This window comes from Sinohyriopsis cumingii, chromosome 6, assembly GCF_028554795.1.
Source record: "Sinohyriopsis cumingii isolate HCF-2022 chromosome 6, ASM2855479v2, whole genome shotgun sequence".
NCBI classification, from domain to species: Eukaryota; Metazoa; Mollusca; class Bivalvia; order Unionida; family Unionidae; genus Sinohyriopsis; species Sinohyriopsis cumingii.
The window spans coordinates 32,812,058-32,956,236 of record NC_142966.1 but is presented as its reverse complement, the minus strand read 5'-3'; the positions used below and the strand labels follow the sequence as shown (position 1 = coordinate 32,956,236).

Here is a 144,179-nt window from a genome sequence, read left to right as displayed (position 1 = left end):
ACCAGGGTGTCAAATCATTAATATCCTGGCTAACAACAGTTGCAGATAGTATGCCCAGTAACATTAACGGTAATTTTACCTGGCATATAGCATCACAGCAGGGTGTTTCTGCACCGAGACATATCTTTATAGCTCTTCAGCGAGCTAATCGATTAAATAATCAACTTCGAAGTCACATGATTTTCGATAATTTTATTGCTAGTGAAATTTCACTGAGAATAAATGGGCACCAAGAACCAATTGAAGAAATTTCACTGGATTATGATCATAATGAAATAGCAGTCATCGATTATGGAGCTTCATGGGACGAGATCAAAATATAGACACCGGATTACAAATATCTCAATTAGATTTTAAAAGATTATACCCGATTTATTATTTTTCACTGACACATCTTGATTTAGTAAAACAGTCTGTTGTTGATATACATTTTAAAGCCAGAATAGTTAACCCAGTTGATCCAGCTCATCCAGATACTCATAATTTTAGAGCTATAGCTGTTATACTCAGCGAAAGAACCATGATTCTTGAGGGTATTAGTGGTCGTGTGAGAATTATTGACGCTCCTGTGGAGAAAATGTGATTTAAATCAATCGTTTTATTTATAAAAAGATGCCATACGAGCACGTTAGCGTAACTCTGACTCCGGGTCAGATAAAAAAATTACAATCGAGTATCACAAAAACCTGCGGGACAAAATTAACGTTGAAACATGATCAAATTCAAGGAGGACCAAATAAGCTATCTCTAACTAAAACACAGCTAGCACGTTTCAGTAAAGCTAAATCAGGTAACAAAGGAATTCAGGTTAATTTATCCGCTGGTGCCATTAAAGATATGGTAAAAACAGGTGGATTTTTCCCGTTGTTAGCTGCGATACCAGCGCTAATCGCAGCAAAGGCCGCTGCGTTACCCGCGATAGCCGCCGCGGCTGCACCAGCTATAGCAAAAGCCGTTGCATTGGGCGCTGTTGGATCATTAGGAGGATTAGCCGTAAATAAGATAGTCGGTGGAAGATACGGCAAAAAAAAGGTCGAGGTTATCGTCTACCAGGAACACCCCCTTCATGGTACGGGAAAGGTCTTCGATTAGTGAAATAACACCGATGTCAAATTTAGATCTAATTAACGCTGCTAAAAAACAAAAAATAAAATTTTTAAGTGGAGTATTCATGCGAGATCAATTACCAGCTCGTCCCAATAAATATGAAACGGGAATCATAAATCTCGATAAAAACACCGGTCCAGGTACTCACTGGGTTGCCTACGCGATAAATCCACACGAGGTTATCTACGCCGACTCATATGGATTAGCTCCGCCTCGTGAGTTTCTTAATTACATATCTCAGTTAAATATACCAGCATGGTATTCTACCTTACCAACACAAGCACTAACTGATCCTCCGATCTGCGGCGATGAGGCGATTAATATACTCGATGCGATATCTAAATATAACAAACCATATCATAAAACAGTCCACGAGTACACGTCAAATAAATTAGATCAATCAGGTATAAATAATGGTTGATATTTTGGGTAGATCTCTCTCATCGCACATGAGAAAAAAATCTGTTGATATTGATTTATCTAAATATGCAACAAAAGATTACATAAATAATCTCTTATCGATAGCGGTAGTAGGACCTGACGAGGTTGCTATTTTTCAAGATCAACATGGAAAATTAAAAACCAGCAACGTTAAGATAGGCGACATAATCAAACGAGACGAATACGATACTCACCTACGTGAATACAGTACTCACTTACGTGATTTTAGTACTATCTGTGATAATACTAAAAAAATGATGATGCCATCAAAAAGACAAATGAAGATATTAGAATTACAAATAATTTAGCGCGTCAAAAAATCGATATATCAGTATATGATGGAGAATAAAACAATATTAATGCAAAAATTAATAATCGTGTAAAAATTACTGGCGATACAATGTTAGGAGAACTCAATATGGGCAAAAACAAAATATCTTCACTAGGAGATCCAACAGCAGATGAGGATGCTGTAACAAAAAAGTACGTCGATGATGTAAATTTAAAATTAGGTATTTTACGTGAAGAATACGATCAACATTTAAATGCATTCGCAGCTTTTACAAGTTTTAGAAGAAATACGTTAGAGCTAAACAAAATAACTATTGAATTTTTTGGTAGATCACCTGCAATCACTATAAAATACTCAGAAATTAAAAAATTACTCGATGAAGTGGTTCGTGTGGTATCATCATCTACATCTGTAACGTGGACAAGAACAGATAATACAATAAAATATATTCCATCTGTTGCTGGCATATACAGATTAACAGTAATTAGTCCAATGAAATTTAGGGTAATTATAGCTGGACTATCAATTGAATCGCCTCACCCGGTAACAGCTGAATTACAAAAAGATACTGAAGCAGTATTTGAATTACAGTCAATTGATGGTGCTTTATCTAGAACAAATTATTCGTACATGTTGGAGTTTGTATTTAAATCATCCTAACTAATATAAAATGAGTGCATCAAAATACCGATGCGATCAGGCTCGTGCGTGGCAGGAGTCTCTAAAAAATATAATCGATATTTATCAAACAAAAATAAAAAAAATATCAGCGCAGATTAGTCGTAATTGATGTTACAGTTTACTCTGTATCTGCCGTTGTTGTTGGTACCGGAATAATATTATCCGCGTTAACAATGATAGCACCGGCAGCGATAACCATTGTTGTTTCTGTGACTACTGCGTTGTCCGGTGTGTTCGGTATAATAACAAAAAAATACCTTCATGTACCAGCGCAAAATTAACCGAATATAAAGATAAATTAAACACAACGATGGCGGCGTATTTAAAATTATCCTTGATGCTATCAGAAAGCCTCAACGATGGTATTGTATCTGATACAGAGTTCGCACTGATGACTAAGATTTACAATCAAACGATTAAAGATGTCAATGTAAATAATGACAGAATTACTGACGCAGATAGCGACAAACACAAATCCGCAAAAAACAACAATGATCTCGGCCAGCTCAACTAAGCCCGAATTCAGTATTAATTTTCCAACACCTATTTCTATTAGTGAAATAGCATTGGCACAGTTAAGAGTTTATTACAGCTGGCCAAATATCAGATCTAAATCATTTGGAAATTTACAGTCGAATAATTCATTTGATTTTGCTAATAAAAATAAACCCGATGGAACAACTGATTGGAACGTAGTTGGATTACCAACAGGTAGTTATCAGATTGAGCAAATCAGCGCCGAATTAACATGGAGAATAAAAAATATAACCGGAGAGGATCCTGGAATAAAGATATCTGGGCACGAGCCAACACTGACATCGATCATCGAAGTGAGCTCAAATTATATGGTCGATATTTATTCAAGTTCAATAAGAACCGTACTGGGTTGGCCTGAGGTTGCACCGACAGAACAACCAATACCACCAGAACCTAAGAGAGAGAATTTTATTAATGTCAACAAAGATATGTTTATAGAATTAAGTAAATACAGTCTTTACAGATATCATGTATCAAATTTTATCATTAGAAAAAAAATGATATGTTATGGATGTTTTATAATGGTATTAATTTTGAATTGAGTGATGTTATCAAAATATTTAATGAATATGAGCGAATTCATAATGAAGAAGATTTACAACGATTACGAAATTATTTTCAGGAGTGTATTTTTGATATAACAAGTTCATGTGATAAAATTATTGAAAGAATAGAAATCATGATAGGATTTGTATCATCTATGAAAAGATTTAATAAAAATTAATTCAGGCAAGAAAAGAATCAGACAATAAACAAAAATGTTTAGACGCGTACTCGATCACTGAGGATCAGTTAGAAAATTTTAAATTTCCAGGATACAACGCAGATAGATTAGAAAAATCCATCGAGGATACCATTGATGAAATGTTTCCCAAACTACACGCCGCATGGAGAAAAAAATTACCACCACCATCTATTCTTAAGCGCGATAATGCACCAGATGGTACCGGACGGCATATTTCGCCTGATGTGGTAAATATGACAAATGTTGTCGCGGTTAATCTTAATTGTGATATCATCGAAAACAGCTACAGCGCAGATGCGTCTGTGTCTGATCAGGCGAAACAGGGGTTTGTTTTATATTCGTTTTCACCAGCGTCTCCACCTGGATTTTTACTTGTGCAAGAACCGATCAATCCTGTTTACTTGAGGTGTCACAATAATCTACTGTCTAGAGTGAATTTCTCACTAACTGATCAATCTGTAAATTTGTTAGATTTACGTGGGGAAATTCTGAGCATAAATCTGTTAATAAAATCTTAATTTTGTTACTGGTAGCAACAAAAAAAAATTAATTTTATTGTATATTTGTGTTTTTTTCTGAAGATTTTGAAAAATCGGCCGTTTTTGATGAAAAATCAACCATTTTGGTGAAAAAATCGACCATTTTACATTATTTTGTCAAAGAAAAATCCACAATTTTGCTAATTTTGTCGGGTCAAACCTCGAGCGATTCTCTAATTGATTTATCGATAAATCATCAAAAATCAACAAAATTAGCTCAAAAATCAACAATTACTGATGGTTTTATTGATAAATTCCTGCTGGTTTTGGGTTAATTTTGACGTTTTTTCGCATTTTATCGATAAATCAATTAGAGAATCGCTTGAGGTTTGACCCAACAAAAATCTGCATTTTGATAATTTTTCTTTGACAAAATCGGATAAAATGGTCGATTTTTTCACCAAAATGGTTGATCTTCTTAAAATTATTCAGAAAAGAAAATTATTCAGAAATAAAATAAAATTATTCAAAAATAAATTATTCAGAAATTAATTTTCTCAGCTGCCTCGGACGATTATCAATCATTTTGTTAGATTCATACTCGTCAGATAGCGCTGATCGAATCTTCTCAACAGCACGAGCCAATGGAGTAAAATCTGATATCTGCGTGTCGTCAATGTTCATGAGTGATTTGTACATTGATGATTGTATTTTTTCTTTATGAATCTGTATTCGGACGATAGGGTATATTTACCCTCCTGTTTGTTTTGTATTAATGTTTCAAAATCCATAGTAATTTTATCAGCATCTAGCTCATCTGATAATGGAATCTCTTTGATCTTCAACGCCTCAATGGATTTAATTATATCATCAATATTTTCTTGGTTCATTATTTATATTAGCTTATTTCTAAATAATTTTATTTATCTAATATGAGAGGAAAATAACTAAATTTGACCCAACTGCCAAATTTATAAGAGAAAGTTGATTTATATATGCCCTCTGCAACCCTGCGTACTGAAGCTGGATTAATAACAAAATATTTTGCAGATAAATACATTGCCTGAAAATATAATTCTTCGTTGGTTTCCATATTAACTGATTTGACTGCTATAGAGACTCTGCGTCCACCTGCATCACCTTTTTGTAAATTTTCACTTTGAGAAATAGCCCGAAGATTATTCATAGAATTATTTAATTTATCTCCATCAATATGGTCAACTACTAAACCATCTCTTATTGGTCCATGAAAACATTCGTAAATAAACCTATGGTTAAAATGATGATTTCTTAGACCTCCGGCATTAAATCTCAGGTAACCGAATTGATTAACATTACCAACAGATTTTTTTGTTTTGACATTTCTAACAACACCATCACTCGATGCCTCATAGTTATCAATGGTTGGATGCTTCCTGAATATCTTATTCATATACAATATTCCATTTGTCTAAATTGAAGTTTGTCCGAAAATCTATCTAGATGATCTTCTTCGCACTTGATAGCGAGATCACTATCTTGTGATTTTTTATTGTAATATCGTTTTAGCTCTCTATTTTTTTCCCACCGCAGTCTAAACAAATACGCGTTTTCCCCTCGTATTCCGACGTTGCATCTGATACATCTCGTTGGACCAACTCCACCTCGCTTTATGTAAGCTAAGTGTATCCCGCAGTATTCTTTTCTACACGATCTATTACAGCAATTTAACGAGCCAATCATCAGCCACTTGCAATTGTTCATTTTATTTATTAAACATTTGTCTAAAATATAATATGAAGATATTTGACCTCGATGATATTGAATATGTTGTTCCTGAGGTAGATCTCGCTAAGAAGGAATTCTACGATGATGGAGCAGCTCATGTATGGTCAACGTGGAGGACAAATGATATCGATAATACCATGAATGATGCACGAGCTACAAAGATAATTGACCTACTCGGTGATGATAAATATATACTCAGAATAAAATTTATTGTATATAACGAAAATGACGTGTGGATTACTCGAGATAAACGTGATCCTGTAATTAGCGGGAAAAAATCTGCAACAGTGAGTAAAAAATCTTAACCAGGACTACTAACAGGAATAGATAAGCCATACTATGTACGAGCTTATCCTGTTACAGCGGTTGTTTATGGAATATATAAACTAAATAAACCTACCGTCGAGAATCTCGCTAAGATGAAAATGTCGGCAAAAATAAACTGTGTAGCTGAGCGAGTACTAAAACACTTTACAAACGCAAAACGCGGGAATGGTTTAACTGATCTACGACGAGAAAAAATAAATACCTGGGCTGAATCAGTTGCTGATGGAGCATCAGTAAGTGATGTTGCTGCTTTGTCAATAAAATTAAAATTTCCTATTACAGTGACAACTATATCAGGTGAAATTTTATACTCATCTGCGTATAAATCTAGAGGAGCTCCTCTCGAAATAATTGACCATAATTCTCATGCATGGAGTAGCGCAGTAAATATTTTCCCTCGAGAGCGTATTGTTAAATTTTATAGTGGGTATATATTCGATTTTATTCATGAGATAAGTAAATCTGACCCGGTATCCGTGTGGTTATTCTCTAGTGATCAGAAATACGATCAGTTCGTACGACCTAATGGAGATTTATATCGAAATGAATCTCTACACGATTCTATGACAGCAATAGCAGAAAAATATTCTGCAAATAAAGATTCATTAGTTAACTGCTTTACGATTCCATCTGTTGTTGCCCACGCAGCGAAAGAGAAAAATTCGTGGAAGCCAACTCGACTTAAAGATATTCAACAGAGTTGTGTCGAGTACGGTCACGGTGGATTGTGGAATACTGAATATGATGCTATAAGGATGATTTCATTTGACATGATAGCGTGTTATCCCGGTAGTTTTCTCGGATTAGGCGAGTGCAGTATTTTACTCAATTTGGCCATCCCTGCGATGAGATGACTCGTGTATCTATTAATGGTCCTCTGCCAGATTTTTCCTTGACAGGATTCGCTCGTGTCATATCGTTTAAGTTTAATGATGGGTTTCATAAGATCTGCTACGTTTGGTTTCAGAGCAACAGTGGGTTCCAATAGTGTTATTGAGATATATGTTGGATTCTGCGATGTTAACATCGTTGACGGTCAGCGAGGCCATTATATCGTATAAAAAACAAAATGATGTTTGGCTACCAACTGAGCATGATGATGCAAAGGATTTGGGTAGAAAAATAAACGGAAAATTTACTCAGGGTGGAGCATGTGATCATCAACGACATCATTGCAGGTTGATCATGGATGAGGCTGAATTAGATTTTATAATCGCTGATACTGCTGAGAGAGGTATATTTTGTAACAGAGAAAATGTTTATTTATCAAACGGAACAAAATTAGGTACTGTAGTTAGTTATCTCGAAGGAGAGTCACCGCAGCATACTCATTTAAGATCATCGATGTTAGCGTATGCGAGTATAAATTTATTATCGATGATAAACAGATTCCCTAATGTCGCTGTCAGAGTAGCTACTGACTCATTTTATGTTGATGAAAAATACCTACCAGAGTTAGAAAAATTAACAAGTGATGGATCGTGGGGTACATGGCGAGTAAAAGACGAAAATATTTTATGTTACTGTAAAAACGCTGATGTACCTGCTGAGGATAATTATTATTCTGATAGTATATCAGAAATATCAACAGTACCATCTGTGTATGATCCTGTATCTAGATACGAGACAGTCTACGTGAATGGACTGGGTGGATCAGGCAAAACAACCAGAATTATAGAATTATTTAAAAATTCTGACGTAATTGTACTGACGCCAACACAAAGATTAGCACGAGAGATGAGGCAACGCGGCGTTAACTCATGCACATATCATAGATTTTTCAAGTACAATGGTGGTACATGGACTCCTTCGCGAATGGGAGAAAAATATGTAAATAAAATAATTATATGGGACGAGATGTGTACTGTACTCGCTAAAACGTTAAAGATGTTTCTAGATTGGTTGCTAACAACAAATACTGCTATAATTATGTGCGGAGACCACGGTCAACCTAATCCTATTGAGTGGTTAAAGAATTTTGTTGATTATTATGAAGAAGTTAACACTGATTACAGATCTCTCGATGGTAGATTAAGCGAATTTAAGAGATTAATTCGAATGCAGTCAAATAAAATTCAATGCAATGTGATGCGAAAAATAATTCCAAAAACATCCATGGAAGATTTCTTATCAACGTGGACTCCAAATGATTTGATTGTGGCTAGCAGAAAAATAATACGTGACGTGCTTCAGCAGAGATTATTTAAGTTTCATCAAGAAAAATTTCCTCATATACCTGTGCCGTTATGTTACAGACCAGCCGATACCAGATTGCAGAATATTGACGTTGATATACCAGGACAAGGAAAGCAGAATCTTGTATTAAATGATATTGTCACTGTTGATATTGATTTTGTCAATGATATGTTGAATGCAGAAAAATCTCCGTGGACACTAGGATATGCTATGACAATCCATTCTTCACAGGGATTAACCATAACCGATATTCGAGTTTGGATTGTAGATGACTACATAGAGTGGTCTAATCTAGTATATTTAGCTGTATCTAGAGTAAGAAAAATAAATCAACTAGGACGGATTGTATTAGACAGAATAATTATTAACGATGAAATTGACGAGTATGTTATTTAAAAAAAATTGATCAGCTATAAACAAACAGATAAAAAAAATAATCACGAATTTGATTTAGATATCGAATTTATTTTATCGCTAAAAGAGAAACAAAAAAATCACTGTGCCGGCTGTAATTGTATAATGACATGGAATTATCAAAAAAATGATTCCAGACAGTTCACCGTGGATAGAATAAATAATGATTTAGGTCACAATCGCGATAATGTTACTCTAACGTGTTTAGAGTGTAATCGGCGCGGAGTTGATTATTTAAGTGATTGAGGCGGTAATTGAGTATCAGCTGGTATTACTTGTAATTCTTCACGAGTAAATCCTCGCTGAGGTGCTAACGAATCGAGTGTGTAAATTGCTGGTCTACCTGATGATCTCGTTACTGATACTATCTTATGTGTCGTCGTGCTCCAGATTGGATCTGTTGCTCTTTTTCTACCACCCTCACCTTCACCTGGTTTGTATAGATATCTAACGATAACACTACCAAGAACAGGTCGAGCTGAAAAATCGCGTCTTTTTATCGGTATGAAATCTTTCTGTATAGCAATTGCTGGTTTCATTGATAAAGCTCTCGTTGTCTCGTTATTTATCGCAGATATAACACCGGGTAACCTAACAACCCAGTCATTAGATCTTTTATTCTGAATAAATTCCATAGCATATTGATAACCAAATAACCGCTCAGCTAATGTTTTATTGAATCTCTCAACAATTGCCTGATCATTATGAATATTAACTTTACCGCGTCTTATATTTGTATTTTTTTGTTTCATTAACGAGGCCACCGCACCAAGAAATTCCCGTCCGGGATCAACTTGAAGTAAAATCGGATATGTTAGAGGTCCTCGATGATATATTTTTTCAGATGCATCAGCTACCTCAGCGGCTGTTTTCTTGGTTAATGGCTCAGCTTCTTTGTATCTGCTAGCAATATCTACTACGGTTAAAACATATGTATAAGTTTTACCATCAACAGTATCGTGTGATAAAAACATTATATCAGCCTGATGGACCTCATTTGGTACACTAACATCAAAATGCGCATATTCAATTCCTTTTGGTGGTGGTAGATAAATCTGCCATATAGCTTGTTTAGATAGCCACGCAGCAGCTGTTGATGGTTTTACTCGAACAGCTTTTGCGAGTTTTTTGATAGCTGGTTTGCCACGCCAAAATCCTGCTGGAGAATAATAAATCGCTTCCATATTAATTACCAGCACCAAAAACTAATTTACCCTTCATTGCGTTTTTAATTAACCACGAATCTAACCTCTCTTTGATAGATTTATTTTTTATGGAATTTATTGCGTGAATTAAATTTGTATCAGCAAGATGTCGTTGTTGAATATCTTTATTTCGATATGCTATGTCATGAATCAAACAGGCCCGATCAATCGCATTAATTGGCTCCTCACCTGAATTTGGTTGATCCTGATTATTTAATCTTATATCGAGTCTGGTACCTGGTCCGCAGTAGCTGTATCCTGGTAGGTGTTTTTCTCCTGAGTATTCATCCCAGGGGAATCCTGGTAGCGAGGATAATTTTGAGGTGACATCACCTCCGTGGAATTTTTTTTTTTTAGTTGATGAGATAAATCTAAACTTTTTTGTACCGGTAGCGGCTGATCTGTTATTGCGAGTTGTAACTGTAGTTAGATGTGCAGTTGGTGTACGTGTTTTACACTTAACACAATATAAATCCATATTATAATTATATTATGAATGTAATTGATTTTTCAGCAACCAAAAAATCTGTCCCTGTTAAACACCATGCTGCGTTACCTAATTCGATCAGAATGATAACAATTGGACCATCAGGGAGCGGAAAAACTCAATTATTATTGAATCTGACAATGAGATGGTTAAAGTGGGATAAGTTATATTTGGTTGCACCATCTGTAGATGATCATCACTGTTATCGGGTATTAAGAGAGTTTAATTACAACGCAGCGTTGCTAAATGACGGTAACGGTATTATTGATTTCAGAACAGATATCGAAGAAGCTCCCTCAGTTGATGATCTAGATGGATCGATTAATAATTTAGTTGTATATGACGATGTAATGTTAGATAAACAAAATAATCCTGCTAGAATATTCTCCCGTGGTAGACACAAAAACACAGATGATATTTATGTAACTCAGAGGTATACTCAGATACCTAAGGTGATCAGAGATAACTGTAATATTTTAGTTGTTTTTAACGGTGTTGATTCTCATACACTAAGCAATATTCCCCAAACATGGTGCGGGGCGATATGGATATAAATAAATTCAGAAACTTTTTCTCACGAGCTATTCCATATGGATTTGTAACAGTAAATTTATCTGATCCCAGATCAAGATATCGAATAGGTCTAGATAAAATCTTTTAATGCTGATATTTATCTCTGATACAAATTTTCTGATCATAATCTTCTGCGTAGTCTTCTAATTACAACTCTACCCAATTAAATAATAGCAGCAGGGAGGGCACCTACCTAAGGTTGGTCGTATACGTAGAATCCAAAAAAATTAAAATTCACGTAGAGTATTTTTTTTCCAGCTTAATCTTCAAACTAAGGTTTCGTTAATGGAACACGGTTCAGCAACGAGTAACCTCCCCCAGGAAGCCTCTGTTCGGTAAATAGAACCCTTCTACGGGAAAGTTTTCTGTGGAGGATTTATTTTTCGTCGGGAACCTCTGGTCTGTTTGCCCTCCCTGCTGCTCTGAGCCCCAAATTTCAAGCACTTCAGCTTCATTATGTATGTAAACCATCATAGCAGTAACTTTCATGTTTATTTCTATAGATAATCTATACTCGTCACTAAAAGTGGCCTGCAACAACAATCATGGTGTATGTTATTATTTCTTCCCTGAGGCCGAACTCGAAACAAACTCGTCTTGCAGTATCATTCTTGATTCCTTTACAGTCTGGCTTTCCCTCGGGCTGTAAACAAACACCTAACCATAAATATATATATATATATATATATATATATATATATATATATATATATATATATATATATATATATATATATATATATATATAGACAAAAAAAACTGTAAGTTTCGTTCAACCCCTTTTCTTTTGATAGTATGTGTTTGTATGTGTAGGTATAATTGTGTCTCTCCCATGTACAATCCTCGTGTTAAACATATGGGACCGAAATAATTATGATATTACCCACAGGTACCATCCTCGTATAGGTTTACAGCTAATGTTAATTTCCGTATAACCCCCCAGCACCCACGCGTCGCTACTATTATCACCTTCAGTCTCTTCGTCCATCTGACCATAAAGCTAACTGCAGTTCAAACATGACATGTTAGACTTGTGTTGTTGTTGTGATTTGGATTTTTAACGTAGCTTTAACAATTTCTTAGTCATATCTCTACGATGTCTGCAATGTGGCAGTTTATAGTGATGTCTAGCACTGGGGCATCATGCCGCAGACATGTAGCATGATGTCCCACCCAGTCACATTATCCTGACACCGGGCCGACCAGTCCTAACACTAACCTCTTAATGCTGAGCGCCAAGCGAGGGAGCTGTTAGTACCATTTTCGTAAGTCTTTGGTATGACTCGGCCGGGGATCGAACCCACGACCTCCCGCATCCGAGGCGGACGCTCTAACCACTAGGCCACCGGAGCGGTCGACATGTTAGACTTAAACAATCTATATTTCAAATCAAGTGAATACAGATATCGAATGTAAATAGCGATAAAAATGTATCCCCTCTGTTAGCATCAAATCAACTTTAAACATAATTTATTGTGTCGATTACACATATAGTGCATTCACATTTAGACCTACAAAGTTCATCGAATTACATTAACAAATCATGCATATGTATACCAAATTATCATTTATTGCATGTTGCAATTTTTTCAAAATTTTATGTATGATATGGGATAGTTTACTATCATAATATTTTAATACATGAGAAACGATTATATATTGTTTAAAAAAATGCCCCACCTAGCCACAATTCCATGGCAAGTGTGTATAACTTGGACGCCTAGTTACACAATTAAATATCACCCGTTGCAATTACCACAATGAGCATAAACTATTTTAAAGGATTACACTAGCGATTATAACTGTAACACCCAGTTTGTATTAGCGATGTTAACAACAGCGGCGTTCGCTGGGTGACACATATTAGAGCTCTTATCATGTCAGTACAAAGAGGAAACTAAATGAAAACAATCGGTTTACGTCTATTGTTTGTCCTAAGTATTTGTTCTACATTTGAAATTTGGTCGTCATGGTGCCAGACGAGAGATCCTCACCCTCTTGTAATCGTATACGGTGTTTGTATTTAATTTGGATCCGATTATCATACACAGAATTTCACAATCAAAACTAAATAAATAAATTAGGTAAAAAATAGGTAACAAGATAAACATGTTGATCAAAGAATGAGTTCGAATGGCAATCTCTACGCAAAACTCAATATTTGTATTTACAAAAAGTGCAAACCGGTTGTCATCTTGTTGAAATATTTCACCCTGGCCTCAAAACTGGGCACTCTGATGAACCCTGTTTACAAAACTCCTACATTCGAATATGATGTCTTATCAACAAAATATTCATGGCGAAAACATATTGTTATCTCCATTAGGGGTCTTTATTTGAAACAGCGCTTGTACCCTGTACCTACAAAATTAAAAGTAAGCTTTTCACATAGCATAATAATACAATTAATTTGGTAGACACCGTCTTTTTCAGCCTAATATTTCTCTATTATGCTTTTTAAGCAGTTTTGATGAACAAAGATATGGCTAGAACATCCATGAAAAGACTGATACTTATTTTCATCATAGAATTATACTTAGAAGGCCCTGTTTAAACATTTCAAGGAAATATATTGTATTCTTCATTAGCTGTGTGTATCAGCAAATTGACGTGGCACACAAGTCAGATATTATTGACTTACATATGCCATGCTAAAATCGTAGATGTCCTTACAAGATTGGATGGGTGTAGATTTACAGAAGTATTTTAAAGGCTAAATAAAGATTCCATGTTAGAGAAATTGGAAACATTAGAGAAAAGTGATATCTACATCAGATTTCCACCACAAGAGCTGATCATATCGGCATGGTGTAAAGACCAAACTACTTCTAATGACGACATAGTTGACCGAAACTTAAAATGGTGCCGATCCATAACAGCCATTTTAAATATAATGACGTGGCTACTCCTAAACGGAAGGTTATGCTGCCATTGGGTTTTCATTCTCCCTTTCTCTCTCTCTCTCTCTCTCTCTCTCTCTCTCTCTCTCTCTCAGACTTTGCAACTCGATCATTTCGCTCTGAAGCTGTACCTTTTACAATTCCATTTCCACCCAGTTTTGAAACTGTAATTCCATTCATTTCCTATCAAAACTGGATACTGACTAACTAATCAGACCCAATGCAATATTTCCAAAGTTTCCTCTCCACCAAATAGTGAATATTGAAACAATATATTTGTTGTATTTCTTTGTTAAGGATGCTTTAACTCCATAAAATCAGGCAACTTATCCTTTTTCATATAATCTGTCCTTTCCTATGCGTGCGTGTGTATGTTTGTGGGTTTTTGAGAAAAGAGAGAGAGAAACATAACTAAAATTCTGAATTTTTAATTGTTTGTCCTACATAAAATAAATTACACCCTTCCCAGATACAATCCAACAGAGAATCTGGAAAGGATGTAATTTATAATTTACGTTCCTCCCTCCCCCCCCCCCCCCCGTCTCTCTCTGTCTCTCTCTCTCTCTCTTTCACACACACACACACACACACACACGTAATACATCCACAACTGAGAAAGGATTATAATAATTTGTGTTTGTAATCGACGGGTTTTGTTCCCATACAATAGCAATTGTAACATCTTAAGTATTATAACACTTTACTTCGGTTAATTGCGAGAGGGAATCCAGCAGGGATTCAAAACAAACCAAAGAAAGAATGAGGCATCACGATTACGTATCATTTTGTTCTGTATCGTTCCTGTAAATTGTCAGTTTAGCTCAGAAAGGATGTAGTAACCGACAAATGATATATTTATTGTTGTTTGCAGATATAAAATATTTAACGTTTTATAATAACTTTTGTTTTTAGGTTTAACACGTCAATATGGGCGAAGTTGACTCTATATAGTAGATTCTACAGTGCTGTGGTTAATTGTTTCACAAATTTGACACACAAGAGTCCATGTTGAAATAAAACCACTTATTATCTATAGAATAAGGTAAAAACCAAGTAACCTATTAGCATCTTATTCAGAGATAATCTTACGGACATTACTAATTAATTGGTGTTCATCGATGTATGGGAATATTCCAAAGGTATATAAATACAACATATATATGGGGTGTTTAAAGTAAGAAAGGAAATTTAATTTTGTCGATATAAGAGAAAAGTTAGATATATTGACAACACAGATATCTGCATTTAGCAACTCACTCAATATGTACGTATTTGCACTTTTTACTTACTTCTTACTTATATACTATTTTAGAAATATGTTTACTTTAAAAAAGATATTTATTCTTGCAGCTGTATCCTGTTAAGCACAATTCACGTGTTCTTTTAGAACATACATATTTTGCCACCTTCCGGTTTCAACCGGTCTTATGTTACATGATTAGGCTCGAACAGTAACATAAGAAAGAGTGAAAACAATAAGCTTTGAAAAATATTATTTATTTCCATGGAAAATTCTGTTTAAAAAAAAATTGATCTTACGGTTTTAAGAATCAAACCCAAAAATAATCCAAGAATAATCCACGAATAAAATTTTGAAGTACTAATAATAAAATGTTCTAATGATTTCAAGTGAGAGTCCCGACGAAGAATCCAAGATGAAAGACAATGACGTATGCTGTAATATATAGTGTTGAAGTCAACAGTTCATTGTAGAAACAAGAAATATCACTCCGGTTTCGGAAATCTAAATAAATTTTATTAACGCTGTCCTTGTTCAACAATTTTATATGAGCACACGTATTTTCCAGGAAGAAAAAAAGAAGTAATCCTTTTGAATCTAAGTAATTTCAAATAACTCCAAACAGCACAACATACGCCTTCCAATGTAAAGAGGAACCCAGATACTGAGAATATCTCTCCAAAACAAAGGTTATATCGTAATTCTAAAAGGCAAAAGGGGGTCACGTGATTATCTTCTAGAACCTCGTCGAAAGTTTTACTTGTTAAAGATCACGTACACCAAGTGTGGCCCTGTCGAAAACCAATCATTGTACTCTAAGAAATAAAATTAAAAATATTCGTTACATCTTAAATCAGTAGTCCCATCATGACCTCGACAACAACCAATCATTTTAAAATAAAAACAGAACATATTTATGTGGTTGCTACTAATTTTGAATAAAGGCCAGGATCTAGATCAACACCTGGTGTGTACAAAAACGAACAGTCAATGTCAAACTATTTTCTGGAAAAAGTATCATCTCTAGTGAATAAATGTACATTACAGTAGTAAGTAATTAAAATTTTTAAAAAAAATTAAAACTGTCAAACAAACAATTAAATTGAAATAAATATATATTAGATCAGATATACGTAAATCAAATATACATAATATCAGAAACATGTATTCATTACACGAAACTTTGGGTCGCATTCTGTGTAAAATTGGAGTTCGGTGTGCTCACATTTTGTCTTGTTGTCATGCGACTCCCTTCACAATATAACTATGGATGCAAGCAATAATACGTGGTCTGTAAATAAAGGTCATCAAGTCCTCAATGTAACCAGGCAGATACTTATAATTAAAAACACATTGAATGCATACATCAATTTACTTATAATGTCATTGTCACTGAATCTGTAACGAGTTACACAACCGTTATTTCCTGTCTTTAGCACTTAGTCTGGTATCAAACGTTCCGATATAGTATACGGAATAAACCAAATTCTACATATAAAGGAATTTTACTAAATAGATTTACTTGTGCGAAACCTCGTTTTAAACAGGTCGTTTCAACAGCAGTTTCATGAATTTCTTTCGTATGACGTAACTTAGATTTATTTGTTTGTTTTCGACATGTACATCATGATCATATCTTGCATTTCTTATTACTAATGACACATGTGCATGAAATAATACAATTTCCAGGGACCTTTAGATGCGCCTAATCAGCTATGCTATTTAATTTTTAGATCCAATGGAAGACAGTACTTTCTGGAAACCTTATTTTGGTTGCACGCATTTCTTTATATGTTCCACAGGTAGTCGAAAACATTCTCCACGAGTGCTTTCCCAGAGCTGGGGTGGAGGGGGTACTCACTCCAAAAACAAGTACCCAGTGTGCAAATAGAGACCTTCGTACCAACCATGCTTTCGTTCTGGGTCAAATGTCTTGGAAGGAGCAAGATTTGTCTTGGAAGGAGCAACACACCTCCAACTGATGATTTTTGTTTCATTGAAAAATGTTCAAATCTGGCTCCTTCCAAGACATTGAACCCATAACGAAAGCATGATTTGTACGAAGGTCTTTCCATTCACCTGGAGCAGTAATAGCAATATTGTAACAATCACCATTGTGGCGGCCATACCGGAGGTCCAAATGACACCATGTTCATTTAGAACCAACTAGACATCATATGAAAGCAAGTAATGAAAACCCTACGATGAATGTGTCGGTAAAGTGTCATCGCAGTTGTTGAAGTAATTTAGTATGATTAGCGAAAACAAACTTGTGATAACGGATTGAGGTACGGTGGACAATGTGGCATCCTATAAACCTTGCATCTATATGATTATTAGAATCCAAAGCAAAGATAATTATTTGTCACACAATGTGAAATGATTTATGAAATTTCATATTCGTTTTCAAAAAATGCCATTTATGTTTTTAGCTTATTTGTAGTCTATACCATATAGTATCACACCAACGTTGTGATAAAAAGAAAACATAAGTGCGAGGCTCTTCTGAGCGCACGGTTTTAACAACACCATTCTGTTATCTCACCGTGGATTACATCATTGACTTGACGTTAGGAACAAAACAATCATCGCAACTGTGCAACGTCGAAATGATATGGGATTACCCATCTGGTGATTCTAAACAATTTACCGTAAATCGTATTGATAAAATACGAAGTAATGATGACGTCTCCTTCGTGGCGCTAACTGTGTATTCGATAGTGTTACCTGCAATTTCTCATTGACAAAACCCACGCGTGGATGCTGCAGCATCAAGGTAATAGATCAATGGCTCATTGCTGCGACGGTTCACGTGTGAAACCTGTATTTGGTTAAACTCCAGATAGGATGAATACATCTTATTTCAGCTTCTAGTTCTCCGGGTGCGTCTATATATCTAACAATAGTACTTCAGGCATTGAGAAACAGTGTTCCAATGTGGCCAGCGGCGGTGACGCGCAGTGGTGTTACTACTATTTTACGATAGTCTTCTCAGGTTTCACTGGTATCGCGCGTAGCTTCGTTGTTGAACGTGGCTACGAACTCGGGAAGTCTTGCTGACCATTCTCGTGATCGTTAACTAGAACCATTGAGTTCTCGCATCATCTTTTCTTGTGCGTATTGATGTCAGAATAATCATTACTCGAGTGTACAGTTAAATCGTTTAACGATGGTTTGATCGCGAAATATTAACGACCACCATCATCATTTTTAGAACTTCCAAAATATTCATCAGTTTTCAAAGTTTATTAGGTCACATTCTGTTCTATCCACAAGCTTGGAGAGCTAAAAGTTCATGATGATTTGCATTTCTACAACCATAACGCTATTTTATTTTTAAACCCTAATTGACCATATAGTATTTGTCTAAAATTTTCAAACTACTGAAAATCTTAAGTGGAACAAGAAAACATAACCAGGATTTTGTATGAGTCTCCATACCATCTACTAATCTTTGAAGCTTATTAAACAATCGAAATATTACACATTTTTTAGAAACAAATACAACAAAACAAATTAAAATTTAATCTCGAAGCCTCCACAGCAGTAATTTTCACGATCAAAATTCACACGTGAACAACACCCATAAAAAATAATAAAAACGCACACAAAAGCGCATCATTCAAAATAAAGTTTTCTTGTTCCCTGTAATGCACAGAAGTGTGTGTGAGACACTAGAAGTAAAAGAATTAAGTGTAAAAACTTGTGAAAATTAAATATCGAACATCAAATTTTAAAATTAGACAAGCGAAGCGTTAACTCATTGATAACTAGTGACTGAAAGATAGAAGGAACCTATTTAGTTATGCAAGGGAGCAAAGAGTATGTGCGCGCACGATTTGGATTTTTAACGCAGCTTTAACGATTTTCAGTTATATCGCTACGATGTCTGCAGTGAGGCAGTGTATACTGATGTCTAGCACTGAGGCATCATGCCGCAGGCATGTATCATCATGTCCCATCCGATCACATTATCCTGACACCAGGCTGACCAGTCCTAACTCTAACCTCTTCATGCTGAGCGCCTAGCGAGGCACCTGTTTGGACCATGTTTAGAAGTCTTTGATATGGCTCAGCTGGGGTTCGAACCCGCGACCTACCGGATACGAGGCGGATGCTTCAGCCACTAGGCTACTAGAGCGGTCAAAAAGTATGTAATCAACATATGAAGTGTACATGTCTAAATTCAAACATTTATTACACAGTACACTGTCTGAGAGACAATAAGAAGTGTTTTTTTGAAATTAAAGTAAATTTGATAATTCTACCACATTATACCATCGTTTGTATAAGAAATAATGTATGTAAACAATAAAAAAAAAGAAAAACAAGCCAGAACTATAGAATATTTTAAATGAAGAGACATATATTAATGCGCATTTACTGTGATTCCCTAGATCGGCTAGAGAGAGCGCCAGTCCTTTTGTTGATGATATTAATAAACGTTTTAAAAGTGATAGAGAGCCAGTCGTGTATGCTGGAGGTAAAATATTCGAATCTGCATGAAGCCTTTCTTTTGAAGGTTCACTGTTTTCGCATCCTCCTGCATCTAACTCTGGCATTATCCCTTCTGGAATATTTGAAAACCAGGCTCGAGTGTTATAGCCCCTTACGTGTGCTTTCACTGTCAGCTGTTCTTTTGAAATTCACGTTGTTACGACATCGGATAGAGACCTTATCTAATCAGTCCAAGTTTAACAGTTCTCGTGGTTAACTGATTTAGCTTGCAGGCTCTAAAAAAAGAGCACTTGCTCAAAACACTATTTCACCTAATTTGATTTACCATATTGGTGGTAACACCATTCTTGACAATTGTGTCTTTTCCATTGTTTGGGTTGAATTCGATTGGTGTGCCATTCTTAGAAAACCCTGAAAAGAAAGAAATATCTGTTGGTGTACCTTAAAAAAATTAAAAGACTTGTACGTTGATCTGTTGCCAAAAGATAAAAAAAAAACGTTGAAATAGATTACATTCTTACCAACAAAAACCATTACAAAGTGAACGCCATACCCTCAAAATATGAAGTAGACATGTTGTTCCATGAGCAGATAATACTGGGAAAGCAAAAGTGGATTTATCTTGCAGACTTTTCCATAAGGATTATATTTTTGACCATACAAACTGATACAAAATATTTTAATATATGTTATTAAATATTTTGCAAAACAACTTTCTTTGTGAAAAATGTGAATGGAGAGAGAGGATGCCGTATAAAGTAATAAACATTAAAAATAGATTAAGTAGACTACAGTGGGATTCGAACCCTCGACCTCCAGTTTACTAGACTGGCGCTCTAACCAACTGAGCTATGGAGCCTCACACAACACAGTTGAAAGAGGTTATATTTATGTTGTACTGACGTGCCGTCTCTGAAACCACGGCAATCAATGATTTTCAAGTTCAATCTGATTCAAATCAGAACTCCGCTATCCTACATAAAGATCTGACGATAACCGCTTAAGGGTCATGTTCTGGTAACCTTTGAATTAGCCAATGGAAATGAAGCTTTCAAAAATATGAGAGTGAATCACATCGTTCGATACACAATCATCCACACTGCGCAGTCTCCAAATGAGAAGCTATAAGACGTCATCTGATTGGCTGAAACAATTAGCGAGTATGGCAATACCAGAACATGACTCCTAAACGGCCGCTCTCAGATCGACAGGTATAATAGTGGAGATCTGAATTTAATCAGATTGTTTTCAAGCTATGAATGTACCAGATTTTCTATATCGATGTTCCTTCTCCATCAGATAGTAGCACATGTAATTTAGCAAATCAAGTACTTCTCAAAAGTAATAATTTATATGAATAACTACTGATAAGTGAATAAATCAACACATTCAGAGATTTTGACAAAACTATTATTTTTATTTTTAAGAAGGACTGACAGATGCATCGATAACTATGGAGAGCATCAATATATGTATGTTACCATGACACCATGAAGCAGATGGTGAATATAACGTTTTGTCATCTCAGTATCGCGATGTAGCTATGAATTAATTGATAAAGGCATTGCAAGCTTAACTCAAGCAACAAAAATTTATACAATCGACATATTAAGTACACATGAACAACAGAGTGAGAGAAAAAATTGAGAAATTAAAATAAATTTTATTTACCTACGACATTTGTCTTTGTGGAAATTTATGTTTTCGATGCCCAAGAAGCCTACATTTTAACTACATCGCGCAGGAGGAATTTAGAATGAGAACTAACATGATTTGCCTAATTGACATTGCCAACGTGAAGTCCCCAAAAAACTTATTCTATTCTGACATCATAAACAAAATATGTTTCTGATCAGCTAAACCTTGATATGTATATAATCAGAAAATGTTTGAATGAGTTTGCCAGTGGAACGTACTACTGTGAAGTCCTTGGTACGAGCTTCACTCCATCTCTTCCTCTATATATCCTGTCCAGCTACTAACTTGGCAAAATACGTTTACCAACTAAAACTGATGCTAATAGTTTCCTAATCGCTTTGCAATCCAGGACAAGTATTTCTTTCCTTATATTATGTGCGAGTTCTCTATTGAATCGAATATATAATATCCTTTATCTTAATGAAATACTTGGTAGATAGTCTGATCATATGTATCCATGCCTCAAGTTCTAAACGTTCTGATATGTCTTTTAAACCACCAAGTAGTATAATCATTATAACATCATCGATCTCATCACATAAATCACAGTAAATCACTGGAGGCATATAGAGAGAGAGAGAGAGAGTGTGTGTCATGGTCAATACGTACCTAAATCATAGAGGGGACATCTTTAATAGTATCCGGGAACATCCAGGTAGTAATATTCTGATTATTAATTTTAAAATGAACAAAAGTGAATTTAAATGTTCAATGAGAAACGAAAGGCAAGAAGTCGAAATTTTGGATTGCTACCGTTGAAATATTCGCCCACAAAACTCTATTCTCTCTCTCTCTCTCTCTCTCTCTCTCTCTCTCTCTCTGACACACACGCGCGAGCATATGCGCATACATACATCTTCATAACAGACACGAATAGTGTATCTGTAGACGTGGTCACGTTCAAAGACTTCATAATATGCACCTATTGCACTTCACTGTGCAAAACACATCAGGTCTCCAAAGTCAAACTTAACAAAATACTCTTTGCTCCAGGTATACCAATAATGCGCGTTCGGAGCTTGCAGATTTAGATGTTTAAGTTTATTCATTTATAACAGTGTTTCTACAATAGGACGAATGTGTGTGGTTTCGAATTGCAAGCAACGATGACCGCCATCTTCTTATTTCTGTTACATTCGTATCGTTGGTTGCTAGACACAATTATAAGAACTTAAATATCGTTTTCCTATGTGTTTATTCCGAATACTATAGTGACATCTAGATCAATACTTGAAATATATCCACGTTTAACATTCCTACCTCAATGTTCTGCGTAACTGTTCAATTGTATGATGTCAAATCGGTTGTTCGCCTCCAAAATCCAAATAACTTTGCAGACTGGTTGAGACTTCCCTTCTCGTAGCAATTAAACCCGTTGGCGTTTCGAACAAAACGTTGGTTAATAATGAACCTTTTATCAAGACACGATCTTTGTCTTCATGGGTAGGAAAAATGCCTCTAGGATTCAAACTGGCTGACTGTTAAATGGACGGATCTGAGATCATTGCTGTAAACGCTAAAGCCACGAGATTAGAGAAGATTCAAGAGGAATATATAGCGGAGAACCAAAGGCAGATATAATTTGCAATTTTGCTGATTGCATGGTCTGTAAATTACTCTTGAAACTGTTTTTGGTTCAACATTTCTCTGAAGCAAAAGCGGCTCTATAACTCCGTTAGCTCAACAAATGTTTTAAACCACCGCGGCTCCATACCTCATTTGGTTAGAGCCAGTCTTGTAAATTTGAGGTGGTGGGTTCGATTCCCACTGGAGCCTCTGCTACTTTTGCAGACCCAACAGTTTGATTTGCACTTACATATATGTTAGGAAAGTAAAGCAGTCTAATCCCTCATTGTAGGGAGATCACTGCTCCAAGTCCCCATTAGAATTATTTTAATCCCATTAATCACACACACACACACACACACACACACACACACACAGGCGCGCGCGCGCGCGTATACACACACCCAGACAGACAGACACATTATCATCTGGGTAGCAAAGTGATTCATGGTCATAAAAATGGGAGATCAAGGTCCCGAGTCTCCGTGATAATTTTAAGCCCATTTTTAAATTTTCTATGCAAACACACACCTATTGTCTGCAAGGTAGCAAAGTGACTCGGGGCCTCGTGGGATTTTTTTTAAAGCAAAGCATGTGTAATCGCCACTGAAATAAAACTAAAAGTTGGGTCCGTGAGCGCAACATTTTGTCGTAATAGCGCCTCCATCGTTGCAAAATACGTTTCGAACACTGCTCATTTTTATTTGTATTTTATCGACAGACATTTTCTTATCGACGCACAGCTACAAGCATTGATTGGACTACACATTTTAACTTACTGCGGGACTGGAAAAGATTTGTGGTGAGTAGGTATTGGAATGCTAGAACAACACAGAATGCAACAATATTATTGGTTTTGTTTAATAATCAATGTCATATACAACTTTGGGTCACGTTAAATTAGAAAGGTTCGGCTGTGGCTTTTTATGGATCAATTGGCTTGTGCATCAATCGGTACAGGAGATCGAGGTTTCTTTTTTCTCCGTTTAAAATTTCTTTTCATGGTTGAGTATCCGAATCGTTTTTGGTATTCGATTTTATAAAGAGGTTTGACTACTTATTGGACAACCTCTCTAATAACTCGTAATCAAGATGACGGATATATATATATATATATATATATATATATATATATATATATATATATATATATATATATATAATTATAATAATACTAATAATAATAATAATGAGGACTTCGTATAGCGCCTAATCTTTAGAAGCTCTAAGCGCTTTACAACATTAGACAACACCTATAAGATAAAAAACATATAATGATATGATTACAAAAACAAACACCATGAAATGAGAAAACATGCTGAGAATATTTAAGGTAGGAAACATTATTAGGTCTTTAAGTTTGTTCTTGCAGTCGAAATAAGTGAGTTTTGAGAGCCCTCTTGAATGTGATCACTGTGTCTTTGTGTCTAAGTTCAGTGGGCATTTCATTCCACGTTGCTGGGCCCTGGTATGCAAAAGAACGCTGTCCATTTGACTTTGTTTTCATAGTGGGAATAATGAGTATACGAATATATATATATATATATATATATATATATATATATATATATATATATATATATATATATATACATTCAATTACCACCTATGAAATGTTACAAGCTGGTTATGAAAGGTATGTAATTCATATAAAAATTAAAGTTATCTGCTACTGAACTTTTCATTTTTCTCCACAGGTCAAATGTCTTGCTGAAGATCTTTCGTGACTAATAGTATATGTCTTAGATTATCCTTGTTAATTTAAAAGTTGAAAGATTGAATCTCATATAATTTACTTGTGATGTATATTTAATTTGCATTCTTTCTTTGTTTTATTTAAAACATTTCTTTCATTATATGTCATTGTAGTGTAACTTTGTATATTAGAAATAACCTTGCCCAAAATCAAGTTTATTTTCTACTTAACTTGAATTATTGATTTTGTTTATTTTATTCTATAAACAACTAATACATAGTAAACTATGTTCCGTGTGTATGGATTTAATATCAGGATCATTATTAATATAAGTAAATATGTTTGTTTGGGTCTGGGTCTAAGTTATTGGAATTTCCCATACAATTTACCTGGCGTACCTGACATAGTCCAAGTTATATATTATAATTTTAAAAACAGAATTTCTAATTAAATCTAACATTGTATTTTATAAACATTAAGAAGATTCTAGAAGGTTCGTTTCTGTTAGGTAATTGGGGTTTTGGGGGGGGGGGTTTCAGCAAATGTAAATTGTGACCTGACGTCAAGTGGAAGACCATATAATCTTGTCACTGGAAAGATTATTCATTTGTGCTTTATGATCTAACAAAATCAATTTTGTATTATTGTTATGTCAAAAAGTTCATGTGGGCTAGAATTTATTTGTTTCAGTTATTTAATTCAGTGATTTTTTTCTCTGGAAAATGCAAAGTACTAATAAAAAATAGTAATATTTGGACAGAGACATTCACTGGGATTTATAGTGAATCGAAAACCTGGAATTATAATACTGTGATTAACAAATGAATGTTTGTACAACATCACGAGACGGGCAGTCACAGGCACATCAACATCTTCAGCGTTGGACTTAATTTGGAGTTTCACTAACGTTTATTCAGAACTTTTACTATTAAGACTTGTGTCTGTAATTCTATCAATATTTCGGGATTTCATTCGCATTACCATAAGTTTCTTTATTTCATTTTCACTTTGTATTTTAAGGTAATAACTTATTTGTTGAATTTTACAAAGCCTGTTGCTTTTAACTCTTTTCTGTTAATTATTTTAAGGGCATAGACTCATAACATAGTTATTAGATTGATAACTCTTATTACCGCATAATACTTAGCTTGAATGTTCAAGTTCATTTTTTATCATTTCATTTGGTGGCGAGAACCTAAAATGTCATGGGTACTCGTAATCCGAATTTCCTCTGATCCTGCCCACCCCATTTTTGATATTTGGATATTTTTTTTTGTTGGCGTGTAAAGTCAGAGTCACATGCCTTTCGAAAAGTTGGAATTCGCCGACATAATGCGGTGTTGGCATAGGGTAGCCGCTTTACTAGCCGTCTTGCAAATTTGAACGGATCTTCCTCTAGATACACCTGCATGAAATCGATAGGAATGTGATTTATTTTCTCAAAAATTGTGATTATACTATTTGTTCGTCTTTAATCCTCTGACAGACGAGACGAAACTACAACGTTGATTAAATATGACCTGGAAACCTCGCCATTTCAATTGTTAGTCAAATGACTACACAAATCTCGCAACCTACATGTCAATGTCATCAGAGGTCCAGTAGATGTGTTATATCAATAATGAACCATTTTTCCAATGATTTTGTAAGAAAATAAATCGAAAATATAAATGAAAGTCACGTAATCTTTACGGGAAAACAAAGAACAAGAGCTTCTCAAAATATTTATTCTAAAAAGAACAACCATAAATCTGCCACTGTCGCAGCAACTCGGACAAACCCAGATACACCAAGCAAAGAGCAGATATCAATCTGGTAATAACGTTATACCAACAAAAACATCGCTGACACGTGCCAAATACTTGATTATTTAGTTTTTTCCACTTTGCTGCAATACCGACAGTCTCCTGATCCTCTTTTATAGAATAAATATGTTAAGAATTAAGTGTGCGTTATATTTATTTACAAACAATACGTTACTGTTATTTAATATTTTCGAATTTTCTGTACAGCTACATTGGACAATGGTTTGTTGTTGCTATCAAGATGCCGTCGTCAAGAACCCCTTTAAATAATCCACAAAAGTTCCATAATAATATTATAGTTCAAATAATGAGCACTTTCTATTTCAATTGAACAGTCAAAACAAATGTTTTTCGTCTCGAATAATATCTAAGTTCAACACAAATTACGTCTGTAGACCTACAATAGGAATACAAGATGTGAAGATCGCATCAAAATCGGAACACATCTGATTGCTCAGTTCTTTCCTTATATAGACCTTATATTGCGACTTCATTATACACTCCGAGTGACGAATCTTACTACTTGAAATTGCTTGTTCGTATAACCTAACCCAACCAGCTGAAAGGTACTGAATTCTTCTAGATTTGTCCAAACCCCATAACCCAATGAGAAATTAATCCAAAGGCAAAATTAATTCCTATTGTTGAGATTATTATTAGAATTGTCAATACCTACGTCAGCATATATGTATATGTATTTATAGGTTACTGCATTTGTATGGGAAAATATGAACGAGTTTTTTGGATGGAATACTGCACAACCCCATTATATATGCATCAACTTAAATGTTTAAATTTACATATTAGTGCGTGCCTTTTGTTGGATGACAATAATCCAATCTAGGAATAAAACTTTTTTGAAATTTCAGTATAAAGTCACTATTTCTAAGAATGTTATTTATTGTCACTTTGTATTCCCAGAGGAGAATCACTTAAATTGTATAATTTCAATAACTAAATTCCTGCCAGAATTAACTGCTGAACACACCAATAATACAACCGATTCTGCTAAGATCATAGACATTTAATGTATCAAGCTAAATATAAACCGCTACCATATGTTGTCAAAACACAAACATTCGTCAATCTTGTTTCTTTCGGGGTTTTCTTTAGGACCAAATAGAACGAACTATGATTGCTTAATCATATAAACTTCTGAATATCAAAAATCTCAGAGGTGTTTTTATGCGTGACCAATTATCAAAACAACCAAACAACGTTGAAACAGGAATTATTAATCTTGATTCAAATTCTGGTCCAGGAACTCATTGGGTTGCATACGCAATTGATCCACGCGGAATGATTTATTTTGATTCGTACGGACTTCCTCCACCGACTGAATTTCTCAAATACATAAATGCACCTCACAAGGTTTGGTATTCAACATTACCAACACCAACAATAACAGATCCATCGATATGTGGTCGTGAAGTAATTTCTGTACTTGATGCTATATCAAGATCAACCAAACCACCTCATAAAGTCGTGCACGAGTATACAAGTAACCGTGTCTTTTTGAACAGGTCTTAAATTATATAATGGTTGATATTTACGGAAGATCTTTCTCGTGAAAATCTGAAACAATAAATCCTGAAAATATACGTGAACAAATTAACAATGAAATATCTGAATTATTAAATCTTGCAAATGTGAATCCAGACGAAGTAGTTTATTTCAAGATAAGCAGGGAAAATTAAAAACAAGTAATCTTTCATTGCGTGATATTATTGTTAAAATTAATGGAGTAACTGAAAATGCCATAGCTATATTTGACAGCAATGGAAAAATTAAACATGTTGTTATTATTAAGACACTGATAGATAGTACTGATGTCGAGTGAAAAATGGAGGTGATACAATGACTGGTCCACTTAATATGTCAAATAATATCATTAATTTTCTGAGAAAACCGTTAATGGACGATGAAGTTGCAACAAAGAGATACGTGGATAATAAAGACCTTCCAATAATAAACTAGTTAACTTCAATTAAAAATGAAACGGTCGCACTTAAATCTGAATATAATAATCATATACAAATATTTTGGGGTTTTCGTAAGCGAATAAACGAATTTGTTGAAGATTTGTTTGGAAAACCAGCATATGTTGATATAAAACTCGCTGACATATTTTTTTTTACTGTATACGTAATGGCATATGGACAAACATTATGGTCACCACTTAATAAATATATCAGAGATCGTGTTGAAGTTACTGGCATATACAAATTATCAGTGATTGGTGCCACAACATTTACAACATTCACGGCGGTACAACGACGTTATCCCTTAACACAATCAGATGGATTCGTATTAATGGTGTTAGAGCACGATGACGCAGAAACGTTTACTGTGGAACCCAAAGAACGAAAACTCGGTTTGATTTCTTATTGGTGTCTTGAATTAGTCGCCGAATTACCACTTGCTTAATATATGGGATCTCCAATCAACGTGCAACGTTATAGATATAATCAAGTACGTGAATGGCAAACATAACTGAAAAAGATTGTTGACGATTCCACAGAAAAAGTTTTAAAAAATATCACAGACGTACAGTTGTTGTTGATATAATTATCTATTCTATATCTGCTGTTCATACTGGAGCTGGTATATTGTTATCAACGACGGTGATGGCACCAGTAATTGACATAATTTGTATTTCGGCGGCAACAACAATCGCTGGTATTTTTAATATCATTGCAAAGAAAATATCTACATGCACAAACACAAAATTACACGAATACATAATAAAATTATACACTGCAACATTAGCATACTCTAAAAATACCTCACCGTAGGTAAAACTCTTTTAGATTACGATAGTCTTGTCAGTCAGATGTCTAATTTAAGGACTTGTACATCTTCGGCTGTAGAGGTATGTAAGTTTATTAATTTATTGTATATAAGATATAACTATTGTACTACCACGTTTATTTTTGTATGTTTGCTATGTAGCTTTGGTTTACGCAGTATAATGCACACATTTATATTCTTGTTTGCTACTTAGCAAGGGATTTATATTAGTAATATAAAGCTCCATTTTTAAGAAATATTGCTAAATATTCTCTCCAGGTGTCGTTGTGGGTGATGGCATCGTCGATGTAAGCATCAAAGTTGTCTAGATCAGAGGTAATCATATTCATGAGGCGTTAAAATGTACTTGGCGACCCTTCCATCCCAAACGGCATTACTTTATATTGGTAAAGTCCATCCGTAGTCACAATTGCCGAAATTTCCTTTGCTCTTTCCGTTAGTGGAATTTGCCAAAATCCTTTCAGAAGATCAAATTTGGTGACATACTTGGCATTCCCGTTCTTATCAATAGACATCGATTATTGGTAATGGGAATGAATCTGTTTTTGTCACACTATTCGCCTTCCTGTAATCAGTACACATACGGAACGTTTTATCTGGTTTTGGAACAAGTGTTCATGGTGAACGCCAGTCACTTTTACTGGGCTCTATAAAATCAGTCTGCAGCAAATATTGAATTTCCTTTTTTCAAGTATACCTGTTTGAGAGGGTTCATCCTGTACGGGTGTTGTCTGACAGGTTTAGAATTTACAATTTCAACGTCATCGAAAATTGTTTGTTTTTGCAGGAACATCTGGAAATAAATGCTCATATTCAAATAATAACTGTTTAGGTTTATTTATTTCTTGTTCTTGCAAATGTGAAAGTTTCTGATAGAGATCTTTCATAATTTCTGAATTCCGAAGATTTGTCACTTCAATATTGGTAAAATCTGATGATATTCCTTCACTTAAATCTTCACTGAGTGGGACTGGTAAAACTAAATTAATTGCATGTTTAACCTGCCTATCTCTTTCAATATAATGGTACTCCTATATTTTATTTAGATCTCAGGAGCACTAATATTATAATTTATCTCATTCATTTTCTTCTTAGCCTTGTAAGGGTCGTCATATCTAAACTGAATACAAATTTGAAGAATGAGCAACAGAAACAGAACTGCATTATTACCAAACTCAAAAGTTCTCTCCACTATAGTTCTGTTAAACCATAACTTCACTTCGGACCTGAATTGCTGAATGCCAAATTCAAACAATATAGGCTGGAAAGTTCCATACATAAAATTTAACCCTTGACCAGATTGGATAGAGTTAGAATGACCTGACTTGGTCTTAGGTAAGGGACCAACACAATCTACCATAATTCTACTGAATGGTTCGTCAAAGGCAGGAATATGTTGTAGACAAGCCTTAGGAATTTTTTTATTTGGTTTTCCTACCATTGCACAGGTATGACAAGATCTACAGTATTTACCAACTTCACATTTAACGTTTGGCCAATAGAATTGAGTTAAGATCTTGTGATAAGTTTTATTATCGCTAAATGACCAGCCAGTGGAGTTTCATGGGCAAGACTAAGTATGTCCTGCCTGTAAGGTTTCGGAACTACAATTTGATAGTTAACTGACCATTCGTCATCAGCAAGTACCTCAGGAGGTCTCCATTTTCTCAAACGAATTCCATTTTTAATGAAGTCGCAAACAGGAACTTCAGTAGCTTCAGTTTCGCTAATGGCCTTCTTAAACAAACAAGAGATCTCAGGATCTTTTTCCTGTTCGACGACAAGTGATTATCGTTTATCACCCTGATTAGAATAAAGAGAATGAGTCGTTACAAGAGGATCACTGTGATCAATACCTTCTGATTGATCCAAACAAGGAGTGAAAGTGGCATATTCAAAAGCCTGACCAACATATGTGTCAGCTAAAGGAATACTTTCCTTATCAACATCATTCTCAAGAGCTTCCTTTGCCATAGCTCTGGTAACTGCACAATCTGGAAATCTATCAGGGAATTTTTTTTCATTTGGGTCGACTTTCTGATCCAAGCAATGGTTGTCAGTTAGAAGTGGATTAACCACAACTTTGTCTCCAGCTAGGTCGTTGCCTAGTAATAAATGAATGCCCTCAATGGGTAAAACAGAGACTATTCCGACTGTCACGGATCATGAGACTAAGTCTGATGACAAATTTACACAATGGAGAGGAACATTAACAAAGTCGCACTCTACTCCCTGAATAAAAACACTCTCATTAGAAGAAGACTTCTCAGGAAAAGGCAAAGTACCTGACATTAAAAGACTCTGAGAAGCTCATGTGTCCCTTAAAACTTTAATATGGATAGGATTGGCCAAATCACCCAAGAGTGATATAGAACCCTTCGATATGAATGGTTCATAATTCTATATAATCAAATCAGACTGGGGTTTGTTAGACCCAACAAATGTATTGCTTTCAATACATGACCGTGACCTTGACCTCTTAGAAATAAAAGCATTTGGAATAGGTCTGTCATGATTCTGATGCCTATTTTTCATTTGTAGCAATCAGAAATAACGTGTCCTTTTTTTTCTTGCAATAGGTACATGTAGGAAGAGACAAAGATCTTGAATCAAGCTTCTCCGAAGTTTGATTTTTAGAAGTTGTGCCTGTTTGAGTTTTAGAAGGGCTTTTATTAGGCTGAAATAGTTTTCCGCCAAAAGCCTCTTGAGTAGAAGTCTTATTTACAAAAGGAATTTTATGAGTTAAAGAATACTCATCAGCAGCTCGAGCAGCATTTTCCAAGGTTTCAATCTGATGCTCGTCACGATAAGACTTAATTTCACTATGGAGACAGTTTTTGAAATCTTCAAGTAATACAAGTTGTTTGATACTTTCATAATCTCGTTCAACTTTCTTGGCTAAGCACCATCTATCATATAATTGCTCTTTTTCTCTTGCAAATTCGACGTATGCATGACCAGCTTCTTCTCTATAGTTTCTGAATTTTTGCCGATAAGTTTCAGGGACTAACTCATAACCCCTTAGGATGCATTCTTTAACCACATCATAGTCACCAATTTGGTGAACTGACAGTGAATGGTAGATATCACTAGCCTTACCAGTGAGTACACATTGTAATAACTGAGTCCAATGCTCCCTTGGCCATTTCAAATTTTCAGCAACTTTTTCAAAACGAGTAAAGTATTTATCTACTTTTTCTCTGAAAGGGGGCACTAATCTAATATTCCCTGCAAGATCAAAACTTAAATTTGGATTTGAAGTATGAATGTGCTGTTCACTTGCTAGTTCAATTTCCTTCATTTTGCATTGGTATTTCATCTCTTTCTCTCTTTCTTCCATTTGCATTTGTTCTTTTTGTAACTACATTTGTCTTTCTTTCTCTTTTTCTTCTGCTTGTAAATGCATTTGTTTTTCTTTCTCTCTTTCCTCTCTCTCTCTCTCTCTCTCTCTCTCTCTCTCTCTCTCTTCTTTCTCATATTGTACTGCATTTGTTTATCTTGCAATTGCATTTGTTCTTTTTCCTTCTCAAATTTCATTTGTTCTTTCTCTTTCTCCAATTTCATTTGTTCTTTTTCTTCTTCCAACTGTAACTGCATTTGTTTTTTATCTTTCTTCTTTCTGAAGCTCCAGCTTCTTCAACTCCAAGTCCATCTTGTATTTAATTCTAATTCCTTCATTTTTGTGTCAGAGTCTGATACAGGCTTACTGACTGAAACCAAAGCACTTTTATCCAAAACATTCTTGTCTACCAAATACTGAACCAAAATATTTCTTAGTTCCTGATTCGTTAAAGAAGCCTTTAAATTAGAAAGAACACATTTTCTGGAAAATTGAATCAGATCATCTTTTTTGAAAAGATTTAATTGTTCCTGGGTAGGATTTGAAAGAAAGATTTCCACTTTTGATGACATTTTAGAAAAAGCTTGCCGATTTCACTAAAAATTTCAAAACCTAGTGAAATTTAAATTTCAAAAAAGAATGTTTTCTGAAAAATTCTATCCAAAATTCACAATTATCTTTAGGACGAGCGCCCAATTTAGCATGTCAATTGTTTAGGCTCGAATAAACAGTAACACATGAAAGAGTGAAAACAACAAGCTTTGAAAAAATACAATAATTTATTTCCCTGAAAAAATTCTGTAAAAATGAAAAAGATATGAACTTACGGCTTTATAGAATCAAATCCAAAAATGATCCAAAAATAATCAGAGAATAAAATTTTACTAGTCCTAATAACAAAATGTTCTACTGATTTCACGTTCGAATCTCGACGAAGAATCCAAGATGGAAGACGATGACGTATGCTACATTCTGTAGTGTTGAAGTCTACAGTTCCTAGTAGAAATAAGAATTATCACTCCGGTTTCTGATAGCTGAATAAATTTGTATTTTAAAAAAAACTGTCCTTGTTCCGCAATATTATATGAGCACACGTATTTTCTTGAAAAATAGCAGAATTAATCCTTTTGAATCCGTGCAATTTGAAATAACTCCAAGCCAAGTAATTTGAAATAACCCAAAACAGCACAACATACAACTAACAATTTAACAGCCCAACTTCTACTGAATAATTCTCCAAAACATGGGTTATATGGGCTTTCTTAAACGTAAACAAGGGTCAAGTGATGATCTTCTAGAAGTTTATAGAAGCAAGTACTTGTTAAAGCTCACGTTTACCCATGGTGACCCTGACGAAAACCAATCATTTTTACTCTAAGAAATAAAATATCAAAAACATTGTTTATATCTTAAAGACAAGATTCCATCGTGACCTTGGAAACAACTAACCATTTGAAAATAAAATAGAACTTGTTTACGAAGGTTGCTGCAAATTCTGAAACAAGGTCAGAATTTAGATCAACACCTGGTGTTTATAAATCAACAGCAAAAGTCAAACTATTTTCTAAAAAAAAAGTATCATCTCTAGTGAATAAATTTACATTGCAATATCATGTAACGAAACATATAAAAAAATTTAACTGACAAACAATTAAATTGAAATAAATATATATTAAATAAGATATAATTAAATCAAATATAACACTATTTTATCTGGCTTGATATACCTAGGGATGATGTTTTACGAAATGGATCGACAACCCTTGACTAACACTCATGACGCCAAACAGTCTCTGAGCCCTAACAAAATACACAATTAATAATATCAGGCTCCAGTTGGATTCGAACCATCTGTAAAAAGTTAACCGGGTTGGGTTCGGATTATAACAGAACGCTTTTGATGGTGACAAATATACATTATGTTTATTTATGAATAATTTAATGGAAGAAAAAAACTATGATTCGTGCGCCAACAAAATCCAAATATTGGATATTTAACAAAATATGCACGAACCAGATAATATTGCGATTTCAATGAAATCGGTACAGACATACAAGAAAACTCTTAAACAGAAAAAGATACAATGAGTACTTATTCAAATTGATTCCGCACAAACAATGGAGAAAAAAAATGATAATACGTAAATATTGAAAATTTCCACACGAAAATGATATAGTTCGCTCAAATAATGAAATATGACACGTTTTCACGCAAATAGTGAAATATCATTAATTTTCACTCAAAAAGTGAAATGCGATTGATGAGTTTTTACTCAAATAGTGAAATATTGTATAAAACTTTGGGACAAATATCTTGTGGAGTCGAACAAATCCGAAAGGTCTTCTCAGCCCAACGCTCTGTCGAATGGATGAGGATTAGGTCTGCCTAAATATCCGTGAAATCTCTTGTTCTCTGATGACCCGATGGTCCAGAACCTTTGGTTCTTCACCACGTGTTGACCTCTATCTCCTTCCGGGCTAACGTCACCCATAGACAGCAATACACTCAACGGCTGGAATCGCGCGCCATGAAGTGGACTGCTCACTGACAAGACTCTTCGTAATGTGTTATTTTAATCTACGATGAGGTAATTTTTACACAGGCCATGTAGCCATACACTGTCTGTGCACTCAAGATATATCGGTTTTCCCATCGCAAGCACTTTGCTCATGCAGCATGGGATGAACCGAACTCACCATTTCGAAATAACAAACGATACACATAAAGCACCCTCGGGTAACGCTGTACACAAAAGACGATACCCGAGTACATGTATTTAATCCAAATAATAAATAAACAATTAATATCAGTATACAATTCCGTGACACTCTCGACCTCCGGTTTACTCGACAGGCACTCTAGCCAACTTAGCTATGGAACCAGACGTAAATTACCGGATTGATGTTCTAATTATTATGTACTAATCTGATATTGCATATCTTAAATCTTGGGAATAGTGTAGTCTGTAAATCACATTTTGGGGAGCTCAACATCTGTCTAAACAACTGCGGCTCCTTAGCCTAGTTGGTTAGTGCGCCAGTCTTGTAAATCGTAATATAAGATGTTTGTCATCACCAACCATCACACGTCTTTTGCTGCTAATTTTTCAAGGTCCCATTAGCTGCTTTAATGTAGTGCAGTATGGCATAGCTTTTAAGCCATCACGTTTCATCGAATGATGTTTCCTAACGAAGTCCTAGGACAGTTATCAATTTAAATGACGTACATCAATCTCTGTTGTGTTCGCTTTCAAAATGAACTACAGCCAAAGGAATCCAATGATACATTACAACTTCAGCTCTCAGTGTGCATACTTCATTAGCACATACGTTAAGTTACAACGTTTGTCCTTTTGCACTAATATACTAGTGTCGATACAAAAATATTAAAAATGAAAATGAATCAAGAATACAGTGAATGGCAAGATGTACGCCTGTCTCCTCAAAGTAGACACTGTTATGGTGCGGTTGACTGTGGAGATTATGGACCGGTTGGTGTCAATCAAATTTGGTCAAGGTGTGCGGCCTTGAATTGTATTTAAATGTGCAGACAACTTTTGTCTTATTAGACTTTTCATGAATGTGACCTCTTAACGTTAGACCCAAAAATCTATAGTAGGTTTCTTTATTTCCCTGAGTGCAAGCAATGAAATTTAGCCCAAACATTTTTCCAAAAATTATTCTTCTAAACCAATTTGTCTTGAAGCCGCTATGAATATGGCCGTTCACCTTTTGACCCCAAAATCAATGACCATGAAATTCGACCCTAAATCAGGCAACCTTTTAACATAATACTCACCCTATAACAGCCACGAAATGTATGCAGATTGAATCTTCTATGTCTACACTGAGATATGATTTTCACGAAATATTTTCGTTACTTAGTGCTGGACAGAAGGGGGCGGGGTTTTCAGCCCCCCCCCCCCCCAAAAAAAAGAGTAAAAATACCTATACATATACAAGCGTACAGTCACGTTTCACTTGAAATTTGACCATCTTTTTTACGCCAGGAATTGTCAATTGACTTTATACCCATTACAGTGGTCAGTTTATATGAGTAATATTTTCTATTCATGCCCAATTTATTGATGGGACAACTCTCAAATAGAGAGAGAGAGAAAGAGAGAAATACATCATTCTGGTCTCCATATTTGCGGGCGGCGTTGTCACCCCCGCGATGCGAGTTTTATTATATTACATCGCTAGTGTGCTGAGAGGTACAAAGTTCGAACTGTAAACAGAAAGTCAGAACCTGAAGTCTGCAACGTAGCAATTCTGACTAGGCTGTATAGAGCGGAATGTATATAAAGTTTTTCTTATACTGACAGACATATGCTTTGTCCTTAATAATGGAGCTTATAACACCTAGCTCCAACTTTCGTTTTCTTGGAGATCGGAAAAAGGTTCGTACTTCCAAAGAATTCCGAAGTGTTCTCCATTTCGCATTCCGATTCCACGAATAATTTGCCTCGTCAAAAATGTCCTACAGTTCAAAACTCTGAATGTATTAATTCTCTCAGTATGCCTGTGACGTAAGTGGTGAGTAATCTTGCTACAAAATAACGTTTTTCTTATGTATGTACTGCATTGCTAATTTTTCTTATTGGAATATGCAAGAAACAGCAGTTACATTTGGTGTAATGTACAAATACCAAAGAATTCCGGAGAACATAAGAACAATAGCAATCTTTACTAAAGGTATATAATTTGTGTTGCATTCTAACAATGACAGACTTTATTAAAGGCATACTATTTTGAATTACACAATACAAACATTCTAACAATCATCATTTTTATAAAAATTATGCACGTTTAAATTACAATGCTAAAAATTGCACTTTATAAAAATCTAAAAAATTACGTAATGATTTGAGCTGAATCCTCAAGGCTCGATAAAGGAAATGACATTCGTAAAAAAAAGTCAAATTGAAAAATCATAATACAATAAATAATATCAAGATATTTTATGAAATTCTAAATAATCTGTTTATACTACTAGTCTTGCTAGACGATGGTAACAAACTATTTTCAGCATGCATTTCTCGTCTTCTTTATTTTTCTTTTTGTATGTTTTTTTACATTTTTTTATAATTAGTTTACTTTTTATACAATCAGCGGAAGATATTTAAGGGTGGCTATGGTTATTTGTTTTTATTCAACACATTGTGGAAAAATAATTCTCATTCCTATGGATATTACAAGCCAATTTTGAGCGTATGTTCCTACTGCATACAGAATATCAATCAACAGACCTTTATGAACAAACTGAGGTAAAAATGTTTTCAAGGAGAGTGGCGTCAGATATTAATAAAGAGGAAGAAAACTACGAAGTCCATGGCTTCCGGACACACACACACCGGCAAAAAAGAACGTACACACAAACGTACAGTCACTTGTCACTTTATCTGGTATGCACACTTTCTGTAAACAGACACATAGACTTTTGATTTGGTGCCATTTCAAGGTAACTTAGGGCCCTTAATAAATTTTGGACCCCGCCCTACCACACTCCTTGACATGTTCTGGCCCTGTCTTGGGTAGTAATGATATGAGTATTAACATTGAAATATACACTAATTCTTGTTCAACATATGTAATATTTGTTATCTTCTGTAGCTACCTTTGGTCCTATTTGAAATTTGTACTTTAAGTGAAATACCTTCTTTCTTACATTTTATTAATAACGAATTTAGACATTCCATCAGAAATAGAAGTCAAGGAAAAATAAATTTTGGATTGCTATTCTTAAAACTTCAACCAGCCAACCTAAAATCACTTTTAAACACATACACAAACACATGCACAAAACGCACGCGCGCGCGCGCACACACACACACACACACACACAAGCATTACCTACATACACACACATCTACACACACACATACACACACACATCTACACAAAAATTGCATTTTTGCAGACGTGGATATATTAAAAGACTTCATAATATGCACTTAGCGCACTTGACTGTGCAAAACATTCCCGGTCTAACATTCACCAAATAATATTTGCTCTTTTTATGCCTTCAATGCAACTTTGATGTGATTTTCTAACTGAAGAGGAGCTTGCTAATTTAGACTTTTAATTTTATTCATTTATATGAAATTGCAAACAAAGACCACCATTTTTCTTTCTGTTAATTTCGGTTGGTTGGTCGCTCGCCACACTTCTTAGCACCTAAAACTAGTTAACAGTTTATTCCGAAATAATAACATATGATCTATCTCAATACTTGAAATAGGTTCTTGTCTACCATTTCTTCATTCACGTTTTGTGTTTCTTTCCAATTGTCAAATGGGAGATTGGTTTGTAACTCAAACTCCAATGATTTTGCAGATTGTGTGAGACTTCTCTACTCGCTGCAGCTACAACAGTTGGCGTTTCGAACAAAATCGAGGTTAAAAATTAACATTTCCAGAAAATATCGTTTCAACACTCAATAATCGTCAGCATGAGAGAGAAAAATGTCGGCAGAATTCGACCAGCTTGCCTGTTCAAAGAACTGATGCTTAACGTAGTTTTGTAAAGACTAAAACCGCGAGACTGGACAAGATTCATGACGAATAGATAACGGACAGTCAAAAGCACAGTTTGCAATTTTCCTAATAGTGTGGTCTGTGTATCACTTTCAAAACAGTTTTTAGTTCAACATTTGTAACCAATAATTGCGGGCGGCTCCATAGCTCAGTTGGTTAGAGCGCCAGTCTTGTAAACTGGAGGTCGTGGGTTCCATTCCCATTGGAGCCTTTGCTTTTTACTGCCTATTTGTTCAGAAAGTAAAGCAGTCGAATCCTCATAAGAACGAGATCAACGTTCAAAGTTCCCTTGATCATTGCAATCCCATTTTGAATGCAAAGACACGCACACACAGACATTGTCTGCAGAGTAACAAAGTGATTCTGGGTCTCGTAGGATTTTATTTTCCTTTCAAACAATGGATCTGAAAGCGATGATGTAAACACTACAGATCTGGTCATGTCGCATGGTATCTTCAAGATTTGCGCACAGGGATACTCCGTGAGCGTAGCACGTTGTCGGAATAACGTCTCCATCGTTGCAAAATACGTTTGTAATACTGTTCAAGTTTATATTTTCTTCATCTTATCTATGTTAATTCACATAAATTTTTTATTGATGAATATTTGCAAGCATTGTTTAGACTTGCAATGTTTTACCACGGAGGGATTTGTCAAGATTTATTATCAATAGATAACGGAAAGCTAAATCGACACAGGTTGCGACACTGTTATTGGCTGTGTTTAGTAATCAATGACATGTAACGCACCGAGTCATGTTTGCAAAGCACAGTAGCCTTTTTATGGATCAATTGGCTTGTGCGTCGATATCGCAAACAGGAGGACGAGGGTTGTTTTCTCCCTGAATATTTCTTGTTGCTGGTCGCGGGTTCGGATTGTTCTGAATATTTGGTTTTATCAAGAGCTTCGACTGTTTATTCTGCAATTTCTCAAAGCACAAATATTAAACTCAAGATGATATGAATAAAAATACAGTTAATTGACGCATGGGCAATGGTTTCATCTATATTGGGCACACCATGAAAAGTTCATTCTGAAAGCTATGTAATTCATCCCAATTTTTTGAGAAAAAATATGTGACCGAACGTCTTTAATTTTTCTATAGAGTTCAAATGTTATGCTTACGATTTTTCGCGATTAAGAGTCCGTGTCTTCCAAGATCCTGGTTAATTTGAAAATAGGAAGATTGAGTCTCATATCAGTTAATTATCAGATCGATAATTCTAATTACCGATAATTTGGAGGTTGATTGTTCAAGTTCATCCGATATCATTAGTTTGCAGAATGAGAGTCTAAATTGGCATGGGTACTCGTAATTTCGACTTCTAAAGCATATACACAGAGGAATAAGAATTTCTGAACAGCTTCAGATGGGTAAAAATGGTCGCGATAAATTTGAGTATTAAGTGCTCGTGCTGGGAATGAGTTTCCTCAATTAGGGGACCTGGACATTTTACTCTTTTACATTTTTATTGTATTTCATTAATGCTAACATTAGCATACTACCGTAGCTGGTAACTGAATACTTTACATCACCCTATCGACATTTACAAGAGAAAACTGAACCATGATAAAAACAGCGCGTCATTCATACAAATTAACCATTAACGATTATTTTCATAAAAATAATGAATCAGACAATGATCAGTGTTTGTTAATACTGTATATATTTAATAAGACTTTATGAATGGGGATCAGCTGATATTTTTTTTAGCATCCTCTTTTAGTGGAGTTTTTCTTATTTAGAAATTGTGTTATCACAAGGGAAACTTTATTTTCAACTTTGGTAATCATAAATATTTTCTTAAGTAAAAACTAATCGATTTTAAGAACACCATCCGTTTGATCATGTAGTTACTTTATAAACAATTTTAATTTTACCAGTAAAAATTACACTAAAATAACACATTTTGTTGAAAAAGCGTTATGTTTACACAGAGGTACTGAATCTTCATTACAAAAAGATTTTTCAACAAGAATAGAGCATGTTTTAAATAACTCTCCTGTAGAAATCATTTGTGTCTTTGAATGTTTTTTTTTCTTCTCTTGTCACTTGAATAAGCATGAGAAACTTAAAGCAAACCGACACGGGAGTCCGGCACGATGAAATCAATACATTACTAATCTCTGGCGAAAGTTGCCATTCAACTAGGTTGGAGGTCTCAATAGCAGATTTTTCAGTATACCTAAACATACCAGCATATGAGAGTTTATGTTGGTTTATCTACTGAATACTTCTAACTGCAAAGACCCAGATTTGCTGGTGCATCATGTGACAGTATGCAGTTGGACTTGGCTTATAACGGAGTATATACGGTATTTCTTTCCATAACATTTTTGATGGAAATCACGTTTAGTTGGTGCCTTCAAACTGAAACATTCAAGACACAAATTTACAGTTAGCATTTAAAAATAAGGGCACAATAAGAACAAGTACATTTTTATTGTTTAGAATTCAAACAACAGAGCTTCCATTACCAGTTCCATAGTAGGAGTCAGCTGACATCCAAGTTGTTAAATCCATGAGTCAAATTCAGACTTTTATGAGTCAACTGACGTACAAATTGTTATATCAAGGAGTCATGCTCAGACTTGTACGAGTCAACTGACATCCAAGTTGATATATCAAGGAGTCACGCTCAGACTTGTAGGAGTCAACTGACATCCAAGCTGTTCAATAGAGGAGTAATTAAATTGAAGTAATGTGAGCTGATTATGCCTGGAAAATGTGGATGGATGGAAGTATGGTAATGCATATATTATGTCCCTCTCTTTTGTGAAAAGAGAGGAAGAATAACTAATTTACCTAACAGTGTGTACCTTGCCAGAAACAGATTGATATATCAAATGTGGTTTTAAACAACAAATAAACATCAGAATAAAAAAGCTGATAGGGTTGCACTGAATAGTTGCACGACTATATTGCATCAAAATGGTTCAACTGTGCAAAAGATGAACATGATCAAATTTAGCTTAGTTGAATTGCCATCCATACTGTCATCATTTTTCTGATCAATGAAAAAGCGTTTTCTTCCAATAATGAAAATGCTTGTGTTGAAAAAAATATCTCTCAGTCCAATGAAAAGTATGGAGCTAGACTTTTTCAAGAGAAATTTTCTGAAGAGGCAACATCCATCTATGATTCCAATAATAATAATAATGAGGACTTTGTATAGTGCCTAACCTTTAGAATCCTACACAAAATGAGTCAGTTCTCATTCTCCGACTTCAACAATGTCCTTTTGGCCACCTTTTTTATCTTCTGTGACTTGTTGTTACATATATTTGATTTAATTTATATTTGATTTAAGTTGTGTTTGATTTGATTTGATTGTCTGTGGGGTATTGAGTCTTTTCATTTTCTTTACATGTCAATGTAATGTAATTTTGTTTACTTGGAATTTGATATTTTCCAGGAAATTCAGTTTGACCGGAGTTTTAACTTCAATACCTAATAATAGAAACACTTTTTTCTATTTTTGACATAGTTCCTGGCCTTGATTGAGGGTCAAATAAACAACTTTATCTAGGAGTAAAATGATTGGTTCTTATCAAGGACATACAGGAGCTATGTGACTTTTACATGTTAACATGATCACGTTATCCTCCATTTCGCAATTAGGCATTTCCGAAATTGCAAAATACTTGGTATTAATAGTGTTGTTTAGAGAGAGATCGAGATCTCTGAGTCCCGGTTTTTAAAGACTTGATGTCAATTTGTTTTCTTCTGTTGTGACCAGAAATGAACTTTTGAGTTTTTGAGTTATTAATTTTTCTCCAAATTATTTTGGACTCTAAAAGATTAATTAGTTTCTCTGGAAATATTATTGTATTCATACAGAATTCTTGAACAAGGACTTTTCTTAAAAATGTTATTTGAATTTCTAAGACCAGAGGATTAATTATTATGTTTCTACAAGGAACTGTAGACATCAACACAGTACAGGCTACAGCATACGTCATCGCCTTCCATCTTGGATTCTTCGTCAGGACCCAAACTTGATATCATTAAAACATTTCAATATTAGGACTTCAAACATTTTTATTCATGGATTATTCTTGTATTATTTTTGGATTTGATTCTGGAAACCGTAAGTTCATATATTTTCATTTTTTCACAGAATTTTTCCAGGGAACTAATTATTTGTTATATTTTTCAAAGCTTGTTGTTTTCACTCTTTCTTGTGTTACTGTTTATTCGAGCCTAAACATGTAACACATGTGGTTTCCTAGATGCTACAATATAATGAATAGTCCTCACCTAGTTACATAAATGGAGACTTATATTCAGTGTTGAGTTGGTAAATTTCACACAAGCTTTATAGGATTCAATCAAGCAAAACCTACCCTCACTCAATCATCAAAACCTATCCTTACTCAATCATTAAAACCTACCCTTACTCAATCATCAAAACCTACCCTTACTCAATCATCAAAACCTACCCTTACTCAATCATCAAAACCTACCCTTACTCAATCATCAAAACCTAAATAAATATCCCATGTTTAAGTTAAGGATTAAACATGTAAGATAGATCAAACAAAGCAATGTTCATCTGTATATTTTTTAATATTATATACATAGCAGATAAGATAAATATTGAAAACAATTTACAGAGAAACACATCATCTTTTGTTTTTCATTCTTTTCAGCAAAGAATTCCTCAGTGCAACCTGTGAAGGAAAAAACTTAAAGATTAGTAAAGCAGAGGTTAAAGGTCATCAAAGCACATTTCAAAGATGATTAATACAAAAATATTCAAAAGCCAGTCATACCTGAAATTAAAGAGGTAATTTATGGTCCAATATGCAGTGTAATGAGGAATGCATATGTGTGTTAATTAGAATTAAAAATGTACTAGAAATTGATAATATGCCAGTGTTGTACACAAGTGTTAATTAGAATTTAAAATGTACAAGAAATGAATAATATGCCAGTGTTGTACATGAGTGTTAATTAAGAATTTAAAATGTACAACAAACTGATAATATGCCAGTGTGTAAATGTGTCAGTTAGAACTGAAATGCATATGAAATGGATAATATGCCAGTGTTGTAAATGAGTGTCAATCAGAACTGAAATGTATATGAAATGGATAATATGCTAGTGTTGTAAATGAGTGTCAATTAGAACTGAAATGTATATGAAATGGATAATATGCTAGTGTTGTAAATGAGTGTCAATTAGAACTGAAATGTATATGAAATGGATAATATGCCAGTGTTGTAAATGAGTGTCAATTAGAACTGAAATGTATATGAAATGGATAATAAAATTCTAATTTCAAATAACCCAATACAGTCCAAAATTCCTGTTTTACATAACTAAAATTCTAATTTCACATAGCCCAATAAAGTCTGAAATTCTAATTTCACACAACACAATAGGCTGAAATTGTAATTTCACATAACCCAATACTGTACAGTCCCAAATTCCTGTTTTACTGAACCCAATACAGTCTGAAATTCCAATTTCACATAACCCAATACAGTCTAAAATTCTAATTTCACATAACCCAATACAGTCTGAATTTTAATTTCACATAACCAATACAGTCTGAAATTATCATTTTACATATACCCAATGCAGTCTGAAATTTTAATTTCACATAACCCAATAGTCTGAATTTTAATTTCACATAGCCAATACAATCTGAAATTCTCATTTTACATAACCCAATGCAGTCTGAAATTCTAATTTCACATAACCCAGTATAGTCTAAAATTCTAATTTCACATAACCCAATACAGTCTGAATTTTAATTTCACATAACCAATACAATCTGAAATTCTCATTTTACATAACCCAATGCAGTCTGAAATTCTAATTTCACATAACCCAGTATAGTCTAAAATTCTAATTTCACATAACCCAGTATAGTCTAAAATTATAATTTCACATAACCCCATACAGTTGGCATTGCTCAATGATTTTACCAAGACGCTTGTTGAGAACAATATTCAATACTTGATATCTGACACAGACTAAGACAATTGTATCTGATTATAAAAATGTTCAAAAAAGATTGTTACAGCCAGGTTTCAGAAAAACAAGGTCAAATGGAAATATGAAAAAAAAGTTTTGTTTGTTAATTTTAACAGCAAGCCAAGCTCATAGTAAAACAAGTTCTTAGAAGTTTCACTTTCCCATTTCATTTTCATCACAACTTTTGTGGGGCTTACAGTTTAGAAGAAACATCAGCTCTGCAGTTACTATGATGGCTTTCCAAGTCCTAGTGTGAAAATTGGGTACAGAAATTGGTTATCCATTTCATAACTACCTCTTTCAAAATGGTCTGGCTTAGTGTTAAAACCATCTCTAATATTACCAAGTGATAAAACTTTCAAATTTGTTGGATGTAAGATCAGCACAATTTTAATTTAGGGCAAACCAGACATCAAGGCTTAAGACAAACTACACAACAAGGCTTAGGGCAAACTAGACACCAAGACCTTTGATGAAATCCTATGCAAAAGAATTTGTGAGATTTTTTAACATGTTCAATGTTGCAGCCATATTGTATGTCTGTGGGGCACCATTTTCATTTCAAGACCAGCTAGTGATCACATGAAGTCATTTGGTAAAAATTTCATGACAATATGACCATCAATTCTGTAGTTGCAAAAGCAAGATTTTCAAGATGACTGCCATCGTGGCCATACTGGATGTCCCATTGGCATCATTTTCATTCAGGGACAATTTGATATCAAAATTAGCCTTCAGGTGAAAACTCCATGCCAATATGACTAACCATTGGGAGAAGTAGTGATAGAAAGATTTTCAAGATGGCTGCCATGGCAGCCAACTTTTATATTAGATCGGCACCATTTTCACTGCAAACCAACAAGACATATAATGTCTTTCAGTGAAAATCCCATGTTGATATGATGACTAGCCATCCATTCAGGTGTAGTGATAAAAAGATTTTCAAGATGGCTACTATGTCAGCCAGCATAACTATTGTCAATTAGGACCAACCAGATATCTTAAGAAGTCTTCTTGATATGACTTTGCATTAGGTGGGGTAGTGCAATGGGGGCAAAAATAGACAGCAAAAATGACATCCATTTCAGTTAGATCCAGCTAAACATCATCAGAAGTCTTCTAGTGAATACCCATGCTGATATGACCATCATCCATTCAAGAACTGTGGTTACAAGCTTTTCAAGACAGCCACTGTGGTGGCCATATTGGAGGTCTCAATAGCAGCAGTTTATTTAGGACCAAGTAGACTTTGGACTGAATGTGTGTGCAAAGTTTATGGCTGACTCTAAGTAGTTTAGAAGGAACAGCGTTAACAATCGTGTGCTAATGAACATATGGCCATTAGACATCAATTTATATCAAAAGCCTCTATGAACAGTGCAGAGATTACAAAATGTTTAATTAGTGTAAAACAGTAGTAAAGCAGGAAGAAATTTGTTACCATGCCAAGCTCATTCTTAGCTTGGTATATACTGAGTACAGGCTTATTTCTAGATGATCCCATGTTTCACTATGTATACACATGTTACAACTCTATGGTCTTTAAGTAATGGAAGAAAGGAGCAAACCAACAAGTTTTATAAAATACAACAAATAATGTATTTCCCTATAATACATAGTGAAAAATTAAAAATAACTTATAGTATTGTGAATGGAATCCCAAATAGTCCTAAAAGTTATATCACAAGTCCAAAACTATTGAGTATTCCAAATGAGTTCCAGTGGTGCTCAAATGATGTCCAATTTTGCATGTGCATGTCAGTAGCCTCAAGTGTGATAATGTGTCTCGTCTTGAGGTATTGCCACAATATAATTAAAAATGTCTTTAAATAAATTCACAGAAACTCCAAATAGTTATTTAGTCCTAAAGTATATTTGCACATTGAAATTCCAAAGAATAATTGAAATAAATCCTCTCAAATAATACTTGAACACAAGTAAAAGACCAACCCTACTAAAGATGTTTTAAGATATAAATAATTAATTCTGTTATTCACTACACTATATATAAAACTGATATACAATTTCATAACCAGGATGAGGGTCATAAGTTCACTTCCAAAACAACTTGTAAACAAGGTCAGGTCTTTTAAAATCCAACCGATCCAAAATCAGATGACCTGCTTCAAATCCCATCTAATTCATCAAAATGATCACTTCTACACCTTCCATGGTCAAAAGGCCATAAAAACCTGTTTACCCAAATTAAAAGTGCAACCCACTATTATGAAACAATGTAATGTGTTTACAAAAATGACCCATACAATCTACAGTCATGAATCAAACATGAAACACATAATATAGATATACATAATATGGGACTGGGAGGATTTTTGGTTGATGCATTTCTTTATGTTTTGTTTTATAGCCTTAATTACCTGTTTATCTCTAAATGACCTTTTCTGCTTCCGGTTCATGACCTTGTGCTTAATCATCATAAAGTTCTTGCCCTTCTGTTTCTGTTTATTTGTGGTACTGGCATTCGGGTTCATCTTAGTCGGTCCATAAGAAAACTTTCCTCTATCTTTCCTTCCTTCCTATAAATGTTAACATGCCATTTTATTTCAATACACATCCTATAAATGTTAACATGCCATTTCAAGTTAATATACAGTCTATAAATGTTTACATGCCATTTTAAGTTAATATACAGACTATAAATAATTACCTGCCATTTCAAGTTAATATGCAGCCTATAAATGTTAACATGCCATTTCAAGTTAATATACAGCCTATAAATGTTAACATGCCATTTTAAGTTAATATACAGCCTATAAATGTTAACATGCCATTTCAAGTTAATATGCAGCCTATAAATGTTAACATGCCATTTCAAGTTAATATACAGCCTATAAATAATTACCTGCCATTTCAAGTTAATATACAGCCGATAAATGTTAACATGCCATTTTAAGTTAATATACAGCCTATAAATGTTTACATCTCATTTTAAGTAAATATACAGCCTATAAATGTTAACATGCCATTTTAAGTTAACATACAGCCTATAAATGTTTACATGCCATTTCAAGTTAATATACAGCCTATAAATGTTTACATGTCATTTCAAGTTAATATACAGCCAACAAATGTTAACATGCCATTTTAAGTTAATATACAGCATATAAATGTTTACATTTTAAGTAAATATACAGCCTATAAATGTTAACATGCCATTTTAAGTTAACATACAGCCTATAAATGTTTACATGCCATTTCAAGTTAATATACAGCCTATAAATGTTAGCATGCCATTTTAAGTTAATATACAGCCTATAAATGTTAACATGTCATTTAAAGTTAATATACAGCCTATAAATGTTAACATGTCATTTTAAGTTACTATACAGCCTATAAATTTTAACATGCCATTTCAAGTTAATATACAGCTATAAATGTTAACATGCCATTTCAAGTTAATATACAGCCTATAAATGTTAACAAGTCATTTTAAGTAAATATATAGAAGCATAAATTACACATTTCAACAGAATTCCTATCCTGCAATGAAAGACCATCTTTATGGACAAAAATCTGACTTCTCTCTAGCATCTCCTAATGTAGATTAATAGTGCCAAATCAATTCGGCATGGGTCAAGCTAAACTTGAATCTTAGAGAAGTTACTTCCCTTGGACAAAACTGGGAAAAGTGAGAGCTGAACAGGAAGAGGAGGAAGCAAAGTAATAAATGCAAGATACATACATACATATATGTGTATGTGTGTTCATTCAATTATTTAAATTATTTCCTTTTTTTTCAGTATGCATCTAACATTAGTTTTAAGCAATACTTTATTTTGAAGTTCTAAAATCTGTTATATGCTTATTACACATTTTGTACATGTATACAAATTATACCATCATATTCTTACCCAGTGTAGTCATACTTGAAAGTGGGTATGTTTTTTGATGGAGAGATATATACCATGTATTTTGGTCACATGACTTTAAAAAGCACAGCTGAAACTATACACTGTAATTAATTTTAACTGATAGGGTTAACAAGATTGTAGCTGCAAGTTGGTAAAATTGCTCAACTACCAATTAAACAGATTTTTTTCTTCAATTTCTGAAAGTTCACTATAAAATGGCAGATGAAACAATTTCTAACCTGTTTTGAAACCACTGTAACATGTACATGGGAGCAAACACACAGGTGACTTCATACCACACTGTTCATCCTAATTTCAGTGTTCCCCAAAAACAATTATTGTATATATTCACAGACAACACAACGAAGCATCAAAGTTGATATATGAATCAACAAGACCCTTTTTTCCAACCGAATTGTCTCAACCAAGAACAGGTATGGTGCCATGCATATGCATCTATTTTTAGAAAGAGGGATTTTCTTAAAATAACCACTCACTTTCTAGCTTTGTTACAAGAATCCATTGATAGGATTCCAAATTTATGGTTTTATTATTTGCCTATGTACTTGTAGTAGCACCATGCAATGGTTAAACAGTACCTGCTTTGCTGCTTTTTTTTTTTACAAGAATGAGTGATGTCAGAAAACAACCTTGGCTTTACAAGTTACAGTGCGTTTAAAATTCCACAATATATGTTTCTGCCCTAACTGAGTATATGTTTTGGCTATAACTTCTATCCCATAAAATTAACAAATTGCTTTCAATGAATTGCACATTTTTCTAATGTATTTTCCCATTATTTATGAAAACAGACAATTTAATGAAGTAGCATTTCCTAGACAGAGTGATGTCTGCAATTACAGGTTCACTTATGATTTCAGGTTCACTTATGATTTCAAACTGATTTTATAAGGAAAATAACACAAACACTGCAGTTAAAAACTTCATTTAAAAAAATCTGAACTAGAAAGCGCTCTTCACTGATTCTATTCTAAACACAAATTACTATTTACATACTGATGTTTAAGTTTTAGAAACAGAAGTTGGTATGTTTTCATCATTAATGGGCAGTGCTAACTTACTTGGGAAAGGGTTAATGGTCAGTCAGCTATTAAAATACATGCCTGTAAATGTGCAAGAGTTTGTTTGTTAGTCAATTGGTATCAACACTGCTTTCAACACATTTCGCCTTGGGCAACAACACTGTCAGAACTAGAATAAATACCTGGCTAAAATTAAGTGAGCATCTCAAAAGCCATATATTAATGTCATTCATTGTACGGCTAAAAAAATCAAAGGGCAAAGTTATTTTTGCTTTCCTAACAAAATAAGGCAAAGTTTACATTTTTTAGGTGACTAAGTCGCCCACTAGCAGTGTGACAACTGATTCAGTGCAAAAATGGTGTAATAATTTTATTACACAGGAGAGTTGTCTATATGGCATCATGGTGATAAAAACTATAAATAAATAAAAATATATACCTATACATGATTCATTTTAAATAGGTCAATTTAAACTTTAATAGTATTTAGGAGTGGACAAAGATAAATAACTAAATAAGTAGTTAGATACAACTGGTTTAAGGATCAGAGAATAGGTTATAAGGTTAGCCTATCGCTGCAAAACACTGAAAATTAGATTTGTGTCTGTAAAACAAATCAGCTGACCAAAAATGTCTAAGTGTAAAACATATCCAAACCTTGAATAACTGCCGTAATGACTGAAACATCTTATCATGTCATTTACATATCAAACAAACATGTGTTTATAAATTCTATATGTCAATCTTGTATGTGCTTATAAAATTTATTGGTCTAAAATGAGTGTGTTTATAAACTCTATTTGTCTATCATGAGTGGTTTTCACCCAACTGTGCCTTCCACTGCAGGCAGTAGAGGTATAATGGACAGTCGAATTGACATGTGCCTTAACAGACTTCAGTGAGATAACAAGAAATAGTTAATTTTGCAAAAGATATACATATGGAGACAAGATACAAATACTGCCAACTAGAAAGACAGATAAATGGACAGAATGACACCTTTACAGGCAGATACAAAAACAGAATGACAATAGGCAGACACAAAGACAGAAAGACAACTAGATAGATTTATATAAAAAATAATTAAATTAAGCTTTTACAGACACATCAATAGCAACTGTCTTGAAAAGAATAATGTTAGTACTTGAATGTGGTGAACAACTGTCAGTTGTTGTTGTGGGGTTTAACGCCATTTTTCAGCACATGATAGGCTATGTATGGTGGCCAGTATTAATGGTGGAGGAAGAACCCGGAAAAACCCTGGGAAGAACCACGACCCACGAAAAGCTACTGGCAAGCTTTTTCACATACCCACATTGGCCGAATCCTAGACTCGAACCCCCGCAGACAGAGGTGAGATAGCAGTGATCTGTAACGGAGAGCGCTTTAGACCACTTGGCCACTCGGGGCCCCAACAACTGTCAAAATAAAGAATCTGATCCAAGATTAACATACATGCGGGCTTCTAAACACAAAGTTTTAGTGGCATCCAGAAAATAATATATTCAAATCCATCCAGCACACGTGTTCAACCTCTAAACCTTTTTGTATATCATTCATCATTGTGTGTTGCTTCTGTGTTCTGCATTTTCTTCAATATGCATTCATCCCTTTATCTGTATTCATTCTTAATTTTGTTTGTATTTGTCCTTCATTTGCATTCTGGTTTCATTTCACTGGTAAAATTACTATTGTTCACCACTTTAATTTTTTATACCTTTTGAAGAACTGTGTAATATACTTACCTTTTATCTTGTACTATTACATGCCTGTGTTTATTTGGAAGGGTATTTTGGTTTGGTTTTGTGAGTTTAATGCCATTTTTAGCACAGGATACATGGTAGACAGTATATCTGGTGTTGGATGAACTTGGGCAGATCCTAGGAAGATTCATCGACCCATTGGAAGCTACTGGCAAGCATTCACACAAAGCATGTTGATACAGCCAAGACTCAATTTCATATAGACGAGGTGAGATGCGAGTGATCTGTGAAGATGAGCAAATTGGACCACTCAGCCACCCAAGGCCCCACTGATTTACTTTTAAAGCCTAGACCAGAATACATACATACCAGTTACAGGGTCTGCATAGAGACTGACAGATAGGCAGATAGAAAGCTAGACAGTTGTTGTTGTTGGTTTCAATGACACTTTTAACATTACGGGCTATATCATGCAGGGAAAGTGGGAGCTAATTGCCTTTCCCAAGAGCACACCAAAGTAGCTGACCCAGGCTGGCCTGAGTGTGTATCAACCTGTGACCCTTGTATTATGTGTCTGATACTACATTTGAGTTACCGTGGTTCCAACAGATAGACAGAGTGATAGATAGATACAAAGATGATAACAAGAAATACTTACCATGACAGTTGTAAGCCTTGATTCTTTATCATGGGCTCTTTTCTTAAAGACATTTTCAATGGCTGACAGATTCAATAGCTCTCCACTGAAATGAGAATGATTTTTGTTTTATATAAAATTATTTACAAACCATCCAGCTGGTTGATAATTTTAATGAATGTTGTGGATTTAAAAAAAATTACAAAGTTGAATTCCATGCAAGCTTTTGCTGCAACAAATTAACAGGTCAACCAACATCCATTTCTTACAACATAAGCCATTTTTACTATCACAGCAACACTTTGCTATGCACATATGCATAACAATTACTGTGGTGTTTCAAACACTTCAAGCTCAATTATGTTTTGATAAATGACAGTGCTAGAAAAGTGCTATTTGTTTAAGTTTTCTCAGTGGTAACCTTTGTCAGAGACAGGTTTATTCAAAAAAGTAATTTTAGGATTGTAAAATGTCTTTACATATGTATGTATGTGTGTTTAATTACAAAGATTATTTTTAATCCTTTTTCTAAAAAAGACCAAATTTAAAACATTATTACAGACATTGTGTTGAAATCTGTCAAAACAGAAAACCTATTTAGCATTATCTGTAATTAACACACTATTTGAAATCTTATGATGAAAGTCTGCCAACTTTTTAAGATTGCTATAATAACTCCAGGAATGGACTTTTTTATGCATCCTATATTTAATACACACCCTATTTTACTGTACAATAAAACCTAGAACTACCTCCAAGGGAAATCCTTACCCTTTATACAGCATTATAAAATGCTATCCACCCCCTTCCTTGTACCACTACCTATCGATCTTAATCCAAATTCAATTAGGTATCCCACTACTTACACCTGCAAGCTTGCTAAATATAAATTTATAAGATCTCACTGTAATTGCAATATTTGTACATCCAATTTTTTTTCCACCCATCATCAAAGACAGGCCCAAAATAAAAATAATGAATTTCCAACAAACAGTTTAGGAGTAGAAAGAATTGCAGACAGAAACACAGATGGAATGTATCATAATATTTCCACACACTATGGGACTAAACTCTGTAACTGATAATTATATCTTTTAAAGTTGGTTCATCATTTAATCTCCTTAAAAGTATTTGTTATTTTACAATTCAAAATGAACTGAGTTTCTATATTTACTCAAATATAATATCCTGCCACCTTCACAGATTGTTGATCTATATCCACCATCACATACTTTGTCAGCATTCAAAGATCACAGACCTATATACACCACCCATCACGTGTGTCAGCATTCATTGATCACAGACCTACATACACCAACCATCACATACTTTGTCGGCATTCAAAGATCACACACCTATATACACCACCCATCACGTGTGTCAGCATTCATTGATCACAGACCTACATACACCACCCATCACATAATGTGTCAGCATTCAAAGATCACAGACCTATGTATATACCATGCATCACATAATGTGTCCGCAATCAATGATCATACACCTATATAATCCACCCATCACATATTGTCAGCAATCAATGATCATAGACCTACATAAACCACCCATCACATAATGTGTCAGCATTCAAAGATCACAGACCTATGTATATAGCATCCATCACATATTGTGTCAGCATTCAAAGATCACAGACCTATGTATATGGCATCCATCACATAATGTGTCAGCATTCAAAGATCACAGACCTATGCATATAGCATCCATCACATATTGTGTCAGCATTCAAAGATCACAGACCTATGTATATAGCATCCATCACATATTGTGTCAGCATTCAAAGATCACAGACCTATGTATATAGCATCCATCACATATTGTGTCAGCATTCAAAGATCACAGACCTATGTATATAGCATCCATCACATATTGTGTCAGCATTCAAAGATCACAGACCTGTATATACCACCTATCAACTATTGTGTCAGCATTCAAAGATCACACACCTATATACACCACCCATCACATGTTGTGTCAGCATTCATTGATCACAGACCTACATACACCACCCATCACATAATGTGTCAGCATTCAAAGATCATAGACCTATGTATATACCATGCATCACATAATGTGTCCACAATCAATGATCATACACCTATATAATCCACCCATCACATAATGTGTCAGCATTCAGTGATCACAGACCTATATACATCATCCAACATATGTGTCAGCATCCAGTGATCACAGACCTATATACACCCTCCATCACATAATATATATATATATATATATATATATATATATATATATATATATATATATATATATATATATATACATACACACACACACACACACACACACACACACATCCATCACATGTGTCAGCATTCAAAGATTATAGACCTATGTCCAAAATCATAGAGTGTTTCAGCTGATTAGGATCTATGTCATTTGCTCAGCTTCTGGTTTCACGTGAAGAGCGTAGACAATTATTTGCTCACACATTTTGTTACAGCAGGTCTGGGTCTACATTATATGCAGTCAAATCAGTGTTGTAGTCATGTGACACCAGGTCTGGGTCTATATTATACGCAGTCATTTCAGTGTTGTAGTCATGTGACAGCAGGTCTGGGTCTATACTATATGCAGTCAATTCAGTGTTGTAGTCAATGTGACAGCAGGTCTGATCTATATTGTATGCCGTCAAGTTGGCAATATATCAGGTAAATATGGTATATTCCATTTTTGTATGTGTTATAAATCTAAGGTCTTAAACTATGCAACAGACACAGAGCATAGGAAAGCTCGGGGATTTGAAGCTCGTGCGAGCTCGAGCTCGATAATTTTTTCGAGCTTTCGAGCTTGAGTAGTACGAAAAATAATTTTCTTTATAATTTATTTAAACATCATTCTTGTTAATATAATAGTATTTCAAAAAGACAAGAGCATGCAGAGATTTATCCGATAACTTTGATCGCAATTTTGTACAGAAATTAGTAGCAACTGAAAATGCCCTTTCTCAATTAACTGAAGTCAGTTTGATTGTACTGATGGCATCTGATAATCGCCTCAAATTTTCAGTCAGTTCACCATTACTTTTTGACAAGGAAAATTCTTGGCGTAATTTCTTAAATCGATCGGTTTGAAGAGATCCCTGAGTGCTAGAAGCTTCCAATCGAAATCTAAGTTCATCTTCAAGTGACAGCTCATTATGGCTAATGGTTATTTTCTCCTCATGTGCTTCTTCATTTGCAGTATTTGCCGATGGAAATAGCTGCTTCATCAAATTTGTCGCTAATTCAATAGAAGTTTTGGATGGAACATTATCCAAATGGTGCAGAGAAATCATAAGATCCATAAGTTGTTGATTAACTCTACCGTCGATGTAATGATCAATATTTTCTAAAAGTGTACCACTGATCTCTGTTCCTTGTGCAGACAATTTTTCCCTCATGAAGCTAATAGCAACATAAGCGGTTCTCAGAGAAGCTTTTTTTCACTCATAGCATTAAGAGTAACCTCAACCAGTTTCAACGCCAAAACTATGGATTTCAATAATTCTATGTTCAAATTAGTTAAGAGATGCTCGGATCCGATTTCACTCAGCACTTCATTGGTGACATCGTATAATTTAATAAAGATTTCTAGCATTTTTAGCATGGAATTCCATCTAGTTTTGCAGTCGAGGGACAGTTGTTGTTCTTAGTTAAATTTTCTGAGCTTTTAGCTTTAAACGCATCCGATCGTATGGCTGAGCCTTTGAAAAATTTAATGATTTCTCTCAGTGTTTATATTTTCATTCCATGATTCACTTTGTATCTCAACTTCTTCAGCATTCAATTCATCATCGCTTTCATCGAAATCATCAGTCTGTCCTGTTTCTTCGCGTGAAAGAAACTGAAATTCCTTTACCTGGGCAATTTTCTCTGTAAAAAGTTTTTGTAACACCCAAATGCAATCTGTGATCAAGGCAGGCTTGATACAGAGCTGGCGATTTTTCTCTGAACTTGATCATGACACTTGCTCCATCACCGGTAGAGGCAACAATATCCTGTTTGAATAAGACACCAAAAGAATTATGATGTTCCTCAACGAGCTTGTTCATTCTTTCAGCATTACAACTTCTGTAAATTCTGACAAGACCAAGATTGATACATTTTGACGAGACCATATGAAGGTTGATGTTGAGAAATCAACAATTTCCGATACTTGTCCATTCATCCAATGATACTGAAAATCTCTTTGATTCTGAGAGTTCTTTCTTAATGTCCCGTATGACTTGTTGCTTCACTTTTTCTTCAAAATCGCAAATAAGGGCCATCACCGATCTTTCATCAGCAGGTAGCTTCATTCCTCTTAATGACAGCAATTGACGAATAAATTCTGAATGAGTGAATTTCCGAATCGAGAATCCATCGACTGCAGTGAGTTTCGAGACTATTTCTTCCAGTGAAGTTTTGATAACAAAGTTATCCATTGTTCTCCTTTTCTTCGGCTCTATTTCAGACTCATCCTTGTTGACATCAATATGATGAATGCTAAGCAGATGTCGACACACTGTTTAAGTGTTTCCTTGTGAACATGAAATTGTCTGCTTACATTCATTGCAAGCTGCGAGATTATCCTTTTCGCGCTTGTTAAAATAAGTCCAAACGGCTGATTTCTTATTTTTTGACATCGCTACTGCTTTAGAAATAAAATATAAGTAAAAATTAACAAACAAAGAGCAGATACAATATGAAAAATCGCTGGTAACACGTTTATGTTGTTTGAACTGTTCAAAAATCAGTTTAAAAGAAATCCCTCGGGCGTCAGTTGTGCACCTACTGCCCCTCCGGCACCACTCATCGTCAGGCCAAACACTTGAGAAGTTCACCGGTTCTCTCGCTTGCAGAAGTTGAAAAAACCCTTCTCCCCATCGGCCGCAATCATAATAGTTGGAATTATTATCTTAGGAGCCCCCAGCGATGACCGGTGCAAGGCAACGACCGCCCACTGGTCGACCAACACGAGGAGCGTAGGCCGTGTGAATCTGTAAAGCCGCTCATTCCCACAGTCAATTAATTATCGCACGGGCTTATCCGGTCTGATAATATCAAAAAGCGGAGAATTTTTCTAGGCGTAAGCTTGAAGCTCGTCGAGCTTCGACCCCGAGCTTCGAGCCCCCAAAAATGCTCCAAAATTATCGAGCCTCGAGCTCGAGCCAAGGCTCGTCCCAAACTCTAAACAGACAGAAGCAAAAACAAGTTTAGTAAACTCAACAAATAATTTAGTTCCCTAGAAAATGATTTGAAAAATTTAAAAGGAACTGAGAGTAATGTGAATTAAATCTCAAATACTCCTTGATATTCTATCAAATTCCATACGAAAAGAATATTCCAAAAGAATTCCAATAGTTTTGAGTCTATTGATACACCAATAGTCTCATTGTTGTTGTTGGGTTTAACGCCATTTTTCAGCACGATAGGCTATGCATGGCAGCCAGTATTAATGGTGGAGGAAGAATCCTGGAAAACTCTGGGAAGAACCACCGACCCACGAGAAGCTACTGGCAAGCTTTCTCACACACCCATATTGGTCGAGTCCTAGACTCGAACCCACGCAGACAGAGGTGAGATGGCAGTGATCTGTAACGGAGAGCGCTTTAGACTACTCGGCCCCCCCCCCCCCATAGTCTTGTATGCACTTATGTAACAATAGTCTTGACTGTGTTGATGTACCAATAGTTTTTATGTACCACAATGATATAATCCAGAATGTCTTTGAACAAGTCCTCAATAATCTCTAAGTAATGTTCTAGTCCAAAAAGTCAATGACTACTTTGTATTCCATTGTATAATTTGAATAAATAATTCTCCCAAATTATAACTGAACACAACTGAAAATGAATCCACAAACTGATTTTAAGATCTGAAAAAGATTTTGTTTACAAAACCTCCTTATATAAATAGACCTGACATATACTGCAATAGCAATTTCTGAAAAATGAACTCAAAATTCCAAAATATTGTAAACAAGTTTGCTTCGAGAACATTTTGTGGTCATAATCAAGTCTAGGTTTTGATCTAAAAATTGAAGTCAACATCTTAAAATACATTACAGTGATCATGAAGGCCCAATCTCTACCCTCAATCATGGACAAAGGTCAAGCACACAATATAAATTAAATATACATAAAACCATATATACTTGTGTACAAGTTGTATTCAACTACAAACAGCCTCATGAGGTGGCAGATCTGAGTCTATGTGCAAAAGCAGCTCAGGATCCATTTAGTTCATTGGGACTAAGCAGTAAAACAAACTACACAGACCCTGATCAGCCAGTGCATTATGCAATGAAAGATCAGGGTTTAAGCTGACTGAAGTAGGATCTGATTTATATGTGACTATAAATATGTGACTATATATTTATATGTGACTATATATGGCACCTTTGTTCCTCGTCATCTTCAATCTCTACACGCTTTCTCTTGCGATGTTTACTGTCCCTGCTACAAGGAGACTTGTCTGTAGAATTGGCCTCCTTGGCAGCCTGTCTTTGATGAATCCGTTTGAAGTCCTCCTGGGTGAGGATCCGAGTGTTGGTAACCTCCCGAGCTTTATCTTTCCTCTCGTCTGGATCTTCAGGCACCTGTGACTCATCCAACTCCTAAAAAGCAATAAGCATATATTAAGGAACAAGTGTGAAGCAAAGTTTTCAGATTCAACTTCATTTAAATTGTACAAACTGTGTTAAGTTCTATCAATGCACACTTATACACCCATGACAGCACAGGTCAGCTCCAATTGTTGACTTGTGAGAGGATGGCGCATTACAACATCCTCCCAACCACCCCACCATTAATATCTTGCCCAGCTATATATATATATGGAAGGACAAAATTTCATCTTTTAGCAGGACTGGATTCATGAGGTAACAAGGTAATATTCCTAATTTAATGAAACAATAGACCACCAATGCCTGCTCAGTCAACCATTACAGACACCAACTGAGACAACTGCTCAGATTGCCAAGAGCTGTTTTTGTCACTTCCACATATACCTTAATCTGCTCCAGTTTTGAGTCAGTGGCTCCAAATCATTTCCATATAAACAAGCCACTTGTCTTTCCAAAGCTGAAGTTACATGTATAGCCATTGTCAACCAATGACAGGAACAGAGTCAAGAGTTATTTGTCATCTGTAATGTAAACAACTTCATTTTGAACACAATCTTATCCTTGGAATAATCTATTCTACTAAAATTAAAGTGTTTGCCACTGTATGTGTCGTAAACAACATAAGTTTAAACACAATCTTATTACCATATTTCCAATCTATTGTACTAGACTTAAAGAATTTGCCATGGTGTGTATATGTATGTGTGTGTGTATGTGTGTTTTGGATGCTTAACATAGCTTTAACAATGTTTCAGTCAAATGTCTAGTACTGAGGCATCATGCCACAGATATGTAGCATCATATCCCACCCAACTACATTATACTGACACCAGGCTGACCAGTCCTAACACTAACCTCTTAATGTTGAGTGCCAAGCAAGGCAACTGCTAGTACCATTTTTACAAGTTTTTGGCATGGCTCAGCCAGGGTTTAAATCTGCGACCTCACACATGCAAGCAGACGCTCTAACCACTAAGCCGCCAGAGCAATTACATAAACTTACCCCCACCAAGTAAGATCAAGTATTCCATACAAGTGCATGACCTTACCCAGAATCCCCAAGTAAGATCAGTTATTCCATACAAGAACATTACCTTACCCCCAACCCCCAAGATCAGTTATTCCATGCAAATACATGACCTTACCCCCAACCCGCAAGTTAGATCAGTTATTCCATACAAGTACATGACCTTACCCCAACCCCCAAGTAAGATCAGTTATTCCATACAAGTACATGACCTTACCCCCAAACCCCAAGTAAGATCAGTTATTCCATACAAGTACATGACCTTACCCCCAACCCCCAAGTAAGATCAGTTATTCTATACAAGTACATGACCTTAACCCAATCCCCTAGTAAGATCAGTTATTACATGCAAACACATTAAATTACCCCAAGAACCAAACAAAATCAGTTATTCCATACAAGTACATAACCTTACCTAAACCCCCAAGTATGATCAGTTATTCCATGCAAGCACATTACCTTACCCCCACGTCCAAAATAAGTTAGTCCATGCAAGCACATGACCTTCCCCCACCCCCAAATAAGATAAGTTAGTCCATGCAAGCAGATGACCTTACCCACACCTCCAAGTAAGATTAGTTATTATGTGCAAGTACATGACCTTACCCCCACCCCCAAGTAAGATCAGTTATTATGTGCAAGTACATGACCATAAACCCACCCCAAGTAAGATCAGTTATTATGTGCAAGTACATGACCTAACCCCCACCCCCAAGTAAGATCAGTTAGTATGTGCAAGTACATGACCTTACCCCCATCCCAAGTAAGATCAGTTATTATGTGCAAATACATGACCTAACCCCTACCCCCAAGTAAGATCAGTTAGTATGTGCAAGTACATGACCTTACCCCCACCCCCAAGTAAGATACAGAAGATAGTGTTCCACATGAATAATGACGATCTTTCATTGCTTGGGTCAAAGTTTTTCACTGAAGAGATTAAAAATGTACATTTTCATTTGGTACAAGCAAATGTCCTTATTATTTTATGTGATAATGTGTTTGCTACTTAAAATACATAACAGATTTGAATAGATATCTTACTGTAAAGTCAACTGTTTATATTCTGTTGTGTTTCATGCATGCATTTCAGACAGATATAAGTTGATATTCCAAAGCAGTAATTTCTAGTTTTGTGGATAACGATTACTATTATGAGAAGAAATACAAATGGTTATCTGATGTTAATTCTTTCTTTATCGGCATGCACCAATTTTAACATTCCAATCAGCAAGAACTGATTACTGAAAAAGTTAAATTAGGTTTTAAAAAGGACAAAAAGATACAAACAGGTTAGAATCTACAGAAAATTTGTACAGCATCTGGTGAAGCCTTTAAATGTATTATAGTAGCTGTCAGTGTCATTGGTATTTGAGTTGCTGTCAGTGACATTTGTATTTGAGTTGCTATCAGGGTTATTTGTATTTTAGATGCTGTCAGTATCAATGAACACAATGTCTCCATTTCAAATATGATGAAATATTTCCATTAGCTAATGTGACAATATATAATTGATCAACTGATGCAATGAACTACGAATTGTATTTCTATTTCAACAATCCACTAACTGACCATGTAATACAAAAAAAGAATTATTATTTGCCAAGGTAAAATGAAAGTCAATTCAAGTTGGTAGTTACAAACACATCCAAATTACAAGGTCCATTCTTTGCAATCTTAAGTTTTGTAATTTGAATATTTCTATCTCCATCCATTTAAACTAAAGTAATAAGAAACATTTATTAATGTCACATACCTCTTCATCAGATGAATGTTTGATATCAATCCAGCCCTCTTCATCATCTTCTTCAACATCACTACAGGACTCCCAGCCATCTTAAAATAAGGTACAATACGACTCAATGGTTTACTGTAAACATCAGTATGTTCATGCCTTATCCTTAAGACCAAATGTGGTTTTGCATTAAACAAGCCTGAAATGAGCCCCAAATATACTGATTAAACCTCCCATTCTGGCAGTAAGCTGTCTCCTTGTTGTGTGTATCACTCTAGGCAGTATATAGTTGAATGAGTGCAAAAAAAGTAAAATATATATGTTTTACGTGGCAATATCTAGGATGTAAAAATATGTAGTATTGGGTAATTGACATGAACTAAATTAATTATCAGTTTCTCTGAAGTCAGTGTACCTACTAATGGGCATCTGCTTTGGATGTGGGATAACAAGCTGATTTTTTAATGGAAGGCAATTTCTGTAGTATGCAGTAAGAGTACTGTGAATGGTGAATTACATGCCCACAGCATGTTTCATAGTGCTCTGTGAAAATAACTTAAACTTCTGTGTATGAACCATTTTTCTTCTTTTAGTCCCAGTGACAATGACCTTTCATCTTTTAACCAACAAAATGCAGAAATTATTTCTCTTCTTTCAGTCAAATTGGCTTGCCATTGTCCATCTGACCCCCAAATCAATACAATTCTTCCTTATCCCAAGATGCCGGCCATCCACAAAGTTTGAACCAGAGATATGCAGAAATAATGTTGCTGTGCATAAACCTATTTATTCTTTTAGTTACAGTGACCTTCCTGTTTAACCTTTTCAGGCCAAACTCAAGATTCTTCCTTACCTTAATTGCAAGCTATCAACCAAGATGGTAAATGTAGGTGGCATACAACTCAAGTTAATGTGCTATGAAAACAAAATTTGTAACAGAAGGACAGAAAATTTTATCATCTTCTCAGCCTTGAGATGGGAGTATAAAAATCTTACATTAGTGTATGTGTGTATATATATATATATATATATATATATATATATATATATATATGTGTGTGTGTATTAACACGATGATATTATAATTTACTTAAATATATCATCATCAAGTCATTGCAAGCCTAATATGACCATAAAACTTGAAGTGGTTTAAATTGTAAATTGAACAATACCCTCTTCTTGCTCTTTTTCTGTGGTGTCATCTTCCATCGAAAGAACTTCAGCCCCTGGTATGTAATCCTTGGCATCTCTCTCACCATATTTCAGAATTTTGATTTCTTTGGCAGACTCTGTAGGTTTACCCTGCAATTGTTGAGAATGTGTCAAAGGCACAGAATGGGAAATACTCTGATTATATAACTGTTTCACAATGAAAGGCAAAATATTAAAGCTTCATGAATGAGTCAATACCACCATTACTGAAGTCATCACAATAAGGCATGTTCCTCCATCTGCCCTCACCTCCACCATGGCTCCTACTTAAGGTATCCTAAGGTGCAGCACTTAAGTTTAATTCTCCTTAATATAGCACCCTATGGTGCAGTACTCTTAATTTTTAAAATCTTTATGACTGTACCCTATGGTACAGTATTCTCAGTTCTATATTCTCCTTATCATAGCAACCTATGGTGTAGTACTCTCAAAATTTATACTCCTTATGACAGCATCATATACTCCTTATGACAGTGCCCTATGGTTCATAACTCTCAAATTCTATACTTCTTATGACAGCACCTGTGGTGCAGTACTCTCCATTTTCTACTCCTTATGATAACACCTATGGTGCAGTACTTGTAAATTTATACTCCTTATGACAGCGTCCTATGATGCAGTACTCTTAAATTGTATTCTCCTTATAATAGTACCCTATGGCACAGTCCTCTTAACTTTTACACTCCTTATGATAACACCTTATGGTTGTTGTTGTTGTTGTTGTTGTAGGGTTTAACGCCATTTTTCAGCACATGATAGGCTATACATGGCGGCCAGTATTAATGGTGGAGGAAGAATCCTGGAAAACCCTGGAAAGAACCACCGACCCACAAGAAGCTACTGGCAAGCTTTCTCACATACCCACATTGGCTGAATCCGAGACTCGAACCCACGCAGACAGAGGTGAGATGGCAGTGATCGGTAACAGAGAGCACCTTAGACCACTCGGCCACTCGGGGCCTCTAACACCTTTTGATGCAGTACTCTTGAACATTAAATTTCATATGATAACACCTGTGGTACAGTACTTTATATTATTATATGCTCATTTTTTTCCCCATTAACTTTACATTGTCAGAATCGTTCAATATTCCCTGATACTGAACGCGTGCGACAATTCACATATAACATTCATGTGAAAAAAGGAACTACTTTCTATTGTAAACAAACAATCACGCAGACGCCAGCACTTTTGATCTGTAAACAAATCATACACACTCGCATAAGAGGCTCTTTACGTTGTGGTTGTTTAAATTTGTTTCTGAATGAACTAAAACATGTTTCGTGGACTGCAAAAAAAACAAGCTGTTTTGGCACATTCCGCGTTGATACAATGTTACAGATTTAGGCTAGCTACATTATATAAAAGACGGAAGATTAGGTCCTTACAAATAACATACAAGTCACAAGGCATATACTGTCTTCTTTATCTGGTGACAGGAATGGCAAAATAAAATATACTTAGTTTTACATCCTGAATTTCCTCAAAATGTTTTTTCTTAATTCTGCACATCTGAATTACATGAGCCATGTCATAGGTTTTCAATCTGGATTACATATTTCGAAACTGTGCTGTAATTTCGATGATAAGTGCAACTGCATCCTCCTTACTGCACTCAAAATGAAATAAGCATTAAATTCCATAGCGTCTTTTTGATAATTGCAATTGAAAGACTTCATATTTTCCCACGTTATGATTTTAAACATTCAATGACAGAAACAGAAACACATTTGCAGACGTAAACACGCTTCTCCCGCGCCACTTCAATTCAATGTATTTCATGTATAATTTTACACAGATGAATCCAGTCCAAAATCACAAACTTTCGTCGAATCGAAACAAAATGCCAAAATATATTCATTCCAGATCAAATGGAAAAGTTGTTGCAATGCACATTCATTCACAATATGACTGCAAATTTTAATTTTAACTAGACACACCATTTTCTTTCGAAAGTTATGTCGAGCGCGCAACTAAGTTCAAATTTATCTGGGCGGAATTATGTGAGCATTAATAATCATGTCATTATGTAATGACAAATCTGCGCTTGTGTATTTAGTTTGGAATACGGCATTCATTCATTTACGCTGTTTCTTGTAGTGTATTTTGTTTATATAATTAAACCTTAGGTAGAATAAAAAAATGAAAAGGTACTGCATTTAAACCCTCTGTCTTTGACGCCCAATGTCAAAGAGTCTGTTAAAGAGTGAACCGTCTTAATTTCATAATAAATCATCCAACTATGAAGATAATCCATCAACAGGTTTAGGAAATATTTGCAATGAAAAACTTTACCCAAAACCTTAACTTTTGACCATGTTGATTTCCAAAAAACGACTGATGGGTCTCACTTTTCCACAAGTACCCCTACACAAGAAAATGAAAAAGTGTCCAAATCATCATCACACTCTAGATTTCCATCCAGTATATACAAGAACCCATGCCTAAGGAAATGGAGTCCAAATCATCAGCATGTTGCATATGTTGTTGTTGTTGTAGGGTTTAACGCCATTATTCAGCACATGATAGGCTATACATGGCGGCCAGTATTAATGGTGGAGGATGAACCCGGGAAAATCCCGGAAAGAACCACCGACCCATGCTGCATGTTGCATAGACCTCTTCTCTGGAAACGTATCATTCTCTCTCCCTCGCTCCCTCTCTCTCTCTCCCTCTCTCTCTCTCTCTCTCTCTCTCTCTCACAAACACACACGATTACTTAATTACTATTACAAGCTCTCTACCTATACAAGAGCAAAACAAATGACAACTGTTATGGTAAATTCTACCTTTCATCTGTGGTGTTGATACCATTTAGTGAGCGGATTTATTTTTTCTTGAAAAAGTTAACAATTGAAGGATGAATCGAAACTATGACAAGTAAAAGACTTTGAGGTTTAGGTGCTAAAATATTTCAATTAGAGTCACTGTAAGTGTACTTGGCCAAGTACATTATTCAGTTACCTGGCACATTCTTTCTGTTTTTGGTTTTTATTTGTAAGGAAAGATCTAAATAAAGCATCTGCATATATGAATATGTACTTGCAATTATTTTGCAACAAATACAAGATGCTTCTGATCACAAATGAGTCTAGCAATTATACAAAAAAGTAAACAAACTTAAAGCAACATGAAAACATTGTACTACAAACACACACAGAAACAAAATTGAATACCCATGTGAAATACATCACATAATTATCAGTTATTGGATCATTGTTTCTGCAGCTCATTTATATATATAATCAAACTTATTTAAATAGGAATTCACAATTTGGCCAATTGTTAAAGAGAAACAGCTTGCATCTAATGTATAATAAAATGACTGCCACTGAATTGGACTAAATATTCAGTTCTTTTTCAGAAAAGTGGAATGAAGTAGAAAAATAACATGCATTTCAACACTGATTGACAACATGGTGAAAGAACATTTTTAGAAGAAAAAAATATAAAGAATAAATAAACACAAATATAGATAACTGTAATTTGAAAGATATCAACATCTGTGCACATTCTGTGACTTCTGTGATAGTTTCTTTTAATTAAAGTTGTAATTACTCCACCCTTATTTTAATCATGTATTATTTTAGAGTTATCAAATAAATGTTGTGAATAGATGAAAATTTGTACATGTCATGCTTAGAATGTTAAATGGATGACAGAGAATTAATGAACATGTAATTATTCCCAACTCATTGCTAATGCTAAATGATTGCTCCCTCACAACCAAAAGCATCCTCATGATAAAACTTACAGTGTGGTTTACTAGCTCTTATATAACAACAGTGGCACAGTGGTCAGTATACTGAACTTGTAGCACAGTGGTTTGTACATTGTACTTGTGACCAAATGGGTGACCAAACCCAAAACTAAAGGATAATTTTGCTTGAATAAGTACAATAGTAATTCATGCAAATTAGGTTAAATAACTCTGAAAACATGGTTATATCCACTGTAGTAAAGAAAAGCCTCATGATTTTATTGATATGACTGAGATATATTAATGTTCCATTCATTTTCAGCTTGACTGGCCATCACAAAAAACACAATGTACCGTCATCAACAGAGGGATTTAAACAGCTTTATTTGAAACTAAAGTCATTGTTTTATTATTTTATCAGCCATATGATCTTGTGCACAATTTTTGTAAGGAACCATGCTTCAAATTATGGATACAGAAAAAAGCACACAGTTGAAATTGATATCTACTGACCCTGTCTCTCCTGTGTAATTTGTCTGGATCAACCTTTCTGTACAGCTGTAGCATAGAGCGTGCTGCCATCATCACACCTGTAATTTCAAACCGTATTGTAACAAGATTAAACTCAAGTAAATAATGATATTTCCACAATTATTTTGATTCTAACCTGACTCCAAGCAAAGTTATTGAAGATTATAATCTGAGCACAAGTTAGATTTGTGTGCTGTGACAAGTTAGATTTGTGTGCTGTGAGATGTTAGATTTGTGTACTGTGACAGTTTCATGACTAAGAAGTCAAGCCTTTTGTTCTAAAATTTTACTGAGTGTCTCAAGTAATAAATGTTACTCAAAACTATGAAATATTCAGAATGTACAGTTTTTCAGAATACTGAGTCAAGCAAACTGTATATGATGGAAGGACCTGGTTAAGTACTAACTTAACCATATGCAAGCAATTAATATATCCAAAACATTGTTTACCATTCACTGCATGCAACAATTATATGTCACTATCATATATTTGCTTTGCAATAACAGCAACTCCCAAAGCTGAGAATATTCATCAAAATCACAAGCTGAACAGTTCAAATCTAGTCATTAAAGGGCTACACAGATCTGATAATTCAATGTCTCTAAACATGGGTGAATCGATTATTTTGTGAACATGGACTATGCATGAAAACAGTATGCAAATACAAATTAACATTTACAGCCATATATTAATCAGTGTTCAAGAAGCATTGTTTCTAAACACAGGATCGTAGCAAGTGGCTTTGAAAAATCACTTGCCCCGACCCATACTCCACTTGCTCCAGCCAGCCATTGTTTGTTTACTATTATTCTCAAACAATACTGAATGCACTATACTACATGGTCACAAGAAATAGAAAAATGGTTTACTCATTGTTCCTTTCATCTGCCTCTCTAAACAGTGTATTTCTGAAGAATAAAAAGTCGTCTGACCCTGTCCACTAAAATTTTGATTCAAAATGATATCAATAAAACCAACGTTTTCCCCATATTCTGATGTAAACCATTAATCAAGACCAAAATGGTTTATGTTTGACAGTGTTCCCAACCAAACAATTATTTCCAAATTTGTTCATACAAATGTTAATTCCATTTCACTTAAGATTCCTGGTATCACTTTAGCATTTACACCATGTATTTTTACCATGTGTGCTGAAATAAGCACAGCAAAAAACTATACACTGCAAAATTAATGGAAAATACAAAATTGTAAAACATATGAAATAAAATCCCACAGGAACAATCTACTTGTTAATTTCTGAAACTTCAAATGCATGATACAGCTGATTTTATTTTTGCAAATGAATTTTTACTAAATTTCAATCTAACTGAGGAGTGCAGTTTCAACCTAGAGACAGTGTGATTTTTCATATTAAATTCCATACCAATCTAACTGAGGAGTGCAATTTCAACCATGAGACACTATGATTTTTCATACTAAATTTCAATCTAACTGAGGAGTGCAGTTTCAACCTAGAGACACTGTGATTTTTCATATTAAATTCCATACCAATCTAACTGAGGAGTGCAATTTCAACCATGAGACACTATTCCAATTTAACTGAGGAGTGCAGTTTCAACCTAGAGACTCTATTTTTCATACTAAATTCCAACCTAACTGAGGAGTGCAGTTTCAACCTAGAGACACTATGATTTTTCATACTAAATTCCAATCTAAATGAGGAGTGCAGTTTCAACCTAGAGACACTGATTTTTCCTACAAAATTCCAATCTAACTGAAGAGTGCAGTTTCAACCTAGAGACACTATGAATTTTCCTACTAAATTCCAATCTAACTGAGGAGTGCAGTTTCAACCTAGAGACACTGATTTTTCATACTAAATTCCAATCTAACTGAGGAGTGCAGTTTCAACCTGGAGACACTAAGATTTTTCCTACTAAATTCCAATCTAACTGAGGAATGCAGTTTCAACCTAGAGACACTATGATTTTTCATACTAAATTTCAATCTAACTGAGGAGTGCAGTTTCAACTTGGAGACACTATGATTTTTCATACTAAATTCCAATCTAACTGAGGAGTGCAGTTTCAACCTAGAGACACTATGAATTTTCGTACTAAATTCCATACCAATCTAACTGAGGAGTGCAGTTTCAACCTGGAGACACTATGATTTTTCATACTAAATTCCAATCTAACTGAAGAGTGCAGTTTCAACCTAGAGACACTATGAGTTTTCCTCTTGCTCTCTCTAACAGAATGAAGACCTTTAGATTGGTATATAAAATAATTATTCAGATTTTCAGCTGTTGGACTGGCTCTGAAACTGAGCTTTTTCTGTTCCCTGATGGCATCTTTGCATGTATCAACAAACCACAGTTTGTTAACACATTTAGGAATAGCACAAGTTTCTGGCTCTGAAACCCCAGATCTACTATGTTGTTCAAATGATCAGCTTCTAGTTCCAAGTCACAAAGAGATTTAAATGTTTCCCAATCTGCCTTGTTCAATTCCATCTCTAGTTCCGAGTCGCAAAGGAATTTAAATGTTTCCCAATCTGCCTTGTTCAATTCCATCTCTAGTTCCGAGTCGCAAAGGAATTTAAATGTTTCCCAATCTGCCTTGTTCAATTCCATCTCTAGTTCCGAGTCACAAAGGAATTTAAATGTTTTGCAATCTGCCTTGTTCAATTCCATCGCTGCCTTGGCCATTGAGGTTTGGAATATTATTTCTTAAATATATTCAAGATTAGTCACTATCACATTGGTTGTCACCAACTTCCCAAGGAAAGTCAAGTAAAAGAGCTGGACATAAGACAGTTAATTCTAAGGAAAATATGATCCTCTTGCAAGATACAGGAAGATATTTGATTCATCATTCAAACAGCAAAGACTGACTGAGATCAATTTGGCTGTGTGGATACAGCCTGTAACATAGTACTGAGATTAATTTGGCAGTGTGGCTACAGCCTGTAACATAGTACTGAGATTAATTTGGCAGTGTGGCTACAGCCTGTAATATAGTACTGACATTAATTTGGCAGTGTGGCTACAGCCTGTAACATTACTGAGATTAATTTGGCTGTGTGGATACAGCCTGTAACATAGTACTGATATTAATTTGGCTGTGTGGATACAGCCTGTAACAGTACTGAGATTAATTTGGTTGTATGGATACATGCTGTAACAAAGTACTGAAATTAATTTGGCTGTGTGGATACATGCTGTAACAAAGTACTGAAATTAATTTGGCTGTGTGGATACATCCTGTAACACAGTACTGAGATTAATTTGGCTGTGTGGATACAGCCTGTAACATAGTACCAAGATTAACTTGGCTGTGTGGATACAGCCTGTAACATAGCACCGAGATTAATTTGGCAGTGTGGCTACAGCCTGTAACATAGTACTGAGGTTAATTTGGCAGTGTGGCTACAGCCTGTAACATAGTACTGAGATTAATTTGGCAGTGTGGCTACAGCCTGTAACATAGTACTGAGATTAATTTGGCTGTGTGGATACAGCCTGTAACATAGTACTGAAATTAATTTGGCTGTGTGGATACAGCCTGTAACATAGTACTGAGATTAATTTGGCAGTGTGGCCACAGCCTGTAACATAGTACTGAGATTAATTTGGCAGTCTGGCTACAGCCTGTAACATAGTACTGATATATATTTGGCTGTGTGGATTCAGCCTGTAACACAGTACTGAGATTAATTTGGCCATGTCGATACAGCCTGTAACATAGTACTGAGGTTAATCTGGCTGTGTGGATACAGCCTGTAACACAGTACTGAGATTAATTTTGCATGTGGATACAGCCTGTAACACGGTACTGAGAATAATTTTACTGTGTGGATACAGCCTGTAACATAGTACTGAGATTAATTTGGCTGTGTGGATACATGCTGTAACATAGTACTGAGATTAATTTGGCTGTGTGGATACGCACTGTAACATAGTACTGAGATTAATTTGGCCATGTGGATATAGCCTGTAACATAGTACTAAGATTTATTTGGTTGTGTGGATACAGCCTGTAACATAGTACTGAGATTAATTTAGCTGTGCGGATACAGACCGTAAGATAGTACTGAGATTAATTTGGCTGTGTGGATACACACTGTAACATAGTACTGAGATTAATTTGGCCATGTGGATATAGCCTGTAACATAGTACTGAGATTAATTTGGCTGTGTGGATACAGCCTGTAACATAGTACTGAGATTAATTTGGCTGTGTGGATACACACTGTAACATAGTACTGAGATTAATCTGGCTGTGTGGATACAGCCTGTAACATAGTACTGAGATTAATTTGGCTGTGTGGATACACACTGTAACATAGTACTGAGATTAATTTGGCTGTGTGGATACAGCCTGTAACATAGTACTGAGATTAATTTGGCTGTGTGGATACACGCTGTAACATAGTACTGAGATTAATTTAGCTGTGTGGATACAGGCCATAAGATAGTACTGAGATTAATTTGGCTGTGTGGATACAGCCTGTAACACAGTACTGAGATTAATTTTGCCATGTGGATACAGACTGTAACACAGTACTGAGAATAATTTGGCTGTGTGGATACAGCCTGTAACATAGTACTGAGATTAATTTGGCTGTGTGGATACACACTGTAACATAGTACTGAGATTAATTTGGCTGTGTGGATACAGCCTGTAACATAGTACTGAGATTAATTTGGCTGTGTGGATACACGCTGTAACATAGTACTGAGATTAATTTAGCTGTGTGGATACAGGCCATAAGATAGTACTGAGATTAATTTGGCTGTGTGGATACACACTGTAACATAGTATTGAGATTAATTTGGCCATGTGGATACAGCCTGTAACATAGTACTGAGATTTATTTGGCTGTGTGGATACAGCCTGTAACATAGTACTGAGATTAATTTGGCTGTGAAGAGTTTTACTAGTTATGACAACTGAAGCTTATCAGTATTTATTGAAAAGTTTATGATGAAATTATTAACACTGACTTTTTCTTTCGAAAAGGTTTTCTAAAAATAAGCAGTTATTGGATCACATCCTTTTCACTGCAGACTAATTTCACCAATATGTGCTTTTATTCCTTGGCAAGTCCATTGTGTTACAGTGTCAGACATTTATGAATATGGTGGGAGTACACAGGGCTTCTCTGCGCTTTCCCTATTGCAATATTGGGGGACTCTCCCGACTCCCAAATTTATTTACAAAGCTGACAAGATATCTGACTGACCAGATCAATGATAACAAAGGAAACTAAATGCCACTTATGAAGTTCAATCTTTTCATACCTTTTCTTTTTCTAAACATGCAAAATACTAAAATTTTAATAATGATCATAAACTAATTATATGAGATAGTTTTAAAGTTTCAAATACAAAACGTAAAGAACTATATTAAATATGGATAATTTCATTTCTTTGTTAACAAATGCAGCACATTCAAATATGATGCAAACTATTTGTGACTGAGTTACTCTCAAATTGTATCTTTACTGTGCTCTAATAGTATCATAGTCCATTTCTATGCAATAACAGCAACTTAAACATAAATACAATTAAATATAATCAAAATTATCCTTCTACCTTTAAAATGAATGCTTCAACTGCATTTCTTTTTGAAAGTGCTACTTTACAAATATGAGGGCTGGTTTCATTTATTTTTGTACCACGATGCTTACTAACACTGAATGTGTTCAAAAAATGTTTACCCTAGTTCTTGTGGGTCTTGTACTGAACTAGATCAATTAGTAACACTGAATGTGTTCAAAAACTGTTTACCCTTGTTCTTGTGGGTCTTGTACTGAACTAGATCCTGAAGCAGGTCATCTGACAATGCCAGTGGACATCGGACACAAATTTCACGTGCAGCATTTAACCTGAAAAGAGTCAATTCTTTTTCATTAGCCTAGCACAGAGAAACTCACAAATGAACTTCAAATATTTCTGAAGAAGGAGAAAAAAATTAGTTTTCCTGCTAAAGAAACAAAATGCAGTCAACCAACAAAACTTTCCTAATTTTCTGCCTCAAGCTTGATCAATATTTCTACTCGGACCTCAAGGATGGTATCTAGTACTATAGTCCTTTGTTTTACATTCTGAATTAAATTTTCTTACAGTTTAAGAGAAGTTTAAGTGATTCTTTCCAGATACTTTATATTGCTAAAATTGTTATGTTTCCTGAGTACTTTTCATTCAAGATTTTAATTTAATTTCTTATGTATTACTGAATATGATTCTATTATTTCTTACTATTTGCATCAAACAAAATAATTTTGAATGATCTACAGTAAAAATAAAATTTCTTTTAAAGTTCTTTTATGTGTGAGATAAAAAAAATATGACAATTACCCTACAGCCATAACCTCTCCAGAGTTTCTGTCCGTGATGAAATTATTTGCAATGACCCTGAGAAGTTCTTCTATAATCTGAAATTAAGACAGTATGTATATATTAGCATCTGACAACTGCTAAGTACATTAATGGCAATATGGTGCCAATTAAAGCTAAACTTCTATAAAAAAATTAAAATATAAAGATTTGCACAAAAACATTCGGAAAATAAACCCTTTCAAATAAATGTAACATAAAGCAGTACAAGATATAAAATAAAAGGTAAAGATGTTAAATTCTGTCAAATCTATATAAAATAAAATATGATGAATAGGGTCAATGTTTTAAAAGATTTTTCCAAGATTTTTCTGGTGCTAAATCATCAGAAAGTTCCTTAATTTAGTTTACACAATAAAATCTTCTGTTATAATGTGGTACCACCAACTATGTTATGTACAGAACTAGAGTATGGTGAGAACCACATATATATACACCGAAGTCTGGTATAACAGGAACCATGTAGAAGTACCAAACCATAATAAACGGAAATGATAAAATTTTATCAAATAAAAATGTTTTGAAAAAAAACCATAAAGATATCATACTAAGTTTCATGTTGTTTTCTTTCAAACCATATGGTCATACGTTTGATAAGTTAAATTTGGTCATCAGGTCCATAGCAGTATCATGTTTCATCCAGAACTGAGTAATAATGAGGGAGAATGATTCCAATTCAGCAGAAGAAAAAAAAACCAGGTCACTCATGCCTATCATTGGAAAGCATGTATTCCTGGTATCCTAAAGACAGAAACATGAGTTCTGCAGAATACTATACCTAACTTCCAACGTGGAAGTTGTAAAAAAAATGCCGCAGCCAAGAACCAGAATTTAACACACTTGGATTTCCTGCAAAAAGTGTCCACTATGTTCCTTTGCCTCAACCACTATTGTCTGAATATCAGTCTGTAAATTTCATTTAAAGATTACACAGCATTTTTCAATGCAAACTTTTACACTCTCCTTCTTAATATGAGCAACTTTTAAATGACTGTTTTGTGTTTCCAAAAAGTGTATTCAGATTATGCCACTCGGACTCTGACCATCACTATTTATTCAGGAATGTGAGAAAAATAATCCTTCATTATGCTGAACAGGAATATCCCACCCTTGGAATCAGAATTGTGGCAGACGCTTAGCAAAACACTGTGTCTGAAAGCATAATGTCTGTGCAATTCTGACTATCATGGTTGAAAGACATGGAATTCTAACATATTTGTGTACAAACGTTTGGTACAAAGCAATGATATAACAAAGTTTCGGTTGAATACAATAACTGGTGTAGAACTTGCAACCTTGAAAATTATCAACATATTCTTTACAATAAGGACAGTATTGCTATCAGAAAAATGATGCAGAGTCTAAAAAAGGAAATTTACAACAAAGCAAAATCAGACTGTAAACAGAATGCAGAGTAAATGCAAATGAAATAATGAACGTAATTTGAAGAATAGAGAACAAATGCAAATGAATGAATTTGAAATGCTATTTACCTGTTATTTCAGGCTGCAGATAGATTTCCATCAAAAGTCGTTTTACATGATAATACATACATTCTTTACATGGACAATGTTTCACTACTTACAAGCCCTGACATTGTTCTAACCACATTTACTGCAGCTTCAGTGATTTTTTTATATATAAATCCATTGCTGTCTTTTGAATGGAGCTATGGTCAGCATGCTGGACTAACTACTGAAAGGAGATGGGTTCAAATCCTACCATCAGACCAGCCTGGGTTAGCTTCCATGGTGTGTCTTTTGACATAGCACTTTACCCAAATTGACATAGCACTTAATAACTTACTTGTGTTGCAGTGCTGTAAATCACTAATCCAAACGGTCTTCTGAATTGTATGCATTTTCATTTTAATAAAGCACACTTTTTACAAGTCAAGAGTGTGTGAGTGTGTACGTTTATGTGGGTGTGTGTGATTTGGACTTCTATCGTAGCTTTAACAATTTTTCAGTCACATTGCTACAATGTCTGCAGTGTGGCAGTTTATAGTGCTGCCTAGCACTGGGGCATCATGTAGCATGATGTTCCACCCAGTTACATTATCCTGACACTAGGACAACCAGTTCTAACACTAACCTCTTAATGCTGAGCACCAAGCGAGGCAACTGTTAGTACCATTTTTGCAAGTCTTTGGTATGACTCGGCCAGGTATTGAACCCATGACATCCTGCATCTGAGGCGGATGCTCTAACCTCTAGGCCAGAGGAGTGGTCTTAACAAGTCAAGACAGGAAGCAATAGTTATTTCTGTTGAATACTGAGGAAAAAAATGTGGACTTTTGCATTTCAAATTAACAAAAATGAAAGGAAAAAGTGAATGGAAGTGACAACTGCAAACATGAATTTAATAAAAATAAAATGCAGAATGAAGGGAAACAAAATGCAGATTTGGTCAAATTAGCCATTTCACGTTCTGAATGTACATCTCCCAGTTCACAGACAAGACAAAAATTTAAATGATGTTCATGTTACTGCTGTTGCTGCCACGATCACTACTAAAAATGTGAAACCCCATGTTTTTCTAACTGCTTTTGCAGGCAAACATAACAACAATCAACATAATAAAAAATAATAAAAATACAAAGCTTGCAAATCTCACCTCAGGAGGAACTAAATCATGACAGGACTGTGCTGCAAACAGCAGTAACCTAGTCACTTCTGAAATCACAAATTTAACAATGAAATTAGAGATTGATAAAACTGCTGATTGAGAACAAATGCTGCTACCAAGCTCTGTTGGACCACTGACAACCATAAAGAGAATAAAATTTAAAAATAAAAAGAGTACTGTAAATGGCACTGTATATGCCCACAATTTTGTAAATTAGAGAAACTCAAATGAGCAATGATTTAATATTGAATCAACAGATTTCATAAATTCAGTTTTAAATCATTAATCCATTCGAGATGCTGTTTATTAGCTTTTATTTAAAGTGGAAAGAGACTAGATAAAAAGAAAGAATAATTTCATTTAATTTTGGTTCAGACAGTGCAACTGTAAATTCTTCCATGTGAAAAAGTAGTCCCAGACGCAAGCTGAAATAAAAATACACTATTCATAACTAATATCATTTAAAAGTCGATTTATGTTTACAAATTTCAATTTATGTGTCCTTCCTATCAAGAGAAATTTTGACATGGTCAATATTTTCAACACTTGATCTCAGAAGAATATTTCTGTGTGATGTTAAAAAGTTCACTCAGATCATCTGGAGTAGTTATTGTGCAATATACATGAATTTCCAAGAAACTGTTTACAATGTTTCCACTGACAGGTGTGTTGATTCCACCATGGATATTTGTCGGAAGGGATGATTACTGAAAATTGTACTAAATCTAGATGTGATGCGTATGCCAGAACATACAGTATGCCAGAGACGATTTGCTTTCATATAGCTGTCAAGGAATTCATATTCACAGATTTAATGTTTTTGTGACTAGATATTGCATTATTTTAATTTGGAAGAATTCTCTGATTTGGATAACAATTTGTCAGTTGAGAGAACAGCATTTGTCAACATTCCCTTCAAAAGACATAAGCTTATATATTCCTATGGGGTGCAAGATCCACATCCTATGGTAGCTGTAATATAAAGGTGACAGTCTGCATCACAACAGGTCGCCCTGTGTTTCTGTGCAATGACATGGCAAGTATGTGTTGGACAGAGGTCGCCCTGTGTTTCTGTGCAATGACATGGCAAGCATGTGTTGGACAGAGGTCGCCCCGTGTTTCTGTGCAATGACATGGCAAGTATGTGTTGGACAGAGGTCGCCCCGTGTTTCTGTGCAATGACATGGTAAGTATGTGTTGGACAGAGGTCGCCCTGTGTTTCTGTGAAAAGACATGGCAACTTTGTGTTGGACAGAGGTCGCCCCGTGTTTCTGTGCAATGACATGGCAAGTATGTGTTGGACAGAGGTTGCCCCATGTTTCTGTGCAATGACATGGCAAGTATGTGTTGGGCAGCTTGATGGATTTTCTAGGTTCTACCTATTTCAGTCACAGCAACCTTAAACTTTGACCTTTAGACCCCAATAAGTCTGATAACTGTTGATGGTGGACAACTCAAAGTACAGTGCAGAAAACATTTCCTTCTTCCAACTGCAATAATCTTAATCTTTGACCAGAGATCAATATGGTTCTTCCGTATCCCAACTGCAAGGAATCCACAAAGTTTGGTAATGGAAATTGGTGGACTACTTGAGTTACTGTCAGGAAATGACACTGGTAAAAAATGAAAGGACAGATGAATGGACAACATCATAACATAATATGGCAATCACGTACAGTCTGAACAGGATGCACTGATGAATGGATATTCAAGTACAAGAGTGGATACACCAAAATAAAATGGATACACGAATACATGAATGGATATACAAATACATGAATGGATACAAAAACACATGAATGGATACAAAAACACATGAATGCCTACACAAACATATGAATGAATGCACATACATAAAATGGATACACAAATACATGAATGGACATACGAATACATGAATGGATACAAAAACACACGAGTGGATACACAAACACATCAATTAATATACTAACAAAAAATGGATACACAAATACATGAATGGATATAAAAATACATGAATGGATAAAAAAACACATGATGGAACACAAAACACATCAGTGGATTGAGAAAAGGACAAACTGAATCCAAAGTGACTCCTCTTCTCCAAATGGGAAAAGTAAATGTAAATTACTCTGGAAAACTTAAGCATGCAAATTTAAATATTTATGTAACATTATAACATTATCTTGCACACATCGTTATGAAATCCATGGATAAAAGTGTAAATATTTCACCATGTTCATATTTTGTTTTATTTTGTACATAAAATATGTGCTTGAGACGTACCTCTCTGGTGCGGTTGGAGGAATCGTTGCACATATGGATAGAAATTTAGCACCAAAAGCTGAAAGATAAAAAACAATTGCAAACAGATTTAAAAATATGTAAACTACAAAATAAAAAAGTTGTTCATAATGGTGGAAGACAAATCCAAAACACCTGAGATCTTACCATGTGTGTGTGTGTGTGTGTGTGTGTGTGTGATTTGGATTTTAACGTAGCTTTAACAACGTTTCAGTCATATCGCTACGATGTCTGCAGTGTGACAGTTTATAGTGATGTCTAGCACTGGGGCATCATGACGCAGACATGTAGCATGATGTCCCACCCAGTCACATTATCCTGACACCAGGCCAACCAGTGCTAACACTAACCTCTTAATGCTGAGCGCCAAGCGAGGCAGCTGTTAGTACCATTTCTGTAAGTCTTTGGTATGACTTGGCAGGGGATTAAAACCCATGGCCTCCCATATCCGAGTCGGACACTCTAACCACTAGACAACCAGAGAGGTGGAGATCTTACCATGAATGTATCACCAAAATCCTTGCTTTTGTTGGAACTATTATTGAATTGGAAAATACTATATGTACTTGCTTGGAAGCCCAAAAAGCAAACAGCACAGAACTTGATCACCCTAATGTACCAGCAGATCAGTACTAAATTTTTTATCTATAGATTGCTCCAAACATACCCAGACCTGCTGGTGCATCATATGATGGCAGATCTAGGTCTGTACAGTTTGCAGTTGTATCTGGCTTATAAGTGAGTATATACCACATCTAAGATGCACACAGCGAACAAGAATGCTGAAAGTCTTCCAAATTGTTTTAGTCAATTTTTTTGTAGTAAGAATCCCTTTTTCCAAGGTCTGCTTATAGTCTTTCAATATGATCTGGACATGCATTTACAAAATCTTACAGCGAGCTTTTGGGCACAATGGTATTTGGAGTAAAGCTGACAAATTAAATCTATAAACATGAGTCACTCGATGAGACTGATGTACTACTGACCTAAACCAATTTTCATTTTATTTGCTTACTAGTGAAACCATCTCTGATATTCATGACTGATAAGGTTTTTGAATTAGCCATTGTGGCAGCATTGATGCAACATCAGCACCATTTTAAATAAGGAAAAACTAGACAAAATTCCATAACTTTTGTTGAGAACTCAATGTTACTATAAACATACATTCTGGAGAGTTAGTGACAAGATTTTCAATATGTTCAGTTTGGCAGCCGAATTTGAGGTCAGATCAGCACCATTTTTATTCAGGACTAACTAGGTTTCATAACTGATGACTCTCCATTATCTAAGTGCGAATATTTTATAAGATCCATGACACATTTAAGACAAATTTAATGAAATTCGTGACTCAACTGTAAAATAATTTTTAAATGATATCCATCATCAATACACCAATTTAATGAGATCCATGAATCATATATAAGCCAATTTGCAATAATATCCATGGCTTATCTGCAAGCCAATTTAATGAGATCCCTGACTGTTCTAAAAGCCAATTTAATGATATCAATGGCTCGTCTGCAAGCCACTTTAATGATAACTATGACTTGTCTATAAGCCAATTTAATCATATTGATGACTCATGTACAAGCCAATTTAATGATAGCATGACTTGTCTATCAGCCAATTTAGTGGTATCCGTAACTCATTTATCAGCCAGTTTAATGATATCCATGACTTGTCCATAAGCCAATTTAATATCCATGATGCATCTACAAGCCAATTTTTAACAATGTTCATGACTCATCTAAAACCAAGTCAATAAGATCAATGACTCATTTATAAGCCAATTTAATGAGATCCATGACTTGTCTATAAGCCAATTTAATGAGATCCATGACTTGTCTATAAGCCAATTTAATGAGATCCATGACTTGTCTGTAAGCCAATTTGATGAGATCAATGACTTGTCTATAAGCCAATTTAATGAGATCAATGACTTGTCTATAAGCCAATTTAACAACATCCTTGACTTGTCTATATGCCAATTTAATGATATCCATGACTTGTTCATATGCCAATTTAATGAAATCCATGACATGTCTGTATGCCAATTTAATGAGATCTATGGCTGGTCTGCATGGGCAATATTTAATAAAATCCATGACATCTGCAAGCAAATTTAGTAATTTCTATATTTTTACAATTATATCTTCTTGGATATTTAAAAGTGAGTTTATGTTTGTATGTACTGCTGTCTATGCACAAGCGTCTACACATATCCATCATAGGGATGTGTGGGTGTGAATGTGTTACTTTTATTTCTCTTGCTTTTAATGCAACTTCAAACACATTACTGGCTATATCATGCCAAGGAAATCAATTTCCTGAGGACACATTCAGGTGTCCATTCTGGACTGACCTGGGCAGTGGGTGTGAATGTAAGTTGTAAGTTGTTGTTTTTGTTGTAGGGTGTAATGCCATTTTTCAGCAAACAATTAGCTATACATGGCAGCCAGTATTAATGATGGAGGAAGAACCCAGGAAATTCCTGGAAAGAACCATCGACCCTCGAGAAGCTACTGGCAAGCTTTCTCACATACCCACATTGGCCGAATCTGAGACTTGAACCTACACAGAGGTGAGATGGCAGTATTCTGTAACGGAGAGCGCTTTAGACCACTAAGGGGCCAATGAAGTTGTAAGATGTGATGTGTTTAGTCAAAGACCATCTGCATGTAAGCCTTGCACTGTATATTTGTAGCCGTGTTCACCTGGTGAATTCCAGTTAACCTGGATATTTTGCTCACTTTGTGAATGCCAGTTAACCTGGATATTATGCTTACCTGGTGAATGCCAATTAACCTTGATATTAGATCTATCATCATAAGCTTCACTTCAAACCTCTCTGTTGTAGTTTCCAGCTGCTTAAATAACTTCTCACTGAAATCTGAACAGAGAATTCAACATAAACATAAAGTGTTACTAGCTTCATACTGTTGGTGAAAATGTCAGAGGAATAGATGGAAAAATATCTGCCACTTTGGGAACCTAATACAGAAAATAGCACATTATTTAATACATTCAAATCAGTACATTATTTAATACATTCAAATCAGTACATTATTTAATACATTCAAACAGGTACATTATCTAATACATTCAAACCAGTACATTATCTAATACATTCAATCCATTAAATTGTCTAATACATTCAATCTAGTAAATTGTCTAATACATTCAAATTCTCTGTTACGTTATTTTTTATTTGCATTGTTTTTTTATAATTATTTCATTATATGCTACTGATAATGTAACACGGTATCTTGGACTTGACCTTCTCCAAAATCAAGTTCATTTTCTACCTGACCTGAATCATTGATTTAAGTTTTGTGAACGACATGTTTATCTCAATCTGAATCTAGAACTTTCCCATAAATTTTCAGGTCTGCCTGTTGTTTACTATAATTTATATTATATTTTTAGTAATTGATTTCTAATTATAACATTTTATTTTTCAAACATTATGAACCTTCCAGAAGGAAACTTTCCATTAGGTAATCTTTTTTATATATAAAGAAAATGCTAATTGTGACCTGAGGTCATGTAGAGGACTATATGATCTTGTTTTTCGAGATATTAATTATTTGTGATTTCAGATCTCAGCAGACTCAATAGTACTATTGTTGTGTCCAGTAGTTCATTTGGGCTAGAATTGTATTTATTCAAATTATTTATTCACTGGATATACAAAGTGCTCAAAAATAACATTCTTGCAAATATAGACTCAAATTTATAGTGAAATTTCAAATAAGGATATATTTTTGGATTGTACTATTGTGATTCAACAAAAGACTGTTGGCATATCACCACTACATGGACCACCAAAGACACAACTACACTTCCAAAACTTGAATTAAATTTGGCTTGTGACTAATTTATTCAGAATTTTAATCATTAGGACATGTGTCTCTAATTCTATGATAATTTGGGATATATTTTGCAATACCATCAGTTCCATTCTTTATACTTTCACTTTGTATTCTAGGGAAATAAACTATTTTTGAATTTTAAAGCTTGTTGCTTCTCAGTTTTTTCTATTACTTATTTTAAGACCATATAATCATAATACAGTACATTATCTAATTCAGACTGGTACATTAGCGTATATATTCAAACTGGCACATTGTCTAATACAGTCAAACTGGCACATTGTCTAATACAGTCAAACTGGCACATTGTCTAATACAGTCAAACTGGCACATTGTCTAATACAGTCAAACTGGCACATTATCTAATACATTAAAATTGGCACATTATCTAATACATTCAAACTGGTACATTATCTAATACATTCAAACTGGTACATTATCTAATATATTCAAACTGGCACAGTATCTAATACATTCAAACTGGCACATTATCTAATACATTCAAACTGGTACATTATCTAATACATTCAAACTGGCACAGTATCTAATACATTCAAACTGGCACATTATCTAATACAGTCAAACAGGTACATTATATAATACATTCATACTGGCACAGTATCTAAAACATTCGAACTGGGAACTAATATTAATTTATTGCGAGTGCTGAATACTTGAATTTTTGGAAGCACATGCACACAACCAAAACAGAAATTTGGACCATGAACTAACCATTTTTCTGTACAATTACTTACTTTGAGAACTGTCAAGCAGGTACACCTGCCGAGTTACTTTTAGTTAGATGGTCACGCATAACACCTGTTTTTCTATATTAAAAAAAATGTTGCTCAAGGCACACATTCATGACATAATTACAAATACTGATGAAGATACTATTTTATAAAGTAACCATAAGTTTACTCAATGGCAAATCAAGTAACCATGCTATCAGCATTCAAAGTTTACCCTATGACCAGTGGCATTGCTAGGGTTGGTGTCACCCAGTGCGGTAACTCGTGGTGTCACCCACATGGACCTCCTTCCTGCACAAATATTCAAAATGTTTTATAGGCAGTCATTTTGATGGTGTCACCCGATGCAGTCCGCACCCCCTAGTGATGCCACTACCAATGGAAAATCAAGTAACCATACCATTAGCATTACAATGTTACCCTAGGGGAAATCAAGCAACCATAAATTTGGCATTAAAAGTTTACCCTATGGCATACCATCGGGTAAACTTTTAATGCCAAATCAAGCAACAATACCATTTGCACTGACATTTTATCCTATGGTAAATCAAGTAACCATACCATGGATTCTGCTGGACTGCGCCAATATCACAAATTGTAACATTGTTTCCTTATTAGCATCAGAACATACTATCATTTTTTGGGACAACAACATTTTTGGTATTAAAACTTGTATATACAATCATGGGATTGAAGTGGATAAATTCAAAGGCACAAAGAAAAGAAGCTGCAAACTTGGATATAAAATTCACCAAAATCTATCTAGAGTTACATGAACAAATTCTTGGTTCATATTGACAAACCATCCTAACAGTGCACTGTTATTTTATAATCCGCTTATGCTGACATCTGGCCTGAGTACTGTATGCTATGATACACTCAAATAGTTACACTACCAGACTATACACTCAAATAGTTACACTACCAGACTATACAATCAAATAGTTACACTACCAGACTATACACTCAAATAGTTACACTACCAGACTATACACTCAAATAGTTACACTACCAGACTATACACTCAAATAGTTAACACTACCAGACTATACAATCAAATAGTAACACTACCAGACTATACAATCAAATAGTTACACTACCAGACTATACAATCAAATAGTTACACTACCAGACTATACAATCAAATAGTTACACTACCAGCCTATACAAATAGTTACACTACCAGACAATACAATCAAATAGTTACACTACCAGACTATACACTCAAATAGTTACACTACCAGACTATACAATCAAATAGTTACACTACCAGACTATGCAATCAAATAGTTACACTACCAGACTATACAAATAGTTACACTACCCGACTATACACTCAGATAGTTACACTACCAGACTATACAATCAAATAGTTACACTACCAGACTATACACTCAAATAGTTACACTACCAGACTATACAATCAAATAGTTACACTACCAGACTATACACTCAAATAGTTACACTACCAGACTATACACTCAAATAGTTACACTACCAGACTATACAATCAAATAGTTACACTACCAGACTATACAATCAAATAGTTACACTACCAGACTATACACTCAAATAGTTACACTACCAGACTATATACAATCAAATAGTTACACTACCAGACTATACAATCAAATAGTTACACTACCAGACTATACAAATCAAATAGTTACACTACCAGACTATACAATCAAATAGTTACACTACCAGACTATATACAATCAAATAGTTATACTACCAGACTATACACAATCAACCAACCTCTGAAGGCAGTAACAGGTATGGCTACAATTGGCCAAAAGATAGGTAATCCTTTGGGGGGTACACAAAAAATAGTTTTAACGAATCTTCAAAGAAAAACTGAAAGCACTGACTGTTCTGTATAAATACTAAGCAAATCCAGCAGTATAAACTGTAACCAGTCAAGACTGGACCTGATGTAAAACTATCCTTTGGTAGTTTAAATAGCGGCAATTACAAAGCAAAGAAGTCAGGTATAAACCATCATTTCACATATTCCGTAACTGGCTGTCAATAGCTAATGATAAGTGTCTGAAGGCTGCAGTTGGTGAGCCCATTGTGCTAATATGCATAGGTAAACACCACAAAGTGGAACAACCTGGTGTAGATAAATCAAAGACATGCATGTAGGAGAACAACAGTTATTACATATCACTGCTTTGAATGAGAATGTTGAAGCCAATTGTATTAAAGATTACTGAAAAGTTTGTGAACAGTCGCTATATTTCTTTAAAGTCGGATTTTACACAAGAAAACACTAAGCATGATTATTTCAGCTGCCGGAATAGTGTTCAAGTGTGATCCATTTTAAAATGCTGTTTAGGAAGCAATTAGCTATCAGCAAAGCAAGCCAAGCCCAGTAAAAGTAAATTTTATAACTCCTGTTGACAAGTTTTACTTTGTGAGCATACCAGGAAATGGGGTGAGGGGTGGGCATTTAATTCCCGAATTCCCAAATGAATGATATCAATGTATGCATTATGTATGACTCATCTTATATTACAAACTGCAATTATAAAACTTCCCTATCTTTTTCAATTCTCATTGACTACTGCATGATTAGATATGAAAAATACTGACTCCTTGCTTGCTATAAAATATTATGATTGGTGATGGGGGGAGGGGGGCAAGTTTTTCAAAGCCAGCTCTATCCCTGCATATCAATAGTATTAAAAGTTTACCCTATCACGAATCGTAACAAACTCTTTAGTACTTCTTGATAAGTCAACTATAAAGTTTCATTATTCTAGCTACTTTTTCATAAAGAAAACATGATTGGGTGATCAAAGTATTAAGCAAATTATGCAAGAAATTAAAATGACAATACACTGTTGTTAATATTTCTTTTATTAAATTATCAAGCAACTGACCTTGTGGATCATGGATCAAATGAAGGGCAGAAAAGTTAAAACTTTCAGGTTTCTTTTTCTTTGTCTTGTGTTTCTGAAACAAAAGAATAACGGTTGCTTACAAGAGTAACATGTCTCATGTACCATAAATACACAAAAATATGTGCCTGAAATCAAGTTAATAATTTATGCATACCCTTTACCTTTGAAAAGAACAGATTCTCGGACCAAAGGACAAAGTTTATTTCATTTTGAGAATTTTCTGGTCATATTTACAAACACACGTGCATAGCTCTCCCTCATTGTCAGGCCGTAGAGTTGGAGAAAGACCACATCATGCACCAAACTGTGTTATAGCAACAACAATAGCAAACTGCCTAACAAACATACAGCAATGTAAATTAAACCCTATTTTTGACTTCATGATAATGGTAGATATAGTATGACAGTAATGTTTTAGAAAGGAAATAGAGATATACTAAGCGTTCCATGGTTGTCTTTCATCACATACATCAATAGATCAATTCAAGCACAATGGCTTTATTTTGATCACAGGGACAATAGTAGTATGGCATTAAATCTGGGATTTTACTACAAATAAGGACATTATAACAAGTGGGAGCTGTGTTCAGACAACATATTAAAGTGGTTGCAGTTTTACAAGCACTGGCAGTCATTCTGCTACAGTCATTGGGAACTAGTGCTGATCTCATCATTTTGCAAAAAAAAATATTCCAGTTAGAGCAAGTTTAATGAATGAATTCAATATGATTTTCAAACGAGTTTCACAGGGACATGGGTCTATCGTCAGCAATTTTGGTGACCCCTTAAAGAAAACCCCATCAGAATAGATAAAAAATTACATAGCCTTAACATAAACCCTTAAAGAAAACTCCCATACATATACAGCCTCCACACATTGTGAAAAACAACTGTGAATGCACTAACAGATGTTAGATGTGTGAAAAATCAGAAAACATGCTGCAATGAAAGATGTGATACATATATGACCAATCAGAGATAAAGTTGCATTAACAGATGTGTTATATATACAACCAATCAGATATCAAGATGTGTTTGATATGTGATGTTGCTGACCTCTAGCCAGATGAAAATACTTTGAACCCAATCACTTAACGTCACCAAGCTTTGGTAGTGGGATACTGTGATATCCTCCATCTTGTATGTCTGTTTGTCCAAACCAATAAGTTGAAATTCACAATTCGTAAGGTCCCTGACAAGGGGTCAAAGTTAAATTAACAACTGCAATAATAGTCAGATCTTAAAAATATGTTTGGACCAAAATGTTGTTGTTGTTGTAGGGTTTAATGCCATTTTTCAGCACATGACAGGCTATACATGGCGGACAGTATTAATGGTGGAGGAAGAACCCGGGAAATCCCTGGAAAGAACCACTGACCCTCGAGAAGCTAATGGCAAGCTTTCTCACATACCCACATTGGCCGAATCCGAGACTCAAACCCACGCAGACTGAGGTGAGATGTCTGTGATCCATAATGGAGAGCGCTTTAGACCACTTGGCCACTCGGGGCACTGGACCAAAATGTATGCAAGCAGTTGCAGCAAGATGACAAAAAATATGTAACAGATATTGTGTTACTACCCTCTAGATCCTGACAGTTGTGTTAATATCCCTTGGGTCATAATACCGACAGTTATGTTACTATCCTCTGGGTCATAGTCCTTACAGTTGTGTTACTACCCCCTGGGTCATAGTCCTTACAGTTGTATTACTAGCCCCTGGGTAATAATTCCGATGGCTATGTTAATATCCCTTGGGTCATAGTACAGAAGGTTATGTTACTACCCACTGGGTTAGAGTCATAAAGGTTGTGTTACTAGCCCCTAGGTCAGTCCTGAAGACTGTGTTAGCCCTTGGGTTACAGTCTTGAAGGATGTGTGACTAACCCCTGGGTCATAGTCGTGAAGGTTTGGGGAAAGGGAGGGGTATGTAACATGTTAAAAACAGCTTAGGGATATGCCATAATCAGCCAGGAAAATGGCTCTAAGTGGTCTTGAAAAGAATCTTGCTGATACCCAAGGGTTCTGGTATATTATCATTTCAATGCTGAAGCTGTGTTTTTAAAAAGTGGTGTCATATATTCAAAATAAGAGGTCCCTAGTACATCCCAAGAAAATGAGAGTCAAGTACATTTCCAAGGACACACTGAAGCAGCTAACCAGACATGGCCTCAGTAGTTTTCAAAACCATAATCCATGGATTAGATTACAAGTCTGACCCTCTAACAACTGAGCAACCATTGCTTTCTAGGAAACTATTTTGAGTAGCAGTCAATATACAGACTGGTACAACAGACAATACGAGTAGATCAAGCAAGAAAATAAGATGAAATTGGCCTAAATTTGGTATCATTGAGTTATTCCCCTGAGAAACATCCACATACCAATTTTGATGAAGGAGGTCAAAGATAGTCTACGATATTGAGGTTGTCAAGAAAAGCTTAAACTAAGCTTAAAAAGTCATTCAAGGTTGAGAATTAAGTTACAGTGACCTAATTTTGTCTACCTTTTGCTGTATCTATTTTGACTCTAAAGTGTCCACTGTTTTCTATCTCAAACACTAACGGAGAACCACGTGTCACACATACCATCAAATTCTATTCAATGAAACGTCTATTTCCTGCATCATGAAAGCATAATCAAAAGTATACTACTTAAGGAGTTGGGATATGCTTCATACTGCAACACATTCATACAATTTGTTAAGTCATTCACAAGACTAGCTACTAAAAACAGTACATTTTTCAAATAAATAAAAATGTTATTGAGGTCTTACTTTCAGCTTTACCATTTTAAGGAAAATCAAAGGATACCAAAAAAAACCACAATCTTTGATCATAAAAATGAATCCCTATCAAACTCATTACTCTTCTTACTATATAATACCCCATATAGATTTTGATACTGCAACACATTCATACAGTTTCATCAGTCATTCACAAAACTAACAACTACAAACAAATAAGAATGTTATCAAAGTCTTTTATTTTAAATTTATCATTTTTGGGAAAATCCGAGGATACCAAAGATAATACCCTTTGCAATATTATGTGCTCTTAAAACTGGATCCCTATTAAAATGATGATTTTATTTCTCTATGAAAACCCAAAGAGATTTTCTTTCTCTAGAGTTACACAAAAGTCTAATATAACATGACTCACTGATGATGAAAATTCATCATCAATGTATGACCCCATTCAAACAGGATGTCAATCGAACTGACATACTGAAAGCGGAGATCAATTTATCTTCCATCGGTTGTGCACAATCTGGCAATTTAAGTCCAAACTGGTGAATGTTGATGGAATGGCTGATCTAATCTACTACCATTTACTGCAAGATTTAGCCGGCATTTAAAAGCAAATCAAAGTATTAAAAACAATGATGAAAAGGTTAGTGGAAATGATCAGGTAGAACATAACTCCAGAGACACTTGGAGAAAGCCAACCTCAGCTGGCCTGAGTAGGTATTGAACCCACAACCCTTGGATAAAGAGTCAGAAGGTTTATCAAATGTGCCACCATGACTTGCTAGGAGCAACATTTGAGTAGCTGTCAATATAGAGTCTGGTAAAGCAGAAAATATCAGTAGATCAAGCCTGAAAATAAGATGAAATTGACCTAAATCTGGTATCATTGATTTATTCCCCTTCAGAAACATCCACATATAAATTTTTATCATTGTTATCAAGTAAAGCCAAACATAGTATGGGTGTCATCACCAGATAAAACTAAAGAGGCATTTGACCATGACAATTAGGTTACAGTCACCTTCTTTTGTCAACCTTTTTCCTATGGCCAATTTGACTCTAAAGTGTGTTCTGTTTTCTGTCCCAAGCCCTGATGGAGAACCATCTGTCAAACATACCAACAAGTTCTATTCAATATAATGTTGATTTCCTCCATCATCAAACCATAAACAAAAGTGCCATACTATATGAGAAGCCAAATCATAATCAAAAGTGTTGTACTTAAGGGAGTCCAGGATATGCTTTTTGATAATGCAACACATTCATACAGTTTGATCACTCATTCACAAAACACTAACAGCTACAAACAGAAAAATCTTCAAACAAATAAGAATGTTATAAAAGTCTTATTTTAAATTTATCATTTTAGTGAAAATCCGAGGATACCAAAGATAATACCCTTTGCAATATTATGTGCTCTTAAAATTGGATCTCTATCAAAATGATGATTTTATTTTTCTATGAAAACCCAGAGATTTTCATTCTCTGGAGTTAAACAAAATTTTAATATAGCATGGCTGACTGATGATGAAAATTCATCATCAATGTACGACCCCATTCAAACAGGCTGTCAATCAAACTGACATACTAAAAGCGGAGATCAATTTATCTTCCATCGGTTGTGCACAATCTGGCAATTTAAGTCCAAACTGGTGAATGTTGATGGAATGGCTGGTGTAATCTAACATTTTAAAGCAAGATTAAACCTGCATTTAGAAGCAAATCAAAGTATTGAAAACAATGATGAAAAGGTTAGTGGAAATGATCATATGGAAGAATATAACTCCAAGGACACCTGGCAACAGCCAACCTGAGCTGGCCTTAGTAGTTATTGAACCCATGACCACTTGGATTGAGACTCTGATGTGCTGTTTTCTGTCCCAAGCAATGATGGAGAACCAACTGTCAAACATATCAACAAGTTCTTTTCAATGAAAGGTCTATTTCCTTCATCATCAAACCATAATCAAAAGTGCCATACTATATGAGAAGCCAAACCATAATCAAAAGTGTTGTACTTAAGGGAGTCCAGATACCCTCTTTGATACTGCAACACGTTACAACAGTTTCATCAGTTATTTACAAAACAACTACAAACAGAATAATCTTCAAACAAATAAGAATTTTATAAAAGTCAAGTAAAGCTTAAGATATTATGGGTGTCATGAACAAATGAAACTACAGAGGCATTTGAGCATGAAAATTAGGTTACAGTCACCTTCTTTTGTCAACCCTTTCCCTACGGCCAATTTGACTCTAAAGTGTGTTCTGTTTTCTGTCCCAAGCCACGACAGAGAACCATCTGTCAAACATACCAACAAGTTCTATTTAATGTAATGTTGATTTCCTCCATCATCAAACCATAAACAAAAGTGCCATACTATATGAGAAGCCAAATCATAATCAAAAGTCTTGTACTTACGGGAGTCCAGGATATGCTTTTTGATACTGCAACACATTTAAACAGTTTCATCAGTCATTCACAAAACTAACAACTACAAACAGAAAAATCTTCAAACAAATAAGAATGTTATAAAAGTCTTATTTTAAATTTATCATTTTAGTGAAAATCCGAGGATACCAAAGATAATACCCTTTGCAAAATTATGTGCTCTTAAAATTGGATCTCTATCAAAATGATGATTTTATTTTTCTATGAAAACCCAGAGATTTTCATTCTCTGGAGTTAAACAAAATTTTAATATAGCATGGCTGACTGATGATGAAAATTCATCATCAATGTACGACCCCATTCAAACAGGCTGTCAATCAAACTGACATACTAAAAGCGGAGATCAATTTATCTTCCATCGGTTGTGCACAATCTGGCAATTTAAGTCCAAACTGGTGAATGTTGATGGAATGGCTGGTGTAATCTAACATTTTAATGCAAGATTTAACCTGCATTTAAAAGCAAATCAAAATATTGAAAACAATGATAAATCGGTTAATGGAAATGATCATATGGAAGAATATAACTCCAAGGACACCTGGCAACAGCCAACCTGAGCTGGCCTTAGTAGTTATTGAACCCATGACCACTTGGATTGAGACTCTGATGTGCTGTTTTCTGTCCCAAGCAATGATGGAGAACCAACTGTCAAACATATCAACAAGTTCTTTTCAATGAAAGGTCTATTTCCTTCATCATAAAACCATAATCAAAAGTGTTGTACTTAAGGGAGTCCAGATACCCTCTTTGATACTGCAACACATTACAGCAGTTTCATCAGTTATTTACAAAACTAACAATACAAACAGAAGAATCTTCAAACAAATAAGAATGTTATAAAAGTCTTACGTTTTAGGTTTGTCATTTTAGGGACAATTTAAGGATACAAATAATAATAAACTTTGCAAAATTATGTGCTCTTAAAATTGGATCCCTATCAAGATCATCCATTTTTTCAAAGAGATTTTCCTTCTCTAGAGTTAAACAAAAGTCTAATATAACATGGCTGACTGATGATGAAAATTCATCATCAATGTATGACCCCATTCAAACAGGATGTCAATCAAACTGACATACTGAAAGCGGAGATCAATTTATCTTCCATCGGTTGTGCACAATCTGGCAATTTAAGTCCAAACTGGTGAATGTTGATGGAATGGCTGATTTAATCTAACATTTTAATGCAAGATTTAGCCGGCATTTAAAAGCAAATCAAAATATTGAAAACAATGATGAAAAGGTTGGTGGAAATGATCAGATAGAAGAACATAACTCCAGAGACACTTGGAGACAGCCAACCTGAGCTGGCCTGAATAGGTATTGAAGCCACAACCCTTGGATAAAGAGTCTGATGTTTTCTCAACTGTGCCACCATCACTTGCTAGGAGCAAATTTTGAGTATCTGTCAATATAGAGACTGGTAAAGCAGAAAAATACCAGAAGCTCAAGCCTGAAAATAAGATGAAATTGACCTAAATCTGGTATCACTGAGTTATTCCCCTTGAGAAACAGCCACATATCAATTTTTATCATTGTTATCAAGTAAACCTTAAGATATTATGGGTGTAATGAACAGATAAGACTACAGAGGCATTTGAGCATGAAAATTAGTTACAGTAACCTTCTTTTGTCAACCTTTTCCCTATGGCCAATTTGTCTCTAAAGTGTGTTCTGTTTTTTGTCCCAAGCCCTGATGGAGAACCATCTGTCAAACATACCAACAAGCTCTATTCAATATAATGTTGATTTCCTCCATCATCAAACCATAAACAAAAGTGCCATACTATATGAGAAGCCAAATCATAATCAAAAGTCTTGTACTTACGGGAGTCCAGGATATGCTTTTTGATAATGCAACACATTTATACAGTTTCATCAGTCATTCACAAAACTAACAACTACAAACAGAAAAATCTTCAAACAAATAAGAATGCTATAAAAGTCTTATTTTAAATTTATCATTTTAGTGAAAATCCGAGGATACCAAAGATAATACATATTGCAAAATTATGTGCTCTTAAAATTGGATCCCTATCAAAATGATGATTTTATTTCTCTACGAAAACCCAGAGATTTTCATTCTCTGGAGTTAAACAAAAGTTTAATATAGCATGGCTGACTGATGATGAAAATTCATTATCAATGTATGACCCCATTCAAACAGGATCTCAATCAAAACTGACATACTGAAAGCGGAGATCAATTTATCTTCCATCGGTTGTGCACAATCTGGCAATTTAAGTCCAAACTGGTGAATGTTGATGGAATGGCTGGTGTAATCTAACATTTTAATGCAAGATTTAACCTGCATTAAAAGCAAATCAAAGTATTGAAAACAATGATGAAAAGGTTAGTGGAAATGATCAGATAGAAGAACATAACTCCAGAGACACTTGGAGACAGCCAATATGAGCTGGCCTGAGTAGGTATTGAAGCCACGACCCTTGGATAAAGAGTCTGATGTTTTATCAACTGTGCCACCATCACTTGCTAGAAGCAAATTTTGAGTATCTGTCAATATAGAGACTGGTAAAGCAGAAAAATACCAGAAGCTCAAGCCTGAAAATAAGATGAAATTGACCTAAATCTGGTATCATTGAGTTATTCCCCTTGAGAAACATCCACATATCAATTTTTATCATTGTTATCAAGTAAAGCCCAAGATATTATGGGTGTAATGAACAGATGAGACTACAGAGGCATTTGAACATGAAAATTAGGGTACAGTCACCTTCTTTTGTCAACCTTTTCCCTATAGCCAATTTGACTCTAAAGTGTGTTCTGTTTTCTGTCCCAAGCCCTGATGGAGAACCATCTGTCAAACATACCAACAAGTTCTATTCAATATAATGTTGATTTCATCCATCATCAAACCATAAACAAAAGTGCCATACTATATGAGAAGCCAAATCATAATCAAAAGTCTTGTACTTAAGGGAGTCCAGGATATGCTTTTTGGGAAAATGTGAGGATACCAAAGATAATACACTTTGCAAAATTCTGTGCTCTTAAAATTGAATCTCTATCAAAATGATGATTTCATTTCTCTATGAAAACCCAAAGATATTTTCTTTCTCTGGAGTTACACAAAAGTCTAATATAACATGGCTGACTGATGATGAAAATTCATCATCAATGTACGACCCCATTCAAACAGGATGTCAACTGAACTGACATACTGAAAGCAGAGATCAATTTATCTTCCATCGGTTGTGCACAATCTGGCAATTTAAGTCCAAACTGGTGAATGTTGATGGAATGGCTGGTGTAATCTAACATTTTAACGCAAGACTTAACCTGCATTTAAAGCAAATCAAAGTATTAAAAACAATGATAAATCGGTTAATGGAAATGATCATATGGAAGAATATAACTCCAAGGACACTTGGCAACAGCCAACCTGAGCTGGCCTTAGTAATTATTGAACCCAAGACCCTTTGGATTGAAACTCTGATGTGCTGTTTTCTGTCACAATCCCTGATGCAGAACCATCTGTCAAACATACCAACAAGTTCTATTCAATATAATGTTGACTTCCTCCATCATCAAAGAATAAACAAAAGTGCCATACTATATGAGAAGCCAAATCATAATCAGAAGTCTTGTACTTAAGGGAGTCCAGGATATGCTTTTTGATACTGCAACACATTTATATAGTTTCATCAGTCATTCACAAAACTAACAACTACAAACAGAAAAATCTTCAAACAAATAAGAATGTTATAAAAGTCTTATTTTAAATTTATCATTTTAGGGAAAATGCGAGGATACCAAAGATAATACAAGTTGCAAAATTCTGTGCTCTTAAAATTAGATCTCTATCAAAATGATGATTTCATTTCTCTATGAAAACCCAAAGAGATTTTCATTCTCTGGAGTTAAACAAAAGTTTAATATAGCATGGCTGACTGATGATGAAAATTCATCATCAATGTACGACCCCATTCAAACAGGATGTCAATCAAACTGGCAATTTAAGTCCAAACTGGTGAATGATGATGGAATGGCCGAAATAATCCAACATTTTAACGCAAGATTAAACCTGCATTTAAAAGCAAATCAAAGTATTAAAAACAATGATGACTTGGTAAGTGGAAGTGATCAAAGTCTATTTCACAATCAGAAACGCAAAGACCTAAAACGAAATTTTTAAAACTCTACTCCAAAGTTCTATTATTTCATGTCTGCAGAGAATTTATTACTATTTGAAATCTTATTTGAGGAAATATTCTGATTTCCTTTTAAAATTATTTTGTACAAATTGTTTCAAGTGTTGCTTTCAGTGGAACAATATCCATGGAAAATAACTACTGTAAGTTCTAATCATTTTCCTAATACTGAGTTCCCTCCCTTGACATAAATAAAATGACATAAAAGGCTGCTGCATCTATACTTTGCTACTATTTTTAGCAATACCTACTATCAATAGTAATTCAAGCTATATTTGATAAAAGAGAATGGATACTATGACAAAGTTGTAAATAGACTGACACTCTACCTGACCACCAAGAAACGAATGCCATAGTTTTTGCAGCAATTTTGAACAAGAAACCTAAAATCATTCTATTTTCATTGCTTTGCCAGCTGTCTACATTTTTCTTACAGTCATTTGACAGTCTGAATGTTCAAATTTTCAATGTCCATAGTTCTACTAAATTTTAGGCACTAATGGAGAGGAACTTGTCAGTGGTCATCAAGTAAAATTCATTGAAGTTCTACTTCCTCCTTTATCACTAGGAAATCAACAGTAGTTATTATACTTTGATTTCCATCTGTAATACCTTTTCAACATCAACTCAAGAGACAAATATACAAACTAAACCAAACTATTTACTCTTAAACAAAAATCAATTTGCCAATAGGTCCACATCTAGTTTTATTTGGTTTTCTTGCTTATAAAAACACTTGGAACACATTACTGGCTATATCATGCCAATGAAATGTTAGTGAATTGCTTTTTCCAAGTACACATTAACACATTAACCCCTGGAGATTTTCGTCGTTTTCATCTGAAATTGGAGTAGGAAACACATTTTGAAAGCTATTTCTGAATAAATCCTAAAACACCAACTTCCTGGTGATCATCCAATAACATACTGCCTAGTTGTGTTAGAAACAATGTTTTTCATTGGCTTTTTGGCTCGCGCATGAGCAGAAGGGTAAAAGTTGGATTTTTGTGGGTTTTTTTTGTTTTTTTTGTTTAACAGACCTATTATTTTTCATATCGAGACCCACTCTTTATTCCAAATGCCCATCTTATCCTACTTTCTGCAAAGGTTCATCTGTCTGTTTGCTGTTAAGGGATTCAGAATACTGCAACACATTCATACAATTTGATCAGTAATTCACAAAACAAAAAAAACAGAAACTCTTCAGGGTCTATGTCTTCATCATCAAACCATAATCAAAAGTGCCATACTATATGAGAAGCCAAACCATAATCAAAAGTGCCGTACTATATGAGAAGCGAAACCATAATCAAAAGTGTTGTACTTAAGGGAGTCCAGATACCCTCTTTGATACTACAACACATTACAACAGTTTCATCAGTTATTTACATAACAACTACAAACAGAAGAATCTTCAAACAAATAAGAATTTTATAAAAGTCTTACATTTTAGGTTTGTCATTTTAGCATAGCTACCAACCTTCATGGCTCACAATTAGTGAAAATAGGGATAAAAAGTCGTGAATTTGGACATGAACTAGTGAAAAATACCATGACATTAACTCCATCCACTCTGACCGTCAATACTACACTATATCAAGATCGCAATATAAAACTAAAACACTACATATATGCAGAAATATTTATTTATCAAGACATGATACTGTGGCAGACTTGAACTTCCTCAACTGTTTGATCATAAATTTGTTTTCTAAACAGTTCAGACTTTTTGCCTGATGGTTGATCTTGTTGACTAAAATTGCTGACAAATTTTCTGCAGTTAAGGAGGCTCTAAAGTCTGTTTTATTTTTCCTCACTAGAGAAAATAATCTTTCACTGTCACTGTTGCTGTGAGGAATGCACATGAGCTGCAGCATTTTTGGTTCTTCCACAGGAAAATTTGGAAGCGATTTTCGAGTCCGGGAACATTTGTCGGAACAAATGTTTAGCATGGTCTCCAGCTGATAAATGTAGATTGTGTTTTACAAGAAAACTCACAAATAATGCTTCAGCGTTGGTAGCTTGCAGGTCTTCCACCAATGGCTTAAAATATTCCAGAGCTGAAATCTGCGAATTCTTAATTTTCCCAACTTCTACGTGATTTTTGGCAACCGATGTGCTTCCTCACATCGTCTCTGCGATGGCACACTGAGTGCAAAAAGCATGATGAATATCAATGTTTAATGGCAGAATGCACAGCCAATTTTTTATATATTCCAAATTAAACTTCGTATTTTGAGCAATACATTTCTTTTTCCTTGGTGGTGAAGACATTTTCAAGATCTTACATGCGATGCTGAACGGTAACTCAAATAAGTGTTGGTGACGCATGCGCGGAGCAAAATTCCGGTTAGGCCACAGTTTCTCTCAAAAGCATTTGTATAACTACTCTTATACATATAGATTAAAATGCTTGCTACCGGGCCAACTGTACTAATCGGCTGTATATCTACTAATATCGCGACCAGCAGCACCGGACTGTTTCGGCAACTGCGAATATCACGACTAGCACTTAATGGGAAATCAGTTATTTTATTAAAGATATAAAATAATTGAGAATTGGAGAATTCTTGAATTTTGGCTTGCGACGTGAATCCGTGAAAATCGCTGAAAAAGTCATGAAATTCACGCCAAATTCGTGAGGGTTGGCAGCTATGTTTTAGGGAAAATCCAAAGATACAAATGATAATACACTTTGGAAAATTATGTGCTCTTAAAATTGGATCTCTATCAAGATGACACATTTTATTCTATATGGGAGTTAAACAAAAGTCTTATATAACATGGCTGACTGATGATGAAAATTCATCATCAATGTATGACCCCATTCAAACAGGATGTCAATCAAACTGACATACTGAAAGCGGAGATCAATTTATCTTCCATCCATTGTGCACAATCTGGCAATTTAAGTCCAAACTGGTGAATGTTGATGGAATGTCTGATCTAATCTGCTACCATCTAATGCATGCATTAACCAGCATTAACTGCAAATCAAAGTATTAAAAACACTGATGACTTTGTGTAAGTGATCAGATGGAAGAAAACAATTCCAGACATATTGCTATTTAAGGTCTTTTTCACTATCAGAAAAAGAAAAAACTTAAAAAGAAATCTTTGTAATACTATTCCAGTTTCTTTTATTTATATGTCTCTCAAGAATTTATTAATATTTGAAACATTATTTAAGGAAATATTATGATTTCCTTTTAAATTCATTTTGAACAGATTGTTCCACGTTACCCTGAATGGTACAATATCAGTGGGGAAAAACTATAAGATCTAATCTCGATTCCAAAGCTTAAGTTGTCTCCCTTGATATACAAAAACTGACATGAAAGGCTGCTGCATCTAAAAAAACATTGCTACTATTTTTTTAGCAATACCATAGCATTTGTTACTATCAATAGAAACACAAGCTATATTTGATATTGTGATATTCATATTTTTCTTCAACTAAATAAAAGACTGAAAACATGGATTCCCATCTTTTCCCAGGGTATGATAATTTGGTTAAGTTGTCCCAGATTATTAGATTTACCCCAAAATAAATGCATATTCCAGGCAAATAGAAGAATGAAAATGTGTGTTACTATTCACTGTTCCAATTTCACACATTCTTGATGCTGAAACAGAGTAATAAATTAAAAGTCAAGACAATTCTTGGCATCACTTCTCAAAACGGTGAAGGGTTTAATCCATGTTTATAACTCAAAAGGTTGGAGTCAACAATTGCCAACGGAGCAGCATAGAAGCTTATTCTTCTTAAGCTAGCATTCAAATTAAAAGGTATCTGAAAAGTTACAACATTTTTAAATGGTGTGCCAATTTTGGTCCAAACGTTTTTAAAAATTTGTATTGTAACACTCTAAGAAAGATGTATGTAATAACATTTACCACTTCCACCATGTTGGCAATGCATCGCTGTTTGAATTACATGCCTGGCCCACTTAATTCAAAATTTAATTGCAGGCAAGGCATAAGAGTTAAAAAAAAATTAAAAACATCTTAAAAAGGTTCAAACTATTGCTCTTTCTATAAATGTATGTAATCAGCATGTAACTGGCCAATTAAGAGAACCAAATGTTTTTATAGTTCCTTTACTCATTTTAAAATACATGCTAAAACTAAAAGGCCAGATACACAAAGTTAGGGGTTTTGCTTTGCATAAATACCAATAATTCCAGGAAAAAGTTATCACACGAATACAAAGTATGGTGCAGAAATATATCTGTTTTGGACTCCAGGTCCTTTTGGTATTTTCCAAAAGCTGATTAGAGTTATCCCCTCCTGTTTGAACACTGCTACTAACAATGGAAGTACCTAAACTACCACTGTCAACACAAAGAGCTCTAGGAAGCATGAGGAGGAAATGAAAAGACAAAAAGGGTTATGAAGGTCCAAAAGTCAGGTAGAAAAGAGAATAAGATTCTTCAAATCATAAATCCGCATACAAAATGATGAAGCGGATTCTCATTTGGCAATAAGACACCCAAGGCTTTAACACCTGTAACCTGAAGATATATACTAAGGTATAAAATCCAGCTATCATGGAACTTTCCAAAAGAGTCAAAAGAAAAAGTGTACCCATGACATCATCACTGAGGACGGACAGAAAAGCATATAAAATGTGACCTACTTTTATGAGGAAGGTGTAGTATTTGTCAAGATGCAACCACTCAGCAAATATTGTGATTCTAGGTAAACTTTGTATACAGTGTGCAAACTAAATGCAAGAACTTTATAAAACTGTACAACTAAGGTAACTATATGTACAAAGTTAGCCCATTAAGCCTCCTACTCAGGGTGTAGGTCATATGAATTCCACTCCAAACTGTTGCCTAGGATTCAGGAAGAAAGAGTGGTTACAATGCATCATGGTTGTACATATGTACTACAACTACTACTAATAACAATAATATAATGGTATTATCAACATTAAATCAGCCGATAATTCCACAATGTTTGCATAACTATTTCCACCATGCTTCTTCATGCATGTAAAAAAAAAGAATGGCCTGGCTAGCCTTAAGGCCACTTTAGAAATTGCCCCTTAGGGTTTTCTCCATTTTGTACAGACCTTTAATGCAGCAAGAGCCCTATCAAGCTTCCTTTGTCGTTTTCTGGTCTTCTTTCCAACTCTGTGCCCTAGCATCAGTTCCCTTGTATTTTTCTGTCCTTCCTACAAAAGACCAATACAAAACTTAAATTAATTAGCAGTCTTCAGTGAAAAGACACAGCCAATGGAAAATTATAACAAACTTCCAAACTATTTCCTTACATTATTACCTTTCTCAGAACACTTCTTTTTTTTTAAACTTCATGCAATAAATATGGGACCTGGCCAGTGCTTCATGTCTGTTCCAGGTTTGTTACAATTTTATGCGGTTGGCCACCCAAAATCAGGTGTTTCCTGTGGGTTCTCTAGTTTCCTCGAACTCAATAACTATATTGCATCATATCAAAATCACCAAGAGCTAGATCTGAACCACCAAAGAATGCACATTATAAGTAGCTATAACTTACTATACAATCAACCTAAAATAAACTTTAAACTATTACAAAATATAATACAAGAGATGTAGACAGTCATATGGTCAGTGTACATGAGCCAGGTGTAGTAATGCTATGTTAGGCAGTGTGCAGTGTAATAGGTCACAGAGATGTAATGCTATGCTAGGCAGTGTGCAGTGTAATGGGTCACTGAGATGTAATGCTATGCTAGGCTCCATCCAGTGTAATGGGTCACAAAGATGTAATGCTATGCTAGGCAGTGTGCAGTGTAATGGGTCACTGAGATGTAATGCTATGCTAGGCTCCATCCAGTGTAATGGGTCATTGAGATGTAATGCTATGCCAGGCAACGTAGTGTAGTGAGTCTTTGAAATGTAATGCTACTGTAGGCAACATTAGTGTAATTGGTCTTGGAGTTGTAATGCTATGCTAGGCAACATGTAGTGTAATAATAATAATAATAATGACTTATTTAAAGAGAGATGTCTTCAAGCTATGACTAGACATATAATAATGACTTTATTTAAAGAGGGATGTCTTCAAGCTATGACTAGACATATAATAATGACTTTATTTAAAGAGGGATGTCTTCAAGCTATGACTAGACATATAATAATGACTTTATTTAAAGAGGGATGTCTTCAAGCTATGACTAGACATATAATAATGACTTCATTTAAAGAGGGATGTCTTCAAGCTATGACTAGACATATAATACTGACTTTATTTAAAGAGGGATGTCTTCAAGCTATGACTAGACATATAATACTGACTTTATTTAAAGAGGGATGTCTTCAAGCTATGACTAGACATATAATAATGGCTTATTTAATAAGGGTAACACAATTAGCTAAGACCTAATCCACCTTGAGGCCCTCATTAAAAATGAATTTATTTATTTTAGCTGCATCTCTGAAGCCACTGGATATATTGGGTTCGGAGGAAGGAAATAGAGTGGGCATTTCTAATCTCAAACAGAATACTATTCCAGGGCAAAGTTCTAGAGTACTGGAAACTTCTTTTAAAAAATTCCTTATTTCGTTTGGGAATTTTATACTATTTGGTAGACATGGATCGCAGGTGGGGATTATTGCCAGGCAGCCTATACTGGAGTAGTGATTGTAAATACTCAGAAGCACTATTATTGGATATCCTGTACATTAATTTGGCTTTTCTCAAATGGATTCAGTCTTTAATAAGTAATATTTTTAACCAAACAGTTGAATTTTCCTTGCTTTCCTTCTGGATTGATATTAGCCCAAATGTTCTTTTTTGAAGATGTGCCAGCTTTGCTTTGTTTTTATCATCTGAATTATATATGAGAAAAAAGAACTTATGGTTTTACGAATTTGATCAAAATTGTAATACAAAAATTAATATAAAAATCTTATCAATGAAAAATTCTAAATGAATCTCAGTTCAAATCCTGATGAAATTCAAGATGGAAAGCAATGATATCTGTAATAACCTATGAAGTGTAGATGTGTCAAAAGTCTCTTATTGAATCACAGAAAATATTATTCCAGTTTAAAATTCCAGTAAATGTTTTTGTCCAAGAATTATATCAGAGCACTTTTGTATTTCCAGAGAAAATAATCACCTGAATTCAATAATATGAAGAAACTAAATTTCAGCCCAAACTGGTCACAACATAATACAACTTAACGTGTCAGATGTTAAAGCATGACTGATAGAATTCTTATCAGAACATCAGCTATAATACTATTTAAGATGCAAAACTTTCCCAGATGAAGGTCAAAAGTTCATTCTTCTGGAAAAAATAGAAGTTTGTTTCATAGCAGCTGTCTCACTTGGTGCTCAGCATTATGAGATTAGTGTTAGGACTGGTCGAACTGGTGTCCAAACAATATGACTGGGTGGGACATGGTGCTACATGTCTGTGGCATGAAGCCCCAGTCCTAGACATCACTATAAACTGCCACACTGTAGACATTGTAGCAAAATGACTGATTTTTTTTTAAAGCTACATTTAAATTCCAAATCACACACACATAACATGAAACTCTTAGCATTCCAGACCTGCCAACCCTGGTAAGTCCATCTCACTAAGGCAGTTGATTTTTTTCCGTAAGATTGACCAGTTTTCAGTAAGGTGTAACAAAATATCAATAACTGCAATTGTTAAAGCTGGAAAATTTAATTAAAAGTTTGACTCACCGACAATAAACATGTTCAACTTAAAAGTTTGTAAAGTACTCATAGACTTTATTTACCACTAGTACAGTTGCACAAACTCTAGTTCCAAACCCTATACAGCTAAATGGCTTGTTGCTATCTTTCAACTTGACATAATTCTTGGAAATTCTTTTCCATTTCACATGACGAAGGCAATAATGTCTCCCGCCATGAGACATGCATAAATTGGCATGTGATGTCCAATAAATGTAACTGTCCTTTCCAGATTTTATTCACAAGACTCTGAGTACTCCTTTTTAGTCTTCTGTGTTGATTATTAGCACTTTTCTAGAAGATTATTTTCCCTTTGTCTTAAACATGCATCACTTTCTGGATGCCATTTTTAAAAATTCTATAATCAACAGTTTGATCATGCAGACGCTTCTCATGAACAAATAGGTGCAGTTTAAAGTGTGTCTGGGGTGCTGCTGTAAGACTAATTTCACTAATTCTAAGATGAAACCCGGATCCAAATAAAACACAGATGAACCAATTATATACATTTTTCGGCAACCATAATTTTTCTGTAGTTTTTGCTAGTATGCAGTAAGTCCATATTTTATGGGTAATTTTCGTAAGACTTACAGCAAAATCGTAAGAGTTGGCAGGTCTGGCATTCCCATGAAATTGGCTTTCAATCTAAAACATACAGATGCTGAACCTGAGAGCAACATGACTTTCTCAAGTGCTTCAGTGAAATATTCCACAGAAACTAGTGACAACACAGCACTAAACAGCTGTGAAAGTACCATCATGGTCTACACCATTTATTGTATTGCTGGTATGTTAGCTTATGGAACACAAGTATGGGTACACAGTTGGCTGTCAATAATATTAATGCTAATGATTAATTGCCTCTGATCCTTTCGGTTTGATACAACTTGATAAATTTGGTACCTCTTGCTCACTGTCACTGTCCTCTTCAGCTCCATCATCATGGCCTAGGAAGAACTTCAGGGCAGCCACCAGAATCTGTGACATAACATTTATAACTAGACTACATTAATGAACACTTGACTGATACAAAATGAAACAAGATGAATTTTTTTATATACATTTTGCAAATCCTTTAAGCAGAGCAAAGAAACTCAACTCACAAGTTGCATTACAAATTTCTAATTATACAAAGTTATATGCATCACATAAAAAAATTAAAATAAACATTATGATCTGATGAATGAAAATTGCCAAAATTAAAAGAATAAATTTAATTATTGGCGGACCATGCCACATTAGCTCATTCAAGGTACAATGAGAGGAACTGAATTAACTCTTTCTTCATGGTTTTTACAGAAAGTTCAAACTGAAATTTAAGGAAATTTAGGTTCATTTTTTTAGGGCCCCATTGCACCAGTTAACCTTACTTTGTACCAATGTGTTTCTGTACGTTTTTGATATTGCATAAGTGCAAGCCTTCATTATTATTACATATGAGCCTATATTTCAGTCTTTCTAATGTACTTTATACACATTAACATATTTACATTGTGGAAGTCCACTGTAAAAAGCAATAAAAATAATATATTTTAACTTTTTGTCCACTGTCCAAATGAATATTTATCACATAATACAGATTTAACAGTCCTTAAAAGCCTTAACTTTCCCCTCATGTTCCATGTTTAATTTTTTAGACAAGCCAGATTTTCCCTTTCCTTTTTGACTAAGTGTTCTGGAATGGAAAATATGTGATTATTTTTCTCTTCCCTTTCTGCCTTCTGAGCATATTCATCAACACAGTTCAGTTGAGTTTCAACATCTAGCTTGGCTTGTTCGCATTGTATCTTTAATTACAATAATTAATTCTGGGGCCTTGAATAGCCGAGTGGTCTAAAGCGCTAATCATTACGGATCATTGCCATCTCATGTGGGTTCAAGTCTTGGGTTCAGCCAATGTGCGTATGTGAGAAAACTTGCTAGTAGCTTTTTGTTGGTCGGTTCTTTCTGGGTTTCCTCCGCCAGAATTTTTTTAAACCAATCAGAACATTTGTAATAATAATCAGAAAATAGCTCTGCCAATTCCACCAAGGCCGAAGTTTTTTCTTAACAGATCGAAACATTGCTCTGCTGCCTAGGAAATGTAACATTGACAGCAAGTGAGTATGCATAATATGAGATCCAATTAAAACTGTCGATATAGTGGTAATGATACAACAGTAGATCTGTGCAAATTGCAACAGGCTAGTTCTAGGGCAACCAATGTACGTTACTGTTTATTTCAAACCAAACATTAAGAATTTTTTTGTTTTTTTAAAATACTAATTCAAATATAATTCTTTTTGTAGCATGTAGCTCTGATCATCTGAAATTCAAGGAGTGTTCTCAAGGCCAGGATTAATTTAGGGGCTTTTTAAGGCAACCTGTGAAATTCTAGGACTTTCAAGGCCAGGTTGAATTTGGAAGCTTTTTAAGGCAACCTGTGAAATTCTGACTTTTCAAGGTCAGGTTGAATTTAGGGGCTTTTAAGGCAACCTGTGAAATTCTAGGACTATTCAAGGCCATGTTAATTTAGTGGCTTTTTAAGGCAACCTGTGAAAATTCTAGGACTTTTCAAGACTGGCAAACCATGTTCTCTTCTAGTGACATGCTGGCACATGTTGTTGGTAATAAGTTTTGCGATGTACATCTTTTCATCCTAATAAACAATCCCCAAACTGCTTATCCAATTTTGTAGCTACTTAATGATTTAATGACTTTTGTCATGAGGGATGTTAACCAAAGAAATATATATGCACACGAGATTCTACATTTGTATAGCCATAAATCAGTTCATCTTCAAACATCATTAATAATCTGGACAGAATGATTTTCTTTTCTAAATAATGATTTTTTACATTTCAATGAGAGACAATAAAACAAAAAAAAAAAGAAACAAACAGTTCTATTTATACATGAAATATTTATACAAATCCTGTGTAATGCTGTTTCTGTGTGATTTTGCTTGGCTGAAGTAGGCATACAACCAATGTTTAATTGCATTTCATAAAACCCATTCAGGTGATTGATGAAAAGGCAAAACTTGCCATCTGAAATGATTTTTTTGTCATGTTATATACCCTTCACAGTAAGTGATACACTTTCTATTTTACTGATTTAAGTCATTATGAATTTTTAGAAAATGAAATTTGTGGTAACAGTTGTTGATTCTTTAGCCAAGTTTATTTTTTTAAATCAAGTGTATCAAATAATTTACAACAAAAAATGCAGCACACTTAATTTCTTGCTCTTGCAATATTAGTGTGGAACTGTGATATATCTCTATCTCTCATACAAACAATATTAGTGTGGAACTGTGGTATATCTCTAACTCTCATACAAACAATATTAGTGTGGAACTGTGGTATATCTCTATCTCTCATACAAACAATATTAGTGTGGAACTGTAGTATATCTCTATCTCTCATACAAACAATATTAGTGTGGAACTGTGATATATTTCTATCTCTCATACAAACAATATTAGTGTGGAACTGTAGTATATCTCTATCTCTCATACAAACAATATTAGTGTGGAACTATGGTATATCTCTATCTCTCATACAAAGATGATCGGGCAGCTTGATACTAGTGACAGCACTCACTCCGCAATAGCTGGAATAGTTGCTTATTATGTAACAGAGGCAGCACCCTCAATGAGAAAATGGCAAACATCACGTGCTGAAAAAACCGAGAAATTAAAGGCCAATTTCACCTAATTAATTGGACCAATTGTTCTCCAAGTTTAGTGAGGTAACAAAAACATTAATTCAATAAACTAAGTGCAAACTATATATTAGGGCAGAGTTCCCCTTTCAAATATAAAGGAATTTTCTTTAAGGCCTACATTTTCTGGCAGGCTAGTCATATCAAGAATTTGTAAGTGAATCTTGCTTTATCTCGATCCTATGCTTAAACAAAATTCTAAGTTGAGACCTAAGTGAATTAAGTTGAGATGTTTTATGAAAGCTATAGCTGACCTTAGTAACTTTGGAAAAACAGGCTGTCATGATGACATTGACCGTTTTGGCATCATTCCAAATGTTCCTTCTGTACAACTCCAGCATCACATCCTGAAAAATACATAAAAGATGGCTACAGATGAAACACTCAGGGCCCATATCATATCTGCATTATTTCCTTCAAGAAAATATCAGTATGAAACTGTACGTGTCCGAAGATAACAATGGCAGGAAATCGCTGTGTCTAAGTAGTACCTCTTTGTCAGACTGTTTTCGTAATTCATTGGATTCACAAATTATCAAAAATATTTGATTTGAAGAAAGCAAAGTCTAAATGTATGTGATAGAAGATTTAGCCTAAAAAGAAACTCTACCAGGGAATATATTAGGTTGTTGAAAAGAGCTGTAAGGTCAAGGTTATTTTCTTACATCACTTGTTTTTCTGTGGGTTTTTTAAATATGAAAAACCAGTGGCCAATAATACATAACCAATGCGTGATTATTATTAGTACACAGACAGATAGTAAAAGCATACATTTTTTATCCTATCAATGGATTGTTGTACTGAATATACAAGTGTGAGTGGTAATATTAAGAAAGTCTCAATTTCTAAAAGTAGATGCGCATACTTGGCATGTGTTGTTCCACTGTCATTTTTTATCTTTGCTGTTAAGTTGATTCAGTTGGAAAGAAGAATCTTGTTCATTCATAGACATGTTAATGCTTCATGTCACCACCCATGAATAACTAGTCATGTTTAATACTGCAAATAATTGTAACTGATACCATTACCTGGATTACATAACTATAATTAGATAGTTATAAACAGTACTTGAACAAGCATTTCATTTTTACACTATTCAAAACATCTCTAAAGTGTTGCCGTCCAAAAGATTCACATTTAAGTTTTGAATTAACTCGAAAAACATGCAGTTGTAGAGTTCATGTTACTCATCGATAATATCAGTGACCACCAAACTAAATGGAAGAACGCTATGGTGTGAAGACACCTATGCATTTGCTCTCATGTACATGTATTAGAGGTTGTTTCAAACTGGTTTAGAAATGTTTACAAGGACCATATTCTAGTGAAGTTTTAAAACAAATTTCTTTTACAAACACTACATATATTGTTTAAGTAGTTTTGCCTATCTGTAATTTCAATACATAATCTAGGTATTACTGTCAGTTAATATTAATTACAATACAGTTTTGGCTTTGCTCATTTGATGTTATACAGCCAGAATACATTGTATAACATCTCTCAATCCAAACATAACACACTTTCAAGTATGAATAATCTATGTGCATGTCTAAGTGTGTGAGTATATATATATATATATATATATATATATATATATATATATATATATATATATATATATATATATATATTGCATTTCACACTGTTCTCCTGCTTCTCCTTGGTCAACTCTCACTTTTCTCCCTATTCTGTCCAAAAGGAGAAAGTCACTTCTCTCTAAAATTAAAGTCTTGCTTGACCCCTGATTAACTGTATATCATATATACTCTTTGTGCCTACCTTAAGGCTTACTATATTTAAAATAGGCATCCAGTCACGAGGAGCAATACTTTTTGGTCTCATATTAAAGACTACAGTATTTAAATACAAAATATATTGTAAATGTATTTACTGGCCACTTTACCAACACACCAGAGATGGCATTTACGAAGTTATCAACCAAACAGAAAGTGCTCAATAGAATCTTGAGGAGATAAGATTCAGAGACTTTAATTAAAATATAAGTTATACAGCATATGCAACTTGTATAAAATCATGATCATTATTACCAAAACCAACCAAATAAATTAACCAACACAGCCCTCCGATCATTCATTACTTACCAGCGACATCTTTGCTGCTATTGGGTTGTTGTCTTTCATCATAGTGTACATAAAATTCTGTAAAGTCTGAAACAAAAATAGTTTTATTTCTAATAAAATAGGACTTTAGTGCAGTTCCATTGAAGCTTCTACATGAAAGCATCAGGGACTATTATCATGTATATGAGCAAGTACTGGCAAAGCAAACATACATAGTCTAGTCGATGTGGATGGCATGGGCAAAGGTAACATACATGTCTAGTCTATGTGGATGGCAAGGTCAAAGGTCAGTCTGATTCAAATCAGATCTCCACTGTCCTATGTGAAGATCTGACAGCAACCATTTAGAGGTAAAGTTCTGGCAACCTTTAAAATATCAAATGGAAATACAGCTTTCAGAAATCTGAAAGTGAATCAAATCATTTGGCACACACTGATGCTGTTCAGAAATACTGATGTCTCCCATATGTGAAGATAAACGACTTCGTCTAATTAGCTGATAAAATTAGCAATTATGACAATAACATAGGTCACTAGAACATGACCCCTAACTGGCCAGTGTCAGATCTTCATGTAAGACAGTGGAGATCTGACTTTAATTAGATTGGGTTAAAGGTAACATACAAGGTCTAATCTATGTGCACTGGCATTGGTAAAGGTAATATACAGGATCTAGTCTATGATGTGCATTGTATGATTCACACAAGCCCTACTTTCATTTCTTCAGCGGGAAGGGAGATCTCACCCCCTTCATTTTTAGTCCTTGAATACACAGTAAACATAACAGAAAGCCAAACTTTCCAATTAATATGCATTTCATAATAAGCAAAACATTAACTACATTGTTGTTGTTGTGGGGTTTAACGCCATTTTTCAGCACATGATAGGCTATACATGGTGGCCAGTATTAATGGTGGAGGAAGAGCCCTGGAAAACTCTAGAAAGAACCACCGACCCACAAGAAGCTACTGATAAGCTTTCTCACATACCCACATTGGCTGAATCGGAGACTCGAACCCACGCAGACAGGTGAGATGGCAGTGATCCGTAACGGAAAGCGCGTTAGACCACTCGGCCACTCGGGGCCCCAACTACATTGTTAATTTCAAGAATCAACTTATGATATGGTCCATTCCTACACTAGATAAAACTTTACCTTGAATAAGTGACAATGAAGTATTATTATTGGTAATTGTTTGTTTACATGTTCAATGCAAAAAAACTTAGCAGCATTTTAGAGAATCATACAAAATATGCAGTGTATCCCCATGGGTGCAAGATTGAGTCAAAAATCCTGTTGGTGTCAGACGTGGAAGTGAAACTGAGTAAAAAACAAACTTTGGAAACCAAAATGGGGGTCAAATTAAAAATGTGGGGGTCTCTGAAGCATAAATGAGGGTAAAGGGAAACATGAATATGGTTGAAAATCAATTTTTTGTATTTTAAAACATGGGAAATCTGTACATAACACAATAGTTTCTTCTTACATATACTGTACATTTAGATAAATTAACATGGGAGGGAGGGAGGTAATACCAATTCTGTGCACAAGTCCTATTAATCTTTCAATTATGCAGCAAGTTTTGATAAACATTTCACCATAGAAAAAACAAACAAATAACAATGTTTTATTTTTATGTTTAATGAACATATTAAATGTTATGTTCCATTCCTCCATGCTAAGTTTTTTTTAAAACTTTCCTGTGCAAACTAAAAAATATCAACAGTAAATAAAGAGTTACTTCAATTTTCTTGGTTTTATGTCTGACGAAGGTCGTAAAAATTTTTTAAGTTACTCACTGACATGCATTGGCAAAGAACTTTGGTAGAATACTAGTGTGCTACTTAAGAAGCAGAAAACTTACTGTGTTCAGTTTGGAGTTTTTGTGACGGAGGTTGACATTCTTGATGTCTGATACTATGTAGCTGTACAGTGTTTTCCTTAGCAGCTTGTCTTGACACCTGAACAGCTCAAAGAAAAGCTCCAGGACACCTGTAGCAGAGATGAGACCTTTGTTCCTTAGCAGTATCAAGGCCTTGCAAAAGCTCTACAAACAGAAATTTATAACATCAAAACATGTCCAAATTCTTCATCAGTACATTTAAAAGATTTAGTAAATACACTGAAATCCAAAAAAGTTGAACACTTTTTCACTCACCTCATTTATATAGATTTATAAACAAATCTGGACTAATAAATCAATGAAAAGATAAACGAGGTAATATCTTCCTGGGTTCTCCATGAGACTCAGGAAGTTCAGTATAGGACTCATTCCTTAAAAAAAACGGGAGTCCAAGCTGTAAAAATACGAGTCCCAACAGAGACCTTTCTATCCTTGCAATAATGCATGCATGTATTGTTGTGTCACCAATATGTCATCAGATTATGAATGCATGTATTGTTGTGTCACCAATATGTCATCAGATTATGAATGCTCATACATTGCAGAATATTTTATATTATATTCAGAGAATGGAGATCTAAGGCAAAATGTGATAATTGTGATTATGAATCATGTTACATCTAATATAATTCTCAATGGCTTTACCCTGCGATTCTTTAATTCTGCATGCAGCTAAAAGGAATCAAGGAGACTGAAGAGTCTTTTTATATAGTTTTTTTAATTTAATTAGCTTAATTCTATTTTAACTATATTTGACAAGACACTTAAGAAGAAATAGATGGACATATTTCCATTCACTTTTCTTCATCAGAGAGCAACAAAGAATACTACATTAATTGTTATCTTACACAAACTTTAACAGATTTCTCCACTTTAGTACTGTAGGTTTAGAATCAGAATCCTTAAGTTCATGGTATTCTGTCGTCACCTTCATCCATTTTGTTACATTGTCTTGTTTTAAAAATTTAATCTTGATACAATTTTGTGACAAGAAACAATGTTCACAAGCCACAGAGATTGTGTGAGAAACCAGCAACACTTCAGCTACAATAGCAACCCTGAAAAAAAGTAGAAGTTGCATAATAACGAGTATTCATCTTGCAGACTCATTCCTGCAAGTGATTCTTCAAACACCCTTGAACTGGACAACATCATTATTCATTCTTTAACTTTTAACTATACCAGATTCCCCAGCATAATATGCAACAAGACCTGTGAAAACATCAATACCATCAGGCTCATATTACGCTTGTCACCAATGTTAAGCTGCCATCAGAAATGCACACATTTTATAATCACACAAAACTGAAAGTATATATATGCATGACACTGAAAATCAGCAGAATGAATAATGACTTATGACTTGGAAGTTGGTATTTTCCAGCAAACAAAGCAAGTCTCAAAATCAAAATTTTCTAAATATGGCTTATAATAAAATAAGTGTTACAAACACTGCAGATGGATTTACAATACAATGGATTAAAATCTGCCAAAATGATGCTTATCAAAGCCATGCAGGGATCGTCCTGGGCTTCGCCAATGTCGCAAATTGCGATTTTTTTCCTTATTGGCGACAAAAATATCCCATCTGGCAATTTTTTGGCGACATACTTTTTGGTTATTTAATTTGTACATACAATCATGGATTTGGACTGGATAAATTAAAAGGCAGAATGAAAGGAAGCCACAAACTTGACTAAGAAATGCATTGGAATCAGTCTGTTACACAAACGATCCTTTGTTCTTATTGACAACCCCATCTTTACAGTGCATTGTTACATCATAATCTGCTTATGCTGACATCTGGGCCGAGTACTGTATGCTGCGATACAGTCAATCATGCTACCATGCTACACCTACAACTGACCGACTTCTGAAGACGCGAATAGAACAGATACAATTAATTGTATGGCTAATCCTTCTGTTTTTTGTTTTTTTTTTATACATATACCAATACAACAGTTTTGCTGAACCTTCATAGAAAACTGATAACCTTTGAAGTACCGACTACTGTGTATAAATACAAAGCAAATGGAAAAAATCTCAATCACAATTACATCTGTCGCCAGTGCAGCATTTTACTCATTGATCTTTTCCTTTTGCCATCAGTCCCGTGTTATGGCTGCAGAGGCTTAAACTCCGCAACAAGAAATAGCAACAAAAAAAAAAAAAGTTTTGCATAATTAATAATAATTATTTATTTCTCAAAATACAGGAATGAAAGAATCCCTAACTTGGGTGTGAATTTATGCTTATATATACGGTCCAGTATTGCCAGGTGTTGACACGTGTAAGTTTCATTCGTGGGAATGGAGATCCTATTTTTCTTGTCGAGAAAATTTATACAGCATTCAGTGATCATTCTTGGGATTTAGGAAGCAATTCGCTACAAGCTTTGTGAAGCTAGCCATAAAAAGTGGGGGGGGGGGGGGCTGCTGAGAGACTACTGGTGTCACCTGTCAGCACTGTAGACTGAACGTGGATTCCGTAAGATGAACCTCATAAAAACTGACATCAGAAATAAGCTCTGCATCTCATCTCTCAAGAATTTAATGAGAATCAGCATGTACAGATGTGAAAAATTAGACTTTGAAACTGCATTCAACAAGTGGGCAGCCCTAAAATCGCGACGGATCTTCATGTAACACTTTGTAACATTCTGTTAATGTTTGTTGTAATTAAAGTATTAACTAACCCATCTTTTGTAATTTTCATTGCCTGTTACATTAATAGACTAAATTAACACTTGGAAAAATGTACACTACTTGTTTTGGCGACACTTTTTGAAAATTGGCGACAAAATATTGAGGTTGGCGATTTTTTCTGCGACAGCTTTTTAAAAGCCAGGACCATCCCTGGCCATGTATCAAATCACACTTGCGTGTAATTAGTAATGTGATCAAAATGATAATAAAGCATAGACAGACAATTCATGGACGTCTTAATCTCATTATCTACATAGAACTTGGCTTAAGCAACTTCACCTAATCCCTTTACAGCAAACCAGGACTCTGTCAACCTGAACACTACACAAATGATACTTGCTTCATAGAAATGGACCGACTGAAAGAGAATTTTGCTAAAACACATGAGCACCAAATTCTTGGCTCTTAGAATTTTCATGCATCAAAAAGTACCAAAATAATATGCTTATTATTTATGCCAATTTTGGCATCCCAGAGAATCCTGATGTTTCCAGAAAATATCATCTGGATACCTAGACATTTAGGATAAATAGAGTTCAGGTCCTACAGATAAAAAGATGCTGAACTCGAGATCAAGAGTTTGCACAAAAAGTCACTCAGAAATGAACTTTCAAAGGCAAGGCCCTTTGTGATTGGGGATCTCAAGCTCACCCTCAAATTCAAGAGATTATTTCAAGGCCTGATTAACAATTCTTACAGCTATATTATGGTCCCTTACTATAATACCATTTTAAGGTATACTGTTATGAGGTCACCTTATACCGAGGTAGGTTAAATATCAAAATATTCATTTCACAAATAGAGTCCACATGCATACCTGGGATATTTAGGCCCTTTAAGGTTAGAGAAGAATGCATTTAGAAATAACATTCTTTTCTTTATATGGAACTCACATTCTGATACTTAAAGCTAAAAAACCAACTACGCCTCTCCCTTGATAACTTGTGCACATCAGGTTCCAAAAACATTGACCGCACAATAAGCGAGGGCAGGAGTTAATGAGGGACCTCCCAAAACTTAGCTAGACAAAAGACATCCAGAGAACCACAGGGCTGAGGGTTGTGGGAATGATCCTCGTTTTATAATCTCATCGAGAATAAGTGTAAATAAAGCGCTTTTCCTTATGAAGTTCTTTGTCATTCTGTATAAATCACATTTATTTTCAAAATGTCCAACACCTGAAAGATTCATACCATGTTTCCAGCTTGTTTCAACAACCAACACGGTATGCAAAAACATTTGTGTATTACGTCGCCACATCTTTTTGATTTTGTTGATTAGACTGGTTCATGGAGTGGTGTATCATAAGTTTTTCGAAACAAGGAGTCTTCGAAGCCAGGAAACAGACTAACTGTTGATACACTACCAAACAAGATTCGTTTTATAAATAAAAAAAAGCCATATTTTGTGATTTCATTGTAAGTAACAGTGAAACTTCTTATCATCCTTGAAAATATCTCTACATGCAAATTCAGGAATTTTCTGAAATTCGTTTCCCCCACAATAGTCCATATCTGTGAAACAAAGCACTATATTTTACGAAGTACTCATTTCGCTTGGTTGCCTTGCTATCTTTAATCACAGTTTTGACTGAGTAGGTTAATTTAAGGTAGTTTAATTAAATTAAATACACAATAACGTTTATAACAGTGTTCAATTGATCAAATGAAATGAGTTACCCGACATACGACATGGTTCTTAATTAAGCATGTAGGATTTGTATGTCTTTTAAAATTTTTTAATTCTACCTCCTTTATTAGATTCAAAAGACGCAATTAACATGATAATAGAAAAGTAGGCCCACTTTTTATTTAGTGCAACAATACAACAAATGTTTCTGCTCGTATGATATCAAAACAAGGTCGATACTTAATTAGGTTCTCAGAGAAACGCTAGTCGACAGAGCTGTTATGGTGGATTGACACATTTTACATTTAATTACAACAGGACAGATAACATCTATGATGATTACACTTAAAATTAACTAAAAGATGTAACTAGAACACAAATTTCAATTGATACAAAAAAGTATTTAATAAGTATTTATTTATCAAAGTACAGCCTCCACTAGACGTGACATTTTCATTGATAAAAATTTCCTTGAGTATCATTAATTATGGTGTAATATGAATGTCATTTGGAAAGAAAATGTAACAAATTTATGATTTCTTTTTAAAGTTGATATTTCATGATGTTGATTAAAATTTCCAGGTCCTATCTACCGTTTTCGACGACAAAACAAGCGATATATCAGTTTCTGTTACCAATTCTGATCACGATTTTCTTTAAGTTCAAAAATTAGGAATACATCCACACCTGACCACACACTATAAGTGGGTTCACAAGTTATCAGGGCATGAATTATCATCAGTGTGGTGTACATAGTTATATGGAATTCACATTCTGTTACTTAAAGATAAAAACCCACTATGCTGTGTAATTTAATTTGACTGCATTGATATGACAGAGACAACGGCATCCCAAAACTTCACACATTGTTTTTTTTCACTATTCTGAGGCTAGGTTATGACGAAAACCATGGGCCAGAATTACAGAACATGCTACAATCTGCTAAGCACATAGAAAATTGTAGAACTTGCCAAGACTTTTATGAAAATCTCCATTATGAAGAAAGGAACACTATAAATTTTCCAGTATAATCATCAAATAAGGCTGAATAGGTTTTTACATCTCTTGTGTGTGTATAGGACATGATATGGCAGGATGCTTAAACAACTGGTAATTCTATCTTATAAAGAAAATGCTGGAAAGAAAATTCATGGCATAAGCAAGTTTGATTAGCAAAGCAATCAAGACAAAAACATGCATCTCCTATTTTTTTAATAAAAGAGTTTGATGGAATATACCAATAATAGACTGTAACATTACTTAAAAAAAAACATGCACTACCTAGTCCAATGAAACCTATCTAATAAAACGATTACCTTTACCTCACATACTAAATAGCAAGCTATCCTGATATATATATTTTAATTTTATTGTAGTGGCTGCATGCCACAGGTTTCAATGAAGTATCTATCACTGATGTGGATTTTTATCTTTCTAATATAACACCTTTATCAATCAAACTGTGATTCATGTTTTAAAGAAATTAATGGAACTGTTCACCATGATGTTATATTGCAAATCTCCCAATTTTGTTACTACATGACCCCACTCACCCTACTAACAGTGACCCAGGAAACATAATATAGCCAGTTACACATATTATAGAGACCTGTGCACCTTAAAATATGTATACTTATTAACAGGTTACTGTAATTGCAGATTTTTTACATCTCACTTTTGGGCCTTCTTAGAGACTCCAGACTAGAGGATCAACAACGATATCAACCGTGCAAATCACTGCCATATGCAAAACCAAGTCTGGTAAATTCAATCCTGTGGTTTAGGAGTTGTGGTTTGGGACAGATGAACAGATCATCCATCTCAACAGGTATACAAAAATAAAGTGTGAAGATAAAAATAAGTCTATTTACCATTCTAACTGTGCGGTCCAACACCGTGGCATGTCTTTGCAGAATACTCTTTAGCTGTTGTGGGAATTCACTCAACTCCTCAGGATAACAGTGAGATACCTTTGTGATAAAAAAATATGTGTTTCATACATTTAACCTTGTTCAGTCTTGTTTTGACAAATTAATAAGCTATAATTATTTTCAGAAAGAACCTGTATGGACTAATAACTAGACTTTCCCAGCAGGTACTGTGATGTGATTTTGATGTAGCTTTAAAAAAAACTCAGTCATATCGCTATTATGTCTGCAATGTGGCAGTTTATAGTGATGTCTAGCACTGGGGCATAATGCCGCTGACATAAAGCATGATGTCCCACCCAGTCACATTATCCTGACACCAGGCCGACCAGTCCTAACACCAACCTCTTAATGCTGAATGCCAAGCAATGCAGCTGTTAGTACCATTTCTGTAAGTCTCTGGTACCACTTGGCCGGGGATCAAACCCAGGACAGCAGGTACAGTAGTACTACTATTCCAAAATGAATTCACATAACAAACCTTTCTTGAAATGATAACTATATCTTGGAATGATAAATCTCCTCGATGGCTAGAACATCTGCCCTGGAAACGGGAGGTCATGGGTTCGAACCCCGGAAGAGTCAAACCAAAGACTTACAAAGCTACCTCGCTAGGCACTCTGCATTAACAGGTTAGTGTTAGGACTGGTTGGCCTGGTGACAGGATAATATGACTGGATGTGACATCATGCTACAGGTCTACAGCATGATGCCCCAGCATTAGACATCACTATAAACTGCAACACTGCACACATCGTAGCGATATGACTGAATTATTTTAAAGCTAAGTTAAGAATGCTTATCACACACACTCCTTGGAATGAAAATTATATTTCTGAATAATAAATACATCTTGGAATGCTAAATTTGCCTTGGAATGACAACTTTCCTGGGAATGATAACTATTTCTTGGAATGAGAAATATATCTTAGAATCATAAATTTGACTTAGAATCGTAAATTTGACTTGGAATGATAACTTAGTTTTGGAATGATAACTATGCACTGGAATGACAACTACATCTTTGAATGATAACTATACCTTAGAATAACTGTAACTTCAAATGATAATTACGCCATGCAATGATAACAATGTCTTGGAATGATAACTATGCACTGGAATGGCAACTACATCTTAGAATGATAACTATACCTTAGAATAACTATAACTTCAAATGATAATTATGCCGTGCAATGATAACAATGCCATGCAGTTATAACTATGCCTTGGAATGATAACTATGCCAAGCAGTTAGAACTATGCCTTGCAATGATTACCATATCTTGGAAGTATAACTATATCCACTATTCAATGCATTTCAGTTGTTAGTACTGCAAGTCAGTGACTTCATGGTCTTCAATTTCTATTTTTAGACTCTAACCCTTTAAAACGATAGTCTTTCTCTAAACACTGGAATCATTCCTTGCCCTACATTAAGTTTAACAAGTATGAATAATTACCTGAGCCAGAAACATCACTAGTTCATCAAGTGTCTTTGAAAACTGTGATGGCCTAAGCTGGAAAATTTCAAGGTGTGACTGATAGTGCCTGTACTGTTGAAGAAACTGAAAAAGTGATGAAAAGTTTAGACATTGAAAAATGAAATTAATAACTTCTCATACGAAAACTTAACTGGCACTAATCAAAATTTAAACTTCCAGCCTACCTGCCAGCCTAAAACAAGCAACTGTCAAAGGTGATCACTTACAATATTTATATTCAGCAGGTCAATTAATGGCTTTCTCCATGATTTTCTTTTTCTCAAGTTCAGAATTGTTCTGGATAAACTGGCCACTCTCATTTATCATATTTCACCCAAAGTAAATTGACATTTATGATCACATTTCACTCAAATAAACTGTCCTTTATTTTATTTCACCAAAAGTAAATTGTCCTTTGTGAAAAAGACACTCACTGTTGTTCAGTTCTTTTCTCAACCTTCTTTGCCTCTGCACCACCTATTTATTTCTAAGGCTCCATATGAACATTAAAAGTTCAGGTGAGGAATAATAGTTGTCCACATATAGTGTCCTGGATTCAAAGGACCACAACTGCTGAGCAAAACAATCATAACTTTATTGTTTTACTCAACTCACCAACATTTAATTGTAGTCCTTCACAATAATTCTGAAGGTCTCTACCTTTTTTTACCGGTGTAAATATGGTAGACAATGCAATATCCACTGCCTGCTTCATACAACTGAATCAACTTTACGCCACACATGCTAGATTTGCCAGAAGTATAAAGACCAAGGATTTACATCATGTAAACATGGGGGTAAATCACATAACGTACCTGAAATTCACTAAAAGCAAACTGGACAAGAAGGTCTGATTATGTATCCGATTTTCTAATAAAGGGTAAGGCTACACTGACAAATTTTAAATTCCTGACTTTAACAAGTCACTCGTGTAAATGCATTGTTCCTTTAAACATTTTAAACAAGCAGTCAAGTACTGTAATTTATCAGATTTGTTCTCGTGTGCCTTGTCATTGATGCTTATTATGGTGGTAAAACTTTAAAGCCCTAGTTGATACATTAGCCAGACTATAAATTTGTATGATTATACTGCTGTAAGATATGAGAAAATTAAAGATCTAAACCTATCCTGAGAATTCTTGTAAAATAAATATTAAGAAACTAAGCAATGTGATGTTAGCGTTACAAGAAGCTGTTGAAGCCATTCATCAGAGTGGGTCTGTCCTACTCCTAGAACATAAACTGGAGTCCAATAAAATCCCTAAGCCTAAAGGACATTTGAAGAAAGTGAAAACATAAAATTGTAATGTAACATTGTATGTTGGGCTTGACCTTATCCAAAAATGAGTTCATTTCTGCTTGACCTGAATTGACTTTTTTTTAAATTCTGTGTAAACAACTAATACATAGCTCAATTATTCTTTATGTGTATGGGTTTAAAATCAGTACTATTATTAATAGAAGTAAATATGTTTATTTGGGTCTAGGTCTAGGTTTTGGAATTTCTTTAATATATTTTACATAATCCAGGTTATGGTTTTTATTTTATAAACATCAGTATCATTCTAGAAGGTTATTTTCCATTAGGTTTTTTAATTATAAAAAATGATAATTGTGACCCGAGGTCAAGTAGAGAACTATAGAATCTTGTAACTGAGAGAAGTTTTTCAGTTTTGCAGTCATGCTTTAAGATCTAGTGCTTTCACATTGCATTATATGTCGTGTCCAGTATTTCATTTTTGGGCTGGAAATTTTATTTCTTCAAACTGTTGAATTCAAGTGATTATTTCTCTGGAAATACAAAAGTGCTCTGATAAAATTCATGGACAAAGACATTCACTGAAATTTATTGTGAATTCAAATCTGGAATTATATTAATGTGTGATTCAACAAAATATTCTTGACACATCAACACTCTATAAGCTAACACAAACACATCGCCTTCAGGTTTTTGGGCTTATTCAGGACTTCTACTGAATTTTATTCATGACTTTAAATTATTAGGACTTGTGTCTATAATTTTTGGATCATTTTGTGATTTAATTCGCAATACTGTAAGTTTTTTTCTCATTTTCATTTTGTGTTCCAGGGAAATAAATTATTTGTTGAATTTTACAAAGCATGTTGCACGGAAATAAATTATTTGTTGAATTTTACAAAGCATGTTGCCTTTTACTCTTTTCTGTTACTTATTTTAAGAGCATAGACTTGTAACACTATCATCAGCTTGTGTTTGCTTTAGGAAATAATCAATGTACTGGGCAACAGCCATTTTGAGTTTTCCAGGTAGCATGTGTTTTAAGCAATTATTTGTAAAACTTCTTCATGAAATGCTTAGCAATATATGACAAAATGCTTGCTCCATACTCCAATGTACCAATCAAATATACTTTTACAACCATTTAGGTCAAGCTGATGTAACCAGGTGCATAAACAGATGCTTACATGAAAAACAGCAAATATCAAGCACAACAGGAACTATACCCAGTGTTGAACAATTACGATCTCCCAATCACAGGTGACACAGAGTCCCCCATCCTCCAAATAAGGGAGAAGCCCTTTAATTGGACAAAGGAAAATAGTAATAGATCACGCACCTATACTGCTAAAACAATGAGATCATCTTATTTAATTTTCCACCTGCACGGCATAATCTTGGATACTTACAAATAAATTTTAATACTAATAACTGATTTAATGAAAATATGTGTATTTACAAACATTTTCTTTTCTGTCATAATTTTAACCTCAAGATAAATTATAATTTGTCACTAAAGTGTGATTTTAGACATCTTTGGCCATTTGCTAGCACCAACACAGATGAATATCTACTACTGTAGGCATATTTTTTTCTCACTATAAAGCACACAGTAGCCAAACTTGTGGGCAAAACAACTGCAAGAAACCCCCAATCCCATACCTAAGGTACAACGCTTTTCAACAGTGATACAACTTATGCTGTGACAAACACTTTAAGGATCATTGCCTAGGTGGCACCATCTTCATTTAGGACCAACCAGATACAAGTTTTCTAGTGAAAACCCCTTTGTCTATGATTTGTATTCTGGAGTAGTAAAGCCAACATGATCTTCAAAATGGCTGTCATTATCACCAGGATAATGAACATCCAACTTAGTCTTTTAGTGAAAACCTTACAATGATATGGTCATTCATTTAGGAGGAGTAGTGACAAGATTTTCACAAGACCTGATGTGGTGGCCATAGTGGATAAGTGAGCTGCACCATTTTCATTTTGGACCAACTAGATCTTATGATCAATGCGTGTATTAAATTTTGTGTCAATCCTCCAAGAGTTGTATTAACAAACTTGTGCAAAGAGACAACAGGCCATCTCATAAGCTCTTCTTCTTAATGGCCAGTTGAGCTAAAATAGGATTTTGCTGTTTGTTTTAATTGTCATTTACTAGGTATTCCAAGCACTTTTAGGATATCAGCAAATACAATTAAATGCACTAAGCTGTTGTTACCATCCTTAAGACCTTAATATGAAAATAAAATGTGTAAAAAAATCATGTAAATCGGTCAAATAAATTTCAAGATATTACCTTTCAAAGTTAAGTTTTCACTAGTCCTACAGGTAAGACCTTGACACTGATATTTATGTTTTGGGCGTCATGGTCTTACTGCCTAACTAACAGTGCTGAGTAGTGTGTTTTGATGTCAACTAACATCGTAACTAAGTCAAATTTTTAGGAAGATTTCATACAACTGACAACTCAAATAACGACGCTTTTCTACAAAGTAAAGTCATAATATTTTAGTCAGACTTTACTTACTCTGATGTCTTTTCTCTAATAAATTCAAATTGTTGCAAAAGAAATGGACCTATTTTAAAGTTTCATTTGCCTACATTTCAGTTGACTGGAAAGTGATGAAAGCAGAGAATGCTGAAATCTGGTAAAGTTGAAATATTATTCTTTAACAAAACGAATAAAAATATATTATGCCTATTGGAACTGTAATGTTTTGTTTTGTTCAAGAAACATATCCGCCACATGAACCTACTTAAACATAGTTCGGCATACCTCGACTACAGTCGCATTGCAACAAATTAAAAAGTGTGTCAATGGAACATGAAAATGCATCCATTTGCTAGTGACATATTTTCATTCCACCAGCATAAAGACAGCACAGTAAGTATATTAATTACACATAAATCTGGAGGAGTGTCGATATGTTTCCAGATGTGTGAGATATTCCTGAAACTCTGTCTACTCGTTCCGATGTCAACGACATCGGAACACGCTATACAAGGCCGTTATTTGGATAGCAACACATAGCACTTAAACAAAACCAACCTGTGCTATTGTATGATTAAGGTTTCACATACAGGACTACCCCTGTCTTGCAACGAGGTTGTATCGGTTATAAAAATTTGAGAATTAAAGAACGAAAAATTACACTAAAAACTTATTAAGGCGTAAAAGCCAACTGTAAAGAACATCATCTGATAAATGAGCACGTTTTCTGAAAACTGCCCATCTTTCGAAATTAGGTGACCATCGAAAACAAGTGCACTAATTAAAAATACACTTTTCTTAATGATTTTTGAACTAGTAACTTCCATCTACCTCATCCTTGTAAGTAGTTGGGTCTCTTTTTATCAAGTTCTGTAACTGTGGAAGATTGTTCGGGAGTTTATTCTGGTTTCTGTCTGTCATTGCTGTGAATATCTCTCACACGTGAAACTGCCGGAAATTGTAAACCGGATAAGAATTCACCTGTACCAATTTAACGACATTCATATTTAAATATCTTAATTTAAAATAACTATTTTAATTTCACTTAAATTTTAATATATTCAAGTTATTTTCAAGACAAAGCAATTGAGATAGTGTGAATACTAAACAGAGAAGCAAATCTGATAAATGATATTAATTTCTCAATGCCGATTCTGATTCATTCGCGGAGAAGTTTGGAAGCCTAACTCCTGGTCGCATGTCCTAAACTCATTGCGTATTTATATACTCAATCCCTACTATAAAGCCAAGATTATCAAACCCAAAATAACAAATAGTAGAAGTAGCAACACAAAAAAAAGTAAAGGGACAAGAATAACAGCATACTGACATGTTACATTACTTTATTACTTTAGTGCTAGACATAAATCTTACTGAATCTGACAAGACTTAACATACATTTATAACCTTTAACAATTTTTGTCAATAAAACTATAAAAAGAGATTAGTATTAAACCATCGCGGGTAAAAATTATTCCCATTGTTTATTGTTGCTGGAAGAAGAAAAAAAATACATTCTGATGTTGGTTTTTGCGGTTTTTTTGTGTATTTTTTTTGGGGGGGAGGGGTTGTTTATTCTTTTTTGTTTTGATTTTGTTTTTTATTTTGTTGGGTTTTTCTCGATGGGTATTGTTGGTTTTCTAACACAACAATGATCCATTTCTCAAGTAATGCGATGAAAGCTGCCAATGTAAGATTATTTCCTTTTATGTTCAGTACCTTAATGTTGAAAGCTCTCGAACATATGTTGCTTTCCAGCATTCAACTTCATTTACATGAGCCATTCGCCTCTATTCTCTGTCCGTCGTGCTTGGTTTCTGCACCATTATTTCACCAATTAATGATTTTTTCAAATACAAATTGGATACGCAATTGTATGCTGATGGGATCTTGAGTGAGTTGAGTTCCAGTATTTAAAAACATAATCTAGACAAATTGTGTCCATACACTACTTGCTTTATTTTCCAACACATGTTTAAATATTAAGACCCAAGCAATCTGTAGTGATGTAGCTGTCTAGTTTAGTTTTGTCATTATTTTGTAATTTTAGTTAAAGTTAAATACGCAACCATGCAATCAAGGGTGTGGCGAGTTGTGACAAAATATATCCAGTATACTGAAATAATTAGCACAATTTCATAAAATTAGCAATCATATTACCATTGAATGGAGGTGAGATTTCATTTTAATATTATAACTTTACCTTTATAAAGCGTGTATACATTTAATTTCGTGTGTGTTGTGGGTGTGCCCGCTTTCGTGCTTTGTTCATTTGCTTGCTTATTAGTTAGTTTGCACATTATTATATGTACCTTAATTTATTCAGTTAGCAAAATATTTTTTAAAGTTGCGTTTCTGTTTTACCTAATTATTAGTTATGGATAAAAAAGAAAGGTTAATGATTTTCCTAAATGTATTGTTGATAATATGATTAATAAAGAGGGATACACATATCCGGAATGGCTTGGAACCGGCGTTAAAACTTTATACTTACCAGTCCAAAATGTCCGCGCCCTTGTTTCCAAAATTGATTCCGTCTGCAACAGATCCTTTGTGGTTTACTGTTGACAAGCCTTGTGACGATGAAAATGAATTGTCAGAACTAGAGGAAGAACACCAGTCCTGGGTCTCTCTCTCTCTCTCTCTCTCTCTCTCTCTCTCTCTCTCTCTCTCTCTCCCTCCCTCTCTCTCTCTCTTTCTCCTTTCTATAACATAAGACATAGCACATGTTGGTTTTGTTTTAGTGACGCCCAAAACATAAATATCACCGTCAAGGTCTTACATGTAGGACTATCTCTCACGCACGCACACACACCGGCAAGTGACCGCTCCGGTGGCCTAATGGTTAGATCGTCCGCCTCGGATGCGGGAGGTCGTGGGTTCGATCCCCGGCCGAGTCATACCAAAGACTTACAAAAATGATACTAACAGCTGCCTCGCTTGGCGTTCAGCATTATGTGGTTAGTGTTAGGACTGGTCGGTCTGGTGTCAGGATAATGTGATGCCTCAGTGATAGACATCACTATAAAAACTGCCACATTGCAGACATCATAGCGATATGACCAAAATTTAGATAAAGCTGCATTAAAAATCAAAATCACATTACACAGTCAAGACTTATAACTTGCTCGCAGTTGTAATTAAAATGAGGCTTCCAGTGTAGTAAAAGGTCACAAGGTCGATCTGTTGACAGCCAGGCTCACATTCTTGAGTCATCAGTTTTGATGCACTTAAGCATTTACCTTCACCTTTTTAGAAATATACCCTGTTTCATATTTATGCCTTCATTTCATTTCAAACACAAGTTCTTTTAGCAAAGCTTGCATTTAAAATGTTAATGATGTATTCTTTCTTTTCTTGGCAAGATTAAATGTTGTAAAGTTTGTGCGTTATGTGATGTGTTTTCCAGCACTTCCAATATATCAGCATTTACCAAATGTACTTTTGTACATATAATTTGTGGTAAACATATATGACAGAGTTACATTAATATCACATAGAAAGCATGTTTGTCAGAAATGTCATATTAACTTAATTTGGCCTTCTTTTGTTCTTTTGGAAGAGTTTTCTATTTCAAGACAAAAATAATCAAATTTGGAAAGATCTTTATGGTATTATAAGTCACTGTATTATTTGTAGGCGATACATTTTAAACTTAATTAGCAATGTCGGCATGTAGAACATGAAGCTATTGGATTAGACAAACAAGTACTCTGCCTTTTGCTTTTTTCTGACATTACTGGTAGGGGAGACCTACATTGCTTGGCACTGTTTGTGCTAGACTTTTCAACCTTTGGCTCTCACACACTGTTGGGCTTCTCACTTCCACATATGCATGAGCAATTTAAAAATTTTCAGGTTGATAACCAATGGATACATATTTGTTCTGTTCTGACAGGAAATAATGCTAAAAAGTGTGTGTTCTAAAGGATTTAATGCCATGGGTCAAAAGAAGATGAGTTTTACTTACCATCCACATACAAAGGTCCATTGAACTAAATTTATTAATTGCTAGCGAGCTGCCATTAGTACACTAGAGTCAAAGGCTGAAAACTCCAGCATAAACAGTGCCAAGCACCATTTATCTTTACCACCAATAATCTCAGAAAAGTTTTGGCCAATGTGAGTATGTGAGAAAGCTTGCCAGTAGCTTCTCGTGGGTCGGTGGTTCTTCCCGGGGTTTTCCCAGGTTCTTCCTCCACCATTAATATTGGCCACCATGTATAGCATATCATGTGCTGAAAAATGGCGTTAAACCCCACAACAACAACAGTCTCAGAAAAAACATGGTGGAGAACTACTGTTGGTCTAGCTATCAAATGGACTGTTTTGAAACTTCAAAATTTCTTCATAGTTCATTTTAATGAAAAGCTAATCAGTAAAAAAAAGTTAATACAATTTAGTTAAATGAGAAAGAAAATTAACAAAAATAATATTGAAGTAAACTGACCATTTGCCGTCAGATAGAAAAGATTTAAATAGGTAGAAATAAACCAGAGGATGCCCATATGGAAAAGCAAAATGTTGGAAGTATGTTTTTCTGGAAAATATGTTATCAGTTAGCAAATATAGCACATGGGTTATGCAAGGTTTTGCCTACCATGCACACCTCCTGCAGGGTATATATGTCTACATGTTTTACAATTTTATTTTTACTCATATTACCATGTTGTAGTAATATTTTAAAAGGCTCTATTCCTATTTCAAACAATGCACCAAATTTGAAATGCTAAATGAGTCTAATGTTGATTATATAGTTACATTTCAGCTAAATTTCTCCAAGTTTAAAGATGACATAATAACATGAAGTCAAGATCAACATTATAAAATGAGCATCTTCATTTTAATAGCTTACAAATTTATGAAGATAGGCATTATTATTGTTTATTATATAACTGAAAAGTGTGTAGTTCATGCCATGTGGCAGTTATTTATGGGTAGGTGACTATTTTATTGATTTTGACGTAATGGACAGGTTTAGCTTTTGTCCTGGATATAACAAAGCACGTGGCATCATCATGGAATGTTTGAGACTGCTCTGGGTGAGGAAATTAATTATGAATTTACCCAGTTTGGTTGAAATGGTTCTGCTGCTTTTCAGTGGTAAACAGATAGGATGATTCTCTATACTCTTGTATATTATACTGTGTGTATAATGAAAAGAAGCCGACACAGATATCAGTCATTTATTATTCTTTATGAAAACCTGTCGGTTATATACATCTGTGGGAAATCTAATATATTTTTTACACACAAAAGAAAAACTGCAGGTAATACATGAGTGTGTGTTATTCTTTGATGTGTATTATATTCACTAATTTACAATTCCTAGATTGCAGTAAAAGAAAGCCCTGTCACTGAAGAGCAGTTATGCCACATCCACAAAGAATTTTTTAATGTAGTATATAATTCTAAACAGTGTTATAAATTCAGTTGTCTGCTGTAAGTCACATTGTTATTACATGCTCATTTGCTGACTATTAGGGAACTGATTTGCAGTCAGAGTTTTTAATAAGGATCATGATGGGAACTTACTGATTGGACAAAATAGTAAAACAGTTATTTTCATGGTTGTATCCCTGTTTCAATTAACAAAAGTAAATGCTAAGATTTTTTTCACAAAATCAATTCTCCAAATGGATGACTGTAAATAAATGTTATATCACGGCACTGTATTAAAACAAAGAAGAATCAAAACACAAGATAGGGCAATTTTATAACTAACACTGCATCTATATCTCATCATTAACATAAGAAATAAAGGTATTTTTATGAGCAAACAAAGAGAGTGCATTCTTATAATTTATGAGGACATTTAAGCAACTGTAGCATAGGAATCAGAGATACAATATAAATTATGAATTTGCATGGACATTTCATGTCATTGCTTTTTTCACACCACGTTACAAAATTTGTGTGCAAGATACGCAAATCAAAGTTATATTTTGTATATTAAAAAATGTATTTCTGCTTATTTTAATTAAATAATTTCTTTCCTTTAGCCATTTAAAAAATTGAACATTGTCATTTTACTGTCATTATCTTTGTGACTGTCAACTATAAAATAGAAACAATATGTATAATGTAGGGAAAATATTTGTTTTTTTATACAAATATTTGCAAAATATTAAATCATACTTTAAAATAAGAATGGTAGAAAATATAAATTGCTTTAAAACAGAACCATGTTATGTATATTTAATTTGCATTTTGTTTGTTATATTTTTTAATCTTTTATTTCATTATATGCTATTGTATTATAACATTGTATTTGGACTTTTGTAAACAACTAATACATCGCTAAAATATTCTTTTATGTGTATGGGTTTAATATCAGGATCATTATTAATAGAAGTACATGTAAACGTTTATTTTGGTCTGGGTCTAGGTTATTGGAATTCCCCTACAATTTATCTGGTGCACCTGACATTATCCAGGTTACATATTATAATTTTAGTAACAGACCTTCTAATAATAAGTAGCATTTTATTTTGTAAACATTAAGAACTTTCTAGAAGGTTAGTTGCCATTAGGAAATGCTTTAGTTTTTTTAGAATAACTTCCTTTGAATATCAAAAGGGAAAAGGTGATATTCGGCATATCTCAGGAATTTCCAATGACCGTGTTATAAATTGTTCCTGCTACTAACTGTAGTACATATACATTCAAGATTAACTAATATCAGAGGTTACAATAGCATGAAATTCTGTGTTTTTCACAAATTTTCTATCCAACTTGTGCATTTTTCTCTATATTGTTGCTTTATCTGCATTCAGCAAAAAAACACATGAAAAATTTATTTAGAAATTGCATTTGTAAGTAAATAAATTGCTTGTTTTGGTGTATTCCAGGTTTTGGTTTGGGCTATCAGTTCATATGTAGCTATCAAACACTTGTAATTCTTCACATCAGTGGCTGTCAACATTAGAGAAAACACACGATGAAAGTAGCATGAAGCAGTTGAAGTTTATGATTGGCTTTCTGATCACTTGTTCATTCATTCATTATGATTTAAAGTTTGTGATTTGCTTTCAGATCACTTGTGTTATCATTTCTATTTAATTTATTTCATTTTCGTCTTTTAATTTTCATTATTGGCTGATCTAGAAAAGTTAAAATGTGACTTCACATCATTAAATATTTTATTTTTGTGTCTTTAAGTATTATCCAGACAAAGCCTTATTGGAACATCACTCATTATGAGATTCCCTCGCTTATAATGCAGGTCATTTGGCTTTCAATAGAGGGACACTTTCTTGTGTGATTTTACTATAAACCACAAATTTAAACACCAAACATCTATGAGCAGAAAAACAGGACAGCTAACTCAACCCATCAGAGCTCTCTGTAAGTACTTCTAGAACATTTTGGATCTTCAAATGCTTCGTCTTGGACCCTCATTATTCTATGACTGTGAAACCTGTTGAACTTCAATAATTAACCATGGACCCTCAGTTTTATGGGGTTCTGAAACCAGATGCAGAGGGTCCAGGGCTTGCACAACAATGATCTTAAGAGAATTCTGTCTGCAGATTTAAGCATTCTCAAGAACATCTTTGCAATGGGGGGGGGGGGGAATGTTAAAGTATAACAGTTGACACCCATAGAAAGTAAACCAATTCACAATACCTTTAGATAAATTTACATGCATCACTGGCATTGTTCAAAATGTTTACATGTTCCATTTGGAAACATGACTGTATTTGACAATTAATTTCTTATAAAGGTTCTTACCATTCCTTTTTTGCAGCTTGAAAGTATTTCCAAGAAAGATTACAACATAACACCAATTGGAAAGAGTTCTGAGGTTTGTACATGAATGTGTCTGTTTAATTCCCCTTGCTATACAGTCTCAGATGGTATTAAAAATAAGCATGCTGACCATAAATTTATTTGTCCATAATTTTCAAAGAACAAAAGCAAAATATTCATAGCTTTGACCCCAAAAGGTGCTTGATTACGATGCCATTGTACAATTTGTACACAAGGACTACATAATGTTATTTTAATCAACATTTTCGTATATGATTGTAGTCAAGCAAACATTCATCATTGTTAGTTGGTGCTTTCTACAGTCTTTAAGAAACAGAATTTAAACGGGGGAATATAATTGAAGGAATGAATAACACCATCAGTGGTTATAAAACTTTGATGCTATCACAGGCTGGACTGCAAGTTTGGGCTTTATAGTAAACTTTGATGCTATCACAGGCTGGACTGCAAGTTTGGGCTTTATAAATAAACTTTGATGCTATCACAGGCTGGACTGCAAGTTTGGGCTTTATAATAAACTTTGGTGCTATCACAGGTTGGACTGCAAGTTTGGGCTTTATAATAAACTTTGATGCTATCACAGGCTGGACTGCAAGTTTGGGCTTTATAATAAACTTTGATGCTATCACAGGCTGGACTGCAAGTTTGGGCTTTATAATAAACTTTGATGCTATCACAGGCTGGACTGCAAGTTTGGGCTTTATAATAAACTTTGATGCTATCACAGGCTGGACTGCAAGTTTGGGCTTTATAATAAACTTTGATGCTATCACAGGATGGACTGCAAGTTTGGGCTTTATAATAAACTTTGATGCTATCACAGGCTGGACTGCAAGTTTGGGCTTTATAATAAACTTTGATGCTATCACAGGCTGGACTGCAAGTTTGGGCTTTATAATAAACTTTGATGCTATCACAGGCTGGACTGCAAGTTTGGGCTTTATAATAAACTTTGATGCTATCACAGGCTGGACTGCAAGTTTGGGCTTTATAATAAACTTTGATGCTATCACAGGTTGGACTGCAAGTTTGGGCTTTATAATAAACTTTGATCCTATCACAGGCTGGACTGCAAGTTTGGGCTTTATAATAAACTTTGATGCTATCACAGGCTGGACTGCAAGTTTGGGCTTTATAATAAACTTTGATGTATAATATCTTTAAGTATAATTTTTCTAGTCTTAATACTTTTATTTACGAAAATGAGATGTCAGTTACTTTTTTTGTGTATAGGTATGAATTCATATTTCTATTAATCATTTTCTCATTTTGCAAGTGGTATGAAAACATGTTCAAGCCTTGTCTTTATTTGAACAAAAAATTTGACTGTACCATCTGGTTATATTTTGTAATAAAATTTTTTTTTTGTTATTATTCAATACTTTTCATCTCAAGCAGTTATAATTATATATGCTAATATTTCGTTTTCCTTTTTCACAGTCAAAATTAATTCCAATAAGGAAGTATGTGCACACCTTTCTGTGCATGGGTGTAGCCGAAAGGATAGAAAATGTCCAGTCTTTGGTCTTCTACTTCCAGATTTTCCTGGCATTCAAAATAGGCAATAGTTTAAGTTTCTTCAGTAGGAACCATTCAAAGTGGATACTGCTACCTCAGTCTGGGAAGCAAGGCAACTGGACAGACATTGTCCTTGAGGATGTGTATCTTCACATTCCAGATTTTCCTTTTCACAGGAAATGCCTCCTGTTTTGCCTGGATCACTTTTGAGCCCAGCAGTTGAGATTAGCCTCTGCTCCAGAGCTTTTTCCAAGGTCATGGAAGTAGTTGTTACTCACCTGAAGCTGTGAATTCCCCATCCACTAGTATTTAGACAACTGGTTATTGCAATAGAGCATCATTGTCAAAAGTGACCCTCCTGCAAGATCTGTCCCACTGATGGTCCTCAGTGATCCAGCTAGCACTTGTCTGAGCGTAGAGAAGTTAGAGCTAATCTCCTTCAGGTATTTGTATTATGTGTGGGTGAACTTTCTCACAAATTCAGGGCAAGTTTATGTTCCACTGGTCAGGATAAAATAAATTAAGGCTCTTTTGATGGCTTTTCAAGCCAAGATCGTGTTGTCACCTTGCCTTTACCTATCCCTGAAAGAAACCTTGAAATCTGTAGCAGACCTTATGGTATTCGGAAGTCTGTACTTGTACCCTCTCCAGTTTCTCCTTTTGGAAAACTGAAGAGTGAACTGGGATCCACTGTCAGGTTGGATTTCTGTAGGACCAGATGTTTGTTACAACTCAAGCAGGTGGTATAGTTAGGACCGGTATTTGTCCGGAGACCCAGTGTGCATTCTCAAACTCCACTCATATCTGTACACTAATGGTTAAAATTTGGGTTGCATTGCTCACTTAGAGCCAGGAGGGGTATTTCTTCAGGATTTGTTATCCTGGGGAGAAGCTACCCATCACATAAGCAATTTGGAAATAAGGGCAGAATTCTTGGCTCTACAGAGGTGTGTAAACAGAAAAAGGAGTCATGTGACAATTTCCCATGACAACACAAAAGTAGTAGCACACCTGAAGAGACAAATAGGTACACACTCTCCTTCTCTTGCGTGGAGGTTGTGAACCTCTTTAGAGGAAATTATCTTCCTGTCTAACTCATTGGTCATCGGAGGACATTATGAGAGCCATTGTTTTGGTAGTCACTTACTACTTTCTCCTCCTTCTGCTTTTGTTCTCGGCACACAGGAGTGAAGGTGTTTTTTTCGTCACAGGCTCAATAGTTGCAGGAAAAATAAATTGCCCAAGTTGCTGCCAACTTAAGTAGTGGACGCTTCTACCATAAGGGTAGATATATCATTTTTATACCAGCTTAATTGAGGACATCTTTCTCCTGTCACATTGGTAAACTGAGTAAGGCAATAGTGACATATGCTGTTAAATTGTAGTTAAGGGGGTGGGTGTAAACTAAGTTTAATGATGTAATAATTATCAGTCAATATTGCAGGATTCCATCCTTTCACCCCCACACTCGTTGGCATCTCGCAAATATTCTGGGTCAAAGTAAAAAAGGACTGCTACTGTGTATGGGTCTACCATGCTGGAGTTAGACTGAGTGGCTGTTCTTTCTTGTTCTAGATATTCTGTACTTTCCATGTAATGGGAAGATGGCCTTTCCTATTTTGGATGAGGGTAATTCTGTCCTGCAAAATGGTAATCATGCAGTAGTGACAGGCATTTATTACACTATTACCACATTACCACACCCCTCCCAAAAATTTTCAGTAAATTTTAAATAATTGTGTAACATGTATTAATATGATTTAGCAATATGATGATGAAGATGATGAAGATGAAGATGAGGGAGATGATGATGATGATGAGAGTGATACAAATGATGATGAGTTGGATACAGACATGATTGATGACAGGGACTCTCCAGAGGAGGTGAGGAAAAACAAGTTATATGAATTTCATATATGTAAGACTGCAATGAGCGCATGACTGTACTGGTGGGTCTGGGTCTCTTTTGTTCATTTGAAATCATAAATATATTGATGAATCTGGGTCTCTTTTATGCATTTGAAATCATTACTTTACTGGTAGGTCTGGGTCTCTTTTGTGCATTTGAAATCATTACTTAACTGGTAGGTCTGGGCTTCTTTTATGCATTTGAAATCATTACTATACTGGTAGGTCTGGATCTCTTTTGTGCATTTGAAATCATTACTTTACTGGTAGGTCTGGGCTTCTTTTATGCATTTGAAATCATTACTATACTGGTAGGTCTGGGTCTCTTTTGTGCTTTTGAAATCATTACTTTACTGGTAGGTCTGGGTTTCTTTTGTGCTTTTGAAATCATAAATATATTGATGAATCTGGGTCTCTTGTGCATTTGAAATAATAAATGTATTGATGGATCTGGGTCTCTTTTGTGCCTTTGAAATCGTAACTTTACTGGTGGGTTTGGGTCTCTTTTGTGCATTTGAAATCATAAATGTATTGATAAATCTGGGTCTCTTTTGTGCATTTGAAATCATAAATATATTGATGAATCTGGGTCTCTTTTGTGCAAATGAAATCATAATTTTACCGATAGGTCTCTGTCTCTTTTGTACTTTTGAAATCATAAATGTATTGATGGATCTGGGTCTCTTTTGTGAATTTGAAATCATAAATATATTGATGAATCTGGGTCTCTTTTGTACTTTTGAAATCATAAATGTATTGATGGATCTGGGTCTCTTTTGTACTTTTGAAATCATAAATGTATTGGTGGATCTGGGTCTCTTTTGTGAATTTGAAATCATAAATATATTGATGAATCTGGGTCTCTTTTGTGAATTTGAAATCATAATTTTACTGATAGGTCTGGGTCTTTTTTGTGCTTTTGAAATCATAAATGTATTGATGGATCTGGGTCTCTTTTGTGCATTTGAAATCATAACTTTACTGGTGGGTTTGGGTCTCTTTTGTACTTTTGAAATCATAAATGTATTGATGGATCTGGGTCTCTTTTGTGAATTTGAAATCGTAAATATATTGATGAATCTGGGTCTCTTTTGTGCATTTGAAATCATAATTTTACTGATAGGTCTGGGTCTTTTTTGTGCTTTTGAAATCATAAATGTATTGATGGATCTGGGTCTCTTTTGTGAATTTGAAATCATAAATATATTGATCAATCTGGGTCTCTTTTGTGCATTTGAAATCATAATTTTACTGATATGTCTGGGTCTTTTTTGTGCTTTTGAAATCATAAATGTATTGATGGATCTGGGTCTCTTTTGTGCATTTGAAATCATAACTTTACTGGTGGGTTTGGGTCTCTTTTGTGCATTTGAAATCATAAATGTATTGATGAATCTCGGTCTCTTTTGTGCATTTGAAATAAAATGTATTTGGTGAGTCTGGTTCTGTGTTGTGTGTCTAAAATCATACATTAAATTAACTGTTGGGTCTGGATCTATTATTTACATTTTAAATCACAAATGTAATGAACAAAACCAACTCCGATTTGCAAACACATTATGTAACTGGAGATCAGAGTTGACATATTTCACATATGACCATGTTAAGTTTCAGTAAATAAAGTTATCAAATGTCACTGTCTGAAATTTGACAACACATTGATATCTATTGGTCTGCTTTTGTACTCATTTCTTTCTGAGACACAAAGAAATCTGTTTATGTTGAAGGATTTCAATTTGCGTATGTATTAGGTGTGTTTAACTATAAACAGTATGGACTTGTTTTGGATCTCATGCATAATGCAGTTGTAGATAGGTTCTAGCTGTTTGTCAAATATATAGTTGTAGATTGGGTTCATAGCTGTGTGTTACAACACAGCTGTAGATCAGGTTTGTATTTATAGGTTACTGCATTTGTACGGGAAAATATGAACAAGTCTTTTTGGATAGATATACTGCATGATCTTGGGAGTGCAGTATATCCATCCAACAAAATGAGTTCATATTTTCCCATACAAATGCAGTAATCTTTTTATTATATGCTCATTTTCTTATTCTACTTAAGACTTAATTATATAAACAAAAATACACTACAAGAAGCAGTGTAACTGAATTTATGCTGTAGTCCAAACTAAATACACAAGCACAGATTAATCAGCACACAACAACGTTAATGCACACATAACTCTGCCCAGCTAAATTTGAATTTAGTCACGTGCTCAACATCACATTTTGTTTAAAAATTGTCATTTTGGTCTACTTAAAAATGTAAATTTAGAGTTATACTGTGTGTGTGTGTGATCAGGATTTTTAACATAACTTTAACAATTTTTCGGTCATATTACTACAATGTCTGCAGTAGGGCAGTTTATAGTGACGTCTAGCACTGGGGCATCATGCCACAGACATGTAGCATGATGTCCCACCCAGTCACATTATCCTTACACGAGGCCAACCATTCCTAACACTAACCTCTTAATGCTGAGCACCTAGCAAGGCAGCTGTTAGTACCAGTTTTGTAAGTCTTTGGTATGACTCAGCAGGGCTTTGAACCCACGACCTCCCGCTTCTGAGGCAGACGCTCTAACCACTAGGCCATCAGAGCAGTCTAGAGTGATGTTGTAAATGAATCGGCATTGCAACAACTTTACCATTGGTCTGGAATGAATAGATTTTGGTAATTTTGTTAATTCTACTAAATTTCATGATTATGGGTTGGATTTATCTGTATCAATTCTGCATTAAGTAATTAAGTAACATCTGATTTGTACAGTGAGGGAGCAGTGTCTGGACTCATCTGCATGTGTGTTTCTGTTCTGTCATTGAATGTTTTGGGTCTTAATGTGGGAAAATATGAACTCTTTCAATTGTAATTATCAAAAAGACACCATGGAATATAATGTTTACTTCATTTTGAGTGCAGTAAGGAGGATGTTATTGCACTTGGAATGTAGTCAAAATTACAGTACAATTTCAAAATGTGTAATAAAGCTTTAGAATCCATGACATAGCTCATTGTAATTCGGAGTTTCAGAACTAAGAAAGTACATTTTGAGGAAATTTAGGATGTAAAACTGTAAGTATATTTTTTGGCATTCTTATTACCAGCAAAAGAAGACATGTTTATGCCTTGTCACTTGCATGTTATTTGTAGGCACCCAGCAATTTTATGACTTGACTGGCATCTGTCGCTAGCCTAAATCCGAAACGTTGTATGAAAAAAGTTAACACAGAATGTGGCAATCCAAGAAACAGCTGCTTTAGTTCATTCAGAAACAATGATAATCAACCAAAATGTAAAGTGTCTACTACATGAGTGTACATGATTTGTTTATAAATTAGTTCCTAATACACTATAATACTATGGGGCACATATGCCTTGCACATGCATGCAATATGAAGGTGTTCAATATCATAAAATATTGCACGATTCTGACAATGTAAAGTTAATGGAGACAAAAATGAGAATATAATAATTTTTTGTGAAAACACAGCTGTGGATCAGGTTCATAGCTGTTTGTTACAGTACAGCTGTAGACCAGGTTCATAGATGTTTGTTACAGTACAGCTGTAGATCAGATTCATAGCTGCTTGTTACAATACAGCTGTAGATCAGGTTCATAGCTGTTTGTTGCAATACAGCTGTAGATCAGGTTTATAGCTTTTTGTTACAGTACAGCTGTAGATCAAATTCATAGCTGTTTATTACAGTGATCCTTTTAAAGCATTGCCATGTAACACTGTCCCTCATAAAGCAGATGTGTCATGGATCCCATTACACTGGCTGGATTATGCAAACAGAATTTTCAATAAATGTCCTTGTTCAAGAATTCTGTATGAACAAAAATAATATTTCCAGAGAAACTAATTAATCTTTGAGAGTCCAAATAATTTGGAGAAAAATTAACTAATAACTCAAAAACTCGAAAGTTCATTTCTGATCACAACAGAAGAAAACAAGTTGACATCTAGTATTTAAAAGCTCTGGACTCAGATCTCTCTCTCTAAACATCACTTTTAATAGTAAGAATTTTGCAATTTCAGAAATGCCTAATTGCGAAATATATTGCAAAATGGAGAATGACTTGATCATGTTTACATGTAAAAGTCACATATGTCCTTGATAGGAACCAGTCATTTTACTCTTTGAAGAAGTTGTTTGCTTGACCCTCAATCAAGGCCGGAAACTAAGCCAAAAATAGAAACAAATGTTTCTATTATTAGGTATCTAAGTTAAATTTCAGGTCAAACTGAATTTTCTGGAAAATATCAATTCCTGGAAAATTATATTATATCGACATGTAAAGAATATAAAAAGACTCCAAAACCCAAAACATTTAAATCGAATCAAACACAACTTAAATGAAATATAAATTAAATCAAATATATGTAACAATTGATACAGCGTACATACTATATATATATATATATATATATATATATATATATATATATATATATATATATATATATATATATATATATATATATATATCATTGTTATTACATCATCATTATTATTATTATTATTATTATTATTATTATTATTACATTATCAATATTGTTTTATGTGCACTATCTACAGAATCATACAATTAGCATAATTAATCTCTCCCAAATTTATGTTCACACAAGAATATCTTGCTCACTTTAATCCATCCTATAATTCAATCACCACTGACTTAATATAGTCTCTGATCTGAGTTTTGTTTTGTGAACCTTGTCATAACAGTAATTTCAATACGGATAGTTTACATATGGTTGTACAACACAGAACTGACTCTTTGGTAATCAGCCTGCTTTTATAACTTCCGCTACAAAACAGAGTACTTGTGCACCTTGCAGAGATCAAAAGACAGCTTATGTGAGGAACCTGTGTTGAATAGGAAATCAAATGAAATTATATACGGCTATTTTTTATGACCCATAAACCAAAACTTGGCCTGTTTTTACAGACAAGTTTTTATATTGAGTGACCCCTGACCCCAATAAATTGGAATGTAGCATATCTCTCTTCTCAGAGATGTTCGTTTTTCTTCAGAGTCAGTTTTAAATCACTGGCAAATAGATGAAGATATATATACTATACCTGTAACACTGGCACAAAAGGATACTTCCGCTTTAGCTGCAGTAATACAACTACTTTTCCCACCATCCAGAAACAAATTGCTTTGACTCTCTACCTTGTCATAGCTACCAAGTGTCCCATTTTCCCCATATTTGTCCTGTATTTTGGACCTGAATGCTGGTGTACAATTTTGTGCTAAAAATGATTCTTTTTATATTCAGAATTTCCTTGCATTTTTTTTAGAATGGGAGCCCAGTTCCATTCTTAGAGTAAATAGAGTTCTAAAATATGATTGATTCATTTGAAATCGAGGCTACCAAGCCAGTCTTTAACCACTGTATTGGACTGCACAAAGAATTTGCTACTGTCACTGTGCAACATGTGCATCTTTGACATTAAATAATTAACTAAGTTATTGTCATACTTTACTAATGATTGTAGATGTTGTAAATAGTTACGTACACATTAAAGTTTTAAAAATCAGTATTTGTTCTTGAAAATCAATATTGTTGTCATCAGCAGTCATTATTTTTGTACTCAGGTTATCAGCTGTGCCTAAGTGATAAAAACTGTCTCACTTTTGATTTCAAATTTTGACATGGTTGAGTTACACTGTCAGAGTGTTGTTGTTGTAGTTGTTGTAGGGTTTAACGCCATTTTTCAACACACGATAGGCTATACATGGCGGCCAGTATTAATGGTGGAGGAAGAACACGGGAAAACCCCGGAAAGAACCACCGACCCACAAGAAGCTACTGGCAAGCTTTCTCACATACCCACATTAGCCGAATCCGAGACTCGAACCCACGCAGACAGAGGTGAGATGGCAGTGATCCGTAACGGAGAACGCTTTAGACCACTCGGCCACTCGAGGCCCCCCAGTCAGAGTGACAAGTATGCTTAGTACAAGTGTGACAAGCATGCTTAGTACAAGTGACAAGTATGCTTAGTACAAGTGTGACAAGCATGCTTAGTACAAGTGACAAGTATGCTTAGTACAAGTGTGACAAGTATGCTTAGTACAAGTGTGATAAGAATGTTTGCACTTTGATTCGCACATTATTACTTGAACTTTACCAGCAGTTTACAACCTTAGGTCACAACCCAGATTAGGGTCATGATGGGTCCTCAGTAGGGTCATGAAGGTCATCAGATGAATTTTTTTTCCTATTTAAATCATATCATAAGCCTGAGAATTCTTTTAGGGATCAATTTAGGGTTGCAGCAAAACAAAAAGGTTGGGAACCACTGATCCTGTTAATACCTTCCTCAAGAAACAAAAATTTTGTTTGCATGGACTGAGATAGGTGCCAGTGACCGCTTAAGAAGAGAAACTGTTGGTCAGGGAACACCTGGCCACAGAAGGAAATTTGTTGAGGGGAAATTTGAATATATATATATATATATATATATATATATATTGAATTATGTCCCCTGTTTACAATTAGTTAAGAATATTTTTATATTATTCTACTTTGCAGATTAACTTAATTAGTGAAAGTATAAACTAATATCATAAAAATAAGTTTACTAATTCTTTTAAAATGAAAGTGCATTTTTAAACTAATTCTCAAAACATTATGATTAATTATTTATAAAATACTTGATAGTAAGTACTATGCACACCATAATTTTGTATTATATAAATTGAGTTTTGATGTAATATTGAACATTCGTAAATAATATATCAATATATAATATATTGTGATTTTTATCTTTAATTTATTTTATTTTTATTTTTTATATTTTTTAATCAATTTTTTCAAATTTATTTATTTGCTAATTTTTTTTATATCTTTTAAAAAATGTGCATTATACATAATAAAAATATTAATGAAACTTTATCTCTATTTAGTCATACATTTTAGAGATAGTTATCAATAGAGGTATATGTATCTGTAAGATCCAGTTTTATGTATTAAAATATCATTAATCTGTGCTGTATATGCATATCTCCATGTCAGTTATTTGTTAAAGTATAAGACAATTACGTTAAAAATGTAAGCTATGATGTCATCTTGTTTATGTCATATTGTTTATTTAATTGATCACTTAGAAACAGAATATTAATGACATAAGCAATGATATTGAATTCAGTCTGATGAAGCATTAAAGCGACACCAGTCACACATTCTATGTGTTGGTGTTGTTATATATATATATATATATATATATATATATATATATATATATATATATAACCTATGCAGACGAATCAGGTGTATGTAAATCAGTGTACCTTACTATTAAGATTCTCATATTCTTGGTATTGTCTTTCTGTTTTATAATGGGGGTGGATGGGTAGGCAACACAGATAAATCCTAATGATGTCATTTTTCATTATGTGCTTATCTGTATTTCAGGTGGATATGGATGCTGGTGGACTGGCAGTCACATGACAGAAGTTTATGCTCCTAATTATTCAGGAATGTTGATGGCTGTCAGTTCATTTTTTGTAATTGGTTAAGACCACTTGTTCTTAACATGGCTTGAACTGTCCATAAGACTGACCACAAGTTAAAGGAGACTTTAAATTTATAGTTATGAATATAGATGCTGGTGGTCTGACAGTCACACAACATGTCACATGGCAGGTCATGTGATACAAGTTTCTGCATTTAATTATTGCTGCATATTAATACCTGTCTGACCTTTATTGCTTTATTTCAAAGCAGTTAGAGTAAAAATAGTTAAATGATAATATATCTTGCTGTATGCTGAAAGACAGGGTTTTATTTGTGACAGATGGTGTGGTAGATTGTGATTTCAACATACATATGACAGGAATAATAGCTCAGGAAAGATCAAGAGATTTCTAAGATTTGGTCAGGAATTTTGATATTGAAAGTTGGAGGTTTCTCATTGATCCAGTTTTTGGTGTGCAAATTTGCAAAAGATACTCTTGAACAAATTTCATTTTTTGTGTATTAAACTATGTACATTATGTCATCAAATCAGTCCTTTCACAGTAACTTGTAGCTATTCATATTTTACCCACATGCAACACAAGCATCTTAGCATTTCTTAGATCATTGCTGGATTATGTTGGTGGCAGTCATCATCAGTGTTGTTCCAAACAATTAGCAAATGATGCACTGTTACTGGATCCTAACTTATTCTGAAGTCAGCCAGAAGTTTTTCCAGAATTCAGAATGTCCTTTCATTGTCTGGACTGGAATGTGACAAATTTAATACAATTCTGCTGAGACCACTGACATGTTTAAATTGTTTCCTGTAGATTCTGATTGCTGACTGCCGGTCAGAACTGCTCAAGATTGGTACGGTCTGGGTCCAATGTTATTTTAATGTCAGTAACATTCTCCACATGAAGCTTCAACACATGCATAACACCGTTTGTAACTTAAAGGCTAATTTACAGTGATACCTTTGTTGTCATACAATAACAGCATTTAAATCCAAAAAACAGTATCACTTGCTAGTATTATACCTTATATTGCAGTTAGTTACATGTACTTTAATCTGGTTTATATTTATAGGTTACCGCAGTTGTATGGGAAAATATGAACGAGTTTTTCAGATGGAAATGCTGCAGAACCTTAGGAGTGCATTATATCCATCCGACAAAACGAGTTCATATTTTCCCATACAAATGCAGTAACCTTTTATTATTTGCTTATTTTCTTATTCTACCTGAGGCTTAATTGTATAAACAAAAATACACTACAAGAAACAATGTAACTGAATGTATGCCATATTCCAAACTAAATACACAAGCACAGATTCATCATTACACAACAACATTATTAATGTACACATAAGTCCGCCCAGATAAATTTGAATTTAGTTGTGCACTAGACATAACTTTCGAAAGAAAATGGCATTTTGGTCTACTTGAAATTTGGAGTCATATTGTGAATAAATGCGCATTGCAACAACTTCTCCATTTGATCTGGAATGAATAGATTTCTGTATTTTTTTTTTTGTTTCTATGAAATTTTGTGATTTTGGACTGGTTTTATCTATACCGATTCTGCATGAAGTACATCGGATTTCAGTTTTGATGGAGCAGCGTGCTGACATCTGCTAGTGTGTTTCTGTTCAGCCATTAAATGTTAAAATCATAATGTGGGGAAAATATGAAGTCTTTCAATCGCAATTATCAAAAAGACGCTATGGAATATAATGTTTATTTAATTTTGAATGCGTTAAGGAGGATATAATTGCACTTGGAATATAGTCAGAGTTACAATACAATTTTGAAATGTGTAATCAAGCTTGAGAACCCATGACATGGCTCATGTAATTCGTATTTGCTGAAGAAAATACATTTTGAGGAAATTCAGGATGTAAAACAATAAGTATATTTTTTGTCATTCTTAATACCAGCAAAGAAGACAGTTTATACCTTGTCACTTGCATGTTATTTGTAGGAATGCCTGCCTAAATCCGAAACATTGTATCAGAAAAGTTAACACAGAATGTAGCAAAGCAGCTGCTGTGTGGCAGTCCACGAAACATCTGCTTTAGTTCATTCAGAACAAATTTAATCAACAGAAACATAAAGCACCTACTACGCGAGTATACATAATTTGTTTACGAAGTAGTTTTCATATCGCAATTGCTGCACATTTCTGATATCAGGTTCAGTCGCTTGCTTCGTTAAAAGGTTGGTTTTTTTAGTCTGTGAATTCATCCACATTGTCAACTTTGGCATCTCTACTTTCAAATGACTCAAACATTTGGTTTACTTCGTCCACAGACAAATAAATTAAATCAAAAGTGCTGGCATCTGCGCCCATTGTTTATTTGCAAATAGAAATTAGTTCCTTTATTCATGTGGGTTCAGTATGAATTGAACATGAGTTCAATGTCGTAATATACTGCACAATTCTGACAATGTAAAGTTAACGGAGAAAAAAATGAGCATATAATAATCATGTTTACAAATGACTTCATCAAGATCAATGGTGTTCATATAAGCTTTTGTGATGTGGTCTTTCATAGTAGTCTTGGATGCATACCTTGCCTAAAAATCATTTTTATGTTCTGCAGGTGGTTGCTCACAACAGTAAGTTTATATAATAAATTATTTCTGTTATTCATCGAGTTACTGTTATTATTATTACATTTATTATGGTGTTCCTGATGTCAATCACTTTAAGTCAAAACATGGCCAACCACTCCAGTGGCCTAGTGGTTAGAGCGTCTGCCTCGGAAGCGGAAAGTCGTGGGTTCGATCCCCCGCCCGAGTCATACGAAAGACTTAACAAAATTGGTAATAACAGCTGCCTCGCTTGGTGCTCAGCATTAGGAGGTTAGTGTTAGGACTGGTCAGCCTGGTGTCAGGATAATGTGACTGGGTGGGACATCATGCTATATGTCTGCGGCATGATGCCCAAGTGCTAGACATCACTATAAACTGTCACACTGCAGACATTGTAGCAAAATGTTAAAGCTACGTTAAAAATCCAAATCACACACACACACACACACA

At 34.6% G+C, this 144,179-nt stretch overlaps 2 protein-coding genes and 2 non-coding genes across 5 annotated transcripts; 2 read left to right on the top strand and 2 right to left on the bottom strand.

Moving 5' to 3' along the window:
• Positions 1-20,634: 20,634 nt before the first annotated feature.
• Positions 20,635-20,708, bottom strand: Trnat-agu (transfer RNA threonine (anticodon AGU)). Its single transcript has one exon. It is a non-coding gene; the product is annotated as a tRNA-Thr (tRNA).
• An 18,733-nt stretch (positions 20,709-39,441) lies between these two features.
• Positions 39,442-39,515, top strand: Trnat-ugu (transfer RNA threonine (anticodon UGU)). Its single transcript has one exon. It is a non-coding gene; the product is annotated as a tRNA-Thr (tRNA).
• A 4,340-nt stretch (positions 39,516-43,855) lies between these two features.
• On the bottom strand, positions 43,856-123,450 carry LOC149796597 (protein SDA1 homolog). Its single transcript, XM_089961320.1, has 21 exons — positions 123,290-123,450; positions 118,677-118,781; positions 117,160-117,258; positions 110,916-111,098; positions 109,072-109,137; positions 107,224-107,316; positions 104,168-104,242; positions 100,641-100,742; positions 86,170-86,242; positions 81,444-81,547; positions 78,637-78,694; positions 76,360-76,418; positions 73,705-73,781; positions 73,135-73,232; positions 67,361-67,437; positions 63,107-63,236; positions 61,956-62,035; positions 58,946-59,163; positions 52,567-52,651; positions 47,669-47,827; positions 43,856-43,978 (listed from the first exon to the last, which is right to left on the bottom strand). The coding sequence occupies exons 1-21, from the start codon at positions 123,377-123,379 to the stop codon at positions 43,931-43,933; spliced, it is 2,079 nt and encodes a 692-aa protein (XP_089817446.1). The 5' UTR covers positions 123,380-123,450; the 3' UTR covers positions 43,856-43,930.
• A 1,503-nt stretch (positions 123,451-124,953) lies between these two features.
• On the top strand, positions 124,954-143,783 carry LOC149796596 (anaphase-promoting complex subunit 15-like). 2 transcript variants are annotated; one of them, XM_089961319.1, is made up of 5 exons: positions 124,954-125,084; positions 130,209-130,265; positions 133,514-133,633; positions 136,691-136,732; positions 141,088-143,783. In XM_089961319.1, the coding sequence occupies exons 1-4, from the start codon at positions 124,962-124,964 to the stop codon at positions 136,694-136,696; spliced, it is 306 nt and encodes a 101-aa protein (XP_089817445.1). In that variant the 5' UTR covers positions 124,954-124,961; the 3' UTR covers positions 136,697-136,732; positions 141,088-143,783. The 2 variants fall into 2 exon arrangements, with proteins under 2 accessions (XP_089817445.1, XP_089817444.1); XM_089961318.1 differs by lacking the exon at positions 136,691-136,732.
• Positions 143,784-144,179: the final 396 nt, after the last annotated feature.

Coding starts and splice junctions, on each gene's coding strand:
- LOC149796597 (XM_089961320.1), bottom strand. CDS start 123,379: ATGACAGACAGAAACCAGAATAAACTCCCGAACAATCTTCCACAGTTA. Junction 117,259..118,676: donor TAGTGATGTTTCTGGCTCAG/GTAATTATTCAT, acceptor TTTATCACAAAG/GTATCTCACTGTTATCCTGA. Junction 76,419..78,636: donor CCTCCAACCGCACCAGAGAG/GTACGTCTCAAG, acceptor TTGTGATTTCAG/AAGTGACTAGGTTACTGCTG.
- LOC149796596 (XM_089961318.1), top strand. CDS start 124,962: ATGTCCGCGCCCTTGTTTCCAAAATTGATTCCGTCTGCAACAGATCCT. Junction 125,085..130,208: donor AGGAAGAACACCAGTCCTGG/GTCTCTCTCTCT, acceptor CCTTTTTTGCAG/CTTGAAAGTATTTCCAAGAA. Junction 133,634..141,087: donor ACAGGGACTCTCCAGAGGAG/GTGAGGAAAAAC, acceptor TCTGTATTTCAG/GTGGATATGGATGCTGGTGG.